The following is a 137,862-nucleotide window of genomic DNA, read 5'->3' as shown; positions in this document are numbered from 1 at the left end:
TTAAAAAATAAATTATATATTACAAAGAACTCCTAAATTTTATTCGTCAAAATTTTAGTTTAGTTTTCACAATTAAATGGATGTGGACAATTGCTTCCGCGTCCTCCTTTTTGTCAAGATACCAATTCCTTTAAATAAAATATAAACATTAAAAGCATCAATAAGATTCCCAAAAATCCCATGAAATTGACAACTATCATAAAAAATAGATATTTTATTTTATTAATTTTTAAGTAAAGAAGCACCGAGATTTAATAATAAATTTTTTAAAGGTATTAAATATAATATATTAATTTATTATTCATATTTTTCTTAAAGATTAAACACAATTTTTTTTATTTTTAAAAAGTTAAAATGTAATTTTACTATAAATTAAGGGATTAAACATAGTTTTCTTTATTTTTTAAGAGAACTTAAAGAGTAATATTTCATTTAGGGGGATAAGACTCCTACCTACCCCTTTAAGATTCTCCCTATATATTTATTAATTATTAATCTATATTATTATTTTATTAAATTAGTGTCACGAGTCAATTAAATATTAATTTGATTAAGAAAATTATGAAAATATTTTATCATAATTAAAATAAATTATATTATTTAACAGATTTTAATATTTTTATTTTTTAAAAAATTAATAAAATTTTGAATATAATGAAATTTAAACGCATATATTTATATCAATAAAAACACTAATTTTAGTACTGAACCAAAATCATATTTTAATATAATATTTATAATTTTATTGAATTATATATATTTTATTATTTTTATATTTTAAATAAGTAATTTTCACACATATACATTATAAAATTTTTAATAATATTTTATGCTTTACATTAGATTAAAAGATAAAAGTAGATTCACGAGATAATATGAAATAGACAAAAAAAAATATTTAAAAAGGAAAAAGAGAAGGAAAATCAGAAAGAGACGCAATTAAAGGGAAAAAAATGTGCGATTCATTAAAGAATCTCAGGAAAGACAAAAATTCTGAAATGTATTTAAAATAGGTCAAATTTTGTTTTTAGTCTTGATATTATGCATAGGTAGCATAAGTAACTTTGTATTTTAATTTGATTAATTTAGTCCTTATACTTTTTAAATTTTAAATTTTAGTCCTATCCTACACTATAGCAATCAAATTCACTAGGTCAAATTCTGCTACTAATCTCGTACCATGCGTATGGTTGGAAATTAATCCACATTCTTCAATTTAATCATTTTTAGTTCTTATAAGTTTTAAATTTTAAAATTTCAGACCCAATTCAAATAGTAGCTATTAAACTCATTAATTAAAATAATGTAGCTTTTTGTGAATATTATTTGGAAATAGAAAATTAACATAACATTCTTATGTGTTGATATGTTTTGTCGCATAATATTCTGGAAATAGCATAATTTAAAGGCTATCGCTTAGATCAGAACTAAAATGACTTAATCAGAGTACACGGACTAAACTTATAACTTACACACAATACATGGACTAATAACAGAGTATGATCTTTCAAATTTAGGCACCTTATCTTCTTTGCTAGATAAAGTTACGAGGTGAAATCATTTTCTTTCGACTTATTTTTTTAATATTTTAAATCGTCCATAATAATTTGATTCAGATTGAACATCACATTTCGTCTTAATTTTTTTCTTACAACCCTAATTATTGATGCATGATTTGGAAGATTGAGTGATCTCAAGCGACTAACATAATAGGTGCGGAGAGCCACAAAAGGAAAATCTTTTCAAAACACTGTGCTTGAGGGTCCTTTCATAAGAAGACTAATTTTTTATATCGTGTTTACATTTTTATTATTTTTGTACAATATTAAATAAATATGTATGTATGTATAATATTTAAAATATGAATATATTGTTAACTTGTAACCAGCATCTATTCCCTTAATGAGCGTATAGAATATAGAAAATTAATTACTGGGCTTATTTTAATAGATACATTGAGAAGTAATATATATATGAATATATTGTTGATTTATACTTTTCATCTTTACAAAATTGATTTAAATAAATAATAAAATAATTTAAAATAATAAGATATTATTACTTATCAATTAAATTGAATAATTTAAATTATAACGAAAGTATAATTAAAGATGGAACACTTAGTATGGATTTGAGTAAATGTAAAAGAACTCTATCTTAAACCAATGTTTTAAAATCAAATCAGCGTTGTAAATGGTCAAAAATTGATTCATCGGTCCAATCGGTCCAATTAAAAAATATTTTTTAAAATATTAAAAATTAATAAAAAAATTAAAAATTCAATTCAACTGGTTCAAGTGCCCGGTTCAACCGATATGTACCAATTTCTAGGTCCACTAGTTCAAAGGGCCTCTCTGGTTAGACATCTCCATTGGTTCCTAGTCCAACCGATCCGTTTCAAACAACATTGTCTTAAATATTTATGTAAATATCTTAAAGATTAAATTTCAAAAAATAAAATTTATTTTGAGAATTGATATTAAAATTTGATTTAATTTGTATGTGCACATTAATAATAAACTAAATTATGATTTTAATGTATTAAATTTATCGAATTAAGTATTAATTTTTTAAAATGTTATTTTTTTAAAATTTTAGTATTAAAAACTATTTTTTTCATTTTATATTTTTATTTTTCTAATTTAAAACCAAATATAAAATATTATTAATTAAAACTTAAATTCAAATAGTATCAAATATAATAAATTAACTTTACAAATCATAATATAATTTTTATTTTTTAATATTTTATTTTCATATGTGAAAAAATTATTAAAATCAAATAATCTAATTGGATTATAAAAAAACAATGGAATAAATTAAAAATCCAACTTTCTAAAAAAGTTAAAATAAAATCTAATTTTAAAAAATACAAATATTACATGTCAAAACCATTTTTAATTTGAAAAACGGGAGTCGACTTAAAAACAAAAAATAGAGTCGTCACCGATCTTTTTCGATGTGTGATCGGATCACCTTGAGATTGATCATTTTAATAAAATATTTTGATTTATTAAAATAATGATTTTGATCTACGAAATTCGAGAACAAAGATTCGGGATTCGGTTACGCACGAGGAAGGGTTAGCACCCTCGTAACACCCAAAATTGGTACCTAATTGATTAATTAATGTCTTAATGTCGAATGTTTGAGAAGATTTTAGAATACGATCCTTTTATTTTTTTTTTAAAAGAACAATTGAATAAATTAAATTGAATGCTAAGACCCTCCTATCTCGAAGAAATAAAATGTCACACCCAGTGAGTTAGGATACAATATTTCAAACCCTCGAAAATAAGCTTGTCTTTTAATTTTCAAAACTCATGCATTTAATTTTAAAAAGGATATTCGGTTATTTGGGTCAAATGAAAAATTAGAACCCAGTAAGTTAGGGCACAATCTCTCAAATTTTCAAATACAGAATATTGTCTTTATTTTTTTTTAGAAATCCTTACCTCGAGAAAACAAAGTGTCATATCCAATAAGTTAGAACACAACATCTCGAATTCCCAAGAATAAGCTTTTATTTGAAACTTATTTGTTTTGATCTAAGAAAGGGTACTCGATTACTTAGATTTGAGGAGGAAAATGGTAACCCAGTAATTTAGGGCACAATTTTCTTGAAGCTCCCAAATACGAGTATTGCCATATTTTGAAAAAACTTTCGAATAAAATGTAACAATTAAACGAAATGCATTTTTATTTAAAACAATGATTTGTGAATAAAATGTCGCGCTAATAAATTACAAAACACAAATACTAAAATAACAATTCACGGAAATTACAAGATGGACCAAATTTAAAGCTAACATAGACAACCAAAAGAAAGGATAATAAAATGTCAATGCTAAGGCTAACATGAAAATAATAATAATGAATATACAAATGAATGATATATAAGATGGCTAAAATAGTAATACTAACAACAAAAATAATAAAATTTGAGACTGTAAAAAGGGTATAAATAAATAAATAATATTAATATTAATAACAAAATAACAAATAATCTAAAGTTAGAAATTGTAAAAGAAAATAGTAAATAGATAATGCTAATATATAATAACATGAAATATATTTAAAACTTAGGTAAATTAATAGGAATAAGGATATGATAATAATAGTAACAATAACGTAATATTATAATGTAATAATATAAAATTAATTAGATTAATGATATGGTAATAATAATAGTGATAATACAATAATAATAAAGTAGAAAATAACAATAATAATACATTAATAATAATAATAATATAATAATAATAATAATAGAAAAATAATAATATATTAATAAGAATGATTATAGTATAAAAATAATAGTAAAAATAATTTTAATAAAAAGAATAATAAAAGTAAAAATAATGAATGTAATAGTAACATATAATAATAATAATGAATACAATAGTAATATTATTAAAATAATTAATAATAAAAATGTTCAATTAATCAATTAAATGATAAAGTAGCAAAATAACTAAAAAAAAGACCGAATTGAATTTAAAACGAAAGTTTGGGGCGAAATCAGAAATAAATAAAAGGGCCGGGAAAGGATCGGATTGTAATGCGCAAACGAAGTAGAGGGACTGGGAAAGTAAATATCCCCTCCCTCAAAAACGCATCACCCTGCGCGGGGCCAAATTAAAACAGAAGGAAAATTATAGGGCCAAATTAGAAATAAATAGAACTTAATTGTAAAATCATAAAAACGCTGAAGGGCCTGGAGTGCAATTAGCCCATCCAAGCAAAACAAGCGGATCCTCCCCTTGGAGCGAGTCAGGTCACAGGTCAGAGGCCCAAAACAATGTTGTTTTGGCCTCTAAACCCAATTTTCAAAACGGCGTCGTTTTAGCTATGTTATAAAACCCAAATTTTGCCCAAAAAAACCTCATTTTCAGCCCTCTTTCTTAAATAACCTTCAAAAACCTCCCAAACCCTCTCCAATGTCCCTATTCCAGTCAGAGGTCCGGCCATCCTTCGCCGCTGTCCGCTGCCGTTGGCGCCGCCATGCACGGCTGCCTGCGCCCAAAAGGTAAATTTTTTTTTATGAATTTGTATATATACATATATTTTTTAAGGAAAAATAAAGAATAAATAAATAAAAAGAAAAACTAAAAAAACATAACCTACGTTTTCTTTGTTCTCTTTTCGATTTTGCTTTACTATTTGATTCTTGATTTGCAATTGAATTGTTGTTTTCTTATTGATCTCTTCATATCCAAAAAACAAAGGTCCCTTTACACTGTTGACAATGGCTTTATATAGCCTAAATTACAACCGTTTTTGAACTATTGCAGGTTGTGGATGGCGTGGAGGACATGGGCACTGACGTGGTGCGGATGTGGCGCAGTGGAGCAGCACACGACGCGAAGGGGCGCACGACGTGTAGTGCCTAGAGCTGACTTACGACGCAAAGGGTGTTTGGGGTTAGGGTTTGCTTAAGGTTTGGGTAGTGATTTGGGCCTGGGCAATTGGGCTGAATTATTTTGTAATTTATTTTGGGCTTTTACTTATTAAGGCCTAGTCAAATTTGGGTATTTACATTACAAATATATTTAAATTTTTTAATCTTGACCTTCTACTTCAATCTATCGTTCTTGTCATCATCTTCTATCTTGATCTTCTTCTTTAATCTATTATCATCTTTGATCAATATTGAACTTCTGATGCAATTAATTGTTTTGGAGTTACAAATTACTTAAAATAATAATAAATTGAAGACCGGTATAAAATTATAGTCTTAATACTAATTAGAAAAATAATATAAATTAAAATTAAAATTAATGACAACATACAATTATTAAATGAAGCTTTCATATTAGACAATGATAGGAAAAGTGAGTAAGGGTGACTTTAAACCAAATTTATTATAACATGTATTATAAACTAAATTAATGTATGATGATGATGAATGAATATTATAATTTTACACCATCATTGATTAAAGTGATCTTTTATCACTTTTTGATGTTATTATCGTTTAACAATGACTTGAATTTGTCGATTGAGTCTTAACTCAATTGGCATGGTATTGTTGTTAATGTAGGAAGACGTGGGTTCGAGTGTGCTAAAATACATTATACTCCTATTTATGGCTTAGGGAGGGGATATGGGTAATTTCTAGGCATTGTGTAAAAAAGAACAGATATAATCAGAACTTATAATGATAATTCAAATCAATAAAAATTATATTATTTAAAAGAAACTTATTTTTTTTTATGAAAAAAAATACATCAAGTCAATTGAAAAGGAATTTCACTAGCTATATCTTGATGAAGAACCTCTAAGATCTCGCTAAAAGGTACATCAGAAATCTGTAGACTTGATTTCCAATCTGGACATAGTTTACCATTCGGTCTGCAACGAAATTTTTCCCCCTTGGCACATAATGTATCCACCATTGTCCTTCAATCACACAGTTCTTTGGACTCTTCTAAGCACTGTGACCGCTAAATCTCCCATCTTTTTATTAGTTAAAGCCTTACTCACTTTAAAGTTGTCAATCCATATAGTGACATGTTTATGTCCTTTCCTTAAAAGAATAAGGAGTTGGTCAAAAATATCCAGAATTCAGCTTTAAAGGGATTACAATTACCTAGAAAGTGATTATATCTTTAAAAATTCTCTGACTTAATTCGAGTTGTTGTACCCAGCTAAGAAAAGTTTTAATGACCTCAAAAGATGAATAGGTAACGTTTTGAAAGATATCGAAGTTTAATTAAATGGAATAGGTAACGTTTTGAAAGATATCGAAGTTTAATTAAATGGTAATTGATTTAAAGTTCAATGGTTAAATGAGTACATTTAATGTATCTTGATCAATGATTGGATGACCCATTTTTATGTGTGCCCATGTGCTAGTGAGAAGGGTTATGTACAACAATTATGAATTTATATTTTATGAAAAATTTTCATACTTTGTGCGCTACATAATATAATAGATTAAAATATTAAATATCAAACTCTATTTTTAAATATAATATTTGGACTTTGATTATCCTTAGCTATACAAGACAAGATGGCATCTGGTTGATTGAATAAAATTTGGTGATTGATTTAGTTGTTGTAGTAATGAAAATTTTGAATATAATTTGAATGTAATTAAGCACTTAATATCTTTTAAATATCAATTTTTATATATTTTTATAATTGAATTTATATTAAAAATATATTTAAAATTATTTAATTTAAATTTGGGTTAACCCAAAAATAAAAAATTATCGTCTAAATTCAACATGATGAATAGGTCTAGGGATGTGCTTCATTTGCCTCTCAATTCACAACTTTTCAAATTTGAAAATGTTAAATAATGAATTTATGTTTATTATCCTATTCAAGGATATACATCACTTTCTCTTATAATTCAATTTATATCCTTTAATTTTCGTTTTTTTTATTGTTTTCAACATTTTTTCCTTTTGCAACGATACAGATAAATTAAGGTAGAGACAATGACGGAACTAATTATTATCAATGATATAAGTCGAATCTTAGTTGTAAAAATAGAAGGGGGCATACCTCATTTTCCATCAAAAGAGATAATATTATTGCAGATACAGCGCATAACATAAGGAATTAACTAAATTTGCCCGATGTAGGGACAATCAAGAAAAGTGGGCTAATCCAACAAATCTTACCTACACAATAGAAAGAGTCGTGGTTTATCTCTCCATCGAATCAAATTAGCTAAAGTTATGCGTTCATGAGCCTATACTATTTAAAATCTTAAATTAATATAAAAGTAAAATTATTTTAGCCTCCCTTAAAATATAAAAATATAATTTAATACCTTAAAAATTATAAAAATATAATCTATTAAAATAATAAAATTATATTTTTTCTATCATAAAATTTCGTCCCTGGCAGAGAATAGATAGACTTTGACTCTTTTTTGTCCCTGGCGGAGAATAGATAGACTTTGGCTTTTTTGTCCCTGGCGAAGAATAGATAGACTTTGGCTTTATTTGATATGGAGGATGGAAAAGAGCGATAGTTAAGATTTATAACCACTTTCTACTTTATAGTTGAACTGTTGTGAATTTTTCCATCCTCACCCTTTTCTATCCTTTGTAGTTGTTTAGAAATTCTAAATCATTTATAAAGTGAAAATGCGTTTTGGATATTAATATTTGATTACTATAAATTTGTTGTTCACAGGGAAATGATGAAAGATGCGCTTTAAAGTTAACAACCATTTGATCATGTTACGAAGCTCAGTTTAAGCATCTTTGTACTTAATGGTAACCAACACCACTGAACGTATGATACCCAGGGTTGCTTTATGTATATACAGCTAACCCTAAATCTCTCTCTCACACTGTCACACACACACATATATATATATAAGTTGGATGCATGCAGTTGGGTCAACAATTCATTGGAGACAGCTCAAATGGAAAAGTAAACAGGCTGATCCACTGGGACTAATTCCATAACTCCCTTCATGAACTAGCCCTAAATCCCAACTAATAATGCTCTATAACAAGGATGTCAACGCCTTGCATGCGTAAATATTATAATAATGCCTAAATATGACTTCTCTGCCAACCAATGGCCACCCAAACCTCCTCTATGCGTACGCATTATCCTCTGAGCCCCCACGGTTTCATTTCAAAAAATAAAAAAAAATAAACAAGTTGCCAAAGAGTTCTATAAAGGGATTCTTCCTCTCATGTCTCAAACAGACTTGTCTAGATTACAATGGCAATCGTACTGTTTATGATCTTTCTTCTAGCTCTACCCCTCTTCCTCTTCATTCTCCTAAAACGTAGTACTACAACCAATGGCAATCTTAATGTTGTTCTTCCTTTTCCTCCAGGTCCTCCAGGTCTTCCCTTAATCGGTCACTTACATATGCTGATGTCTGATAACTCAGTCCCTCATATTTTTCTTTATAAACTCTCTCAAAAGTATGGTCCTCTCGTGTTCTTAAGATTTGGATTTAAGCCAACCCTTGTAGTTTCTTCAGCAAAAATGGCTGAAGCGGTTATGAAAACCCATGACCTTGACTTCTGCAGTAGACCTAGTCTTTGTGGTGCTCGTAGATTATCTTACAATGCCTCGGATTTGTCTTTTTCACCATACTCTGACTACTGGCGTGAGATGAGGAAACTTTGTGTTGTGCATCTGTTTAGCAGAGTGCAAAAGTATCGTCCCATCCGAGAAGATGAAGTTGCTCGCCTGGTTCAAAAAATATGCCGATTATCCATTGATTCTAAGCCTGTAAACTTGAGTGAGGCAATGATGTGCCTTTCCAATTCAATAATATGTAGAGTAGGTTTCGGTAAGAGGTATGACGACGAAGGAGCTGAAAGAAGCAGGTTCGATGGGTTGCTTAAAGAAAGTGAAGCCATGTTGTCATGCTTTAGTTTCTCTGACTATTTTCCTTTCATGGGTTGGGTTGATAGATTCACCGGGTTCTTCTCTCGTCTTGAAAAAACATCCAAAGAACTTGATATTTTCTATCAACAGCTCATTAATGAACATCTCGATCCAAATAGACAAAAACCAGAGCAAGAGGACATACTCGATGTGTTACTAAGAATACAGAAAGATCGTGATTTTCCATTTGATCTGACCATAGATCACATAAAAGCTATTCTTATGGTCTTATCTCATTTTCACTCGAAATTTCTATCACTAGCTTCACACTTTATGCATATATCATATAACCTCTTTTTTTTCTCTATGTAGGATGTGTTTATTGCTGGAACAGACACAACAGCAGCCACTGTAATTTGGGCCATGTGCTTCCTAATGATAAACCCAAAGTGTTTGAAGAAAACTCTAGCGGAAGTGAGGGATTTGATTGGGACAAAAGGATTTGTAAATGAAGAAGACATTCAAGGTTTAACTTACCTAAAAGCTGTGATAAAAGAAACATTCAGGTTGCAAACAACAGTTCCATTGTTAGTGCCGCGAGAAACACTTCGAAAGTGCAGCGTAGGTGGGTACCAAGGACCTGCCAAAACCTTAGTGTATGTGAATGCATGGGCAATAGGAAGAGACCCTGAAGCTTGGGAAAACCCTGAGGAATTTTGTCCCGAAAGGTTCATTGGCAGCTCTATTGACTACAAAGGGTTGAACTTTGAGCTGATACCCTTTGGTGCAGGTAGAAGGGTTTGTCCTGGAATGCATATGGGAGTTGCAGCAGTGGAGCTTGCCCTTGCTAATCTTCTTTACAAGTTTGATTGGGAAATGTCGACCGGAATGAACAAGAAAGACATAGACTTTGATGTTGTACCTGGTCTCACTACACACAAAAAAAATGCTCTTATCCTTGTCGCTAGGAAGATTAAATGATTAAACAATCTCTCAAGTTTGTACTTTTTACAGTTTGAACCACATTCTATAATAATGCTTGTAGAGGCCCAAATTTGTCCGGCCCAACAAATTAAAATCAAGCTTAAATCCTACCCAATTCACAAACTCAATTATAAAATCAGATTCAAAACTAAGCCCAAATAATAAAAACCTAGCACAATACAACCTAAACTTATTTTTTTTAAAAAAAGAAAAAGACAAAAAAGATAAAACCCTAGCCACCTTGCTTCCCACTTGCACCTACTCCATCACCTTGCCTCCCACTTGCACCTACTCCACCACCTTATCTCCCACTTGCACCTACACCATCAAATGGAGAAGAGACATAAAATGATAAGAAATGTATGTAAGATGGCTATAAAAGCAAAACCAAAAGTCCATTGTAAGGAAAAGGAGGAGGAAAGAATTGTATTTTTGAAAGCTTTTTTTGATACAAAAAAAAAGATAAGAATGTAAAAGCAAAAGGTTTGCAAGTAAATCTGAAATAAAAAAAGCGAGTATTGAAGAAGAAAAGATTCGAACGCGTTAAGGTTTTTATTCCTTTTTTCCTTTTTATTTTTACTTTTTTGTACATATAAATATTTTTTCTTTTTTTCTTTTTTTTTCTTTCAAAAATAGTATACATATATTTAGATATAAAAATAAAAAAGAAAACAAAAAATAATACATTTTTTAAATTCCGGCCACTGCGCACGGTGGCCGGCGACGGCGGCAAAGACGGCGGACGGCGCCGGTCCGGCGCCTGGGTACTGACCGGACCATGGCCGGAATGGGGAAAGAGGGAGAGAGTTGAGAGCTTTGTTTTATTTTTTATTTTATTATTTTTACTATTATTTATATTATTATTATTTCTCATGTATATATTATTATTTATATTATTATATTATATATACCATCTCCATATTTATTTATATTATTACTATCATTATTGCTACTTCTATTATTTTTTATTTCTGACTATTATTATTATATATATATGTATTATTGTTTGTATTATTATTATTATTATTATTATTATCACCCCTATTGTTATTACTTTACTTTTGTATTCTAATATATTATTAATATTACTCATATTTTCATTATTTTTGCTATTACTATTATTATATATTAGTGTATATTTTTATGTATATATATATTTATATATAGTATTGTTTTTTATTACTTTAATTTAATATTTTTATTATATTTGCTTTTTGTATTTCTATATTTATTATTATTATTATATAGTAGTGTGTATTTCTATTATATACATATATATATATATTTTTATATATAGTATTATTATTTACTTTACTTTAATATTATTATTATCAATATATCCAACCCAATAATAATTCTTTCATAAAAGTAATATTCCGTATTTGGTAATTCGAGACAATCGTGCCCTAACTTACTGGGTTTCGATTTTCTCCTTTAACCTAAATAACGAAATACTCTTTTAAATCGCGACATGAGTTTTGAAAAATGCTTATTCTCGGAGATACGAGGTGTTGTGCCCTAACTTACCGGGTATGATATTTTGTTATCTCAAAATAAGATTTTTGCAAGTAAAAACAATATTTGGTATTCGGAAATTCGAGGAAACATGCCCTAACTTACTGGGTTTCGATTTTCCTCGTTCACATTAACTATCACTATCACACGATAACTTTTATAAAAAAAAATAACTTATGTTGCTTCAATAGTTGACGAAAGTTTTTTCCTTCCCCATATCATTTATTCACGCCCTCCGTCAATTATTTTCGTTTGTTAATTTTTTAATAATACATTAATTAAAAGATTTGGTTTATTTAAAAAAGATTTAAGGGTATAAAAAATTCTGAAATTTTTATAAGAAAAATAATTAAGTTTTTTATTTTTTAATCAATTAGATACTTAAATTTTTAAAATGTATTAAAAAGGCTTTTAAACTTTTTTAAAAAAAGTAATTAAGTTTCTTTTTTTTCACTTAATTGAGTACTTGAACGGTTAAAATCCATCAAAAAGACCCTTTAATACTTAACTTGAATAGTTGACCATTAAGTTAATTGTCCCTAATTTTTTTTAATTAAAATCATCTCGTGTCACAACTACGACGTGACATGTGACAAAAAAATTATAAAAATTATTAAATTTTAATAAAAATATAAAATTTTATAAATATCATAAAATAATTTATAAAATGCATCAAAAGGGTCATTTAACTATTAACTTTAACCATTGACCATTAAAGTTAATGACCGCTAGTTTTTTCAGTTAAAATCATCACGTGTCGCAACACAGCGTGATATTGGGGGATGCAAAACTCGATTTAACTCGAAAAAATTGAATAAAAATTTGAATTTTGAGTTAAACGAATCGAGTTAATCGAGTTATTCGAGTCAACTTAGATTTTTTTTTGAATTTCGAGTTTGAATCTAGTTGAATTTTCGAATTCGAATAACTCGATTAATTCGAATAAACCGAATATCAAATTATAATATTTTACATTTTTACCCCAAACCCTCAAACATTTTTACTTTTCCCCCAAAACTTTTACTCCCCTCCCATCCCAACCCCCCCCCATCTACCCCAAATCCATTCCTCATCAATTTTTTTTAATATTTTCTTTCCAAAATTTTACTCCTCCATTTACTGTCCCTCCAAATTTTACTCCCAAAAACCCTCAAAACTTTTTATTTTCCCCCAAAATTTTTACTCTCTCCCACTTTTCCCCTAAAACTTTTACTCCCCTCCCATCCCCCCTTTTTTAAAAATATTTTCTCTCCAATATTTTACTCCCCAAAACTTTTTATTTCCCCTAAGGTAAAGGGTGGGAAGTAAAAGTTAAAATCATCCAAAAAAATCCCTAAACCTAAATAATAATTTTATTTATATATATGATTTATATTATTAAATTAAATTTCACATTTTGTACTATTTAAATTATTGAATTGTTTAATCATATTGAATATTATATTAAAATTGAATTATTAATAATGCCATAAAATATTTGTGTTAAAATTTTATGTTGGTATCAATTTCATATTTTTTCTTTAAAATAAATTTTATTAAAAAATCACATTTTTACATTTAATATATTTTTTAATTTCAAAATACATAATCAAAAGATTGTTGAAGCAACTAAGTAAGCAAAGAAGCTAACTCGTATATAAAAGATTAATAAATAAATTATGATGTGATGAAAGTTAATAGCAAATTTGATTATATGGACAAATTTGATTACGGTGGATAACAGTGGTTACAATGACCCAAAATTATTTTTTAAAGTTTAACTCGAACAAATATATTCGATTCGAATTTCATCTCACTCGACTCGATTCGAGAAAATTTCAAATCGAGTTATGATGATAACATATGATTCCTCAACTCGATTAACTCGAAATTTTTTTATTCGATTCGATTCAATTTGAACGAACGCTCACCTCTAGTGTGATATATGTGGCGAAAAATGATTAAAAAAAAAGAAAAATTATAAAATTATAAAATACTTCTTTTGGTATGATAATTTTTATAATTTTTACGAATTTTATATTTTTTTATATTTTTTATAATTTTCTTAGGATTTTATCAAATTTTACAATTTTTTACAATTTTTATTTTTTGAATTTTTAATAAAATTTAAATATTTTTTTATTTTTATTAAAATTTAATAATTTTTATTTTTTATCATTTTTTTGTCATATGTCATACTGTGGTTGTGACACATTATGGTCTTAACTGAAAAAATTAAAAACAGTTAAAATTAACAGTCAAAAGACATTTTTAATGCATTTTGACAGTTCAAATACCTAATAACTTTTTTTTGAAGAATTTTTACACCTTAAATAAAAAACAAATAATATAAGAAGTGGTTGAATATTTAATTTCATTCAATTGCATCACTTTCAATTTGTGAAGCTGCCATCTGATTTGAATACAAATAATTAACTAAAAATATATATAAATATTAAAAGCATGCCGTAAGATTCCTTTAGAAAAACCCATAACTGTCATGAAAATAATAGAAATGGTATTTTAGGGTTTTAGTTAGATGAGAGTACGAGATAACATGGAATAAAAGGAAACGTAAAAGGGAAGGAAAAACACGTAATTAATTGGAAAAAAGTTGCTGAAAAACAATCACAATCTTATGTGAAGGTAACATCACACATCTAATCCATCTTAATGAGTAACGTGAAAATTAAGTTTATTTCAAATAAAAATATTATTAATTAAAAATATATAAATCATATAATATATAAACAATTCAAAAAAATTTTAAAAATAATTTTAAAATATATAAATATGAATTTTAAAATTTCAAAATAATATATAAACAATTGAAAATTTTTATAAAAATTTAAAAAGATATTTAGGTTTTTTAAAAATTGCAAAAAGAAAAGTTAAAATTTCAAAAATATATATTCTAGAATAAATTTGAAAATTTATTCGAAAATTTTAAGTTTTTTTTTTAATTTTAGAATATATTTTTTTGAAAAGATAAGTTTTCTTTTTTCAATTTTTTAAAATTTAAATACTTTTTTTAATTTTTAAAAATATTATATATTATTTTAAGTTTTAAAAATTTATATTTATACATTTTAAAATTTAATAAAAGAAACTTTTAAAACTTTTTAATTTTTTATTTATTATATATGATTTTCTTTTACAATTTTAATTAATATAATACGTAATATTTAAAAAATAAATACGACACATTACGTGTTCTAATAGCACCATGTGGATGATCAACAATGGTCAATGCTAATCAACTATGGTCAACACCAGTCAACAACCAATCAATGATGGTCAATATCGATCAACGATCGATCAACAATGAGTCAAAGTCGAATGTGTTTTTTAATTTAAATCTATTTTTTTAAATAAACTTAATTGCCACATGACTCATTGTGATTGGTTAGATGCACCACGTGACATATTCTAATTGGTGCCACATGGAGATTGTTTTTTTTAACATTGTTACAGAGAAAAAGGTTGAACCGAGTAATAAAATGATAGTTTAAGTGCCCGTTTGGGACAAAAAAATATTAAATACCAAAGTGAAAAAACAAGCATAGTTTGAGAGCCAAATTGAGCATTAAGTTAAATTAAAATAGAAAACCAAAATTACTAGAAAATAAAATGTAAAGCCAAAACTTAGAGGAGGCGATTTCAATTTTTTTTTCTAGCTTTTTAAGATTAACTCAGTTTTCATTAAATTCCTTACTAACTATAAATGCATTTACAAAGAAAGCAAAAAATATTTCGCAAAATAAAATAAATTAAAATGGATCCAAATCATCAAAATCACCTGTTGAGAGAAGTCTTCATTCTACATCTGACAGTTGATTAATACTATAGCTGCACGCAGGCCCAGTTATGGGATGTTTCAGAGTGAGCTGTTCAGGGCCCAAGGTAAAAGACTCTAAAAAAAAGTTTCTTTTAAGATTTTACGTGGAAAAAAAATTTAAACTATAATAAATTAATTAAATGTTTAAAATTCTAAAAAAATTTCAATTTTTATTGTATTATATTTTATAAGAATCTAATTTATTATTTCACCTAAAAACTTAAAAGTATCAAAAACAGGCTGACTACACGATGTAATGGAGTTGCATCTCTCTCATGCTTTCACATCATAAAACAAAACATGAGAACAGTTGTTGTTACCAACTAAACTATATATATCATGTCAAAATCATTTTTTTTTAAAACGGGTAGACTGAAAATGAAAACGAAAAAATAGGAGTAGTCACCAATCCTTTTTGATGAGGTGTGATTGGATCACCTTATAAAATGATTATTTTTAATAAACGATTTTAATTTATTAAAATAATAATTTTTGGTCTACGAAATTCAGAGGGATGGGTTCGGGAGTCGGTTACGCACGAGAAAGGATATTCAGTCATATTCTAAACCTCGTATGTTCAATTTTAAAAGGATATTCAGTCATTTGGATTCAACGACAAAATACTGTACGTTAGGGCACGACTTCCTCGAATTGCCAAATACAGAGCATTGTCTTACTTTAAAATTTTCTCTTTTTAAAAAATCATCAAAACATAAATTTAAAACGATATGGGCTTATTCGAAATATGATACAAAGATAACCGATTATATTTAAACATAGTGCATGTGGGAATAATAAGGCAATAATATAAAACAACTATACGAGTCAAATATAATACTAATGTACTATAATAGTCATAGTAGTATTAACAAACAAATTACAACAATAATGATACATATAGATATGAATAAGTAAAGATGAAATAAACAAATAATGGAAGACGATAATGACAAAGTAATAAATAAATAAATATAAAGAAAAAGTTTAAAAATGTGGGAAGTAAAGAACCAAATTAAAATAAATAAAATTTCAGCCACAATTTGTAATAAAATATATGTAAAATAATAATAATAATAATAATAATAATAATAATCTGACAATGATAATAATAATAACCATAGAATAATAGGAATGACAATAATAATACTATAAGTGAAAACTTAAAGAATTTGATTTTTAAAAATGTATAAGGAATGTGTATAAATAAATAGATGATTAAATGATGATGATGATGAGAATAATATATGTAGTAGAACATAAATAACCTAAATTTTAAAATATATATAGCAAGGATAATAAATGGATAAATGAATAAATAATAACACAATGTGCAGGAATAAGATGAATAATTAATGAAAGAAAATCAAAGTTTGAATGAACAATGAATAAAAGGGATATAAAAATTAAAAAAATGCAAATGAATAATATATATAAAATAAATAAATAAGCAAGCAGATGGGTAACATAAAGTAATAATAAATGCATGAGCAAGCAAATAGGTAAATGAATTAAAATGAAAGGGGTTAATTGAAACTTAAAATAAAATTAAAAGATAAAATTTAAAAAAAAAACAGAAAGGGATGGAATCGAAAATGAAATAAAATTAAAGGGTTAAATTAAAAAGAAAAGAGAATGAGGGTCCAAATATAATGCGCGACAGAAGATAGGGATTAAATGGGCAATTATTTCCTGCTCTCAAAACGACATCACTCTAGGTTTTACCCATTAAAGTGTATTGAGGAAAAATCAAACAGAAATAAAAATAATAGGCCAAATCTAAAAATAAAAGAAATACGGTAGGACCCTATTGAAACCATCCTCAAAAATGGAAGGACTGAGGGCGCAAATATACCCTCAATCCCAAAACACGAGGATCCTAGGCAATCATGGGTCAGGTTGGATTCGGGTCGCCTAAAACAACGTCATTTTATGGCTTTCTGAACTAGCATAAAACGGTGCCGTTTAGCACCTCTATATAAGTTAAATTTAAAAAAAATCATTTTCAAAATCTATTTAAAAAAAACAAAAGAAGCCCCTTTTTTTCTCTCTGGCCCCGATCTAGGGTTTAGCCGAGCTCTAGCGAGTCCTCGCAGTGACTCCGCCATAGGCGAAGGATGGAGTTGCGTGAGAAGCCAGATTTTCTCAGCCCTTTCGACCCTCTCCCTTTTTTTATAAAAAAAACGCAACAACAATAAACCCTCTCCCTGTTGCCTTTTCGAAACCTTGTCAGAACCTCTACAGATTCTTAGGTATTCGAACGCCGGCCACACTCAACGAAGAGGGGAGACGAAAGAACCGGTTAGTTTTTTTCATTATTTATGTATTTATACTTTATGCTTTATAAAAAGAAATAAGAAATCACATTTTGAAAATAGTCTTGCTTTTTTAGATTAATATTCTCTCTTTTTTTGATTGATTGTTTGCAAAAAAAAATTACAACGATGGTGGTGCCTTTTATAGCCGTTTTACACATTGTTTGGTCACTGTTCTCGAACTGTTTGGATTTGTTTCTGCTGCGGTTTCTCTATTGTGTTTGTGCCTGTAATACCCCGAAAATTTTTACAATAAAATATTATCTGTGATATAGTAAAATAAGAAAATAAAGTGACAAAAAGGGAAATTTTGAGTTATGCCAATATTGGGAAGTATATTATGATATATTAATTCAAGAAAGGACTAAATTGTAAAAGTGAGAAAAGTTTTGTTGCACAAGAGTAAATACTCAAAATTTGAGAGGTTAAAGTGTAAATATGTAAATTTTGAAGGACCAATAGTGTAAATATTTTAAGGGTGGAATGATCTAGAAACTAAGGAAAATGGATGAATTAGGATCAAATTAAATAGATGAAGAACTATGAGAGACTAAATTGTAATTTTACCAAATTAAATGATGACTCAAGGATAGAATTTTAAAAGATAATAAAGGGTAAAATGGTCAATTGGAAGAGAGAGAAATCTAGAAAGTAATAATGATGCTAGAGATATTTTGATATTTTATAATTATTTAATTAGATAAATATTATTTTATTAATATTTTAATAAGATATTTTATTATTATTTTATTAGTATATAAAGAAAGAAAGATGAGAAATTCTCATCTATCTTTCCCATGTAAAACCAACGTGAGAAGAAGAAGAAGAAAATAAGTTTTCATTTCTTTACAATTTGGTCCTTCTACCAAAAATTTACCATTTTCACCCAAAAATCAAAAGAATTTTCATAGCTACCAAGAGAGAAAAATGTTAAGGAGACTATGGGAAGTTAGAATATCAAGTTGGATTCAAGAAATGGAAGCTGAAGGAGAGAGAAAATCAAGATGAAGATTGAAATCAATAGAATAAGGTAAGAACATCATGATTTTAATATATTTTTAAGTTTAATATTATTGAAAAAGCATGGGATTAATGTTAATGTAGAGTTTCCTTACATATGGTCCTATGCTCTTGATATGTTAATGAAGAGAAAACAAAAGAAAGTGATGAGAAATAGTGCAGAGAAAGAAAATAAGGGTGTTATAAACATGGTAAATAATATCTTGCACTAAAATAGTTTTGGATAGAAGCAGTAGTCTAACTTTGAAAAATCACCAAAAATTATATAAATCAAATTATAGGATGAATAAAATATCAAATTAAATATTATTGAGTCTACTTTATTATAGAAGAAATTATGTAAGTAATGTAATTGTAAATCATGAGATATAATAAATTTTGTGAGACAAGGTTAGAATAATTTTGGGTTCCCTTGTTCTGACTTTGGAAAATCATCAAAAATTGGAGAAAAATAATTATGGGCTTAAATTTATATGTTTAGAATCTTGAATGAGTCTATTTTCAAGATAAATAAATAGAAACATCATTCAAATTATTTACGAGGAAATAATTAATTTTTAGTGAAGAAGGGTCAGAACTGTCAAATAACAGAATAGGGGTAACTTTAAAGAATAAACTGTACTTATTGACTATACCAAAAATTATTAAAATTTTATGGTAAGAATACATATGAGTCTAGTTTCATAAAAAATTAGCAGATCTTATTTGGAGTTCTATAGCTCCAGATATAAATAATTTAGTGACTATGACACAAATGGACAGCTTGAATATTCATAAAAGTAAATAATAAAAAATATAGATAATGTTACTTACAAGTGTGTTATATACATTAAGAATGTGGAATGGAGAGGAGGAGGAGGAAAATACATATGAATATTCAGCTAGCATTGCTAATTTTCGTGTTTTAGGCTTAAGGACTAAATTGAATAAAAGTAAAATTTCAGGGGCAATTTTATAAAAATGTCAAAAATGACCAAATTGAAGGGAATGAATTGTTTTATTATCTAAATTAATAAATTGAATAAAATTTTCAATTTAAAATCGGGTGAAAATTGGGAAAATGGTAAATTATCAAAATTCTCCTGAATCTTGATATTTCTGCAATTTCACCAGGTAAGTTCGTGTAACTTGAGTTATATTCTTAAATGCTTGAAATGTATGTTATTGATGTGAATATGATTTTAATGTTCATTGTATGAAAATTGATGAAACATTGATATATTTGATAAAAAGGGGAAGAAATCCCGGTTGAACGAAAAGGAACTGACGGTAAAAAGGATCTAGCCCGGACGGGTGATCCTATCCTGATATAGCCCTCCCGAAGAATACGTGTAAAATGGATTTAGCCCGGACGGTTAATCCGAATTAGGGTTTGAATTTAGTCTGGGCTGGTAATTCAGATCCAAGCTCATTAGAGTTGTAACACCTCTCGCCCGCATCCGACGTCGGGATGGGGTTCGAGGTGCTACCTAACTTTTACTAACACTTCTATACTAAACAGGGCCATGAAATCTCAAATAATTAAAATGAATTTATAATCCCATAATCAAAATAGGCCAACACATATGGTCAAAGCCATATCACATACTCTAATATTTAAACTCCTATACATGCCATAGACTTAAAGTACTTGAAATCACTACACCAATAGCATTAGCTTGATAGTGTGATAATATCTCCGACGAACTCTAACCGGAACAAACCTGGAAACCCTAGAGAACATGGAAAAGAAGTGGGTAAGCCATTTATATTTCTTACATGAAAAGAAGTGAGAATATGTTGTAAACTCCAAATTAAGTTCCATAAATTTTCCCTAAAATTAGACTCATTTAAATTTCTTCCATAAAATTTTCAAAATTTTTGGTCAAGCCATTTAGTACAGTTTATTAGTTAAAGTATTCCATGTTTCAGGGTATGACTACTCTGACCCCTGTACACTACGAACAGAATTTCTCCCTGTACAGAATTCCAATGACCATGCCGTTTGTTTCCCATAAAAACAGACTCAATAAGGAATCCATCATGTAAGGTATGACTCTTAATAATTTTTTTACAATTTATGGTGAATTTATAAAATCAGAACAGGGGATCTCGAATTTATTCAGACCCTATTTTACAAGAATTCAAATATCACACAATATCAAATTCTTTTTCTTCCCCTGTTTCTTTCATGTGAAAATATACTCATTAAGATTTAATCCCATATTTTATTCTACCTCTAAATCATTTTCCACTATTTTTAGTATATTTTCAAAGTTACACTACTGCAGTAACTCAAATCTGTCAAGGCTAAGTTACTCATTCATGATCATTGTTCACAAAATTAATACAACATCATTTCATCTATCATGGTAAGAACACATATTATGCATCTCATAGGCTTAGTATACATACTTGCACAACTCGTAACATAGCTCAAGTGCATACTCACCAATGACTTACCTCATTGGGACCATCATCAACTCTTTCCTTGGATTACTCGTTGAACACTTGGAATACTAATTGGATTCTCGGAAAAGCCTTTGCACATAAGTGCCTCAATTGTAGCTAAAGCTACCTCATATCTCATGACATTTCAATGCTCACTCTCGAGCTAGTCATCTAGACTCATAATTCCTAGTGACATGTCACTCTTATCCTATTCTATTCCAAATGTTCAAACGGGATTTTTCCTCGTCTATTAAGGCTGTCTTATCATATTTCTATTAATCACATACACATTAATATTTGTACAATTCATGTAATGATAACATTTAAATATATGTATAACATGGTATTGTTTACATACGAACTTACCTCAATACCACAAAGGTAAAAAAAAAGACGTAATTATCCCTTAATCGATTTCTTTCCGTTCTAGGTCCAAATCTCGATTTTCATCATCTAAAACATCACATTCAACTTATTAAAACAATGTGCTGATCAAATGTCCATTGACACACTTGGGCTATTTTTACAATTTTGCCCCTATATTTTACCAAAATTACCAAATTACCCCTAGGCTCGTAAAATAATTTTTATCACATTTCTTTACTCCTTGAGTCTAGATGAACCATTTTCATAACTATAGCAACTCATAATTTCAACTATTTCACACATTTACAACTCATTTTACAACTTAGCAATCTAGTCCTTTTTAAGGTGTTTTCATGCAATTTCTTTCACAAGAGTTGTTTATTAGACAACTAGAACTCATAATCTTCCATAAAAACACAACAAACAACACATTTACTCTCATGGCAAAACCCTAGACTCTTCATCATTTTGCACAATAGTCCCCTCTTATGAAAGCTCATGCTTTAGGGGTTACAAAAATGTAAAAATCTTCAAGAAAGACATTAAAATCACTTACTTGCTAAGCCTCAAAGTTGCTGAAAATATGAAGCTTTCAAAACCCATTTTTTGGCTGAAAAAATCGGTGGAGAGAAGATGAAAAAGGGATGATATCATCCTATTTTTATTTTATTACCTATTTGGTCAAAAGTCATCTAATATCCCATAAATTTTGGCTTTTTTAAAAATTTTGTCTCCCCCTGGCGGGCCACACACTTAAAAAGGGTCCAATTTCCCTTTAAAGGCCTCCAATTTTAGTTCTCTAGTCTATTAACACCTTTAGGCACTAAAATACAACTTTTACCTTTTACGCGATTTAGTTTTTTTTTTTAAATTGGACTAGAAATTGCTACAATTAACTTACCAAAATTTACATGCACTTATAAAATTATATTATAACACATAAAATAATACTAAAATAATTTTCTCTGGCCTCGAAATAGTGGTCCCGAAACCACTGTTCCGACTAGGCCCAAAATCGGGCTGTTACAAGAGTAATTGTCGTTGCAAGGGATTTAGCCTGAACTGGTAATCCTACTGTAAGGATGAGGTTCGAGGGAGTGTGCTTTCTGAAATGAAATGTGTAAGACCATGGTTGAAAGATACCATGACAACATGATATGAAATGTGTAAGACCATGGTTGAAAGATGCCATGGCAACATGATATGAAATGTGTAAGACCATGGTTGACAGATACCATAGCAACATGATATGAAATGTGTAAGACCATGGTTGAAAGATACCATGGCAACATGATATGAAATGTGTAAGACCATGGTTGAAAGATACCATGGCAACATGACGGGAAATGAATAAGACCATGGTTGAAAGATACCATGGCAGCATTACATGAAATGAATAAGACCATGGTTGAAAGATACCATGGCAACGTGACATGAAATGAACAAGACCATGGTTGAAAGATACCATGGCAACATGACGGAAAATGAGTAAGACCATAGTTGAAAGACACTATGGCATCATGTCAAAGATAAATAAGACCGTGGATGGAAGACGCTGTGACATCTATTGAACAATTGATATTCAGGTAATATGTATCAGATGACGAATGGATATATGAAATGGTAGTGTGAAATGTTTACAAGAACTGGTCATATGGAAATATATGTACAAAATAGTTGTATGAAATAATTATGAAGATAGATAAACGAAATAAGAATAAGTACATGGAATATAATTTATGTTAAGTTTGATATAAACTATTACCAGAATAAATATACATAAAATATACGGAAATGATGGAGCATGAAATATTGATATAATGAAATGATTGATATATACTTATGAAAAAATGGTAACAGAATGATATGTTTCATGACATGTACATATATGATTATCTTTGATATGTTGATACAAGAAAATTATGTAAGTAAAGACAATTATTAAACTCAAGTGTGACATGTCGAGAAAATAAGTATATCAATGTTGAATTTATATGAAATATGTGCAAGTATACTAACAATGATGTTGTTTGACGCTTAGACAAGTGCTAGGCTATTGATTGAATGGTAACATGTTTAATTATAAGGAGCATTGAAATGGTAAGTACTTAGATGAAAATAAATTTTAAGATTTTGCGAAATTTTTTTTCTATGATCCCGATTTAATTCCGGTTGGTTTCTAATGTATGTTTAAGGCTTCGAGGGCCCAATAGAGAGTCGTTATGATTATTTTCAAAATATGAATAATAAATGACTCAGAATTATCTGAAAATATTTAGTAAACTCCAGTAATGCCTTGTACCCTATTCCGACAATGAATACGGGTAGGGGGTGTTACAGTGCCTCTCTTTTTTGTTTTGTTTGCAAGTATTAGGGAGGTCAACAAAAAGGGGTTTTGCCATTTCGGTATAATATGACCAAGGGTGCCAGGTCTTGGGGGGTGGGTGTGCTGGAGCAACCGTACTACGCACATGGGGCAGCAGCGTTAGAAACCCTAGGGTTTCTGGCTTTCCAAATTTTTTTTTAAATTTTGGGCCTGTCGGGCTTCATTATTTTGGGCTAGGGTTAATTGAGCTAGTGTAATTGGGCTGATGATCTTTATAAGGGACTTCAACAATTATTATTATTTGGTTTTAATGTGTTTGGGCCCAGGCTGGGCAAAATAGGCCTGTTACATATCATAAAAACAAACAAAATAAAAAAAATTGACTTACCACATTGAGGTATTGTTTTTAATATAAATTTATGAAATAGCTTCGGTTATCAATCAATTGGTTCTATGTTAGATAAAAAATTCTCTGGTTCTCGATTAAAAAAATTAAAAAATGGTCAATTAAGTATAATTTTCTTTTTTAAATATATTATTTAATTATTATTTTTCATCATTGTTTGAAAAAAAAAGAAAAAAAATACTTGGCCAGATTCAATAAGGGACAACATAACCCATGCAGTGTTGACAGTATGCAGCTTGTCTCCCTCATGATTAGTATAAACCTGTTCCACGTGCATGTATCATTAATTTTAATTAATTATAAAATAAGTTAAGTATGTCTTTGTCGATTCAGTATTAACTCAATTGGTATGTGTATTGTTGTCAATGTAAGAGGACATAAGTTCGAGTACGTTGAAGCGTATTACCTTATTATTTATGGGTTGGAGAGGGGTTATAGGTAGACTTATTCACTGGTCGAGCTATCCGCCCAAGCTTGTCCGCCCGAAATTTGAGAGGGTTTGAGTGAAAATATTAGGTTCAAAAAATGAGTTTGGACAAAAAAATTTAGACTTGTTTAAAAACAGATAAAGTGGAACAGGTTTGAACATATTCTTTAAAAGATAAGTTAAGTATAAACTTGTTCCACATGCGGCTTGAACATTCAAGGCTCGAGCCCGGCCCGTTTTTAAGTTTATAATACTTTATATTATATTATTTTTATATATTATGTAATTTAGAACACATTAAAAAAATAAACCTATACAAAATATATAATACTACTCTAATGTAAACATTAAAATAATGTTGAGATGACTATATAAAAATTTCAATAAAAATGTATAAAATTATTAAATATTAAAATAATGTAATATAAATATATTTTTTTTAAAAATTAAAAATAATATGGGCGGCTCTAAAATGGGCTTGATTAATCTTTTGTAAATATAGACGTGTTTGGGCAAAATTTAAAGCCCATATTCGAGTCAGGTCGAGCTTGGCAAACATAAAATATGTTAATATCATGCTTAGGCCCGATTCGAACTTGACCCGACCCGACCCGACCCATGAATACCTTTAGTTATAAGTAGCTTTAAATATTGTGTAAAAAAAACAAATATAATTAAAAACTTATAATGAGATTGCCTACCCACATCTAAAACTCTCTCATAAGATAAAGTGGTATAAAACACTTAAAAAATATTTTAAATAAACTTTATTACATCATCAACATGGATATTGTAGATCCAAATTTAGTAAATATATATTTTAAAAGTAAAATTGATTTAAATATTATTTATAGTAAATAAGTTTTTTCTTTTTTGAAAATTCGACTGGACTTTTATAAAATCTTAAACCTTAATAAATAAATAGTTTCAGCAACACTAGACTTGAGACCAGTTAAGAAAGCTAATTAAAACAAGAACAAAGCAAGAGGACCTAAATTCGCACAGAATTAGCCCATGAAATTTTAAATGAATGAAACAAAAAAAGGAAACCTAATGCTATCCTATACCAGTCGAAATCAACAACTGGACACCATAAGTCAATGTCTTTTCACATCACCGTCCCAACTTTTGATGATAGCAGGTTTCAAAAAATCTTTTAGTCTTCTGCTACCCATTTTTTATGAAGGCTACTTTCCTTTTTTCACTTTGGTAGCCTTGGCTGACTTTTCTCTAGTGAGCGGCGAACATAGCTTGGAACACCACCCAACAGGTAATGGCCTTCTTCCTTTTTTAGTGCCTCTTTCACAAGAATATGGGCGTATGTATTCTCTGTTTTAGGGATAAAATGAAACCCAATCTCTTGAAAATGGACCTTTTTGCTGTGAATATCTCTGATGAGTGCTCCAATAATCGATCTGTCGAAATCTATAGTTTGGCATTTTTTTATTACAGTTCTTGAATCTCTCACTATTTCCAGAATACTAAAACCCATAAAAATTTCTAATCACATGGCTCGTAATTCTGCATATGCCTTCGCCACAAGTGAAGATGCTACATCGGAGTGGAGAACCATCTTTGATGCCAAGATCTCACCCCCCACATCTCGTACTACTAGTCCCGAAGTAGATCTGAAAGAGTGCTGGTCGAATGTTGCGTCAAAGTAAATTGGCACACTTGTTCTCCTATCAACATATTTATGGCCTTTGTCTACTTTTAAGGTGAGTTTCTTCTCTTTTATGTCGTCCAACTCAAAAATATAACTGTAAATTTGTTTCAAAATGTCCCTATCCGTCGTACTTTTCCTTTTATAGATTAACCAATTTCTATATGTCCAAATTAACCAAAGTCAGCAACAAAAAAGGCGACATTATTCGCTAGTCCCCCGACTAAAAACCCAGGTAAGCCACTCCCACATGCTTTGAATGACATTATTAAGTACCCAAGAAAGGTTTAAGTACATCCATACCTCTACCTTGTAGGACACTGTAGAAATATATGGTTACTATCTTCCTCATAGTGAAGACACCGAAGACAATGAGCTTCTACAGCCACTTTTTTGTGCTTGAGATTAGCTAAAGTAGGAATATAATTCCAAGAGATTCTCCATATTATTATTGTAACTTTCGAAGGGATGTATAAATTCCATAGTTTTCTGTAAAAATCTTTAGTCTCGGCATGTATAATATTATTACTAGGACCCAAATTAGTCCCTGTAATAGTTTATAGACGCTTCTAACTGAGAAATTGCCGAACGGTTCTCCTCTCCACACTTGGAAGTCATCGTGTATTGTCTTCGCCAAAGGGATTCGCATAATTTTCTTTGCAATATCCGCAGTAAAGGTATTAACAATTATATCTGTTTTCCAAGTTCTATTAGTGACCTCAATCAAATTCGATACTAACTTGATGTTTTCGTTGTTGTCTTCATTTTGTAATCTGTCTGCTTCATCTCCCGAAATCCATAGATCATCCCAAATAGAAATTCGTTCCCCCATACCAACCCTCTAGTATAGGCCTTTCTCTAGAAGTTCTTTTGCTGCCCAGACGCTCTTCCAGGTAAACGAAGGTAAATTCCCTAACTGAGCATAGTTTGGATAATATTTTGCTTTCAAAACTCGGGCTAACAAAGAATTGGGAAAATTTATAAGATGCCAACCCTGCTTGGCTAATAATGCAATATTAAATTTGTCAAGATTTCGAAAACCTAGGCCACCATCTTCTTTTGATGAACATAGATCCTTCTAAGCACACCAATGAATACCTTTTCTACCTTGACTTGTTTGCCACCAGAATTTAGTAATTATACCCTCCAAATCAGCACATAAAGATTTAGGGAGTAAGAAACAAGCCATAGTGTAGGTTGAAATGGATTGGAGAATAGCTTTTATGAATACCTCTTTCCCTCCTTAAGAAAGTTGCCTTATACTCTAGTTATCAATTTGTTGCTTAAATCTATCCTTTAAGACTTGAAAAGACAATTTTCTTCTTCTTCCTACTATATTGGGGAAACCAAGGTATCGTTCTGGATTATTTGAGTTACACACCCCAAGTACGTTATAAATTTTTGTTTTTTCCCCTGCGTATTGGTACTAAAAAATACTGTAGACTTATCAAAATAGACACATTGACCAAAACAAATCTCATATTCATGCAAAATCTACTTTAAAGAATGAGTTCTTTTTGTAGCCTCTCTAAACAAAATACAATCGTCTGCAAATAATAGATGTGAAACTTGCGAATCACTTCTACTTGCCCTAACACCTCTAATTATTTTTCTTTTCATTGCAAGCAGCATAAGATTAGAAAGGCCTTCCCCACAAAATAGAAATAGGAACGGGCTCAAGGGATCACCCTGTCCTAGTCCTCTAGAAGGATGAAAAGTTTTTCCAATATGACCATTAAAGACTACCGAGTATGAAATTGTAGATACGCATTTCATTAAAGAGTTAACCCAACCTGGATCAAAACACATTCTCTTCATTATTTCTTTCACAAAATTCTATTTAACCCTATCGTATGCTTTACTCATGTCCAATTTCACAGCCATAAACCCATTTTCCCCACCTTTTTGTGCTTTAAGATGTTTAAAATTTCATAGGCCAGTAAAACATTATCAAAAATCAATCTCCCAAGCACAAAAGCACTGTGTGCTAAATCAATAAATTTATTTACCACAACCCAAAGACGATTAGCAATGACCTTAGCCATCAATTTATAAAGCAAGTTACATAAACTAATTGGTCTAAATTGAGTAATATTTGAAGGATTTGGACTTTTCGTTATTAGCGCAATATTAGTTTTATTGATCAAACCAATGTCCAGACCTTCATTCAGTAGTTGAAGACAAAAAGATGTAATATCTTCCCCGATAATTGGCCAACACTTCTGATAGAATAAAGTCAGAAAGCCGACCTCTCCTGGCGCTTTTGTGGGACCTAATTCTGATAATGCCTCTCGGATCTCCTCATTAGTATAACTCGCCTTTAACCTAGAATTGTCTTTATCAAATATACATCGATCAATTCATGACAATATATTCGTGATTTCCCCTCCTCCCAGCTGAAAAATTTTTTTGGAAATACGATCTAGCAATTACTTCCATTTCCCAAACCACTTCCATTTCCCTATCATCATCGAATTGTATTTTGCAGATAAAATTCCTTCTTTGTCACTGTGTCACTTGCTTATGAAAAAATACAGTATTTCTATCCCCAAATTTCAACCAATTAACTCGTGCCTCTGTTTCCAATAATGCTCATCCTTTTCTATCTCCAAATTAAGTTGGATATTTATGTCAATGAGTTCTACCAACTTTTCATCATTCTTTTCAAATTCCAACAATTTGGCCAATTTAGAAGTTAACACCTCCTTTTTCTCTTTTCTGCTACGCCGAATTTGATTAGCCTATCTCTCCAAGCCTTTCTTCACACTTTCTAACTTACTCAGTAGATCTTCTGTGGAATTATCTCAAATATGTCGAACCTCCTTAGCAAATTATTCATCCAAAGCCTACCAAGCTTCAAACTTGAAACTCCTGTTACGCCGCCCTTTGTCTTCTTTTTTAGTAGTAATAAACAATGGACAATGGTTTGAAAAAGAATGAGGAAGATGTTGAATTACAGACTCAGGAAATAAAGATATCCATTTATTGGTAGCCACTCCCCTATCTAAATGTTCTTGAATGTTTGTTTCCGACAAATTTCCTCTCTCCCAAGTAAACCAGTTCCCAGAATAACCCACATCCAACAAATTACAATATTTCAACACCTTACGAAATGCTTCCATTTGCCTTTCCTCTTGAGGTAAGCCTCCATTCTTTTCGAATCTGTACATAATTTCATTAAATTCACAACAAACCAACCATGGAAGCTCCCCAACATTACACAGATGTCTTAAAAGATTCTAAGATTCATCCCTATCCTACGTATAAAGAGATCCATAAAAATTGGTAAATCTCCACTTATTACATTCATCAGCATCTTCAATTACCACATCAAATGTCGTTTTGAAAAACTTTAAAGCATAATATTAATATCCCCATGCCATACCAAACATAACCCTCCTCTAGAACCAATTGATTCAACATCAATACCATTAGGAAAACCACGAATATTCTAACTTAAAATTTTTATTGAGCCCGGTCGACTTGCCTCTTGGCAGCCGTCGATGATAAATGGTTAATTTCCAGCATTCTCCTATTCATTACCGCCAAAGTGTTGATCTCTTCCCTGGCTGTCAATTATTTAATCTCCCCTAGCTCTCTTTTTCCCCTCCTCTTCGATTAATACATCATCTTCTAGATCATAATCCATTGCAGTTTAAGCCTAACCTACTAATGAATTCTCCCCCCCATTGACATGAAAAAAACAATCTCCCTTCCAAATTAAATCCCAATACTGGATCATGATCCATTGCAGTTTAAGCCTAACCTACTAATGAATTCTCCCCCCATTGACATGAAAAAAACGATCTCCCTTCCAAATTAAATCCCAATAATGGATCAATAGCCTTGCTATACCCCGCTTTTTTACTATGTCCCACAGGCTGTTTCTTGGTACTTGGCTACCCTCACGATTTCCACCCAGTTCTCCCATGTCTTCCTCACGTAACCAAATACTGTTCATTGCTAGAGCTCTTCGTGATTGTGCTCGCAATGATAAATGCCAACCCATTTCAGCAATTTCTACTCCTAACGCCATTTTTGCTTCAATAAAAAAATCGCTATAGCCCAATCGGCCATAATAGAAACAAAAAAAGTGACATCTTTCATACTTAAATCTGACATATGAGATTTTTTCAGAAAACATAACTTGCTTCTTCCCCTTCAAAGGACGCCGTATATCAATTTGGACTCTTATTCTCATAAATTTGTGATTTTCTTTCCTTAGATTTGAACCGTCATTTCGAACTATCATACTCCATAAAGTTCCTTATGAAATTACCCAATTGCATTGTCAAATTCTCATAGAAAAATCGATAGGAACATCATGAATCTGTACCTAAAAACGTGTCAAAATTAAAGGAACTTTTAATGGATCCTCCCCCTATTGCAACTTGTATAACTCCAACAAGTGATTGTTAAAAGTCCATGGTGACCCTTTCAAAACCCTTTCCAAATTCATGATATGAAAAAATTGAAACAAAAACCTTTTCTCCCCCAGATCCCGGATTTGAACACCCGGAATAGGATGCCCTAGATTTGCCATAATACTTTTCATTGCTGTGAAGTGAAATAATGTTAGCTATTAGGTAACACCCCACCAGTCGAAAAGCCCCCACCTTTCTTTTCGTATTTGGCTCCACTTGTATTTGTAAAACTACTTCTTCTTTATTAACCGTTAATCCAGCAAATTTAGTTTCCATAAATGTAGGTAGAATCCTAAACGTGGGTATCACTTTTCTAAAGGAATAAAAAAGACTTGAGAGACGGCTACCGTCAAGCAAAACATGAGACTAAAACAAAAAACCTAAAACACGCCAGAGAGAGCTGAAAGTTGCATAATAGGATAGCAGACTAAATTCCTATAAATAATTAATATTTAAATCCAAATAAAAGTTTGAAAAAAAATAAAATCATAGTTCTATACAATCCAACCTAGTCTATTTGTCATTGGTAAACATGAAAATGAAAAGGATAAATGAAGGAACAAATACAAACCTTGTTGTAACAAGACATGTAACTCTCTCCCCAACCACCAGCGAAAAGCTCTTTGGACAAGAAGAAGTCACAAGCCTTACGAACGTTACAAATGTTATGGTATGTTCTACCAACTGCTACTAACCCTTTTATCCCAAACCATCCACCATATGTGTGAAGCATACCCCCCATGATCCATACCTACACCACCAACATCTCCTATTCATCATTGATCTAATAAAAAACATCAGACATGTTTTCTGTCTTCACGTTTATTACAATTAATAATATAATTTATACTATTACAATATTATTTATATAAAAGTATTTGCTTTGAGGAATCTTGTCTATTTTAATGGTTTGGAAAAGTGTGGGATTTTTAGGAATGAAAATTTTATGACTTCTTGAAAATCTCTTTCCAGAATTGAACGATGGTGAAAAAAAATTGAAATCATAAAATAATAATCATATTTAGATATGATGTTGAAAAGACAAAATAACAAAGGATTAGAGATAGGAATTGGGCAGTGATGTCAGAAATTTCTGGTAGAATTAAGTTGTAAATTTTTGAAGGGTTAAAATGTAATTTTATCATTATATAAATTTAAATTTTTATAATTTCTAAAGGGTTTAAACTATAAAATTACTATGTTATAAGGACTAGAATTGAATTATAAATTTGTTAAAAAAAAGAATTGAATTATAATTTTTTGGAGAATAAAAGATAATTTTATCATTTTATTAACACAAAATTTTATAATTTAGGTAAGAGTTAAAACAAGAATTTATCATTTTTGAGAAAATGCCTTTTTTGCCACCCTAATAGCCCGTATTTTCTATTCATAAATAATAATATATCATCCAATATAGATATGATGAGTTTAAGTAATGTGATGGGAAGTATGATCATGTATGCATGTCTCAGATGTATGTTATGTAGTATGTTCTATTAAGTGTCTATGTTTGTCTCTGCAATACTTGTATAAAAGGGTCCGTCGGGACTTTAAACATGAAATCTGAAAGGAAATGTCCATAATCATGACACATTCTGAAAGGAATTAAAGGACAGTGATTACCCAATAGGGTTCTCTGCACGTCTTAGGACGATGATAGGCAAACCTCACATAACGTGAGTTTAGGAAAATCTATATCATAAACACGTCAGGAAAGAGTAGCCTTTGTGGCGAAATATGAAAGAGTAATCTTTGTGGCGGAATACGAAAGAATTGCCTTTGTGGCGAAATATGAAAAAATAGCCTTTGTAGCGAAATATGAAAGAATAACCTGTGTGGCAAACTCTGTAAGATATCCCTTGTGGCGTACTCCGAATGGACTTCCTTTATGGCGTGTTTTGATAGGACTCTCAATGAAAACCTTTGAAGGATGTCCTTGTGGCGAACATGATAAGGCTTTCATTGTGTATCCTAATAAATTTCCCTTGTGGCAAGTTCTGTTTGACTCTAAGGCAATCAGTGATTTTAGTAAGGATGAAATTTATCTATGGACTTTATGGTGAAATAGTATATAAAACTAAGACTAGATCGAAAATAATGAATTTAAGATATATAAAAAAGTATAGAGTTAGTATTAGAAACGTACTCTAAAGAAAGATATAAAATTGAATGTTCAAAGCAAGACTTTGTCATTTGTTCATGTGCTTCTTCTTGAATTTTGATGAGGTGATGACTTAGAGTTTGAAGGATGTAACATCCCTTACCCGTATTCATGCCAGAATAAGGTACGAGGCATTATCGGAGTTTACCGAATTAATTTTTCCGTTTTTACGAGTTAAATACTATTCGTTTACCGAAACATGTTATGATGGCCCTTAGATGGGCCTCCGAAGCCCAAAGCATACATCGAGACCAAATCGGGATTAAATCGAAACCATAGGGAATTTTTCACTAAACTCTAGTTTTTTTTATAAACTCAATATAACTCCTTTATAGATATATAACATTCCCTGTAATTTTAAACCAAGACCAATCCAATTTAACATATTTTCAAGACAGATTCATGCATATCCATAAGATAACCTCATCACATACCAAAACCAGGATTTGGTAGCCATACCAATGGCTAACTTTACATTCATTTCACATTAACATTTACTTTATTAACTTATACATGCCATTGATTTCTAAAATAAAGTTTCTTGATATACTAAAATGTTGAGGTTGATAGTGTGATGTGTCTCCGACCCAATCCGACCTCCGAGCTCTTAATACTACAAAACAAGGAAAAAAGAAACAGGGTAAGCATGTTGTGCTTAGTAAGCCCATGTAACAAGAATTATACTTACCTAATATTTTCAATACAATACAAAATATATTCATACATCTATTCAATTTACCATTTACCTATCACACACAAACTCAACCAAAACATTAATCAAATAGCATCATATGAGTTCAATACAAAGATTAATGATTGATGAGCTCATCAATTCCATATTTTCTACTACCCTTATTATTTCCCATATTTATCCTGTTGAATTTCTCGAAATTATTTTCAGAGGTACACTTTTAGTGTACAATTCCAGGTTCGTCAATTCATATTCAGGTGCGCACATTTCCATTTCAGAGAGCACACTCCCGCGAACCTCATTCTTACAGCGGGGTTACCAGTCCAGGCTAAATCTCCTATAATATAAACTCATAGAGTATTGTCGGGATTACCAGTCCAAGCTAAACCCCCTGCAACGACAATTACTCTAATGAGCTTGGATCTGAATACCAGTCCAGGCTAAATTCAAACCCTAATTCAGATCACCCATCCGGGCTAAATTCATTTTACACATATTCTTCACGAGGGCTATATCAGGATAGGATCACACATCCAGGCTAGATTTTTTTTATTGTCAATTCTTTTTCAGAGATCTATCGAATTTTCTTTTCATTCAACCGGGATTTCTTCCCCTTTTTATCAAATATATTAATGTTTTATCAATTTTCATACAATGAACATTCAAACCATATTCACATCAATAACATACATTTCAAACATTTAATAATATAATTCAAATTACACGAACTTACTTCGATACTTGTTTGTATACAAAAATCTACTAATCCTGAACTTTTTCCTTTCCTTGATCTAGCTTCGTATTTGAATTTTCTGGATCTAAATAAATAAATTTAATCATCAATTTAATACATTTCATGTTCATATGTAACATTCTCTATAATTCCATCATTATTTATAGTTTATTCAAAGCTATCTACTTGAGTCGTAGTCACTAAATTATTTATATCTCAAGCTATAGAATTTCAAATTAAAAACCGCTTGATGTTTATGAAACTAGACTCAAATACCTTTCTACCATAAAGTTTTTAGAATTTTTGGTTTAGCCAATAAGTACAGTAAAATCTTCAAACTTGCCCTTGTTCTACTGTCTGACAGTTTCGACCTTTCTTTGCTAAAAATTAATTATCTCTTAGTACAAAATCCGGATGATGTTTCTGTTTATTTCAATTGAAAATAGACTCAATAATAATTTAAACATGTAAATTTTAACCCCCTAATTATTTTTCTCGAATTTTTTTTATGATTTTCCAAAATCAAAACAGGGGAACTCGAATTCATTCTGACCTTGTCTCACAAAATTTATTATATCTCATGATTTACAATTTCATTTCTTACACCGTTTCTTCTATGAGAAACTAGACTACATAAGCTTTAATTCCATATTTTTTTCATTCTCTAATTCAATTTCCACAATTTATGGTGATTTTTAAAAGTTAGCCTATTGCTGCTGTCCACAACTGTTTCAGTGCAAGATGTTTATTACCATTTTTCTCCTAAGCTTTTAATAAATGATAATTTCATCCCTACTCAATTAACCTCTCAATTCAGCTGATTTTTCTCAATTAACACTTTATTCTATCACTTTAAACTACTTTATAACCTTTGGGAATCAAAATTTCAGCACTAAACATTAATTCCAACCTTTTTTACAATTAAGTCCTAAAAATCAATTTCTATTGAAATTACCTAATAAAATCATCTCATAAACAAATTAAAGCTTTAATTTCATGCTATTTCATCATAAACTTACAGCAATCAACCATGGTGACTTTCAATTTCATCCATGAAATCAAACATTAATGAATTTAATAGTAATACCTAGTTGTAAAAGTCTTAAAAACACAAAAATTATAAGAAAAACAAGGATTAACTCACTTGGTGAAAAAAATTATGAAATACCAGCTTAAAGAACCCCTTCTATGGCGTTTTTGCTGATGAGAATGAAAAGAAATCACAAGAAATCTAGATATTTCCATATTAGTCCTAATTTTATTTAGTTAATTATGTAATTTTCCAATTCTGCCCTTAAATCATCCATTTTCTTGCTGATTCCATGCCCTTGTCGTCCAGCTCAAATAAATTTTGGGTCTAATTGCCTTTTAAATCCTTTCTCATTAGACATTTAAGCTATTTAATCATCCCAACCACTTTTACACCTTTTTCTAATTTAGTCGTTTTTATTTAATTGACTACCCAAACATTAAAATTTCGTTACCACATTAATAAAATTTCATGAATATTTATAAAAAAAATATTTTTGACTTGATTTTACGAGATCGAGGTCTCGATACCTTGTTTTTACCCAATTTCTTCAATAATTTCTTTTTCTAACTAACCACTAAATCGGTAAAATTTTTCTATCGATATTTTCATATGATTTTCCTATCATATCAATATTCATGCAAAAATATTAAAATAAATTTCTCTTTAAATCAGATTTGTGGTTACGAAACCACTGTTCCGATAACCTTGAATTTAGGCCATTACAAAGGATGTACACAATGTACCACAGACAGTGAAGAGAAAGAAATAGTTCAAGGTAAGGTATAGCAACGGACGGATATAAAGGAATAGATTTTGAGGAAATATTTGTTAGAGACAAATATAAGGTTAAGAGCGATTGGATCACCAATCTAAATTATTGATTGTAAAGTGCAAATATGATTCAAGTAAATGATGTTTTCCTCACTAAGTTCTTATGAACTTATCTAGGTGTGTTACGTTTCAAGCGAGTTGATGTGGGTTTGCACCAGGAGGAATGATGTCAGGACCACGCCAAGAAGTGTCGTATCGGGTCTTTATGCATATAAAGCAAACTCAGGTGGTATGTTACTTGAAAATCTGTGCTTTAGGATAACTAAAGTACAATAGGGTTCCATTTTAAATATCGTTGTAATTTAATTACCATGGGTTGTAGTTGTGTTTACTTGTTGTATTAGTAATCTTGTATTTTGGCTTGAAATTTTGTAACTGAGTTGTAACTAATTGCATCTTGTATAAGTAGATTAAGATTTTGTCTGTATTAGGGTGGTAATACCCAAGATCCGGATTCGGCCAATTGGATCAGGTTAAGGGTGTTACAAAAAGAATGAAGTTATAATTTATAGATTATGTAGTCAAAAGTGAATTGGGTCAAAATTTTCTGACTAAAACCCCTAGAGAAGAAACTAGTAAATGAAACATCGAGGGGAATAAGACTACTGTCAAATGGTAATATCAACAATGATGGAAACTCAACCTATTTGATTGGAGATCCCATGGCTTAGGTTTGTATGGGTAAAAATGAAATCATTAGTTAATTTCTAAAGCACTATAAAAATTATGTACCTCTTATGGTGTAAATAGTGCTAAAATCTACAAAAAAAATAAAGATGAGTAAAAACTCTTAATCAAATCCATATATTTTGTAGGTGGTGTATCAATCTGCAAAATACATTTGATGGATTAACTTATATGAGTGTGGAGTAAGGCCACTTTAATGATATTTATAACAGTCTCTAGAGCACTCATAAAACCAGGCACGCACATAACCTATTAGCACACAATTACGTTGAACAACAATAATATAGGTATAATGTGATTGATGAGCATTTTCGTTTACTTAAAAAATTCTTGGTTCATTAAAACTTTATGTTTCACCAATTATTCTATAAATTATGTCTACTTCTTTCTGGTTCTAGTTCATAGTTTAAAGGACACCAGAGTCGATGCATTATATCTAGATAAAAAATACTTAGCAAAATTTTATTCTTGATTTTTTTGAAATATGTGGGGTTTGTTAGAAAAATTGAGATACTTCTAAAGACCGAAATCTCACATTCCTAAATAAAGGCCTTGAGACCCTTGTTTATAAAGCTATTATACTTTATTAATTTAGTAAGAACTAAATTGAGAGGATGGACTCAAGCGCATGAGAACTAGGCCTAAATGGTTAGCATATTATAAATTGGCGTGAATTTTCCTGAGCATGACATATTGCAACGTCTGAGCTCTTTTGTTTTTAGAAATATTTTTTACTAAATTTTTGAGACTTCAATAAAAGTAAACTACTTAACTAGTAACACCTATATTTAGCTAAGTTAAAAAATAGCTTAACCGATTGAAACTATATTTAGTCGAGTTCAAATTCATTTAAACTTTTTTAAACTATTTTTTGATTAAGTCAAATTCACTTTACATTTACTATTTTTAGCCAATAAAACTCACAAGCTAAAAATAGCTTAACCGATTGAAACTATATTTAGTCAAGTTTAAATTCATTGAATCTTTTTTTTTAACTATTTTTAACTAAGTAAAATCCACCTACTTTAATTATTTAGCTAGTAAAACTAAGGTTCACTTTCGCTATAAACACCCTTTAAAAATTTATAGCCCTACTCTCACTCCTCTCCTTTTGATTTTGTTGAGTATTTTCTATTGCAACTTATTGTTGATTTATATTTTTGTTTTATAACTGAAGAGTTTGTTAAATCCTAATGAATAGATTATAAAATGAAATAATTTTAAACATGTGACTCAAACTATTCAACTCATATTCTTGACTAGTTAAATTTGTGTGATAAACAGTTGGAACTTAGAAAAGCTTGTCACGAACACCATAGTTGCTACCCAAAACTCTCTGCAGATCAATCCAGTCCAAAAGCAACGTACGTACGTACATACATACATACATATATATATAAAATTTTAGAAAAAAAATTAACCTGGATGACAGGGAAGGAAGTCGGGGCAAAGCAATAATTCTGGTGGCATTGGATTATTCACACCATTCATTTGCTTCAAGTACCTGTTAACATCAAGTTCCGTTCAAAACATCCATTAACACAAATTTACACCATAACTACTATATATATATATATATATATTAACGAAAGCCACATTTTCCCCCAAGAGGAGATTGCAGTTGCAGTTCCATGGCGGAGGATCCACTCACGACCTCTTTCGACTGCTTCCTCTTCAGCCTCTTTGTCGAGTAATCTTAAAGTGATATAGATCATGGCTGTGCCAAACATTCTGCTTTGACCCTCGATATGACGTCCCCATCCGCCATCTCTATTCTGCCATAATACTCAAACATTCAAGTTTTTTTACATGTTAGGACAATTATAGAGTTGAAAGAAAGAAAAAATGCATAGATTTCTTGCCTGATGATTGTAAATATATCTGAAAATCTCATGTTGGTGCTGAATTGAGAGGACAGCATTCAAGAATCAAGGCTCCAGTAATGCATAAAGTAATGACCTGTTCCCCTCGTCATCCAAATACCATTAGTTGCTCAAATACATATGGAAATATTAATTAAACAGTAAGCCCCCATATAAACATGATATTCCTTTTAAGAATTTTCAATATATATATTAACATAAATAATAAATTAATTATGAAATAGTAGTTGGATTTAGGTGCATTACCAAACCTGGAAGTAGAAACAAAGGACCCCCATAGTCTCCGCTCCAATGTCAATCATCTGTTTGCATTGTGGAATAGAAGTCCATGGCTCGCCGCAAGCTTCTCACTATTATTGCCTCCTCCTCCTCCTCCTCTTCTCTCTCATCTTCACGTTCTTTCACTGTAACTTTCGATATACTTGCGCCGCCATTCTTCTCCTTCGCCAACGGCATTAATTAATTTCAGTGCCATAATTTTGGGATTCATAGGGACTTCGCTATGTTGTATTCTGATAAAAATATAAATTAAAATATGATTTTCTTTTTTTAAGTATATGAAGAATTAAACCTATATGCTTATATCTACCACACACTCGCCGTCCGAATAACATAAACTCCAACTAACCTGAATCCTCAAAAGGAGACCGGAGCTATGTTTCTTGTGAAAGCGATGATCGGAGAAGGCTTTGCGAGCCATTTCAACTTGAGAAAGCTTTTCAGGGGTTCCCAGTAGGGGACAAAACTCCCAGACTTGGCGTCCCACATGATTGTTCACACTCCTTAGCCACGAGCCGTCGTTGCCCACCGTCTCTTCCCCTATCTTCAGCCTCCACATCTTCCGTCAATTATTTCCTCAGCCTAATTAAAAAAAAATAGCTGCTCAGTTCTCTCAGGAGTACTTGGCATGCATGCAATGCCATTTATTTTCTTTAAAGTCTGGGGAGAGGAGAGAGAGAGAGAGGGGGGGGTTAAATCAGTACTTGACATGCATGCGGTGGCATTTATTTTCTCTTACTTTTTTCTGGTTTGCATTTTATTGAAAAATGGTTTCGACATGATGGGATGAATTATGTTTTTTTAAATATAAACTAAATTGTTAATTATTTAAAATAATTTTTTTTCTTTTTTCGCTCATTATGCAATAATAGTAAAATTGTAGTTCTGATTTTTTTAATTATTTACATTTAATCTTTAGCTTTTAATTTAACATAATTTGATGATCTATTTTTACAATATTATTAGTTATCGCATATAATTTACACTGTTATGATAATTATTTTATTTTTTTATTATCACAAATGTCCAAGAATAAATAGGTTTTTTATAGTAATTGAAAGGTTAAAAGTGTCAAATGGGCTTTTTTATCCAAATAACTTAAAAAAATAATTAATTACGAAAAAATATGAAAAATAAATTAATTATAAAAATAGGTATTTGTTACAGTATTCTGACGGTGCCGCCTGATATATTGGTGGCACCAAATTAAAATGTGATGACCTAAAATGTTCAAGGACCTGATATGTAAATTTCCTATTTTGGATGGTAGCTGAAAAAGAAGGCTTTAAGGGTGTTGCCTACATGGCACTAAACTTTAAACGGGTAAATTACTTCATAAATCCCTTTGTTTATTATTTTATTTTATTCTCTTTTAATATTTTTAATTGATTATGGGTGCAACAGAGCAGATTTTTAATTTGAGCAAATAAAAAAGGAAATGGCTAATATCGATATTGATGGGATCTTGAAGGAGCTTCCAAATGATGGTTGTATCGTCAAAACCAAAATTGTTTGCACTCTGGGTACGACATCACTATCGATACCTATGATCGAGAAGTTACTGAGGGTCGGCATGAATGTTGCTCGCTTCAATTTCTCTCATGGCAGCCATAAATATCACCAGGAGACCTTGAACAATCTCGAAAATTTTTATTATTTTATTTATTTTTGGTGTTAAAGGAAAATAAAAGAAAATAATAAATAAAGGGGGTTATAAAGCAATTTACCCATTTAAAGTTTGGTGTAAGCCGACACCTTAAAGCTCTTTTTTTAGTTGCCAACCAAAATGAGATTTACATATCAAATGCATGAATATTTAGGTCATCACATTTCAGTTTGGTGCTGTCAATTTGCCAGGCGGCACCGTTAGAACACTATAGCAAATGCATATTTTCGTAATTAATTTATTTTCTATACATTTTTCGTAATTAATTTTTTGTATATTATTTGGGTACAAAAACCGTGTCAAGTGTACAAAGCACCTTCCTCATGCTAACATGTGGCATACACTCTCCATTCTTTTTATTTTTATAAAATTAGTAAATTTTCAATTTTGGTCATTTTAATATCTTAAATTTGAGATTTAATCATTGTCTTTTAATTTCTTACGTGACTTGATTTTTATATTTTTATAATGTCATCAATTAGTTCAAATAGTTAATACTGTTAACTTTTCAATTAAAATATTAGATAGTTGTATATAATTTGAAAGTGGATTTTTAAATTTAAGAAATAGAGGGAAAAAATTCTTAAAAATAAAATTAAGACTAAATTACAAATATATGAAATGCAAATACTTACAGCCATGGCTATTTGAATTGGACTGGACGATCGAACCAGAGCCGATCAGAATATTGGTCCAAAGAGAGACATCAAATTGATTGAAGCAAACTTTCATTTTGAAACAAACTTCAAACTTTTAGTTATGACCCCGTTAAGTGCCAACGTGTCTTACTACTATGATAAGCTCAAATAAAAAAAAAAGTGTCTTACTACTATGAGTACAGTTTTGGATTATCTCCGAATCCATACCTCTTTGTTTTAAAGATTGTTATTTTTCTTTTTCATATAATAAATATCATATATAAATAATTTCAGACAGTAAATTATTTCTAATGAATTTTCTCAAATGAAGAAAATAATGAAAAAAATTAACATTCATATGTTACATTTAACTGTGAGCAAGTATGGATTTAAATAGCGACTGTAATGTGGCATCACGGTTGGTATTCATATTCAGCCGTGATGCATCCGTCATATCCATAATCATGATAAAAATAACACACTCAAGTATGAGTTTGTGAAACTCTAAAACCAAAAGCAAAAACAAATTGTTTTTGCTAGTGTGGGAGTCTAGTAGTTACCTCCAACCAGGGATAGGATCTTGTTAATTCATATATTGCAAAGCCACCTTCACCATTCTGCACCCATTGCAAATATAAAAGGATACATAAATTTACAAATCTAAAATATCTATATAATGTTAACTCAAACCTAGAATAAGTCTTCGACTAATTTTGAAAAATTTTGGTGGATCCATATTCAAATATACCTACAACAAACATTCAAAAAAAATAATATACATACATGTGTGTAGGATCTTGTTAATATAAATTATATTATTTTGTATACTTTTATAACTAGGTACATAAAATTTTAATTATGGTTTAAATATATATGTAATCTTTAATTTTAATTTAATTATACACATTAAAAAAATAAATACAGTAATTTATTTTTATATTAGATAAATATAATTATTTTTTATATAATATATAAATATAAAATAATATTATATTAATACTTTTTTGATAGTTTATAAGAATTAAATAAAATAAAAATTTTACGTAAACAATTTGATTTATTCTTAAACCGAAGAAAAAATACGAGGCTGGCAGAAATTGATTAGTGGCAAGACTTTATTTGTGTTTGAAATTTATAATACTTATTTTGATTTAAAAAATTATCTCATATGAGTAAAAATATCATAAAAACTCATGTGCTAGTAGTCAAATTGTATTTTTTGCTCTCTCTGCTAAAAAAATAAGTAAATTAATCCATGTACATTAAATTGAAAAGCAAATTGATTTTTTTGTTAAAAATTCCATCCATTTGTACAATTAAAAATTAGTGTGATTAACAAAATAACTAGACAATGACATATAATGTGTCATGTGTACCTTATACTAACATACAATAACCAATTTTTAACAACATAAATGGATAATTTTTTAAAAGAAAGATCAATTTACTCTTTAATCTAATGCATAAAAGACTAATTACAATAACCAATTTATAACAGCTAAAGGATAAATTTTTAATGGAATGACTAATTTATTTTTTTATGTGATCTAAAAAACTAATTTGCCCATTTTACGGATAGAGCTCCTCGTATGATACTTTTACCTCCCATATGCATATTTTAAGGCTATCAATAAGATGCCTTCACATTACATTACATGGTTCATATAAATAGTAACTGCTTTGCTTGGTCTGAATTGAAATCGCCTCTATATATATATATATATATTTTTTGCATCTGAAATTGTCTCTAGTTGATGCTTGTGTTATTTCACTGTCATGTCTAATTTAAACTAGAAAGGGCATAAAACAAGAATTCGAAATCGTTGCACTACATTGAAATAACAAATGATCCACAACATTGTTACACTAATTTGGTCACAACCAGGAGAAGGGGAAAAGAAAACATTACTTCTTAAGGTCAAAGTATCACGGAAGTCGTCGAGACAATTTAGTCCCTCTACCAAAAAAATAATAATAATAATCAGAGTAAAGAGGTAAAATCATTAACGAAATAAAAGCAAACCCGTTGCTATGTGCAAGTCAAATGCTGACACCACTTTTAAATGATGTGTGGCATTTGATTCACATTAGCACATTTCTATGGTTTTAACATTAATCTTGTGAATGATTTTACATTTCTGTTTATGCTTCAAAAGTTTGAGGATTAAATTGGCTAGGTTTGAACTAAATAGCCTCACGGTGGGGACTAAATTATCAGTGTTATTCCCACAATTCATCTACCAAAACATAACCAAACTAATTTTCGTATCTTCTAATTTAAAACTCTCATGTTATATTATTTCTTAAAGCTACAACATGGATTTGACTCAATAATGAAACCATGTACTTATTGTCAACAAAAGGAAAATCCAAACTCACTCTGCTTTTGTTTTGACAGGATCCAAACCCGCTTTGCTTTTTCTTGTCTCTTGCTAATCATGGGACTCCATGGGAAGAGGAGCCATACTTCGCTACTTCACTGCTTTCGAATCTACCTTCTTTTTAATAGCATCCCAAAATGCAGGAACAGCCACATCGTCAGGAATTTCTTTGAATGACGGCAGGTAGTTTACATCCACAACGACATGATCGCCAGAACCTTCTTGAATCTGAGTACAGGAAACCGGAATAACCCCCATTAAAACATACCCATCATGATGACTCAAACCTAATAATTTTGGAAATGACCTGAATGCAATGCAAAATATATATATAATAAAACATGAGATGAGGAAAACATGAGATGAGGTGACATGACAAAATCATACAAGTCAGTAAGGTTTGCCAAAGGTATATGCTTTAACAATGGGGCATTGTAATGGAGTGGGACTACAGGTGAAAATAACAGAGGTAAAATGGAGTGGAAAGTGTCAAATTTTATATAAAAATATCATGTTAAACATGAAAATAACTCAAAAAGAAAAAAAACACAAACAGGATGCAGTACATAGATTGCCACAGAAATATCATTACAATCACTATAGAGACATGTTTAATAAAGGTTACATTACACTATCTCTTGCTTCTTTTTCAACCCAGAGCTTCATTCCAAGATGTCACCAAATTCCCTTGAATACCTCTGTTCAATGTCAATAGTTTCAAAGATCTTTCTCCATTACCAAGGCCAAGGTTGTCATTCACCCCAACTCCATCCCATGATTCTCAAAAGTCAGTTGAGATTATTCGGCATAAGGAAGGAGAAGAAACAAACAGTTGAAGTATCTATGTCATTCGACTCGGATGCAAGTTTTGAATATGGATTTGTATCTAAACACAGGCATCTCTAAATTTTTCTAAGTTTTTTCATATATATAGAATATGTTTAGAGGATTACATCCTTAATGCCCATTTCCGAATATGCATCAAACATGGTACTTCCAGAAAAATGAAGAGTCAGAACAACATAAAGTAATTGTGCTACTAGCAGGTCACCAAGGATTTAGTCAGATCCGGACATAGTTTATATACTAGACTAAAGCATTCGTCTTTATTTTCAATTTCTAATCATACAAATATACCTTTCTGCAGTTAACACCATTGCCTTAAATTAGAATGCACTGAAACAGATTTAATAAGAATATGATAGTTTTCACATAAGAAATATGCAGGCAAAGTTTATTCAAGCTACTCACAACAACGTCAAAGCCAAAAATAGTAAGACCCAGCCTCTTCGAAAGCCTCTCAGCAGCCTTGTTTACTAGCGCAAGATCAAGGCATGGATCCCGACCTTCAGAATGCTGGTTTGCGGTGGCAGTAGGTAGAGACTTTAAGCTGCCAAGGGTGCAACCACAGAAAATTTCTATAGAAGAATTCAATTTAAAAGCAAAAGGTTGCATTACACGGGGAAAAAAAGTGAAAGGAAACAGTGTACCTATCAAAGAGAAGAGGTTTTGATCCATTTTTTTCGGATGATTTTATCAAAACATCAGCATTAGGCATAGACTTCTTTACTGTGTGGAAAACTCTGTCACCCAGAACATAAAACTTGAACAAAGTGGATGAATGATCAACATATTCCTGCATTCCAAGGCATTTCCCACTTTAGAGCCAAGATTTCAACTACGAATAGATTGTCAGATTTAAAGTTTACGTAAATAGGTTTCATTGTAGCGCCATAGCTTGATCATTGATAAAATTAACTGAACTCCCTTTTTTTTGTGTGTGTTGCGGGTTAAAAAGTTTAGCACCTTAAATTGAAAGGTCCCCATGGAATTGTATAAGACAAGCACAAAGAAATGGAAGAACATGATCTAATAAGCAGAAAAAGGAGCAGCATACAAATTGCAAGGAACTAGTATTAAAACTGAAATTATGAATAATTGTATATATATTTCAAGAGACGAGCCGCAGGATTTAACAATAAAACATGTAACCATCATTTACTTGATGTGAAAAACTTTGAAATATTAGCGGATGCTTACCTGAATGACAGCAGGTAGTGGAACATTCAAAACCTTGAAGTCTTCAACTTGAAAGACAATTGCCTGTTAATGACAATATTTAGCTTTTCTGAAGTACAAAATTTTGGTAAAGTTGATGGAAGAAATGACAATCATAGTTCGTTTAAATTGAATCATAGTGTCCGAAATAAGAGTTGCAATAATTTAAAAATGCCGCCAAGCTAAATTAGTAGGTGATAAGTTATTTTGTTTTCTCTGAATATGGATTGATATTAGACAAATTATCATCTTCTTGTGCTTGTAGTAATATAATGCGAGACTATAAAACAGAATACCAATCATTCATTCAAATAAAGATAATTTAACATGTTTCAGAAATGCCTAAGTTGCATTACAGGAATTACCGAAGGGAAAAAATATAGGGCTGTAGTGTTAGAAAATAATTTCCATTTCCCAATTCCATTTACATCTTAAATAAGATCAAACATATAATTTATAGGATAAAGCAAAGTACTCTAAATGTAATTAAAAAATGAGAAAACCATTCGTAATAAGCCCAATTTTACAGCAAAGGGGAAACAAAGATTTCAAATCTGCCTATCATCCTTATTTCATTGATTATCAATAATGTGAAATAGAGATGGAGAAATGGAAAAGAATTTTCTAAAACTACACTGGTGCTTAATTTCTTGACCAAATAAACCAAAAAAATAAAGCATTCTACCAAGCTTATAGAAGATATGGCTATGCTGCCACTGCAAGGAAAAATCTTCTTCTTGTTGTTTTAATGATATAATTATGTAATCCATATCTTGAAGACTAAGGCAATTTATCATCCTGTCTTCTTGCTATTATGCTGCTTTAAGAGAACTACCACCATCGCTATTAAGTGGTAACAGATTATACACAGATGATGAGATATAACAGTAATGCTTCTTTGCTTTAGATAAAGATAAACTTCTCATCATTAAGATCTTATATCTACATTTCCAACTTAAAGAACACAACACTATGACCAGAAAGTGGGAACGAAGAGAGGAATACTGTAAGGCTTCACCAAGCAGATAATGTTTTATGCTGACATGAAATGGAAATAACGAAGTAGATTAGTCAGAAAAGAACATTTTGACTAAAGCAACAAGAACTCAGGGAAAGAAAGTAGCATTTGTAACAAATGTAAGAAAAATAATTTACGGAAATCTAGGTTTCTCTTATGTGTTTCCTCCGCAATAAGATAATCCAAACTCATGGTACAAGAAGGGATTTGAATTTAAGGAAATATTTACCATACTGTGAGCATCAGCTACGCCACAAGCAACCTGCGGTTTCACTATACTTGGAAGAGATAATGTTGCATCATGCAGTCTTTGTACCAAATCAGGTTCATCAAAACTGTTAACCTGAATATTTGAGTGGAAAACATGCAAAAAGACTGTTAAACTCGGGGAGAAACATATGAAGAACATAAAACATAATTGTTTAATTGTTCTTGAACAACAGACAAAAGGTAGGGTGAGAGCAAATGCAGCCTTTTACTTTTTTCCCCTTATTTTGAGGGAAAAACAGGAGGGGTGGGGGAAGGTTGGACTTGATCGTTTAAAGTACAGATATTTCGAGGAAAACAAAGGTTATCCATGAACCTCAATTATTTTTCTAATGAAAAAGTATCATCATAATTCAGCCATTGTCATGCACCAAAATAAAATCAAACTGCCCAATAAATTAACAAAAAGAATTTCATGAGAAACTAGGACCACAACCTAAAATTGTCGTCACAGAGGCCACTCCATAATCTGGCCTAGACATTTATTCAAGTGTATGCAACAACAACAATATTATCTCAACAACCAAGTCTTCATTAGGGAAAACATAATATGTTCCACCTTATAATATATGCCTCATGATATATGAAACCAACCCATATACAAATGCACCCAACTCAAGGCAAGACTGGGAAAAAGATGAATTACATAGATCTCATTTCAGTCTGGAACTCTTGGGCATTACAATTACAAAAAGTAACCTAGTTGCAGTACACGAAAAACAAGAAGAAACCCCAAACTCCTATCATTTATATATCCAATTTCAATTTCCTTATCATAAAACATTTTGACAAGTTTATTGCATAAAGTAATACTAGTAGTTTTCACATGACCTGCAAAACAAGTTTATAATATATATGTTCAGGTAAAAGACCTTGAGAAAGTGAGGAGCCCTGACTTTGCAGCGTCCCCCTACGTTAAGATCCTCTAGCCCAAGTAAAAGTTGTTGGATCTTTAACCGATCAAGTACAGGGTAAATACTATTAAGTGGATCAACTTCGAAGCAGTCATTGTGATTTTCAATATGCCTGTAATGCATCAGCACTATTTAAAAAGCAGTTCTATGAGTATCACATCCTCAAACTAAAATTATTCAAGGACTACGAACTAAATTAACATTTTTCTTATATAAATACTCAAGATTAAGATGACAGTACTTTTCCAAACACAAATGTCCAAAGATAAGAAAGCCGAAAAGCTTTATACATTATTCAGTTACATGTGAGTGCATAGGTGCATGCATAAGATGGATAAATTGGAGTTAAAAGTTACCTTTGCAGTTCTTGCATTCCTTTCGTGTAACCAATCCAGTAGGAAGATTCTGAGGAGCTATTTAATTCAATGGACACAATTTCATCAGTTGCTTTATGGAGAATCACATCAACCTCTTCTAATTGTTTTGAAATAGGAAGTTCAAAAGTTAAGGGCAAAAACATCAACCCATTCGGAGTTGGACACATTGGCAAGGCACCCCTCTACAAAATACACCAAAAATGAGCTTTGGTTGGTCAATAATCACAAAATTAACTTCAAAAATACATAGCTTGAGTAGGTTTCTAGCAAATATGAAAGGATAGGAAAAATCATAACTTATAGGTTTGTACTTATTTTTAGTACATTTTTTCCCCCCAAAGAGAACAGAATAATTTCATTTTCCGTCAAAGGGCTAACCTTGGCGAAATCTTCCTCGCGAGAAGGCTTCATAATGTAACCAACCGTCACAACATCATTGCTTATTGCCTGAGAAAAATGTGAAAGAAGTCATGAAAGGTTGTTTTCTTTCGAGTTACCTAAAGCTTGTTTAAAAGTAAATTTATTTCTAGGCCAATACTTACTATTTGTGATTTTCTAGAGACAAACCTATATTTATTATAAATATATACCATTTATATTACTTTATTTTTTTTGGTTCTTCATAATTATCCCGATGACATCTGAAGTTTTTAGGTGGCTAGAGAATACAAAGATCCAAGGATTTGGCAGCTTGTTAAGATTCAAACGAGTAAAAGAGATGAATAGAAAAGGGTGATGAGAGGTGACCTTTTTATTTAGGCGGCAAATAGTCAAAGGAAGCTCTTCAAATTTCTCCATATAAATCCTGTTTGACTTGTGGAGTACACTGGTAACTTCATCATCTGGGGAAAAAAGGGAGCAATTTTGACCAAGCAAAAAGCATGAATTTGGGTCAAGCTGAAGAAGCCGCTCTCTTCGACACAATAGACATTGATAAACACTAGTAGGATCTCTAGAAACGTAGGTTTATGCATAATTGCAGAGAAAAAACCAACAGAACCTTAGGAATGAAAAGATTAAACAGCACTCACCAAGAGCAATTGAGAAGTATGTGCAGGTTATTTTGGGAGAGGCATCATGGTTAGGAAGGAGATACAAAATGGTGCCTGAGATATGAGACCAAGTTTGGGCAATCTCACGTGATGCAATGTCCAGGGAAGATGCCGTCAAAGGAAGGCATTCAAAAGAGTGTAGCTTAGCCATTGTCTGCAGGAGATTAACCTAAGAAAAAAAACATGTTCGATGATTCATTCTGTGTAAATATTATTATGTTCAATAGAGATGATCGATGTTACACAGGCTCAGGGTTATTCCTAGATAGAAGCATCTAATAGCGGCATGTTATAAAGACTCAAGGAAGTATGGATACGAGTATATGTTCGATATGGCTATGAAATTTTTTTTATCTAAATTTTTCCAAATCCATGGAATACCATACTACCATATCCATCCATGTCCAAATATGTTGTCCCCAACATGAATGCTGAACACAAGATCTATAATCTATCATATATATAAAAACATGAGTTTGAAAAAAATTTTGAATCAACGAGAATACCCTTTTTTCAATCATATTACAAAATTGACATCTAAATATAATTATATTTTAATTTAAAATAATTAATTAAGGCTTAAATAATTTTTATAATATATATTTATAATGATATTCGTCCCAATTTATTTTAATATGGAGGGATTCTTTTAAGTTTGTCAAATTTAGTCTCTTTCATTGATCAAACAAAACTATCGAGTTTTGATTTGAATAGAATTTTAAAGGTAATATAGATAAAATATTAGAGTTATATATCAATTAAAAATTAAGTTTAGCTCTATAAATAGCATCCAATAGTTAGTCATATTCAATCAAAGGATCCAAAAGAATGGACCATTAAATCAAATCATGAGGTTCTTCGAAGAGGCAATATCAAATCATATTCGAACAATAATGACACCAGAAAGATGAAACGTTATTTTAATTGATGATGAGAATTATGATATTGTTTTTTAATTGATTATGAGAATTATGGAATTGTTTTTTTTTAAGTTGTTTATACTACACGAAGCAATCACTCTTAAAATCGTTTTTTTATTTATTTAGGTTTATTTCGAAAAAGAGGTTTAAATTTCAACAATTATTTTTTAATCATTATTATTATATGTGTTTATTAATTTAATGTAAATATATTTTTGTATTTATCATGAACTAATATTATAATTTTTGAATGTATTCAATGTTTAGTTTATCTTTCTTAGTTAATATTGATTTTTTAATAAATATGAATTGTCATTTATTTCTTATACACTATTAAAGAATAACTTCTCTAATTCATAAAACAATTTTTTATAATTTTGTTACTTTTAATTATAAGGAAAAAATATATATGAATAAGCAAATAAATATAATTTTATTATTACTATTTTCTTGCATCTTTAATTTTTTGTTTTGGAGCTTAAAGTGGATGAAGGAAGAAATTGTGTTACGCGTTATAATACTACAATAATTTTGGGTTGCAAATTCCTTTCTTTTTTTTCTTTTTTTTTTCTTTTTTTATTGGTGAAAAACTGCCTAAACTAAATATTCATACCTATAACATTTTAAAAAACCATACTCTTTACAAACCCATAATAAGTGTTAAAGTAATCATCTTAAATTACATTTTCATTATAAATTAAATTATTAAATTTAATCAATAATAAATATCTTATTATTTTAATTATTTCTATTTAAATCGATATTAATTCTATCATCAAAGGACAAAAACATAAAAAAGGATACATACACAAAATATGCAGTGTCCAAAGAGGGTGGTACTACATGACAAACATATATGAAACATTTATTTTATAATGAAAATAACATTATTATTTAATATTGATAAAACCATTAATTTATTCATTGATTTTTTAGAGATTAAAAAAAAATTAAGATTGAAGAATAAAAAGTATAAATTTGCAGAATGTCCATATTTCAAACATGGTATACATATATTTTTTTTAATATTGTACAATTATTTTATTACGATTTGAAAGTCTTTTTTTTTAATATTATATATCAATTATTTTTTATAAACAACACAAACATGCAACTGGAATGCTGCCAGCAGAAAAGAAAAAGAACAAAGTAATCTCTTCAGGTTTCATTTCACTTACTTGCTCAGCTGAAACAGGCAACACATAGGAAATGGCCTGCAATTAAGAGAGAGGAGAGCAATGGGCAATGCAAATCGAATCAAAACAAACAAGGTCAAAAAATAGAAAAGCATGAATTTATAAAATTAATTTATACCGTTTGAATATTGGAAAATCGGAGCTTGCGGAGCAAGGAAAGAGTTCCGTTGCTCTTGAAATTCTCGGGCTGTATGGTCCCATATTGAAGCAACGCATGGTCTACTATCACTCCCCTCACAGCTTCACCCATTAGCATAAAATTAAATCAAAATAATTACGTTCTCACAAAAAGATTAACACATTGCAGCAGCCATTGGTGTTGTCGCACAGTTGGGCTCCTTCAACCAAATCTCTTTTATATCATCGCTATCGGAATCTGAATGTCAGTGAGCAATCCATCACCATTCGACCTAAATAAGGAAAAAAAGCCGAAAACTGGACTTAAGCTTTGGCTCGTTCGATCAGTTTAATTGTTCTCCCTTAGCTTAAGCTTTAAGCCTACAGCAAAGTAGATAGTGATAAAAAAAATTTAATTGTATGATATTCCTTTTTCAAGGGATTCGAATAGCTAAACGTTGAGATCGCGGTGTGAATAAATTTGGGTAACGGCCGCGAAATAACGCCGTAACGGGGAATAGCTGCAAAATGGGTCCGGTATACCCGTTTTCACCGATTTTTTTAAAAAAAGAAAAAGAAAATTGTCAAAGTTACTGATACTGAGCTCAGTAGGCAGGCTTTAGAAAAAAAAGAAAGATTCTCAGTTTCTCAAATATCTAATCCAGCCAAAAACCAAGCAACCCATCATTCTCTCATCTACAATACGCATCAAGAGTCAAGAAATTGCTTAAATTTTCAAGTACCTATTTTCACTTGAGTCTTTCTTGATCTTTGTTTTGTTTCTCCATTTTTTATGCTGGCGTGAGGAGGAGGAGAAAGGACTAAGCAAGGATTAAAATTTAGATCTTAGATTCATAAGATTTTTATGGGAGAACTTTTTGGGTTAAAAAATAAAGTTCTCTAGCATTCTGTTTGGGAAAGAAGGAAAGAAAGAAACAAAAAATTTGCTAGGGAAGGTTATAATTTGTGAATCTTGATGGTGAGGGGCCATGAGATTGTTTTTATGGGTTCGGCCTGAGTTTGGGGATTTGGGTATTTGAGTGGGCATGGGTGGGTGGCTGATGGTATTTGGACTTTAATTATTGAGTTGATTTTATGTTTAACACATAATTTTAATCCAATATTTTTATGGTTTATTTGATTATTAGTTATAATTGTTGGTTATTTTGATGGATTATTTGATAATTAGTTATATTTGTTAATTATTTTGATGGATTGTTGATGATTAATTATATTTGTTAATTATTTTGGTTGGTTATTGGAGGCTAATTTGTTGCAATATGTTAAAAATAATAATTTTAAAAATAGGTCGATTTTTGAAAAATTAAAAAAATAAGTTGATTTAGAGTGAGTGTGTGAAAACACATCTAATTAGACAAGTTTTCTACATAGTTAGCAGGAAAATACGCCCAACTGAACTTATTTTCCTTTGAATATGGAAAAGATTTCAGTTTCATCTTGTTCCTTTTATGATTATTGTTTTATATTTTCTTGTTGGATATTTTTGTTTTCATGCTTTTTAAGTATTTTTTACATAAAAATCTCAACTCCTATAATTTTTTTAAGCTTCATTTTCATGGTTGCGTTGTTTTTCTCTTTCATGTTTATTCATTTTACTTTTAGTCGGAGAAACTAAACCTAAAAGTAGTTGGTTGATGAATATGTAGGTAAATTAAAATTTTAGGACAAATGACTAAATCGTATAAAGTGAACTAAATCAAATAGACCAAAAATCATAAAAAGTGATGCCCCTAAGAGAATATTGAGGCAAGTGAAATTGAAATGTGATATTATTGTGCACTTGTTCATTAGTCTTAGGTTAACCAGTGAAATCAAAAGATAAATTGAAACTAATTCATTTAAGTTGGTAAATTTGAGATCGAAAGATAAAATTGAGCCACTAGTAATTTACATGATTTAAGTCTCTTATTTGGATGTCAGTGAATCACGTCGAAATCAACCAACCACCATTAGTTATTTATTGGACAGTCTCTTAATTTTACATTCTTTGCAATTCAGTCCTTATAGTAGCATATTTAATTTTATTGCAACATTTTATTGTTACGAATTAGTGTACTATAAAATTGTATTAGTGGACGCTTAGATTCTATTGTGTATGCTAGCTATCGCTCAATTGTCATCTCCTTTGGGTTCGATCATTAGAAAACTTCTATGTTCCATTGTAACATTATAAATATTACAACTGACCAATACGCTTGCAATAAAATTGTAATACCCCTACCCGTATTCATTGCCGGAATAGGGTACGAGGCATTACCAGAGTTTACGAATTAATTTTTTTTTATATTCAATATAGCCCCTTTATAAATATCTAACCTTCCCTGCAATATTAAATCGAGACCAATCCATATCAACCAAATCAATTCAACATATTTTCAAGATAAATTCATGCATATTTATAAGATAACGTCATCACATATCTAAAACCAGGTTTGTTAACCATACTAATGGCTAACTTTACATTAATTTCACGTTAACATTTACTTTATTAGCTTATACATGCCATTGATTTCCAAAATAAAGTTTCTTTATATACCGAAATCCTGAGGTTGACAGTGTGATGTGTCTCCGACCAAATCTGACCTCCGAGCTCTTAACACTACAAAACAGGGAAAAAGGAAACGGGCACTACAGGAAAACAGACTTTTAGCGACGTTTTGTTTTGCCTTTAGCGGCGTTTTTAAGCGCCAAGCGCCGCAAAAAAAACGTCGCTATATACACCGCCGCTAAAGACCAGGACTTTTCGCGGTGCTTTTTTAAAAAACGCCGCTAAAGACCAGGACCTTTAGCGGCGCTTTTTAAAAAACGCCGCTAAAGACGAGGACTTTTCGCGGCGCTTTTTAAAAAACGCCTCTAAGTTGCCCAGTTTTGCTATATATGTTTTTCCACCTATATCCAACCCTCCTGCAAGAAACTCAACCAAAAACAACAAATGTACAATGAAATCCAACCAAAACCCGCAAATTTAAATAATACAAAATTATACAAAAATATATTATATAAATTGTAAATGAATATTCAAAATATTCTTAAAATAATGTTAAAAGTTACAATAAAACAAATGTTTAAGATGGCGGATTTTAAAATTGCTGGAACATAGTCATCATAGACTGAATTTGTAGCTGGAGTTCATTGTATTTTCTGTTCTACTCCGCCTCCCTCGCTGCTGCCTCTGCCTCCCTCGCTGCTGCCTCCGCTCTAAGTTGAGAAATTTGCTCATCTGTGCTAGCTTGTATCTGAACTATACCTCATGGTTAAGTAAGCAAAATTTTACAATCACATACAAGCATATCTAAATAACCAAATTTCGCTTGCAACATAACCAATTCATACATTGCTCACTTGACTAACATTAATCATTTTTCATGTCATTTAGCCAAATCAAAACATGTCAATTTCATATGCTATAAATCATGCTGAAATTTCATATACACAAGTAAATCAATTTATATATATTCGGTCATTTAATAAGACTTCAATATAACAGTTAAATCATATTCATTCTTGCCATCGTAAACCAAACATAAATAGTCAAATATCATAGCCGAACATACAATAACATATATATATAACAATTTGACCTTTACATCCCAAATCACCAAAATTCATGACATAAGTACATATGTATTCATTTATCTATCATCAACCAAATATAACAGCTCATCACTGCCATTTCCCAAACTAATAAATAAACAAATTACAGTCAAAATGTAATTCAATAATAAACCATACCCAAAACACATCCAACAACCGTACTTAATTCACTTGAGCCGAATTATAACAACCACAAATGCATATCATACCAATTAACAATCTTACCAAGATGAGCTAATTATAAACCATACTCATCATTACTTCATACCAAATCATATATCTAAGTAAAATGATTTTTTTCAAAATCATCATGATGAAACTATTATTTATGTGAATTTTGAACTAAAACGTACCTTAATAATTTCAACAAGCAAACAGAGGCTGGAGTAAAAAAAATTGTATTTCTTAAATAAGTTAAAGCAAAAATGAATAGAAATAAGTTAAGTAATTTAGCAACAAAACATGTCCAGCATAAATCAAATACAGCATGGAATTAAAAATGAGTAAAAAGAAATACCTGCAGGAAAATATTCATCAAGCATTTATAAAGCTTTTTAAACCCAATACTGGAAAGCTATTAACCTGCAAATAAAGTAACATATATGAAAAATATATTGGCTATATTTAAAATTTTAATAAAAATCTAAAATATTAAATATTAAACTAAAAATATATTTCTTTATAAATCTGAATAAGTCTAAAACGAGATTAAGTTAATCATTTAAAAATATGAAATAGAATTGAATAAAATTTTAAACCTATAATTTGGATTGAGTCAAATTCAGACAAACATAAAGAAGTTCACCGGCAATCAAGAGTTCATCCAATATAAAGTAGGCCTTCAATGTCAAACAGGAACAAAAGTTAAAGCATTTATAAATTATCTATAAGAAAAAGGGTAAAAAGTAATTCACCAATACCCTAGAATCTATATCAAAATTACACATGTACCTCCTATTTTCATCAACTGTATTTTCCCGATGGATGCAATTATTCGGACACCAATACTTTTGTTGACATCATGATCAAAATGCACGAGTTGATATAGCACAGAACTTAAATTCACAAGTTGATACAACACGTAACTTATTTGGAAGACCCAAAAAACCCACACATAATTATCAGTCCACCGCAACATGAAGGATAGATTCCAAAACATAAAAGTAATATATTTTTACACAAGAAAATTTTATAAAAGAACACATACATGTATCCAACCAAAAATCAGAACAAATCAAAATCTAGAAGCACGATACAATAAAGATATTAATCACCATCAGATGTTAAATTAACACATACTAAAAGTTCAAAACAAATAAAATGAAGGTATAAAAACTTAACAGGATTAATCCTAACTAATAACCAAAATAACATTCAAATATCAAATTTTCTCAAAATCTCCTGTTAACCAAACTGAATTTTTTATGGTTAACCAACAAATCGAATTTGGTCAGTTAATTCAGCTAAAAATTAAAGAATATTAGCAACAAATTATAAATTGAATTTCATGACCATGTCAAATTTTCAGCTATCTTATAATTTGAATATTAGCAACATATCTTACAGCTATTTGCCCATTTAGTGAGGGAACTGTCATTAGCTACCATAATCTTAACTTGGTATCAACAAATCTAAATTTGAATTAATTTAATTTGATTTGTTCATTAAAAACCAACAGCTTGAATTTGAAAATAAAATGATGTGATTCAACTCATAAACTATATAATTGAAATTCAAAATTGATCGATTCATAGAAAAAGTTCAAAACTTTTAATTTAATTTGACTTTTTTCAAAACTAGCATGCCCTGACAAGACTAATATTAACACAAGATTTCAGCATGGCATGGTTAGAACTTAGAAGTAGTCTGTAACTTTTATCTATAAACATTCAATTTTGCATTTGGAGCACGAAAGTAGCTTTGGCATAGGTCAAATCAAGTAGCAAAGGCTGACCATGGAACTGAAATTAATCAACCATCCCCTGCTGGCTCTGATTTCTTATTGGCACTTAGAAATGAATAATGATGGCATCCGGATCAGCCATAAATGTTACCAACAAACTATCCGTAATTTGATTTTTATATATTAGATTAAAAAGTAAATTGATATTTTAATTAAGAATTTTGTACATTTTTACTATTAAAAACGGGTCCTTATATGCTACCGGTAACTGTCTGGTTATTTCATCATCCACGACAGTTTTAATGGTAGAAATAAATGAAATTTTTAATAGAAATTAATTTATCTATTTTTTAAATAAAAGACACAAAATATAATTCAACTCTTAATACAGAAATCTTTCTACTACATTTGGTCAGTTAAGATATGTTGCTAATATCTGAGTAATATTCAAAATTTCATATTCAAAGACAAAAATTTCAAGCATAAGCGAACAATCAAAAGCAAAATAGAAATAAAAGTTGGGAATACCTTCAGGGATTGTGAGAAGAGGCTGAGAAGAGCAATCGCAAAGGCGAGCAAAGACGTGAATAGCATCTACAAAAGACGAACTAAACTATTAGTCGCCTTACTGAGAACTTGTTTATTGTTTGATTATAATAAAATAAAATAATATTTATATTTGATTATTTCATATCTAAATAATAAGAAATATGTTTATTTATGGTTTGTCGGTTTACTATTCATGAACAGATTTTTAATTGTTTGTCGACATATTTACTTATATTAAGTTCACGAATAAGTTCATTTATTTAAACGAATGAACACAAACATACAAAAACAAGTGCAACTTTGGAATTCTTAACAAACACAATCAAACTTAAAAATAAACTAGCAAACATCAATAAAAGCTGTTCATTCAAGCTGAGTTTATTTACCACCTTCCATAAGCATCGTATAGCCAATACTACATATAAATAGGAAAAAAGGTTATTTTTCAAAGTTAATATTCTTGTTATTATAGTAAGCAAAAAGGAAATGCACAACCATGACATATATTCTATACGAATGATCTTGACATATAAAGGAAGCCCTAGGCAAATAACAGGACATAATCAATCTGATTCTCAGGACATAACCATTCAAAAGCTTCGGGGAATACGGTAAAAGTTGAAATGATTCCTGCAATAAATTGAATAATCAACATTCACTGCTCGAATTGAAATGAAAATTATAAGATGGATCTCATTCAATGCAAAATTCGTAGTTACAATTACAAATTCAACTTTAAAATACAAGATATCTAAGACTAGAAAGGTCCGTCAATAACTTAAATGGCATAATTATCGAAACTTATAACATAAAAGAGATCAAACCTTAACTAAATCAAACAAACTAATCGAAGGAACAAGCAATTAAAAACGCCATTGAATTTAATAAGAACTGCAAATCAATTACTGAAACTAAAGCACCAAAGATAAAAAAAATTAAAAATAAAGAGAAATCCATAATAATTTTATATACGTACACCAAAATTGAAGACGAAGATAAACAAGAAATTAAATAATTTATATTAGAATAAAAATAATTAAGATTTGAATATAGATTTAAAAATTTATTTTTCAAAAAGAAATAAAATAAAAAAAGGGAAGAGCGTACGGATTTGCGGTGTAGAGAACCAGCAGGGTGAAATCCCAAACAGCCACTCACCAAATCCTCATCATCTTTCTTCTTTTGGTCCTCAGCCGTACAGATCTTGGGAGGATCCAAAGCAGCTGCAGGACGGCTTCAGCATATGAGATCGAAAGACATGATTCCTTCCCCCCCCCCCGATAGAAGCAAAAGGAAGAGGCTAGGGTTTTAATTGAACGTTGAAAAGGAAATTGGAACAGTCAAATTGCACATCGCGTCTCTTCCATCAAGAGAGAAAATTTATGAGAAGGGGATTTTGATCGGTGAAAACAAAGGGAATAGAATCAGGGTTTTTAGCAGCGCAAAATTGGGGATTTAGGGGAGGGGTGAAAATAAAACGAGCGTTTATATGGAAACTGTATCTCAATTTTTTTTTGCGGCGTTTTTTTCCAAAAAACGCCACTATTGTTAAATTTTATTTTTTTTTCATTTTAACATATATTTTTTTCTATTCTTTTCTTTTAAAATTTTTGTGTTGAGATTATTATTTTTTGGAATTATTATTTTTTTAAATTTTGAATATTGATTTTTTTAACTGAAATATGGACTAACCTTAACAATGGTAAAGTGCATGAGTATACAATTGCACACTAAACCATTGTTAGAAAAAGAAACATTTATCGGGGATTTTGGATTTTGAATTGGGGAAAAAGGGGTGATTATTTTAAAGATTCGGATTAGGGAAAATGGGGAAATTACCTCTTACATAACCATAAATCATAAACCCTAAACTCATAATCCATAAACCTTAAAATAATAACTCATGCACTTTAAACTCTAAACCCTAAACTCTAAACTATAATGATAATTAATTCAATATTTTAAAATTAATACTATCTCTTTTATAATTATATAAGAAAATATTTATCATATAATTAAAAAATACTAACTAACCTAAACCCTAAACTCTTAATCCCTAAACATTAAACCCTTAACCCTTAACCCCTAACACCTAACCTTAAACCCAACCCTTAACCCACCTTTAAACCATAGTTAACTCATAAACCTTAAACCCATATAGCTTAAAACATAAACCTTAAACTATAATGATAATTAATTTAATATTTTAAATTCAATACTATCTCTTTTACGATTATATAAGAAAATATTTAATATATTGTATAACCATAAATTTTAATTATTGTTTTAAGGGTTATAGATTAGTGTTTATGATTATTGTATAATCATATGCCCTAAATCATAAACCTTAAACTATAATGATAATTAGTTCAATATTTTAAAATTAATACTATCTCTTTTACAATTATATAAGAAAATATTTAACATATGATGTACATCAACATCCATGTGATGTTTTTTGGGGTTTAGTATTTTAAGGGTTATAGTTTACGTTTTAAGATTTTTTAAGGTTTAGGAGTTTAGTGTTTTAAGGATTATAGATTAGTGTTTATGATTTTTTTGTAGGTTTAGGTTTTTAGGGGTTATATGACTTTTAGCGGCGTTTTACTAAAAGCGCCGCTAATACTCCGGTTTTTAGCGGCGTTTTACCAAAAGCGCCGCTAGTGCTCCGGTTTTTAGCGGCGTTTTACAAAAAGCGCCGCTAATGCTCCGATTTTTAGCGGCGTTTTAACAAAAAACGCCGCTATTGCTCTGTTTTTAGCGGCGTTTTTTGTAAAACACCGCTATTGCTCTATGTTTTATATTTTTTGTGGCGTTTTTTGATAAAACGCCGCTAAAGCCCTGTTTTCCTGTAGTGGGGATAAGCACTTTGTGCTTAATAAGCTCATGTAACAAGAATTATACTCCTAATATTTTCAATACAATACAATAAACATCCATATATCCATTCAATGCATTATTACCCTAATATGCACAAACTCAACATTCAAGTTAGTACAATAATTTCCATGTACCAATAATATATACTATGATTGATGAGCTCATCAATACCATGATTCCCGTTTCCTTGTTATTTTTCCATATTTATCCAGTTGAATTTCTTGGAATTTTCGATGGATTTTCAGAGATACACTTTTAGTGTACATTTCCGGGTCCGTCAATTCATATTCATGTGCGCACATATCCATTTTAAACAGCACACTCCCGCGAACCTCAACCTTGCAGTGGGATTACCAGTCCAGGCTAAATCCCCTGCAACGACAATTACTCTAATGAGCTTGGATCTGAATTACCAGTCCAGGCTAAATTCAGACCCTAATTCGGATTACCCATCCGGGCTAAATCCATTTTACACATATTCTTCGGGAGGGCTATATCAGGATAGGATCACCCGTCCAGGCTAGATCCTTTTTACCGCAAATTCCTTTTCAGAGATCCATCGAATTTTTCTTTCATTCAAACGGGATTTCTTCCCATTTTATCAAATATATCAATGTTTCATAAATTTTCATACAATGAACACTCAAATCATATTCACATTAATAACATACAATCTCAAGCATTTAATAATATAATTCAAGTTACACGAACTTACCTTGATACTTGTTTGTAAACAGTAAAAATCTACTAATCCCGAACTTTTTCCTTTCCTCGATCTAGCTTCGTATTTGAATCTTCTGGATCTAAATAAATAAAATTAATTATCAATTTAATACATTTCATGTTCATATGCAACATTCTTTATAATTCAACTATTATTTATAGTTCATTCAAAGCTGTCTACTTGAGTCATAGTCACTAAATTATTTATAACTTGAGCTACGGAACTCAAAATTAAGATCCGTTAATTTTCCCTGAAACTAGACTCATATATATTTTTACCATAAAATTTTCAGAATTTTTGGTTTAGCCAATCAGTACAGTTTATTCTTCAAAGTCACCCCTGTTCTGTTGTCTAACAGTTCTGACCATTCTTCACTAAAAATAAATTATCTCTTTATACAGAATTCAAATGATGTTATTGTTTGTTTCTATTAAAAACAGACTCATTCAGAACTCTAGACATATAAATTTAAGTCCCTAAATATTTTTATTCAATTTTTTATAATTTTTCAAAGTCAGAACATGGGAACCCGAATTCATTCTGACCTTGTCTCACAAAATTCATTATATCTCAAGATTTACAAATCCATTACTTACAATATTTCTTCTATGAGAAACTAGACTCAATAAGATTTAATTCCATATTTTGTTCATCTTCTAATTCAATTCCTACAATTTTTGGTGATTTTTCAAAGTTAGTCTACTGCTGCTGTCCAAACTGTTTTAGTGCAAGCTGTTTATTACCATTTTTCCCCTAAGCTTTTAATAAATGATAATTTCGTCCCTACTCAATTATCCTCTCAATTGAGCTGATTTTTCTAAATTAACATTTTATTCTATCACCTTAAACTAGTTTACAACCTTTAGGAATCAAAATTTCAGCAATAGACTTTAATTCCAAGCATTTTCACAATTAGGTCCAAAAAATCAATTTCTATTGAAATGACCTAATAAAATCATCTCATAAACAAATTAAAGCTTTAATTTCATTCTATTTTATCATAAACTTACAACACTCAGCCATGGTGACTTTAAATTTCATCCATGAAATCAAAAACTAATGAATTTAATAGTAGGACCTAGTTGTAAAAGTCTTAGAAACACAAAAATTACAAGAAAAAGGTAAGGATTAACTGACTTGGTGAAAAAATTATGAAATACCAGCTTAGAGAACCCTCCTATGGCGTTTTTAGCTGCTGGAATTGAAGAAAAATGAAGAGAAATCTAGATATTTCCTATTTAGTCCTAGTTTTATTTAGTTAATTTTGTAATATTCCAATTTTACCCTTAATTTATCAATTTTTCTGCTGATTTCATACCCTTGCCGTCCAGCCCAAATAACTTTTGGGTCTAATTTCCTTTTAAATCCTTTATCATTAGACTCTTAAGCTATTTAATCACTCTAGCAACTTTTACACCTATTACAATTTAGTCCTTTTCATTTAATTGACTACCCAAACATTAAAATTTCCTAACGAAATTTTAATAACACATTAATAACATCTCATAAATATTTATGAAATTATTTTCGACTCGGTTTTACGAGATAGAGGTCCCGATACCTTATTTTACCCAATTTCTTCAATAATTTATTTTTCTAACTAATCACTAAATCGATAAAATTTTCTTATCAATATTTTCATACGATTTTCCTATCATATCAATTTTTAAGAAAAAATATTGAAATAAATTTCTCTTTAAATCGGATCTATGGTTACGAAACTATTGTTCCGATAACCTTAAATTTAGGCCATTACAAAAATCGAATTTAATTAATTAATTATTTATAAATTCGTTGTTAATGACTTATTTAACCATCAAATTTTACAAAAAAAAACTATTTTAGCTATTCATCTAATTTTTCGTTTATTTTAATGGTTAACCTTACATTGTTTATCAAATCAAGCTAAAATAGATGAAAAAAATAATGTCTATTAACTTTGCATATGTATGCCATGTGGTAGCCCATGTGTATCTCACTTGACAATTAATTAATTTTTAAAAAATAAAAAAATAACTTTTTACTTGTATAACATCTACATGTATGTTAAGTTAGTAAAATTAACAAGCATTAATTTTTTATTCATTTAGAGTAGTTTAATAATTAATATAAATTTAAAGATTAAAATAAAAAAAATTAATTCATTAAAATATTTTTTAAGTTGAATGGTGAAATGAGGGGTTATGTATTATTTCATGAATTACCCATATGCAATGACATCAAAACTTCTAGAAGTGAGTTTTGGACAATTGGATGTGATATGGTGTATTTAATTTGCAGTATAGTTAATGTATTTAACCATAAATAATTAGTAGCCAAACGACGTCTTTCTCTTTATGTAAATAGTTAAATTAGTTCTAATTGGTTGCCCCTTTCAAGAATTGTGATAAGTGATAACATTCTAGATAGTTCTACTGAGAACCAGACGGGAAACGGGACAAATGAAATGATTACAGAATAAGGAGATCCAACGGTCCAGATCAAACAACCTTAGGTTTGGAGAATTTATAATCGGAAACGCAGATAGCATTTTTCAGTAGTGCACTGCATAAACCTCCACAAAAACCTAAAAGGTAAAGTACTCTGTTTCCTTTATCCTCTCTTTCCCATCAGCCGCCGCAAGCCTTCCATACTCACGGTGGTCTGCTCCTTCATCCGGCGACCTCCTGCCGCCTCCCCTTGCTCGTCATTGCAAAACCTCAGTCACTTACGTTGGCTTGTCCGTACCCCGGCCACTATCTACCTACACTTTAACATCGTTATCTGTTCTACACTTTATTTACTTCTGTCTTTTTCCTCTTCCTTCCGTCATCTTCGTTGCTCGTTCTTCTTTCTTTGCTGCTTTTTACTCCCTTCACCGGCCCCTCTCTTGTTTTATTTTATCTTCGGTACTAATTTATTTCTTCTTCTTCTTTTTTTTTCAGAAGTTTGCTTCGAATTTGAGCAAATTTAAGGTATTTATTCCTTTGTTTCCCTAACTAGTTTTCTTAAAAAACATCTCGAATTATTTAAATTATTTATAGATTTTTATGGTTTTATTTTAGCTTTATATTTTAATTATTATTTTTTAGTTTTAGAAAATGAAAATATCAGAAAAATCCTTTCGTTTATATTTGAACTTTGTTAAAACTTGAAATGCTTCAAAAATTATTGGTTTTACTTGTGAATTTTACCTTCATATGTTTTTTTATTGTGTTTTAGTTGTAGAAATTAAACTATTTGAAAAAAATTGCTTATTCATCAATTTACATTTGAGATAACCTTGAGTCTAAAACCATGGTTTTGAATCTTTTTCAGCTTATTAAGAGAGTAAGATGGCATCCACTTTCACAGCCATGTCATCAGTTGGCTCATTCGTTGCACCTAATGGTCTAGTCATGGATAAGAAGCTTCCATCTTCTTCCAACAGATTGTCATCTTTAGCTTCCATTTCTTCATCTTCATTTGTTAGTAGACGAAATGTTGTTCTTAGAAGATCTCGTCTGCCCAAGATTTCTGCAGCAAAAGAGCTACATTTCAATAAGGACGGGTCAGCCATAAAGAAATTACAAGTGAGTCTTTGTTTAAAATGCTAAAAAGTTGCCTAACTGGTTAAGTATTCAACTGAACTTCACAGCATTTATATGTTTGCTAGCTTACTTCATGTTATTTTGTTGTAGACTGGTGTGAACAAGCTTGCTGATTTGGTTGGAGTCACTCTTGGACCAAAAGGTAGGAATGTCGTTCTAGAGAGCAAATATGGCTCTCCCAAAATCGTTAATGATGGTGTGACAGTGGCTAAGGAGGTATAATGCGTTTGCTCTAACCATTTTTTGAAGTTGAAAGCTTGATCAAAAGTTTTAAGAATTTCATTGATTGAATGATGTGCCTGTATCAATTTCAAGGTTGAGTTGGAGGACCCAGTTGAGAACATTGGGGCTAAGTTAGTAAGACAGGCAGCTGCTAAAACTAATGACTTGGCTGGTGATGGAACGACGACTTCCGTTGTTCTTGCGCAAGGTTTGATTGCTGAAGGTGTCAAGGTTCGTTCATTTATCTTCATATAATTATGTTTGGGGTACATGAGAGAACTTTAAAGTTAGACATTTCCATGCTATTTGTGTTTAATTGCTAAGAGCTATTGTAATTCAGGTGGTGGCAGCCGGTGCAAATCCTGTTTTAATCACTAGGGGCATTGAGAAGACCACAAGGGCTTTAGTATCTGAGCTTAAGGCTATTTCAAAAGAGGTAATCTTAATGCTCACCTGCTTTCATGTTTTCTGTATTTTACTATTTGAAGGAAATATAACTAGTGTGCTGTGGGGTTTAGGTTGAAGACAGTGAACTTGCTGATGTTGCTGCTGTTAGTGCTGGGAACAACTATGAAGTAGGAAATATGATTGCTGAGGCCATGAGTAAAGTTGGCCGAAAGGGTGTAGTTACCCTTGAGGAGGGAAAAAGTGCTGAGAATAGTCTATATGTTGTTGAAGGGATGCAATTTGACCGTGGTTATATCTCACCTTACTTTGTCACTGATAGTGAGAAAATGGCAGTAGAATATGAGAACTGCAAGGTACATTTTATAATCATGAGATTGACATTTTTTTTCTTGTAAACGTTGAACTTTCCCATATTGCATGTTGACAATTGCATATGCATTCCGATTGCAGTTGCTGCTGGTTGATAAAAAAATTACTAATGCAAGGGATCTTATCAACATCCTGGAAGAAGCCATTAGGAGTGGATACCCAATTTTGATAATTGCCGAAGACATTGAACAGGAAGCTTTAGCAACTCTGGTTGTGAACAAACTTAGAGGTGCTTTGAAGATTGCTGCTCTCAAAGCTCCCGGCTTTGGAGAACGCAAGAGTCAGTATCTGGATGACATTGCTATCCTTACTGGAGGTTTGTCTAGTTCTGTACTTTTCATGTGTTTATATTGTTCCCAAAACTTAATTTGCTTGTGTTGTAATTATTGAGAGATATCTACCATTTGAGTACAGGTACTGTTATTAGAGATGAGGTTGGGCTTTCCTTGGACAAAGCTAGCAAAGAAGTCTTGGGTCATGCCTCTAAAGTGGTTCTTACAAAGGATACAACCACCATCGTGGGTGATGGAAGCACCCAGGAAGCAGTGAATAAACGAGTTGTACAGATTAAAAATCTCATTGAGGTTGTCTTTCAAGTTTGCGCTAATTGTGGTTACCAGGCTTTCTTGTGGGCTTACAATGTCTAACTTATTATTACTTCAATGCAGGCTGCAGAACAGGATTATGAGAAGGAAAAACTTAACGAAAGGATTGCTAAATTATCTGGTGGTGTGGCAGTGATACAGGTAACCACTAGTTAGTTGAAGGGACATTCCGTGTAGTTTATCCATATGGAATTTGTTTTAAGAAATTCTATATTATTTGTATCCAATTTTTGATGTGATGTTCTTTTGAAAATTTGAAGGTTGGAGCTCAAACTGAAACAGAGCTTAAAGAAAAGAAATTGAGAGTAGAAGATGCTCTTAATGCAACTAAGGTAATATATAAATCTTGAAGCTTGTCTTGATAATTGTTTTGTAATTATTGTCCTTCAATACCATATAAAACTGCATGTTTTGGGCTATTTATCAGGCAGCAGTTGAGGAAGGTATTGTTGTCGGTGGTGGATGTACTTTGCTAAGACTTGCTTCTAAGGTGGATGCTATCAAGGATTCACTCGATAATGATGAAGAAAAGGTAAATTGTCTTGATAACATAAAAAATCTTATACTTCAGAATGTTTTTTGTTGAAATATTTGACTGTAGATAAAGTACGTAAACCCTAAATATCTTGATTTACTATAGGTTGGAGCAGATATTGTTAAACGAGCTTTGAGTTACCCTCTAAAATTGATAGCTAAAAATGCTGGTGTAAATGGAAGTGTGGTGAGTGAGAAGGTACGAGATATGATGTTTCAAGTTACCATGACCAGTACTCTGCTTTTTACGCAGTGTGATAACAGTTGTGGTTTTCCTCCTGTTATTTAATTATTTGCAGGTGCTCTCCAACGATAACCCTAGGTATGGATTCAATGCTGCCACTGGAAATTATGAGGATCTTATGTCTGCAGGAATTATAGATCCAACCAAGGTTTGTTCCCTTGTTAAGTGCTTGACTCCATTTTAATTGAATGTTCGCGTGCCAAAGAGCTTTGTCCCTACTTTACAATTTTAGTCTCAAGTGTTTTTAAAGCTAGTGGTACTCAAATAAAATTAGTATATCCATGAATTGTAAGAATATTCGGTAGAAAGGAAGCCTAGGGGGAATTGAGGGAAAGGATTTGTGTTCAAATCCTAGTTTTTGATGATTACATTTTTCTTAATATAGGTGGTCAGATGTTGCTTGGAGCATGCTGCATCAGTGGCCAAGACATTCTTGATGTCCGATTGTGTGGTTGTGGAAATAAAGGAACCCGAGACCGTGCCTGCTGGGAACCCCATGGATAATTCAGGTTTGCACTGCTGAATCTAACATGATTAGTAGTGGAACACTTTCTTGTTCTTTATATATTGCATGCTAATATGTTGGGTTCGTTTGATTATGTCAGGATACGGCTACTAAAGCAGATGTTGAAGGGAAACCGAATAAGGTATCAAATCTCTATCGTAGCAACGATGAGCCTGTTTAGAGTAGAATGCTTAATTATTGAAAAATCCTTGAGATCCCGGTGATATATATGATTTGCATTTTGCAGTTCAGTGTAACAATTTTTTTGAACATCATTTTTCAGTGGAAGGAAGAAAGTTGGTATTTACTGTTTGCTGTTTTTGATTGGTAGAAAGTTTTATCAACTGATTTTTTTTTTCTGATAGATCAATTTTATTTAAACTGTTATAATAAATTGAATTTCAACACAATATTTATAATTATTAAAAAGAAAGATCTATGTTTAACAAAAAAAAATTACGTGAAACTAAAATTAATTTCATGGGGAGAGCTTCAGCTGATACTACTGTACGAACAAAAAAGAAGGTAAACGATGAAGAAAAATCACCGGAGCTACAAATTATGAGGAACATCAAATGTGAAACATGAAAAAACTATAAAAGCATAGAAGCAACTGGCCAAAAAAAAATAATAATAAAAGCAGGGAAGCAGATTAGTGGAAGTGAAATCACTAAAGCAGTATATTGTTGAGGAACTACATTGCCCCATCTTTCTTTTTCTCGATTGGGGTGGGGGACAAAGACGCACATTTTCATTGCCGATAAACATACTAGGAAACAGGTTTCGTGAATCATGCATCAAACAGTAATGATGGCAGACACAAGCAATTTTCTTCGGCAGGGATGGAAGAAAGAGAAAGATGAAGAATTTTAGGCTGTACATGAGTTGGGCTATTCGAACCTTGTGCTTTACATGTCCTGATTCATTTCATCAGATTTGGCAGTTTGGTTTTATTGTTTGTATGGTATACTGTATATAAAAATATTAAATTTTATATCAATATTTATTATTTGTTACATATTAAATCTAGATTTGATTTAGCTCAACTCGGCCAAACTATGAATAGATCCACCCTGTGAAAGTGAAACCTCGTTGGACACAAAAGGACCTACTCCTCACAATTTTGGAATATTTTATCATGTTTTTCACATCTTTTTAATGTACTCCTCAGAGCTTTTATAAATTCTTTCAAAATTTTAATTAGATCTTTGTAATTTTTGTTGAAAATTATGGTTAAACTCTTAAATAGATTGAAAAAATCTAATGACATGTTTGGCCACTGCACTCCACTCCTTACTTCAGCCTTATTATTTAAAATAGGTAATGTTTATTGGTTTTGTCATTAGTTTTTCCTCAAATTGCTAATTGAATTATTGAAATTTTAACAAAATTGACATTTCGTGATAGTTCTATTCAAATATATATTTTTTGAATTATATTTTTTATTTTTAATATTTTATGTATTTTTAAAATTTTTATATTGTACACATAAAATATCATGCATCAATATCATTAGCTATTTAATAGTTTAGTAAGTTTTTCCCTAAAAAATATAATCTAATTTTTATAAAAAATAGAGTTAAAGTGATAAAAATAATAGCGAAATGAGAAAAAAATATTAAAAGATGAATTTATCATTATACCTTTAAATAATTTCCCTTAAATTATATATTGAAAATAAATAAATAAATAAATGAGAAATGTGTGAAGTCACTAAGCTTGTATATATATATATTTACATATGAGAGTTATTTAAAAACTATTTTCGTACAAATTAATTATTAATGTAATAAGGTTATGGATATATTTTTATCTTAAAATATTATTAAACGCCTTCTTCCTCAATTAAATTTAATATTGCATTAATAAAAGTTGGTGTGAATTTTAATTAAATCATCAAATTGGTTAAAAAAATTATAGAAATATCTTTTCATAATTAAAATATTTTTTATTATTCGAGAGTATTTTAATTTTTTATTTAAAAAATTAATAAAAATATACAAATGATGAGATTTGAATTCAAAACCAATTATATTAGTAAAACTTTTAATTTATCATCTAATTAAAGTTTTATTTTAATATTGTTATACATTTTAATTGGTTAAATTATCATATATGCCATTTCTTCTTTAATTCATTAAATAGACCCCCTTCTTTTTTAAGATTTAGGAAAATAGATTGATTTTGAAGAGCAAGTATGAAAAACGTGTTCAATTGGACGTCCTTAGATCTATTTTTCTAAATCTTTTTAAAAACGGCCTATTTAGTCAATTAACAAAAACAAACCTGGCATATATGCACAAATTAGTCATTTTAATTTTGTTATGCATACATTATTACTTGCATCAATTGTATATCTATATCTATACTATTATTTAAGCTAATGATTAAGTTAGTATCATTTTCAATCGAAAAACTAACTCGATTAAGCTGTACATATTTTTATGTATTATTATTAATCAGTCTCAAGCGGTATGTTTTATTATTTATTATATGTTATTTTTAAACACACATTTATATTTTATATTTTTGTTTCAATGTGCATAATCGTGTAATAGAATTTTTATTTATTTTTTAAATAACTATTCATTTAAATTATTTGATGCTGCTGGAACATAATCTAATATTTCTCATTAGTATTTTGTAGTGTCCAAATTTGAAAGAGTTTCCTTTTATTTATTTAAGTAGCATTTTGTCGATTAAAATTTCTTACCGTTAGATGTAGGGTTGAGTAATCAAATCCAACGGTGAACATCTAAGGAAAACCTACACTAGTACCACACGGAACATCCCGCAAACCCAAAAATCCAAAAACCAAGCAAGAAACAAAAAGAAAAAGGAAAAATAAAAATGAAAAAGAACATAAAAAAAAAAACCGCATTGCTGATTCCTCCATCTCATCGTAGAAAAACCAAACCCTCCTTTTCCTCCTTCGATATTTTCAAAGTATAATATTTCTGTTTTTCTTCTTCATTTTCGCTAAATCGCCGCTTCCTAGATCTTTCTCTTACGATCCAAACAAGGTAAACTATGATCGTTATCTCCATGTTTTTTGTTTTTGTTTTTGAAATGATCGAATCGATTGATTTTACTTTTTCCCCCCTGATTTTCTGGTTATTTTTTTCAGGCAGTCGACTAATGGAGAACTTGGCGCAGTTAGAAGCATTATGCGAGAGGCTATACAATTCGCAGGACTCGGCGGAAAGAGCTCATGCGGAGAACACTTTGAAATGCTTTTCGGTGAACACTGATTACATTTCGCAATGCCAATACATTCTCGAGAATGCTTTGACTCCTTATGCCTTGATGCTTGCTAGTTCTAGTCTTTTGAAACAAGTTACCGATCATAGCCTGGCTTTGAATCTTCGCCTCGATATCTGTATGTTGAGTGTTTCTTCCTTATTATTATTATTATTATTTACATTTTGCTTTTTTTTTTCTTTTACGAGATTTAATTTATTTTTGCTTGTTTTAATATTGTAGGGAGTTATATTTTCAATTATTTGGCGACAAGAGGACCGAAATTGCAGCCGTTTGTCACTGCATCTTTGATTCAGTTGTTATGCAGAGTGACGAAATTTGGGTGGTTTGATGATGAGAGATTCCGTGACGTGGTTAAAGAGTCGGCTAATTTCTTGAGCCAGGTGATTTTGCTGTGCTTTAGGCTCTTCTTCTGGTTTTGCTTTTGAAAAGATTGCTATAAGTTGAAAAGCAAAAGCGAGAAATTGAGATCATGGCGAGCCAATATAACGTGACAATGTTATTGACAAAATTGTTCTATTTTCTTTTACATTAAGATATTCTGGAAGCAAAGAGTAATGTAGTAAAAATAACAATTAAATGATACATTATTGCATGTGCATGAGTACAACATAGCATATGCATGTAAACTTTTAGGTTGATTGTTTTGTTTAATTCTTGGGGATTGTACTGGCACATAGATATATGTGTGTATATATGGAATATGTGATTGAGAAGTCTAAGGCTTCATCGTTTTAGCCTTCTTACTTCCTTATTGCCCATGAAATATGAAGTCCGATATTGAACCCACTCTGTATTTTCTTTGTGCATGGCCAAATTGTTTTGGATAATTTGCTTAATGCAATATGCTCATTGATGTCAATGTACATTTTTTTATCTTGATTGTTATTCACAAACATTACTGCTTTTTTCAGATTAGCATCAAAAGTAATTCAAAATTTATTGATGTCTCTTATAATGCTTGTGCTGTGACTTCTATTTTTTTGCATGACATGCTTTCCTCCTTGTTTGTAAAGTTTGCTTATGTTTCTTGCTTTTTGGCATTTTGTTTTACTAGGGAACTTCAGAACATTATGCCATTGGTTTGAAGATACTGAATCAACTTGTCTCTGAGATGAACCAGGTTAGTTATCTTCATGGTTTTTGGTTTATCTTCTGGTTTCTGATAGTTGTTAACTGCTATCAGATGGTGAGAAACTTGTTATGTCAATATTTTACTGCAAGGAATCATATGTAGCTATATTCTGTTGACTATCTTAGTTTATGGGATGGAACATGCTGTATGTCATTGTCCTCCATTTTATTGATTGGATAGTGTAGAAATTTTTATCATTTTATGTTGTTGAAGCAGGGCTGCATTTGTTGGCTATTGGCCCTTTAATTTCCCTTGTCCATCCACATGAAGTTGTTCTTGAATTGGAAGTTTATGAATAGTGTTTCTCGAATATACTTTTTATTGGCGCATTCTGAGTGTGCAGTGGAAGTTTACTGATGATTATTAAACTTGAATGAACCATCAAACTGTGAAGTGTGAATGGGGATTTTTTAGATGAAACATGCACACGGGGAAAAGTTCATTGATATGTCTCAAGAATCTGATGTATATTTTTATTGAGTACTTAGGAAAAGGTAATTGATCTGTTCTGTATATCACACCACAGCCTCCAGTTCATTTAATAGAAAATAGCATTAGAAAAAACCTTAAGATAACCTTATTATCCAGTATTACACTCCTCCTCCCAAATAAAATTATAAATGCTTTTACTTTTGTTGGATCCTGTGATACCTAGGTTATTTATTTTCAGCTATGATAAAAAATTGGGTGCTTTTTCTTTTTCATACCATTGTTTTCCTTTTTATTTTCAATCACAATAATTTATTCATGTGCTTGCAATGGATTTTTTTTTTATGTGCTTGTGCATTTTTTGGCACCTTAATTCTCAGCCTAATCCGGGGTTGCCATCAACACATCATCGAAGGGTAGCCTGCTCATTCAGGGATCAGTCACTTTTTCAAATATTCCAAATGTCTTTAACATCATTGCGCCACCTGCAAAGTGATGGTAACATGCTATGTTTGCTCTTTTTTCTTTTATTTGAATTCCTTCCTTTTTCCTTTACTCCCTATTCTTGTCCTTTCATATTTTTCTTGCGACTCATTCTTGTTTGATGTGAAAATGCAGTTGCAAGTCGACTGCAAGAGCTGGCACTTTCTCTTGCACATAAATGTTTATCCTTTGATTTTGTTGGGACATCAATTGATGAAAGTTCGGAAGAGTTTGGTACTGTTCAGGTATCAATGAAACATTTTCTCAGTTGTCCATTTCTTTTTAGTTACTTGAATGTATCTCATTGGGTAGTATTTGTAAATTGTAAGTAACCAAGTATATGGTGGTAACCTTACAGATTCCGTCATCTTGGAGGCCGTTATTGGAGGATTCTTCAACACTTCAGATATTTTTTGATTATTATTCAATTACTAAAGCTCCTCTTTCAAAGGAGGTTAGTTTATACCATCATAATGATTTCCCTGCTTTTGAACTTTTTTTTCTCAAATTGTTGGAAGTGTCTCTGCCGTAGTGTTTTGAGACTTTCTCAGGCTCAAATTTAGTATTATAATCCTTTGTAAACTAGCATCTGGTTAATGGATAACATTAAAATTTGAAATTATATATTTTTTAGAGTGTTATGCATGAGCAGTCATATATAGTATGAGGTGTCATGTTTCTTGTAGAGCTTTTACTATCCATACTTGGACCTTGTTCTGTTTTTGATGTGATAACATATGTTTAAACTTTAAAATGAATTGCTGGGTTGGTATTATTGTCTATTTGTTGAGGAATAATAGTGACATTGTATCTGAGGCAGGTTTTGCCTAAGTTTCACGGGAAAATGTTGTCTCTCTCTGGAGATGGTAATGTTTTAGCCAGGATGGGCAAAGTATAAAAAATATTTTGGACCAGAGTCCTTGAAAATACAGCAAAACTCGAAGACTAAAAAATATTGTGGACCAGAGTTATGTTGCTTGGACTCTTCATTTTTATTTAAGTAATTGTGTCTGACACATGGATATGAGGATGTATTCTCCAAAGATCCTCCAATACATGGAAAGACGTAGAAAAATCTAACCATACCATTGTTAGATGCATACCCGTATCTGATACTCACACCCAAGTCCGAGTATCATAGGACCATAGTCCTTGAAAATGCTGCAAAACTTGAAGGCTTAAAAAATTATAAATACAGTATATCGAGGTGGGGATGAGCTGCTTTAGATCCTGATAATGTGGCAGAATACCAAGATTTAAGTAAAATAATATACAATAGGGTGGAAGGTGAACCTTCCAAAATGCAGCGAACATGAAGATAATCAATGACTTAGGGTCTATTTGGATGCGATTGGTTCCAGGGAGTTGAAACAACGATGGCATTGAGTTAGTTACGATTGTAATGAGGTGAAAATGAAAAATGATCACAAAGCACATTACTGTAACATTTAAAATTTTAACTTTTATTATTATATATTTAAATACTTTAACTAATTAACTAATTTTTGTATATTAGATATAAATTTGTTTATTTTATTTAATGAATATATAATTTGAGAACTAAATAAAAAAGTTGAAAAATAAACTAACAAAATGAAAAATGAGAGTTAAAATATAAATAATTTTAAAAAGATTAAATAAAAGAAATTAATAAAATGAAAAAAAGGACGAAAAATGGGCAAAAGTTGGATTTTTTTTCCCATTGCAGGGTCTAGTACTGGAACTTAGCCCCTCGAGTTAGGACGAGAGGGATTCTGGGAATGATTTGTACTGGTGGTGCATTCCAAATGCCCATGGCAAAATTGGGGGTCAAAAGCTTTGAATTTCATCCCATCTCTTGTGTGAAGGGATCCATATGAACCCTTGGTATAATAAAAAAATTTACAGTAATTTTATCTATATATTTTTGACATTTTTATTTCATTGTATCTCTTATGCATATGTGTATGTTCATATTCTGCATATTGTATTTTTAATTGCATGTATAAATAGGTTTGAATGTAGTTCGGGTCCTGAATTTGTGTTAAGTTGTCATACTTGAAGTGGAAATGTTGGTTATAGTAATAATTAGAGTGACTGTCACTGTCCTACAAATAGCAGTTGTCTTAGAAGTAGATAGAGTGGGGTTGGTAGACTGATTGGTTTGAAGTTAATTCAGGCAATTTTGCAGGCTGCGGAGTTAGTGGCTTTCTGGATAGTAGCATTAAACTAATGAGATTAATATAAGTGCTTGTGTGTATTATTGTTATTGTAGTCTAATTACTAGCTTACTGTTCTTTGCTAAATTCTAACTTTAGCTTAATTCGTTATCTAACCCAATTGGATGTGCATGGTATGCTCTTCTTGCATATGTAACAGCGTTTGTTAGGTCTTATAAGAAGAATGAGAAAAGTCTTGCCTACTATTCCTAAGATCTTGATTAGACCTTCTGTATGAGCCCACATTTTAGTTAGCAATTGCAATTTTTTTCATATTGCTTGTTGTAGTGCTGTTGAACACACAGTTTTAAACCACAACCTTTTCCCCCTATTCAAAGTTCTAAATTCAACTAATTATCTCTCTCAAATTGATTTTTCCCTGCTAATTATTCAAGAGTTTTCCATGTGCAAATTTATATTGGTGTTTTTTATTTCAGGCACTGGAATGCTTGGTAAGACTAGCATCTGTAAGACGTTCTTTATTTGTAAATGATGCAGCCCGGTCCAAGTTTTTGGCTCATTTAATGACAGGAACAAAAGAAATTCTCCAATCAGGACAAGGTATCCTTGGCTTGTATGCTATTAGTATTAGATTTTTTATCATTTGGTGGCCGTAATGGTATTTGCTTTTGTAGGCAATTATGTTAAAAATTTAATTACTTAATTGTATTGAGTGCAATTCCTTGAAGATTAAGCTTGGTTTTCTTTTGGTTTTTTATTTGAATCCTTTGTTTTATATTTTTTATGTGGTTGTTTACCTTCCTGGATAATTCTATAGTTTTCTTCTCTGTTTGTTTATTCCTGCACTTGTGGAATGTATATGTGCTTTCCTCAAGTTATGATGTTTTTGTAACGTGGGAAATCGTATGCATTCATCTCTTTTCCACGGTTTTATTGTGGCTGTTGAGGTCAATTTAAGGGAAAGTGCTTCCTTAAGCATAGCTTTCGAAGACATGCTCATTAATCTGTTTGAGCTGCCTTTTGCTGAAATGTCTCTTAAATGAAAATTTACAAATTTTGCTTTTATGCTTCAATCTTGATGGATACAAATTTTCTCCAAATGCCAAAGGCCTCAGCTATTGACCCCAACGTCAGTTGTAGGGTATGACTTACAAATTTGGGAAACATACTTGAATGAGGTTTGATTTATCTACTTTCAGATAAGGGTGACACCTCTAAACTAAAATAGCTTGCATAAGCCTTTTCTTGAAGGGAACTTTTCTTGCATAAACTAAAATAGTTGTTTATTGTTTGCTGAAATTTGTTAGTAATCATGTTATGTTGCTTGCTTGTAATATGCTTTATGGAAAATCAAATAATGATGATTATTTGATATATTCATTTTTGAGAAGTTTGCTTCAATGGATTGACTCCTGAGCAGTCCTCTTCTCCGAAAGAGAACTGGGTTCTCTTGCACCATTCATATTCTGTAAAGTTCAGAGTTCTTTTTCCTCTTTATCTTTGATTTTTCCCTCATTGTTTACAAATCATGTCTGGGCTGGATATCAGGTCTTGCTGATCATGATAATTACCATGAATACTGTCGACTTCTTGGACGTTTTAGGGTAAATTATCAGGTAATGTTACAGAATTATATCTTTTTCCCCCTTTCACATGTTTGTTATTGATATTAATCTTTAATATTTGAGTGCACATACATGCTTGAAGCTTGTTTATGTCTGACAACTGGTAGTAATGATGTTGATTTCTATGTTTAGTGAATTTTTATTGTTTCATGTGGTCATTATGTAGCTTCCTATGTTTGGTGAGCTGTGGCTTTGTTGTGGTCTCTAAAGTTCAAACTTTTGAATTCGCATATTAATTATGCACTGTCATACTGCTGTGTCACTGAGTATTATCATTCTGATAAATCTCACAAATTCAGAGCCTTTCTGGCCTGGCTGCAACTTCTCCAGAAAGTGCGGTAAGAGTTGCTCTAGAACTGCTGTAAAAAAGAGAAGCTAAGTTAGCACTGGGAAAACCTGATGGAGATGCATTGTAGGGTGTTGAAAACTTTTTTATTTTTTATTAAACTTTGTTAAACCAGGTCAAAGTTTTAAATTGAAAAGTTAAATCAATACATACTTTTGTTTTTTGTTAATTGGAAATATAGAAACAAGCACAATAAAAACAGAATTAAATAAAATCAGAAAGGCCAAGAACCTCTTGGCTTAGTTGGATGATTCTTGTATTGAACAACATGAGAGCTTGGATTCGATCCCTAGCATCCGTACCTCTTCCCCCAATTATTAAAGAAAAAAAGTGAAAGCAAGTGAAAATATTGAATACAAAAAGATGAACATGAAAGACTATAACTCTCCCTATAGTTTTATGAATCATTAAAAATATTTGCTACTACACAATAGTACCTTTTAAAAAAGATTTAATTTAGTGATAAAAAAGGGAAAAATATTTAATTTATAGATTTGTCTAAAAATCTAAATGGACTTCTGGTAGAAGTTAAATGTTGAAAATTAGAGAGCAAAATGCCTCACTGCTACTTTTGTATTGGAAAGCTCTTCCATAAGATGGCCAAAAAGTACTCTTTTTTGGGAAAGCCTTGATAGAATGGAGAATAGATATTATGTCTTTTCATTTGTATGGCTGTTGATGTAGGATTTTTTAGTGTCGAATGTTTTGAAACTCACTAGCTGAACTAAGTCTTTTGGTTTATAGATGAAAGTTCAATTCTTCTTAGTTTACTTCACAATTGGTTGTGACATTTGTTGTTAGCATTGACTTAAAAGTTAATTTGATATTTTTTTTTGAATTTTAGAAGCTAATAACTAGTACCAGTTATTGAAGTCAATGCTAAAAGTGGCTTTTGATTAATCATCTGAAACCAACTAGTTTGATTTTTGTTCGGGCCAGATTCTATGCAAGTCAATGTATATCTCTGTGTTGTACTCTTTATGCATGTTATTTGGCACTGAGGCACACGTCTATACGCCATACAGTTGCAAAAATTTTTGTGAAGTTCCGATGTTTTTATAGGTGATGGTTTTGATGTATGCAATAGTTTGCTGTTTTGCCTGATTTATTTATCGTTTTATTTTCCTTTTTTATCTGATTTTGAACAATTTGAATTGTTGATTTGATCACTTTTTGATGTATTCATGGATCATGTGTTTTTGTTACTTAATGGTGCTTGTAAATGAATTTGATTCCTTTCTTCCAGAACAAGAATTACCGCTAATGTTAACAAATTTGGAATTATCACAGTTGTCAGAGTTAGTGAATGTGGAGGGTTACAGTGATTGGATACGATTGGTAGCTGAATTCACTCTGAAGTCTTTGCAATCCTGGCAGGTTATTTGATATTTAAAATTTAATTATTTGGTGAAATAACTTGTGATTTTATATGGCTTAATTGGGGGCCCAACTGCCTGTAAACCATTTTTCTAGGACCTTGAACCATTACTTATGAAGTATTTTTTGGAGAACCTTGAGCATTTATTTAAGATTCTTAATGCTGTCTGCATTATAAGAGGTTAATAGAGTTTATGCTTTCATGCCAGTGGGCAAGTAGTAGCGTATACTACCTATTGGGGCTATGGTCCAGATTGGTTTCATCTGTACCTTATTTGAAGGGTGATGCGCCAAGTTTGCTGGATGAATTTGTTCCTAAGATCACTGAGAGCTTTCTCACATCAAGATTCAACTCCGTACAGGTATCATGTAACTTGATTACCCTTTGACGTGTATTATTTTAACTTGAGGGTATGATTTCTTGTTTTCTTTTTGTTCTGTAGGTGGGATTTCCAGATGACCTTTCTGAAAATCCATTAGATAATGTTGAACTGCTTCAGGATCAGCTGGATTGCTTTCCTTACCTCTGCAGATTCCAGGTTTAATTGCTATTTCTTCATGTTACTTTCATTTTTGTTGAAGTTGATCCATAGTTTTTGAGTGTTTAACTCTCTTATCTCAGGTTTGCAAGTCTCCATATGAATATCATATTTTAGAATTTATGCCTTCTCTTTTTTCCTTCGGTTTTCTTTTTAACTTAGTAAAAATCATTAAGCTTCTGATTTCGGGAAAAATATTCCAGAATTTCAGTGCAAGAAAGATAAAACAAGTCAAAGGGCATTATTACATCATACAGTAACTTATGCCAATCACCTGTGATATATTAAAGATCAGAGCCACGGTTACTTTTAGTGCCTAATCTAATGAAATGAGCTTTTTTACGCCTTAAATATAAAGTTTTAGTTGCTTCCTGATTCCTTTATTTCCTTGAGCTGCAGTATGAAAGCAGCGGCTCGTATATAATAAACATGATGGAGCCTGTCCTGCAGTCATACACGGTATGGTCATTTATGATTGAGGCCTTGTTTCTTGGAATCTTCATAGTCTATATATTTTCATTTGATGATTCTATTTAATACTTTTAATTCATTGTTTTCAGGAAAAAGCACGATTGCAGACCTGTGATAAAAATGAACTCTCTATTATTGAAGCTAAACTTACTTGGGTTGTTCATATTATTGCTGCCATTCTTAAGATAAAACAATGTACTGGCTGCAGGTAGTTCTGTTTTATATTTGTTTTGTTAACTTTAGCATTGCATTATTTCTTAAAATTGAACCGATAATTAAAACGTCCTAAATTAGTTTTAGCAGTCAATTGACTATACTTGCAAGAATTAATTATCACCTTCTATTAGAATGGGCATTATATTTATCACAATAGTTGCCGTATAGGTGCCACATAGCTAACATGAATGCCTGATTCTATCTTATGTGACATTCTAATCTGAAAACAGTATTTTTCTGTAGACGACAATTAAATAAAATTGATCAAAGATGAACATGTTCAGTAATAATAATTGAAATGTTATTTAGTTTGCATTTTAACAAAACCAAATAGCAGTTGTGTTTTAGCTCACTGAAAAACACTAACTAAAACAACTGCTCTCTCTGAACTTTCAGGAGGAAATGAAAATAGAAACATCTTATATAAAAATAAAGATAAATTTGTATTCACATAAGAGAGAATAAAACTTAGAAAGCAAAAAGGAAAGCAACATTGAAACCAGAAAGGAAATGCAAACAGAAGCAAATATGATTATGCTAGGTTGTTGATTGACATGGTATTTAACATTATAGGCAATATGACCTAACTGAATTTGTTAATTGATCTTCCTTGGAAACTTCGGTCACTTGATTGTTAAATATGAAATTAGGCATAGGGTTCAAACTTTGGCGAGGGTACTTTTAGTTGTTTGAAACTTCTTTGGTTTTACTTGACTTGCATTCTTTTTACAGTCATCAATATATTTTTTACATTTCTTCCATCAGCATGGAGTCACAAGAAGTACTTGATGCAGAACTCTCAGCTCGTGTTCTGCAGTTGATAAATGTCACTGATAGTGGATTGCACAGTCAGGTATACTGAGGATGGTAGCTCGGTTTTGATGATATTTATTTTTAATATCTACATGTAGTATGATTTTAATGTTGAAATCTTCGTTTTCCTTGTATTATAATTTTATAACTGTTGCTTGGACTTGTCAAAATTGATAACCTTTGTCAGCAGGAGGATTTAGGATGTATTTCTGGGATAGTGAAAACCCAAGACTTGTCTTCACGAAATGCCAACAACCTTGTTGATGATGGACAGGATCTCTAGATTGTTGGTGCCATACAGGATAAGGATAGAAAAAGTTTAACTATTTCAATGAGAGAAGAAAACAAAAGAGAAGTTCAAAGAGGGGGGATATATGCATGATATCATCTTTGCATCCTTCTGCTATCAGAAAGATGACTAACTATGAGTAGGAGATGCTGGGCTTGAGTGTTCTAATGTGGGAGGGGAGAAGGAATAAGGTTTAATGTGATACCTGGGTTATGGATTTGATATTGAAATAATTATTTAGGGATATAGAGTGTTTTTTTTTTTTTTTATCTTAGAGTTAGCATGTTTGTGAGTTTGTGTAGGATGACCAGATTGGTAAATTACTAAAGCAATGTCTTGAAGATCAGCAATTGTTAGGAGAATCTCAAAAGTTTGTTAGCAATAAAATTCAAGTATTTTTCTAGAAACCCATGATTGTCTAACATGCAATTGATTTGGTTATGGGGCTGAATTAGCCTATCTACTAGCTTGTTGGATGCCAATTTCACGAGATTAGATTAAAAACTTGATTGAAGCAAAATCTCTTGTGCTTGTCTAGTCTTGCTCCTATGAGCCATGATTCATGGAGGATGTGTGGTTACATCAAATGTTGCTTTCCATGTTTAAGAAATAAATTCAGTTAGTTACTGATTATATGTTGTTCTCTGAATCTGATAAATGAAGTTAATACAAACCATGCTAAGCAGTGGAAGATAGTCTTTATGAATGTTGGGGGCTAACGTTTGATCTCTATTCCACAAAGTATTTCTACGCAAAGTTTTTAGATCAAAGTTGCGGTTGCTTGGTCTAAGATGCATCTTTGTCATTTGTGAGAAGTTAATGTGTTACTGTTAAGTGGTGTTATTAAAGTTATTTTAGTATTTGTTGTGGCCTTAGATTCGACTTGTGCTTCTTTACCTCTTGTTGATTGGTTTTAGGTTGGATGCTTATCATTCTAGCCTCTTCTGACCTTTCTCACATTAAAAAGGATAGCATAATACCACTTGACCTATTTTTTCTATCTCTAATTTTCTATGCATGAAATGCACTCAAAATTCCTTCCATTCTATGCTATCAAGCATCTACTTATTTATTCTCTTGATAGTCCGTTAATCATGTTCACAATCACCCAACTCTGATGGTAAGGTCCGTAATACATGTTGATGACGCATTGGCCTTTTCTTTTACATTGAGACATTCTTGTTAACCTGCAGACTATATTTCATGAATTTTATGAACTTATGTTAATCGTTTCTATCAAATTTGCATTTGGCAGAGGTATGGTGAGGTTAGTAAACAAAGACTTGATCGAGCAATTCTGACTTTCTTTCAGCATTTTCGCAAGTCCTATGTTGGTGATCAAGCAATGCATTCCTCCAAGGTAAAACAATTTTCTTTAATGTTCTTCGTATAATTTAATTGTCTGTATATAAGTTGAGCCTTTCACTCTCCGTTACAGCAGTTATATGCCCGCTTATCTGAGCTGCTTGGACTCCATGATCACCTGTTACTATTAAATGTGATTGTTGGGAAGATAGCTACAAACCTGAAGTGCTACACAGAGGTGATTGTTTACGTCTTGCTTTATAACTATCTATCATGATGCCGGTACATACTTTATCTTAATTGGTGTTTATTTCAGAGTGAGCAAGTCATTGATCACACGCTAAGCTTGTTCTTGGAACTGGCATCTGGGTAAGCTTTACTTGTTGTTTGTCTAATAGAATTAAAGCTGTTTGTTTTCTGTACGATAAAAGTCGTACACTTCCCACAAAGTAATTTGCTTGTCTGACTGATGTGTAATTTTGGCAGATACATGACTGGAAAGTTACTTCTGAAGCTGGATACTGTTAAATTCATAATTGCAAATCATACAGTAATTCTTCTTGCAACTTTTTTTTTTTTTTTTGTCTAATCACTTTATTTTCTTTGTCTGAATTCATGCATCTGGATAATGAAATTATTTCTCAACTTCATTTCAGAGAGAGCATTTTCCTTTCTTAGAAGAATATAGATGCTCTCGTAGCAGGACAACGTTCTATTACACCATTGGGTGGTTGATTTTTATGGAGGACAGCCCTATCAAATTCAAGTCTTCAATGGAACCACTTCTGCAAGTACTCTCTCTCTCTCTTACATGTGCATACACAAAGTGATAGGATCATAAACCCTGTCATACATATATGAATCTCTTCCATCCAATGGTTTTTCCACTGACATTGTTCTGTTGTCTGTTCATTATTTATCATTTCATTTTGACCTTTTTCACTAATGTTTTGTGGTGCTTTAGGTCTTTGTCAGCCTGGAGTCAACACCCGATGCGGTATTTCGTACTGATGCGGTTAAGTATGCTTTAATTGGATTAATGAGGGATCTTAGAGGAATTGCAATGGCCACAAACAGGTTCATACATATGCAATCTTTTGAGTTCTTTAAATTTAGATCATTTCTCACTAGTTCATTCTTCATTTCTTGTGCTTTTCCAGTCGTAGAACATATGGTCTTCTATTCGATTGGCTATACCCTGTGCACATGCCACTTATCTTGAAAGGCATTACTCACTGGACTGACACACCAGAGGTACATTCGTAACTCTCTGAGCTTTTTGTAGCAGCTGCTGTCCTGGATTTGTTATTTGTTATTGTTTACTCTACTTCTTCTGTTGTAGGACTCATTATTTTGCTTTACTCTGTTCTTGGAGTATTCATTAAAGTTTAGTCTGTCCTGTGGCCATCAAAAATATTCTCGTGGTCCTTCTTTGAGCAGTACTTAAGATTGAAAGCATGGGTATATTTTAGGTGCAAATGGTCTTTCTGTAAATACTCAAGATTTTTTTTTTTTAATTTTGCTTCTTTTTGTTAATTTGGTTTTTACTGTTGTTCCCATTCTCTCACCTCATGGTTTACTGGAAGTTATTGTCACTGCTACTTCTAACTTTGGCATTTTCTTTTTCTAGTAATTTTTTTCTTGTAGTCTTCTAAGTATTAAGCAACCATTCGTGATGTGTTTATTGTATTAGTTTCAGCCAATAAACTCTAATCCTGCGTTCATAATTAATTGTTTGATTTAATATTGCAGGTTACCACTCCGTTGTTAAAATTCATGGCTGAGTTTGTCTTGAACAAAGCACAACGCTTGACATTTGACTCATCTTCTCCTAATGGGATTCTTCTTTTCCGTGAAGTCAGTAAACTAATTGTGGCATATGGGACAAGGATTTTATCTCTTCCTAATCCTGCTGATATATATGCCTTCAAGTACAAGGGAATATGGATTTCACTAACTATTCTGGCAAGAGGTCAGAATATGAACATGCAATTATATTTATTTATTTATTTAAATAAGTGAAGACACCAAGCTCTAAATTGAACCAAGTGTGGTGTACTGTGTAAAAAGCTAAATTCTTAGGTCTAGAAGATCAATAAAGTCTGAAGCACGGTATATATTTGGTTTTAATTAGACTAGCAAGCACTTCCTATATATTTACCAGGGACAGGCTTCATTAGCCCCCCCCCCTTTTTTTTTTCATTCTTCTCTTTTGATTGAGATTCTTCATTAGTGTTTATTCATTTATGATGAACTAGCTCTTTTAGAAGTTTTTTTGTGTAAGCATGTAGTGTTGACTTTTTAAAGAAGTCTTGTAGAGATCAAGGGTTCATAAGCATGAAAGGTTGAGCTGCCCAAATATTTGAGCAGGCTGTTGGTATGAAAATCAGGGTTGAAGGAATTGGGCACTTTTGGTTGGACATTAGAATTGGAATCTTAGCCCAGGTTGAGTTACTTTTGCTATTTGGCTTCAGTACTTTACATGTACCCCTGTAGCCTTTAACTATTTTCAAACCCAGCATCACCGCCCAACCTCTTGCTGCCTCAAAATCCTCCACTTCAATATAGGAACAGGGAAGCAGTTCTTTGGTTCCTTTTCCTCATTTTCTCGTTACTCTTCCATCGTTTGGTTAACTGTTATTCTTTAGTCTCTTTTATTCATTAACTTTTGGATTTCTTTATAGATTTTTTTTTTCTATTCAAAGCTGAAAGTTTTGAAATTGAATTTAGTTTCTACTTCCATGATGGGTGAATTTTGACGTTTTGCTTTCGTAGCTTTCTCGATTGGGGTTGCTAGTTGAACGAATAGTTTCAAGTGATAGCTAAAAAATATTTAAAGCTGAGATACCCTATATTGGTCAAAATGATTCGTTTGTTTGTATCATGTCATCATCTTATTTTCTTATATATATTTTTTTGTTTCCTTATATGTTTCTAAATTCCTTAAATTTGATCTAAAACTGGCTTATACAGACATTTATCAGCAAAATAGGCTATTGGAAATTATGTAACATAGGTGTAAAGTTTCCTTCTATATCATGGAGGTTTTCTTTTACATTTACTGCATCAATTTCTTTTACTTCAATGGTGTAATTTGCACTTCTTTCTGGTGCCATCAGTGTTGTATTTGTTGCATCTTGTGTTTTATTGAAAATTTTCTGAAATCACAAATTAACTTGTGATTTTCCTATAATTGGCAGGTCTTGCTGGAAACTATGTAAACTTTGGTGTTTTCGAACTCTATGGTGATAGGGCACTCTCCGATGCACTCGACATTGCTCTAAAGATGACATTGTCAATTCCTTTGGCCGATATATTGGCATTTCGGAAGGTATGCATGATTTTGATAGCAAATTCTTTATTTGAATTTTTACTTAAAAGAATGTTTTAATAATCTAGTTTTGGACGTCAAATTCATTAAGGATCTCAATGATAAAAATTGTGTGATATAAGTAATTTTGATAGTTGACTTTTATGCTCGGTGAATAGCTGAAATTTCATCTGTTTCAAAGCTATGTTTCAAAGCTCCCCAACTATTTAGATGTGGCAATTGTGATAGTCAGGTTTGGGTTGTATCACTTTGGGTAAAACCTATACTTGTTTGGCAGTTGGTTTTTCAGGTTCAGTTCTTCAAATTCAAGTAAATTTGGGTCTAAAGTGTTGAGTTTTAAAATCAGATTAATTTAATTTTGGGTTGGTCTGGTTTGGATTATTTGGATATGGGTTGTTGGGTTGGGGGTTGAGTTAATGAAACTGGGTTGCTTTCAGCCTTGCTTTTTGGGTTCCGACAAGGTTTGCCTTGTGCCATCTCTACCAACAGCTTATGTTCACTATGGTCACTATCAGAGTCAACCGCATGCTTTACACTTGAAGCTACCTGATGTTTTTGTCACAGCTCAATTGCTGTTTAATTTATCATAACATTTATTTAATCTTCTCATATTTTCTGCTTTTTCTATATGAATCCTCCCTACTATCCATCTGATAAACAATTTAGTTTTGATATTGGCAATATTTTAGGTTCAATCTTCTCTTTAATTTTTTTGAAAGCCACAAAACTGTCTGTTATTAGAATTGCCCTTTGTTCCTCTTATTCCATTGTCTAGTCTAAGTGCCTCTTTGTTTTCAGATTTAGCTGGTTCTATTTCCTTTTGGTTTTTGAAATTTTCTTCCCAATTGCAGAAAAAGATGAATCAATTCATGGTTGTTTCTTTTTGCATTCCAATTCCAGTTAATTTGATCTTTGAAATGAATTGTTGTTTTAACTACAAGCTTTAGCCTCTGATTTGGTGCAAGTTGTGAGAATGGTAGTTGGGAAGAACAGACTTTCCAAGGTATAATACAAGCATTGTGCAATGGGAAAAAATGGGGAAGTTATAAACAGCAAAAAAAGAAAAGAAAAGAAAAAAAATGTTACTGTTTTAAGCACAACCGCCCAAAATAAGAGATCTGAATTAAAAAAAATTGAAGACCTAAATATGGGTCAGCTCCCATTACCAAACCCAAAAAAAAGAAGACTAGCAAGGCACTTTTACCCTTGTAGGAAAGCAATATGTAAGTTTGATAACTTTGTGATCATGTTATGTAAATGTACTTTGTTACCATGTTGTATGAATATCTTGCATATTACTGGAATGAATGGCAATGTTATATTGTTTACTTGTTCTTTTGCAGCTAACGAGGGCGTACTTCTCGTTCTTGGAGGTTCTATTCAATAGCCACATTAACTTTATATTGAATTTAGATGCAGCAACCTTCATGCATATTGTTGGTTCCCTTGAATCTGGTCTTAAAGGCCTGGATATAAATATCTCATCGCAGGTTTGTATCTTGCTGTGAATTGTGTGGTCCACCTGTTCTTTTGTTGCTAGAACTGTTTATTTAATTTTTCAAGCTGTTTAATGATCACATAAGTGGAATTAAGTGATTTCTTCATCGAAAATTTTCATGCGGCTGACTTCCTTTCCCTTGCCCAAACTGCTATATTCTTTTCAAAACTCAATCTCACAGTATGAAAATTTCATTTCAGTGTGCGGCAGCTGTTGATAATTTGGCTGCTTTCTATTTCAACAACATAACTATGGGTGAGGCACCCACTTCACCTGCTTCTGTGAAACTTGCCCAGCATATTGCAGACTGTCCTAGTTTGTTCCCACAAGTGAGTGATTGACTTCCCGACTTATTATGCTTCTTTTTCTACTATTTGCATGTGTATAGAAGGCCTTCGTTCAACACTTTGTCCTCATACACTAATACTTCAGAGCATAACACCATCACTCTATATAAACTTAAAACATAACAACCTTCTACACTATCTGATGTGATTCCTAAGATTCTTCAGCGTGATCTTCCTTTTAGTGTTGTCTTATTCAGACATTTAAAAAGCCTGGAAATGTACTACATTAGCTTGATGTTTCATATTAAGTTTGGTTCCTGAAGTCCGTGTCATGAAATATTGCGTGTATCATGTGATGAATTGGAGTCTATTATCAAATGACTCTATGAATTTGTAAACAAACTGTTATGAATTTTTGAAATTTTTATGCATTTTTATAATAAATTAAAGATTTTGATTAGTATTTGAATTGCTCAAAATTTTTTCACAGTTCTTTCAGTATGTTGTGAAATATATTGTAAGGCTTTCTTCTTTAATTAAAATTTAAGCCATTTAATTTATTTCTTATATAGTATAGCATCCAATAAATATAAATATACACATGAACCTCCCTTTTAGTTAATAGGTTTCTAAAATACAACTCTCTCTTTGCATTTTTTGATTGGTTTTTGCAAGCATTATTCTATAATTTATTTTATTTATCTTCAGCCTCAAATGCATATGAGAGAAAAAAAAGAAAAACTCTCATTATTTTATATTTATATATATTTTACTTCAAATAGTTTGTGTTTATTGTACTCTTTATAATTGATATTAACTAAATAATTTTGATGAAATCAGATGTGATATACTTGTAAAAACACATTATACTTTGGGATGTACACTGTGTTCTTAACAGACTTGAAAGTGCATTGATGTTTAGAAGCACAAATTCTGAATGGAATTTGATGAGGCTTTTGTGCACCAAAATGTACATGTTCATTCTGGTTGTCTGCAGAGGAAAAACAAGAAGAAGCTTTTCTTTGTGTTTGTGCACTTAGATCATGCTCTGCAGGATTAATAATTAAGAAATAATGGCTACTAGCAATTGGTATTGTGGTAAAAAGATTCATGATGTATGAGATCCAGGGTTCAAACCTGGCAACCCCAAATTAGAGTAGATGTTGCATGTAAGTGTAAGTGTACTGCAAAAAGAATTTAAGATATAATGGCCATTCCTTTTCACATGGTATTTTGATTTATGTTAGTCGTTAACTTATGTGCTCAAAGCAACCTGAAACATTTGCAGTTAGTCATAATATAAAGAATAAGAATTATCATCTAAATTAAGAAATTAAGTTCTATTTACTAGCTCATATTAGCCTTAATAATATTTGAAGTTGAAATTTCAAGACATCCTTGAATGTTATAAGGTTTCAATCCTGCTTTATTGTTTAGAACCATTAATATCTGCGATTTTACATTTTGTACATTTTTTTTTTATTGTTTTAACCGAAATGTGATGGTTTTCTTCCAATCTTTCTTTTTTGGACAATACAATTATTTTCTGTTCCTTTATTGCAGATATTGAAGACCTTATTCGAGATAGTTTTATTTGAGGATTGTGGCAACCAATGGAGTCTTAGCAGGCCTATGTTGAGCTTAATTCTTATTAGTGAGCAGGTAATAATTTGCAAATTCTTAAGTTTCTCTACTAAATCCTTTTTCTGTTTGTTTCAAAGAAAGGAAAAGGTCTAACAAGTTCTGCTCCCCTTCCCCCTCCATATCCCAATCCCCTTTTCTTTTTCATGGTTCTTTTGTAAGTTGTTTCTGGATCTTTTTCATACTCCTTGTTCCCCCCTTCTTCAGGGTCTTCGACCAAAAATGTAAACTGAATGCTGCACTATTGTGCTTAGTTTTGAAATTGTTGCTCTCTCCCTCTCAGAAAATTGTTAAGAGTTTAACCCATTGTTGTTTCTCTGTACGTCTGTAGTTAAAGATTGGTTATAGCGTCGGGCATGAATCAATTTTATTTATCATCTATAGTATTCTGATTTCTGATTAACTTTGTTTATCTTTTCCTCACTATTGTGCTTGTTAAATAGTGTGTGATTCTTTTAATGCTATTCCAATGTCATGTTTTTGGCATGTGCTTGCCGATACTAGGAAACCAATGAAAGTATCAAGTGAATTTGTTGTTGAATCTTTAAAATCTTAAAAATCATGCAAGCCTTCTGCTGTTTAATTGACAGAACTGTTTTGGTGCTGCAGATATTTGCTGATCTCAAAGCTCAAATTTTGGCTTCTCAGGTAAGTTTTGGTATACGATATATTTTTTCTACCTTCATAGTTCCGGAGAACATCATCAGTAGTAAGAATTGCCAAGATAGGTTTATTTGCTTAGCATTGGATGAGCAATATGTTTTCTTAATGCTGATTCGGGATAGTTTCTGTTTATCCAAAGTTGCAACATTTAACCTGTAACATTTTCCTAACTCTGATTCAAAACCTACTACATTGAAGAACATGTTAGACTTATTTGTCTGCTGATTGTTTGCTTTTGCTTCCTCACAACTTGGCATTAAATATCTCATCATAATTGTTTGGTTACCTAGAAGATACTCTATTTGTAATGAAGATAAGTATTACTGTTAAAGTGAAGAATTTCTGTTTGTAATGAAGGTCAGCATTCACCATCGTTCATAGTGCTTCATTTAAATTGATGGAAAGGTTTTATTTAGGTAGTCTCAAAAGTTGGTAGACATTGTGATTCAATAGGACTGGTTTAGGATCAAATAGTTTCCGAACCATCAGACAAGAGAGACTAAGTCATATGCAATGGCTTATCCCTACAAGATTAATACTATTGTAGAAAGGCTCAATTAGGAAAGTTTTGACAAACCAATGAAATTTGATTGTGGTTCATATTAGACAAGATCAGTTACTGTTTGAGGAGACCGCATGCTACTGCTGTTGTTGGTCTTATTGTGTGTTACAATGCTTGGCTTATGTCAAGTTATGCTGGTTGATTCTTTTGTGGATAGGGAATTGATGCTGTCCTAACCATGATTTGGACACAGTACGATTATGTTACAGTATGCAATACTGCAGATTTCATGTTGTGAACTGCCATAAAATTACTTCTAATGATGCTTTTAGGATATAATTTCACCCTCACCTTTTTTTCTCCTTTCCTTTAGTGTCCGTAATGTGATAACATTCATCATTTTGCAGCCTGTGGATCATCATCAGAGGCTCTCCATTTGTTTTGACAAGCTTATGTCTGATGTTACACGAAGCCTAGATTCAAAGAACAGAGACAAATTTACCCAGAATCTAACTGTATTCAGACACGAATTCCGTATCAAATAGCTAAAGCAATGTGCTATTTAAGTAACCCTTCTTTTCTATTTTTCTGCAAAAGATGTTCAACGGATGGGTGTGAATGTGGGAAGGGAAGCATCTTTTTGCTGCATTGTGTTTGGTTTTCTTGCCTGAAGTAAAAAGATCAGACACTTTTCTGAAGTTGATGGGAAAGTTGTGTGAAAACAGTATTGGTGGTATTGTATAGTTTGCTATACCGGAAGGCGTTATGGAATGTTACAAAAGGGTTTTGCCAAAGTGCATACGCATGTAGGATATCTGACATTCATATGATAGGGAAATGGCGGTTCTGCATCTAGCACATCATTCTTTTGCAACATATAATGTAAAATCATTTGGGGCTTGTATGTTTTGAAGATGGATCATGTTTTTGCGACCCCAAGAAAAGAAAAATAGGTTAGGAAAAGTAAAGTAACTCTAGTATGAAGTTGTTGATGCTTTTGTACATTAACACCCACATATTCTTTCTACTTGTCGATAGCTTAAAGAAGAAAAAAGGAAATTCCTCGAGGTTGGATGTTTTTTGTTCTCCGATTCTACTTGAATCAAGACCACTTTGAAGCATATCTCTAGGTTCTTATCAGCTTATGTCAGAAATTGTATTTCCGATACATTATTTGTTTGCCTGCACATGATACATCTTATGTTTCGGTCCAGCTGACGACCATTGTTGTCACCCTATTATTGTGTACTGTCTGTTTTGTTTTCCATTGTAATACCGCGTGTACATTATACTTAATTGGCACATAGACAGCTTTTTCAAGTATTGTTCTTTTTTTGAAAGTGTGTAATGGCAATGAAATGAATGCCTTCTATATATACTAATGTCGTATAATTGCTAAACCTACTTCCTTTTTAATGCTTATATATATATTTTGTGATGTTAGCTGAAATGCTGTGTATATATATGTTGTTAGGGTTTACTGTCCAGTACCTTATATACATTATCTACAAACTTCGAGGCTGTTGACGATTGTATTATATGCAATATATTTATTCGAGTTGTGTTGACAATTGTGTCATGCCGTTGGTTCTGCTTTTATTTTGAATTGGCTGATTTTTATTTTAGTACTAGCCATGGTTGAAATGTGAAACTTTTTTCCTGCCAAATGAGATCTAAACTGCCTTTGTTTTTACTTGAATTAATCCAATTTTGATGAATTTGTTTGGCGACGTTTACCCATACTTAAGGAAGTTGTTTAATTTTGTTTGAATTTAATTGGATCCAATTTTTGAAAACAAAAAATACAATATGAATTCATCTATTTTGAATTTGTAACAAGATTTGAATTAAATTTAATTTTGAGCGTTTAAAGTCAAATCTGAAATGATCTGCCTAAAGTGTCTTACAACCTTAAAAATATTAAATTTGAATGATAATGGTTTTTGGCACTGGCTTAGAATGTAGTGCTGTTTTGCAGCGTTTGTGCATGCTAAAATGGTGTCTTTAGTTTTATTGCTGTTTGGGTGATTTGACGCTATGGAAAGGAAGACAGCAGTTATGATTGGAGGGTGGCTTCTTACTTATTTTTGCTCTTTCTTTGTTGGGTTGCCCCCAACAATGAAAAAAATAAACTTCAATATATATATCATATTTTAACAAACGAATATTTTTATTTTGAATATTTTTCAATAAAATAATAGTATGATGAGATCTAAATTTGGGACATTATTTAATTATTTTAACTAGACTTTACTTGATTTTAATATAAATATTTTTTAATATAGTTTTCAGATAAATTTGTTTTCTTTAATATTGTGAGTGTTTCATGATCTAGTATTATTAATCAACATGGTAAGTGTATTAATTTGTTAATTTGTTTGGTATAAATGAACTAAAAATCGAATTTAGAATTTCTTTTTTTTCATTTATATGAGACAATGACCTCGTCCTCATGAGGAGCAGGAAAAGGTAGTTTGCAGGTAGGAATGAGATACTGAAATTTTGAGCGCTCCAACGTTTTAAGTTGTTTTTTCTTTAGACTTGGATTAGATGAGGATGCGGCGTTCAGTTGTTCGAATTTTTGCATCGAAATCTGTCTGACATACCTTTAGTATTGGCCAAAATAAAGCTTGCCATGCAGAGTTGTTTGAAAAATGCATGGTCTCCCTTTGCCATGTAAATATGAGATCACTCTGTTTGGAAAAATTAGTTTAATGATTAGATAAATTATGATTTTATATTGATGATTTAATCCTCAAATTAATTCTTACCTACCCTGACCTATCACATCATGTTTCCCCGTGAGATGCTTCCAAAGCGTGTGCTGATGTGAAAGATAATAATACAAGTCCGATCCGCCACTTAGGGTTAATTTGGCAATTCTTTTGAAAAGTGCTTTTCAAAAGTGCTGTGAAAAAGTACTTTTGAGAAATAAAATGTCAATTTTAGACATGCTATTATAAAGTAACAAATATACATTTAAATAATATTTAAATTAGTTAATATTATTATATTTTAGTAAGAATATAAAAAATTATTATAACTTCTTGTTAATATTTTAATATATAAATATAAATTTTAAATATTTTTAAGCAATAAATATTAATTATTTATAAAATTTAATTAGAATATATAAACTATATTTTAAATATTTAAATATAACTATTAAATATTTATAATTAGTATTTTAAAAAATATTTTTTTATTTTTAATTAATGATTTTAACACATTTGTAATTAAGTACCAAGAAAAAAAGAGAAAATACTATGTTATTGGAGGGGTGAAAAAGTAATTAAGCACTAAAAGTGCTTTTGGAAGAGGAAAAGCTAAAAATTTTAGCTTCTCCTTTTCAGAAGTGCTTTGGAAAAGCACTTCTGAAAAGTTAAAAATTTCAGCCAAAAGCAGCTTGTTTTGCACAGCTTTTCTTCCAGAAGTGCTTTTGGAGCCAGAAGTGCTTTTGAAAAGTAATGCAGAACTGGCCCTTACTCACTTCAACTTGTCCGCTGATAAAGTTCACTAGAACCTAAACAGGGGTGAGATTTGGAGAGACAAATATTTTCTTCCAACATTTCTAAAATATTAAAAATAATATTTTAATTAGAGTGTGTTTAATAAATTGTTAAAAAATTTCATTTCATTTGAAATCAACATTTAATAAAATAAGTAGATAATTATTTATTATTTAATGTAAAAATAATAGTTGAGTATTGGTATCATTTATCTAATTTTATATTATAAATTTTATATAAAATTAAATCATTACAGATAATTTATTTCCCAAGAGGATAGCGGTTGAATAAATTTGTGTTCCTGAAGAAAACTGGAGCCAACATGCCATTGGCATTTGGTCACAGAAGGTCAAAAACGACGTTGTTTTCCTCATCACACCTATATATATATCTCTGTGTGTGGCCCTCTCTCGGTTCTTTCTTTTCATAGAAAGAGAAAGAGGATGACCATGTAACAACCTAATTTTCAGTGGTGTCGGAAAAGTGATTCGAGATCACTAAATCTGACAAATGAGTAGGAAATATTATTAATTTTGTGAGTATAAATTAAATGTGAAGCTAGGAGAAATTTTGAAATAGTGAATAGTGTACTAAAAATAAATATTAAAATAATTAGAATCGAAAACGAGGTATCGAGACCTCGATAATTTTAAATCGAGCCATAAATATTTTTATAAATATTTATGGAGTGTTAATATGTTAGTATTAAAGTTTCGTCAAGAAATTTTAAAGTTCTGATAGTTAATTGAACAAAAAGGACTAAATTGTATCAAATGCAAAGTTGTGGGAAATGATTAAATAGCTTAATTGATAAAAGAAAGAGGGTTTAAAAGGAAAATAGACCCAAAGTCTATTTGGGCTGGACTAGAGGTGTGCATGGGCCGGGCCGGGTTCGAGTCGGGCCCACAAAAAATTTCAGGCCCGTTTTCTGGGCCCGGGCCCGGCCCGAAATATGTGCCTAAAAATTTGCCCAAGCCCGGCCTGAAATAAAATTGTTAAGCCCGGCCCGGCCCATATTAAATTTTTTTAACTTATTTTATTAAATAAAGAATTTTAAAATATATTAAATAATCAAATACATTTAAAACAAATACTAAAACAAGAAACAAATAAAAAATATATTAAAACAATTCTTAAAACAATACACAATTTGAAAAATATAATAAAAATTGATTATATTAAAATTAAAATTAAAGTATAAATATAATTAAAAATAAAAAAAAATATTTATTATATAATTCGGGCTGGGCCGGGCCTGGCCCGGGCCAAAAAAATTTTACCCGAGCCCGGCCCATTTTCTAAACGGGCCTCGTTTTTGTGCCCAAACCCATATTTCGGGCCTATATTTTTACCCAAACCCTTTCATTTTTCGGGCGAGCCTTCGGGCCGGGCCGGGTCGCCCGGCCCATGCACATCTCTAGGCTGGACGGCAAGGGCATGAAATCAGCAAGAAAATAAGAAGAATTAAGGGCAAAATTGGAAAATTGCAAAATTTACTTAATAGAGCTAGGACTAAAGTGGAATTATCTAGATTTCTCTTTATTTTTCTGCATTCTCATCAGAAAAACGCCATGGAAGAGTTCTATTAAGCTGTTTTTTCATATTTTTACTTCAAGTAATTTCAATTCTTGATTATTTCTTGAAATTTGTGTTTTTGTGACTTTTACAACTAGGTCCTATTGTTGAATTCATTAGTTTTTGATTCTATGAAAGAAATTGAAAGTTTATATACATATGTGCTGGAATTATATGATGATTTGGCATGGAATTAGAGCTTTAAATTGTTTATATGTTGATTTTATTGTAAGAATTGAATAGAAAGTGAATGTTTGGGACCTAATTGTAAAAGAGTTTGAAGTTAGAGTTTTATGTGGAAATTCTGAAATTCAATAGTTATGAAATAACTTATAATGTTTAGGAAAAGTATTAATTGAGAAAATTATCTTAATTGAGGGGTTAATTTAGTAAGGACTGAATTGTATGAATTGTGAAATTTGGGGCAAAATGGAAATCAACATTTTACACTAAAACTGTTTTGGACAGCAGCAGTAGTCTAAATTTAAAAAATCCCCAAAAATTATATAAATGGAATTAGAGGATGAATAAAATATGAAATTAAAGATTATTGAGTCTAGTTTCTTATAGAAGAAATAATGTAAGCAATTGAATTGTAAATCATGAGATATGATAAATTTTGTGAGACAAGGTCAGAATGATTTCGGGTTCCCCTATTCTGACTTTGTAAAATCATCAAAAATTGGATAAAAATAATTAGGGGCTTAAATTTATATTTTTAGAATACCGAATGAGTCTATTTTCAAGAAAAACAAACGGGAACATCATTCGAATCCTGTACGAAGAGATAATTAATTTTTAATGAAGAAGGGTCGGAACTGTCAGACAGCAGAATAGGGGAGACTTCAATGAATAAACTGTATTAATTGGCCCAACCAAAAATTATGAAAATTTTATGGTAAGGAGATATGTGAATCTAGTTTCTGATAAAATTTTTGGATCTTAATTTGGAGTTTTTTAGCTCAAGATAAAAATAATTTAGTGACTATGACACAGATGGACAGCTTGAATATTCACATAAGTAGATAGTGAAAATTATAGAGAATGTTACCTACAAGTGTGTTGTTTATACTAAGGATGTGGATGGAGAGGAGGAGGAGGAGGAGGAAAATATACAAAAATATATGAATGACTCGTGTATAAATTGATCACATGCCCGATTATAATCGATAAGTGTTGAATTAGAAACGATATAATGTTTTATTTGGAATATTTATTATGAAATTATGATTATCGCTATAATACAAAAATTGAACTTGTGAGTTTAGTGACCATTTGTTAATATTATTAAATTTCAATACTATTTTTATGAATGGTGATTAATATTTATGTATATTAATTGTTGAAAATAAGTAAATTATATACAAAAGTTATGAAATTAAACTGAGAATTTTGGAGGAACGGAACGCAGGAAATGAGTACAATCTTTCAGTGAAAAAGATGAATTGACGGTAAATTACCCAAGTAAACCGAGATTCAGCATTTGTTGCGAATTCTCGTGTTTGCTTTCCGTTTAGCTCTTACGAGCTTCCGTTAACTCATATGAGTTTCAGTTAACCCTTTTGGGGTTTCAGTTCAGCTCTGATGAGCTTCAGTTAGCCTTCGGGCTTCCGTTTAGCACTTATGTGCTTCAGTTAGCCTCCGGGCTTCCGTTTAGCACTTATGTGCTTCAGCTAGATTTCGGGCTTTAGATCACGATGTACTCAAATCCGTAAGCTATTCCTTGGATGGACAAGTTGGTAAGTCGTAAATGTAACATGTGGAAAAAGAAATATAAGTAATGTTATCATTATTATTATTGAGCTCAATTATGTGATTTTATCATTCAGAGATTGTATTTGACAGGATATGTTAGTAAATTATGAGTATGTGAATCAAAGTGACAGAATTTAAACACCTAATGAGGTTGAGCTGATTCACACGAATTTGTCATTTGAAATTGTGATTGACAGGATGAAACAATGAATTACATGCATATCAATCATTACACATAATTATCTAAAAAACAAGAAAAATGACAGTTATTGATATATGGAAATGTAAGATATTGATATATGAATGTGGAATATGTTTGATAAATGTGTTCATTCTTAACTATGGAATTATGTACCTCATGTGTGCTATTTGCATAAAGATGATATTTCAAATACTTTGGTGAGTAAAGCTTAAATATGAAATAGCATGAAATCGAGACAAGTTGTTATGAAAATATATTTAAATTATCTGTAAGTGTTTTGTACTCCTCGGTAATGCCTCGTACTCTGTTCCGGCGACGGATACGGGTAGGGGGTGTTACAGACCAACTCGGTTTGCCCATTCGTGAAAGCAGCTCGACCGGACGACACCGGTTCAGACAAAAAACCTACCGCCGGTGATAGAAAAGCCGCAAGGACAGACTCTGGCGAAACTGCCACCGTGTCTCCGAAATGTCCCTTTGGTTGCGATTTCAACAACTTCTAGCTTGGTCCTCTCAGTTGTATGATCTGCCAAGCTTTTCTCTTTGACTCCACCAAATGTATCCCTTGTTCACACCTCTTTTCCCAGTAATAATAAAATTAACCCCTTCTTTCTTTATCTATAAATTTCTCGGCTTTTCTTATTCTTTTGGTGATGATAATTCTTTAGTAGGCCTTATTGGATTGCTTTCTTTAAATGATAATTTTTTGTCTTGTTTGATTATTTTTGCTGTTTATCATGTCACTTTTTTGATCCATTTTTGACGATCTCTCTGTGCTTTTTAAACGATAGTAATGTATTTTCCTTAATTGGTCCTTCTTTTAATGATAACTTTTTATTCTGTTTAGAGTGTGTATGTCTCGGTTTAAGGATTGTCCATTATGTGGAGCTGATATAGAGAAATTGGAAGCTGATACAAATCTTCAAAGCATGGTTGATCGGTTTATCGAAGGCCATGCAAGGACGAAGAGGCCACATGTTGACGCCAATGGAGGAGGAGGAGAGCAAGTTGTGAATGATGACAAAAAGGTTATTTACGAGGACATGTCGTTGGACAGAGGTGCTTTCTTGGTGCAACAGGCAATGAAGGTAACTCTTTGTTCATTGCTTTATTTCCTTATTCCTAGTAATGAGAGTCCTGTATTTTCTTATATGAAATTAGTATTGGTTTGCTTCGTATAGGCGTTTCGTGCTTAGAATATAAAGAGTGCTCAATCTAGACTCATTATGTGTACCCAAGACATCCGAGTCCAATTAGAGAAAACGGGCAACACTTCGGAGTTTTGCTCACAACTGGGGGCAGTTGTGGGTATGCTTGGTGATTGCTGGTATGTCACCACACCCCTTTCTTGTCCCTTTAGTTTTTATATCATCTGCAGATGTGTTAATAAGTGTTCAATGCTTAGGTATCGTATCCGTTGCTAAATGTTTGATTTATTTTGAGAGAGAAGAAGAACACGGTTAGGTTGTGCTTAATGCTTAGATAAAGAAGCTGCTACTAAACAAGCATATGAGGTCTGAAGATCTTTGAGCTATTGTAATCTGATTGATTTTCAATAGCAGAAAAGAAATGTCAATTCTGCCTGGTATAACACGGTTTGGGTTTCCATATTTTCTATTGCTGTTGTTAGCTTCATGGAGCAGGTCAGATTGATGCTAAATTTTAAACCCATTTTTTAGGCTTGAGCCGAATCGGCCTGAAGATGAAAATGTTAAACCAGAGCTTGACCCGCCCGGCAATAATAAAACAACAGTAGCCCACCAGGAGACAAATTGGAAAGACATTAAAAAAAAGTCTTTATACTTAAATTAACATCATAAAATATCACAAAATAGTAACAATAGAATAATAAAATGACGGCAAAACAACAACAAAAAGCAGCAGAAAAAAAGTTTAGGCGGATTTGGACTGGGCCAAGCCCAGGCCAAAAAAATTTCTGATGCCCAGCCTATTTAGAAAATGACCCTTATTTTTTACCTAAAACTCTCACTTTTCAGACAAATCTTCAGGCCTAGGCGGGCGGCCCGGCTCATGATCAAGTCTAACTTTGCTCCTTTTAGAAACATAATTAAAGAACTAAAGAAAGAAATAGTAAAAAATCAATAGCACGAAAGATGTCGGTCTAGACTCTGGAATATTGTTCTTGCCAAGGGTCTTGCATTCATCTCTAAAAGGTGATAATGCGATGGACAAGTTGGTTGACATGTCTGAGCTTTCATCAAGGTTTGGACTGTCATCTTTACTATAGTTAATATTCATACTGGATTAGTTATCTGGGAGGATTCTCGAATTGAGTAACATTAAAGTTGCTATCATATTCGTGAACGAAGTAATTGGAGTTATATTCCCTTGCTATTCTTGTAATAATCTGGTTTATGAGGGAAAAATGAATTCTGATGTGAAATTATTTAAACACATGATCAAGAAAAATTAGAGCCTCTCGTGAAAGCTTTATTTTTAGGGAAAGGCAAAACCGTCTCCTTGGGGGCAACTAGACAAGACATCTTTGTATTTTGTAATTGTCTGAAGAAATATGAATATTTGAGTTTATTGCAGTTGAGCAATGGGAGATTCTGCTGCTGCAATAAATTATTTTGAGGAGAGTGTTGAATTCCTGACAAAATTGCCAACAGATGATCTGGAGGTTGTTGCACCTGAAACTTTGTTTGTGTTACTCACTGCCCATAAAATTTTCAATAATGAGGTAACCCTGAACTTTGTTTAACTTTCTACAGATAACACATTCACTATCTGTTTCACTTAACAAAATTGGAGATCTCAAGTATTATGATGGAGATCTTCAAGCTGCAAGGTCTTACTATTTGCGGTCACTTGGTGTCCGACGTGATGTCATTAAGAATAACTCTGGTGTTGCTTCTCAGGTTAGCAACCTGCTCCTTTCCTTCCTGTAACTTCTTTCCCTTTCTGTTTAGCACCGGAGAAATGCTGTTGTTTTTAATTGGTTACAAGATTATGTTTGATACGGATATGTTCTTTCGACCTTCCTTGAAGGATCATGTTCTTATACTCGTTTCCGAATTTGTACCAGACACGGATACCTAAAGAAAGGTTGAGTATTGGAATGGCATTGGATGCTTTTGTTTCTATTGGAATATGGTGTAGCATTGTTTTTTTATCTTCTTGCTTCCTTATAACAGGTTATAGATATAGCTGTCTCCCCGGCAAAAGTTGCAGATGTCGATAGAATTCTCGGAAAAGATGGAGGCTATTGATGGATTTCAAGAAGCCATAAAGTTGTTAGTCACTGTCTCTGAAATCCAAAGAAGCTAGTCTTGAACCCCAGGTAAGGTCACACTAGATGTAACTTGGAAGCAAATTAATAATCGGTGTAATAGGCTAATTTTGACCTGCTCCCAAAAAATAATAACCGAATAAATAAAGTCAAAGGATGCAATCGGTTAAAAACGAGCTAAATTGAAAGTCAATCATTTAGGCTAAAAATAGGAAAATATGATTTTTTTTGTTTTATTTTATTTTATTATTAAATTATTTAGGCTATTTTTAATAAACTCAATGTATATAAATAGGAGTATTTTGTTCTTTGAATAGAGGAGGACTTTTGATGAATTACTTTGGGATTTCTACTTCAATCTAAAATTGGATTATTCTCTCTTTTCCTATTTTTATTGAAATTGAATTATTTTCTTTTCTCTTTCAATTACGTGAGAATTTTGTCCATTTCATTTCAATTTCTTTGTTTTTCTAAATTTATCCAATTGCGTTTAGCCTTTTCGTTTTTTTATTGTTTTTCAATTAAGTTTTCATTATTATTATTTTTTTTGGCCCTAAAATTTGTTTTGACTGCATTTTGAGTCCTGCTTGAAGCCGGACATTTTGGAGAGTGGAGATTATTTCCCTTTTGGTCCCTCCTTGTTATTCGCACGTTCAAATTGGTCGATTTCTTTTTATTTATTTTTGATTCGCCCCAAAATTTTGTTTTAAGGTTCGATTTAATCTTTTTTTTAATTTTTGTTATTTTATTATCAAATTAACTATTTAATATATTATTGCTATTACTATTATGTTTCTATTTATTTATTTTGTTATTCTAATACTATTATTTTTTATCTAATTTTTATTTATCTATTTATATTTCAACTATTATTATATTTCTATTTATTATATTTCTATTTATATTTATATACTAATATTATTTTCATTATTATTTTTCTTATATATATTTTTTACTCTTGTTATTAACATTCTATTTATTTTTTTTATTTTTTTATTTACATTTTTGGTTATTATCTATTTTAACTTTTTATATAACGTTCATTTCAAATTTTTATACATTATTTACTTTAATATTTTCATATATTATGTATTTTAAACTTTTTTTTACACATTATATATTTTGAATTGTTTATATATTATTTTTAAAGAGTTTTATATATTATTTTATCTTGAATGGATACTAATCTTTTTTAAATTATTTTATATACTTTAGATCGCTTTTATAACATCCATTTTAAATCCTTTTTATGTATTATTTACTTAGAATTGTTTTATATTTTATTTTAGATTTTCTTACTTTGTATTTATTTGTTATTTGTGATTCCTTATTATAACATTTTGTTTATAAATTATTACATTGCGTTGTAATTATTATTACTCCATTGCATTTTATTCGCTTAAAAGGTCGTGTTTTAATATCGTTTAAGTTTTAGAAATATTTTATTCAAAAGTTTTCAAAATAAGGCAATATTCGGTATTTGGGATTTTCGAGAAGATTTGTGCCCTAACTTACTGGGTACCGATTTTCCTCGATGAGTCTAAAGTAACCGAGTATCCTTTTCAATCAAAATGTGCAAGTTTCAAATAAAAGCTTATTCTCGGGAATTCGAGGTGTTATGTCCTAACTCACTGGATGTGACATTTTGTTATCTCGAGGTAAGGATTTTCCAACGAGGTAATATTTCGTGTTTGGAAATTCAAGAAATCGTGCTCTAACGTGCTGGGTTTCGATTTTATGTTTGAACAAATAACTAAATATCCTTTTAAAATTTCAATGCATGAGTTTTGGAAATCATGAGATAACCTTGGTATCGAGGGATTGAAATGTTGTAGCCTAACGTGCTGGATATGATATTTTATTCCTTCAGAACAAGAGAGTCTCAACATCCCACTCGAGTGGTCCAAACATTTTTAAAAGAATTGTATTTTAAAATCTTTTCAAATTTTTAACATTAGAACGTTAATTAATCAATACGGTACCAATTTTGGGCGTTGCGAGGGTGCTAACCCTCCCTCGTGCGTAACTGATTTCCAAACCCCTTTTCTCGAATTTCATAGACCAAAAATATTGTTTTAATAAACCAAAATACTTTATTAAAATGATTAATCTCAAGGTGACCCGATCCCACCTCGAAGAAGGATCGGTGGCGACTCTATTTTCGTTTTTAAAGTCGACCTCCGTTTTTCAAAAAAAAAATAGTTTCGACAATAGGTATGTGATTTCTCATTCTGTTTTCACTTGCAGCGCCTCTCCGTGCTTGCATTCCTCAGAACTCAACTTGAAGAGAAACAATCCGAAGCAACTGCGAGTTTGGTGTCTCCGTAAGGAAAACTTACTACAATCCATAACAAAGGAGCCTGCCTGTTTTGTACATACACAAACTCGAGTTTGTCCGAGTAACAGGATCGGATTCAGAAGAGATGATGTTTGTAGGATTAAAGGTGTGTGCGCACGCCCGGGGTAGTGAAGTACGAGGTCACGCATGTGTCTACTAAAGTCTACTAAATCTTACATCAGAATTCAATGTCCCTTTTTTTTCGCCAGTTGTTGTAAAATGTATCCTTTGATCTATGGAATCATTTATTTGACCACAATAGAAAAAAAATTGATTTAGATTTATTAAATACAAGATAAGATACATGTAAATTTTTATAAAAATATGACATGTAAACATAATCATGATATGAGATACAGTACATATTACTTGCTGCAGGCTTCTGATTTTGGATAAATGTATTGAAATTTGAATGCTACTGTGACAGTGTATGAATGGAATCGAGGTAACTATTCCGGCTAACTTCAAAACTTCAAAATGTTAACTTGATTATAATAAACTGTTCGAAAAGTCGGAAAAGTTTTATTTAAGTTAGAGAAGTATTAATTTTTTTTAAATTCTAATTAGCGAGTTTTGAGCAACGATAAGATACTCACTAAGGTAAATCAATATCTATCAATAAGTAAAGTATATTTTAAAATCAATTTAACGGTCAATGTCAGAGATTTAAAAGAAATTTTATTTAAATTTTTAATTCATGAATTCGTGACATTTAAAATAGTTTCATGACAAAAAAAACAAACGATAAAAGATAAAAGAAAAGAGAGTTTTAAATTAATGCATACAATGCAAATAGAGGTCATTCAACAACAATTTTAACAACCTAATGAATTAAATGAAAACAATGATCATAACTAAAACGTTACTAATAGTTTTGGTACATTTACTTAATTTTTTTAATGGTTTGCGCCCCTTTACATTTTTATATTATATATTTAGATTAGATAGGGATAAGAAATGTGATTTAAGGCAAAGAGACCAATTTTGTAGCAAAAGACCCATTTCATATGGAAATTCGATCACTACACTTGTCAGAAAGAGAGATGATATGGGCTTGCAAAGAATGGTCGTAATTTACTCACTTTCAGACCTCTATTGAGAAAAGAGTGGTTTATATGATATGGTTATGCCACACTAGTCTCTTCATGTTATACCTTGTAACCATGTTTTTTTTTTTTTCAAAAAAGGTCAAGTAGAATCATCAATGAATTGTTGACATATATTCAACATTATTGTAAAGATTAAATCTTAAATTTTCTTTTTAGGTACATAATCCACAACATATTCTCCTTTGATCTGCCTTGCCAATATCACAACCCGACTCACAACAGGACTCGGAAGGGGCAAAGGCATCTTAGATTTATCATTACATTTTTAATATCCAAATTCGTAACTAGCCTCTATCTCAGATTGTGACTTTTAATAATGTGGAAAAAAACGAAAACAAAATTTCTTCAGATTATAATGGTAATTGACATAAAACTAATATTGGCATCCAAAATCCTTAGAGAAGGATAATAAAACTAAACTTCTCTTTTTATGACAAATCTTCTAACATTGCTCTGTGTCTTTAGAAGACAAAACTGTTTTAGAAGCCTTTGAACTACCGGACTCGATCCGACCACGATCAAATCACAAAAAAGGGTAAAGTAGAGCAATACTATGATTTTTTTCATAAGACTAAATTTGCTGGAATTAAATCAATCTCTACTTACCAAGTCAGAAGGCCCGTCATTAGTTAAGAGAGTCCTTTTTGTTGTGTTAAAAACTGATTACAGCTCTTCGTGCATCTCTGGTTCTACCTTATCTTCTTCGTTCTTTGAGCTATCTGACTCCTCAGCTGGTTTTTCATCTCCAGAGGTATCCTTCTCTGTTTCCGCATTATTTATGGGCTTCTCAGTTTTAGGCTTTGGCTTGGGGATTTTCTTAATGCTATCAGCCTAATCAAACAGCAATATGCATTTCAGGAAACTACTTACAAATTCCAGAATTGATCAGCTAGAATTGGCAGCCATACCTTGTTTTGCACACCGGTTACCTTCTCGTAGACTTCTTTAGATGTGAAAACAGGCATGCTGAATCCAGACATCCTGGAGAGACAGCATGAAAGTAATTTTATAGAAAATGTAAGAACAAAGTCATAAACACAGAATATACTGATAGTTAGCATTAATGTAATTTAGTAAACAAGTAAGAACAAGCTCGTAAACACGGAGAATACTAATAATGATAGGAAATGCATGTTTTACTTGCATATGACTAAAAGTATGTTGATTAAATCTAAGAAAACAGAAGCAAATAATCAACAACAAAATGACCGCAGAAATTCTTCACCAACAATTATGTTTAAGGCTTAATAAAAATGAAACTGGATGCGAAAACTATCACTTTGAATACTTATAAGAACCCAAACAAAAAATATACCGGAAGTAGAAGATAAGGGGAGGTTTATAGGATGAGTAGGGTGGCAAATGGCACAGTAAGAACAAAGGAGTCAAAAATGGGCTGGGTTAATAAGTTATAAAAAAAGAAAACCACTAGTATCTTTGTCAAATATAGAGAAGAGACAAATTTTAAGGGCCTTGATAATTCGCAAATTCCAAATGGCTCTTGGACTTGCTTCTAATGATAAATATATATAAAATATTATGTGTTTTTTATTTACTTCTTTAGTATTCTTCTGTCATAAAATAGTTCTTTCTTATTTTACCCTTCACTATGCAAATGATGTGCAACTAGTTAGACAGCAGAAAAAATTCTTTTTAATAATTTTCTGAAAGGTAAAGCTCTTAGAGCTTACATTTTTAAAAGAGAAATTTAGAAAGTAATTAAAATTAAGTGACAAGTTAGGCATTGCCCATATTAGTTAGAATATAATTTAGAAGTTAGAGATTGTATCCTATCATGCATATGTTTAGAAAACAAATAAAGATAACCAATGTTGACTTGCTATCCAGATGCTTTTAACGTCGTACTAATAGCAATAACTTACTTCTGCTGCTCGGCCTCCTTTTCATCCAACCAAGTCTTGAACTTGTCAATATTGATCGACAACTGAAAAGCAAAATGTTTGTAAGTTTCTGCCACAAACATAGGCAGATAACTATTCCAGAAAATACTACAAAATGAATTTTAAACAGAACGAATACCTCCTCTACTTTAACTTTTGGCAGCCAAGGTTTGTCCTTCTCCCACCCACGAATAGTCTACATAGAAACCCACAAAAATAAATATCCATGTAGAAAAATCTATATTATAAAGCCAACTAACGAAAAATCCATGTGGCACTAAAAGTTCATAAAAAAGATAATGTACTTCATCTAGATTGATGCTAGAATGTTTCTAAGGATTTCTTTTGGGCACAAGGAGCACTATGGCGTGAATGCAGGATGCCTACATGTACCCACTATGCCCTTATCATTTAAGCTGAAGCCTAATTGGCTATAAATTCCTTGACATTTATAGAAATAATACAATTCTTTAACATTATGGAGTGTAAAGCATGTGCAAGGCATGGATAAATGCTGTTGTTCAGTGATGATATCTGATAATAATTTAAGGTTTGTTATTATATCTAGGTTGGAGCTCTCCAATATGATTAGATGTTAAGATAACTTCTTCAAGCAAACTGTTCCAACAATTGAAGGAAATATGATAGAAGATTCTGAAAGGTGAAGAGCAGGATGTAGAAGGTGCCTCAATTTCTTTCTTCTTATATGGAGACAGGCATTGAAGATTTTCAGACTAATAAGTCAAAATAGGTTTAAAAGAAGTCAGAGTGGTTGTGGATTTCTCCTCGTGCAATTTGAAGAAAATTAGAGTGTTGAAGGAGGAAAAGGGATAAAACAGGGCTGCAGGATGCCCTTTGGTTCATGGATCTCAGTCTGGTCTCTTCGATTTCAGGAGAACAGTCCCTCCAAAAGATATCCCAAAATGCCAAGAAACGTAACGATGTTGGACCACATTAAAGAATTATTAAGCATTTATGGCTATATTTAGTATTTTGCAATTAAGAGTTTGTGAGTTGCAAGCTAAAATACTTTTTGAGTTCGCATTTCTTTGAAGCTGCAGGGTAGAAATTCTCTACACCTATTCTTCGTCCCTAATTTCTCCTTCATTCTTTTCCTGTCCTCCTATTTTTCCTCCTCTGTTTCTCTGGCCCTTACATTTTTTGCCTACTTCTCCTCTATCTTCTCGTTTCTCGTGAGTTTTCCATCCAAAGACTTGTTCAAAATCAGATAATCATTGGTATCCATAGTTGGTCCATTCAAAGAAGTACAAGAGGATTAAGGAATTAGTTATACTGAATCTGAGATCACTGCCCCTGAAGAATAACAATGACTAACCAAACCTAAGTTGCCACATAACCTTTAGTAAAAGCAGCATGTAGCAAATAAACAATCTGAAGTACCTGCTGCAATTCAGTAAGGTATCGTCGCGCAAATTTTACTGCTTCTGGCCGTGCAGTCAACTCTTTAAATCTAAAAGTTGGTCAGAGAAATTGTTTTAGTCCACTATTTTTAATTCCTTGTAACGAATGATTGTTCAGAATATAGTTTCCACAAAAAAGAGAACTTAATCCAAAGAAATATAGATGATACCGGAAAAATATTGGATCAGTGGCAGCTTTTAACAAATTTAGGCGTTCTTGAAACTCTGTTGCAGTTGCATCTTCACCATCAGTATACAGCCATTCTTGAACCTGAACAAAGAAAATACCCTATGCTCAATTTTTAATTCAGATAAACTTACTAAAAAAATCTCCGAAAACACGAGACAAACCTCATCAAGCTTTTTGATACCAGATTGGCGTTCATCATTTGAAGATATTCTTTCAAAGTCTTCAGATGTTTCAAACTGGTATAAGCAATAAGGTAATAGAAAATAAAATTAATAAGATATAAGATCAACTAAAGAACTGAATGCCATGGACCAGTGACTGCTCTAACAATCAACCAAACATAGTGAAAAAACTACAACAATTTCTGGTTATGCAGAAAATCCAAACAGTTCTATTTTAAATTTGTTTAAAAAATGTGAAACACGTAACTCAGAAAAACCATCACGAGGGATTGAAAATATAAAGTTAAATACATTTTAACAAGGAAAATTATTTGTTACAATGCCAATGGAGTTTTTAGATTCCACTAGGGTTTGAAGGGTGACACAAGTCCCATTTAGGGTGTAGTAAAAAATTTTAGAAGTTTAGTTTTTAAAAAATGGACACGTGACATATTTGAAGCTTACTTGTGGAGTTAAAATATCCCAAATGGCAATATAACAAATACTAACCATATTAACAAAAAATGAATAAACAAACACAATCTTTGCACCTTCTCTTTCGTAGCATATATATATTCTTCAAGGTTATTTTTTAATTCTGCTGTCCTTCTCCGTTCTGCATCCTTCTTGTCCAATGCTTCCAATTTACTTTTAGCATTCAACAAAGATTCTTTTGAAAGAGGTATTCCAGGTCCCATTGTTTTCTCCACTATCTACATGGAAAAGAAAATGGGGGAAAGAGTAAGAAATATGAAATAATAATCAGCTTGTACTGGATTATTTAGGAAAAGCATGGCAAATAATGGCATGAAACTAACTGAAGAAATATTCTAATATAGGTTTCTTGTTTGCACCTTGAGTGGGATTCTGAAGGTCATCTTCTTCAGTTTTTTTTCTGTACCAAGATCCACTGTATTTGGTTCAGTGGTACTGTTAGATGCATTACTGATCCCTCCATCTGACTCCAAGCTATTGCTATTTTGTTCAGAAGTGTTTTCAGCATCAAGATCAACAGATACATTGGAAGAAGCAATGGTTGAATTCTCCACGGTCAAATTCCTTTTAGGAACTTCTATCCATTCTGTTACTTGAAAAGCAGCCTCTGCTAGATCCAGAGAAAGAATTCCACTTCTAGTAAGAGAGAAATGCAAATTTGCTTTGATGGGAGAAGACAAATTCCGAGATGAGTACCTAAGAAAGGCACGGATGAACAAAAGAACTTGATTATTTCCAGCAGAAAGAGTTAAAGCAAATTATAATAAAGCATAAAGTAGGTGGTTGCTATTAATAAAATAATAACATTAGTATTAAACATAGCTGATCTTTGACCAAATAAAAAATCATAGGAAAATTTAGATTAGTTGGGTTTGTTTTGAACTTCCTATGTGAGATAAGAGGAAACAAGAAGCTTAATCTGTAAATCAGCTATTAATCATTCATGTAACTATGCAATTTAATAACTTCATTTGAATCATTTGAACTACTTAAATAAATTAACACTACTTATTTCAACGAATTTGTGCCAAAGATTATAGGATGCCGAAAATTAGGTTGAAAAAGTCAAAAGTTTACATTTGAGCCTCCAACTCCAAGTGTATGAACTTCGAAACTCCAAAGCAAACTATGAACCAAAAAGTTCCATGCCAGTATTCATTTTCATTTGTTTCAAATATTGTGAGACCAGCAGTTTTACTGGTTTCAAAATCCCCTTGAAAAGAAACTAAACCAAACCATTAACACCCCAAACATTGAAAGAGGGCAGAGATCAGCAAGATCCTTACTTATTGGCTGCATCTGTTAAACCAGAAACAGCAAACTGAGCAAACACAGGGGAGGAAAGCCCAGGAGGTAAAAGACCTTCATTATCATAGGCAAGCAACAATTCAAAATCTTTGCTGCGATTAAAGGACTTGAAAATCTGTAATGGAAAGTTTGACAATACCATTAGTAAAACTAGAAAGAATATGAGTGGTGCTTTTAAATCTCCAACTCTACAATATGGGTTCAAACAACATATTATTTTTTACCTTGCTGGGAAGCTTTTTCATCCTTGGCACAAGTAAAAGCCTGGTATCCCCATCTTTTGAAAGTTCAGGCCCGTCTAATTCCATAAAAAAACTGTAGGAGGAACCATCAACCATCCCCAGCTTACGGTTCAACTTAATCCCATCACTTAAATTTGCAGCATGTAGTGCTGCACCAAGAACAGTAGCTTCATCAGCATCCAGATGTTTGTCCAGATCTTTCCTTCCAAAATATTCCAGGAGCTTAACCTGTTAAGGGAAGAGGGAGTTTACTTCAGTTTGTCTTTCATCAACTAAGCATAATTCAATCTATGGAAATTACATGGCAGAGATCATTTTGGCAAGTTCATCTTTCTTATAACTAATTGAATCACACTGCAAGGAAGTATAACTTATTATGATGCAGGGTCTCCAAATTTATACCAAATATGCATGTTGCTTTTGTTTCTTTCCTTTGTGTTTTTTTTTGCTTTCCTTTGGTACATGTTAAGGGCACATCACAATGGCGAGCTGTCTATTAAGGCAGATATTTCAAGATCTTAAATGCACAGAGTAAAGAAAAATAATATCTAAGAAAAGTAAGATATCTAGTTATACCCACAGAAATTTTTATAGCTGCGTAGCAGGTTGCAACATTCAAATATTTTTATTTCATGTTGGAAACACCACCAAACATGAATTATGTAATATGCCATCATACTATTAATATATTAATGGAAATAGAGGCTTCCCAAACATGACATGAAAACTTCATCCAGCTGCAAATAAATCCAGAAAATGGTCCAAGGAATTTATTTTAAAATTTTCACCAAGATTTACAAGATTATATTTGCTTTAGTATTTGCAAACTATCATTACAAAAACAACATGAGGAGAATGACACTTAAACTAACAAGGTCAACAGAAAGAAGAAATATATTGCAATTCCATAGTACAACTACGACAATCCCATCTAGCACAAGGAAACTATAAATTGATGTGATCCCACATCCATTAAGTATTAGATATACTGTGGTCTTATATTAGTTGAAACCTATTGCCTTAGGTTTTAGGATGGATGCTTGACATGGTATAAGAGTTCAATTTTTCTTGCCTACCCCATGAAAGGTTGGCCCCCTTGTCAGGTTGTCCATGTGTAGGGTCATTGTTGAGCTACACAAGGGGGGGGGGGGAAGTGTTAAATGGTGTTATCCTACATTTACTAAGTATCGGGTTTCCTGCGGTATTTTGTTCAAGTTGAGTCTGCCCCTATGGCTAACTGGTACAACAGAGCCTAACATTTCCTTCTTTCTTTGCTTTCATACTGATTTATTTCCATATATCTGCAAAATTAGGAGAAAGTGTAGTACAAACCTGCAACTTTGGAACTCTAGTAGCACCTCCAATCAACTCCACAGCATATATATCATCAGCTTGCAAACCTGAATGCTTCAGCACTTCTTTCACAGGCATAAGAGATTTATCCCAAAGGTCCCCGCAAAGCTCTTCAAACTTCTCCCGAGTTATGGTGCTCCTGAAGGAAGAAAAGAAGAACAAAATAATTTTCACACAAGAACATGCGTTATACTCGCATACTACCACAAATTCCAAACATTTGCCGAGCTTATTTTCTCTGTGGTTTTGTGATTTCAGCTTTATGAAATGACACCTAAGGTTCATCTTCTAGCTTAAATTTTATTTTTCTTCTTTCGATTTGCTCTTTTTTATTCAGCTTCAGATCTGAAAGCAGCCACAACAAATAGACACAGCTGACCTCCATAACTTATTTTATAAGAAAATTTTAAACGATCAAAACTCTTAGGATTGAATGAGATGAAAGGGAAAAATAATCAGGGAGAACAAGGAAAAATAACTACACCATCCTTAGTGTCCTAGACAGCTATTGGATTAAGATGATATACAAAAACACAAGTACTGTATTCCTTTTCTTCCCTTCTTATTGTAAAGAAGAACTAATAGGTCTTTTCCCTTTCATTTAAGCAAACACCACAGGAAACTATAATACTTTTGAAGGAATGGTGAATGCCCCAATAATCTATAGGGGAATATAAAAGAAAGCAATGTCTATCTTAAATTGTCTAGAGACTGTTACATGATATCTTGGCCTTGATAAGATAGAATACGTGAAAAAAATAGTTAGAAGAAAATATTTAAAGCAACAAGTGGAAAATGAGGTCCCAGGTAAGTTAGTATAGCTGCAGCTAAACCTGCATCCGACTAAGACAAGTCAACAGTTTCAGAAAAACGTTTACCTCTAGGCTTGGGTTCAACCATAAATTTAATTTTTAAAAAGAATATGTAACAATATGAATCTGGTAGATAGCCATTTAAAATGTTTCAGCTATATTCGGTAGCTCTTTGGTTCATAAAAGAAATTCCTAAGCTACCTCAAAGAACAAAGACTTGCAATCAGAAACTATGAGGCTTCACAGAATAAACTTTCTCGGATACATCACAGAATCATACTTCACCTCAAGAATTATTTTTCATGGAACAGAAATATACAAAGCTATACGCAATAACAGGAATAGATATGTTGGAAGCATGTACTAAAACTAGATTAGATTATTTAAAGGCTACATACCTGAAGTCCCGATCATCGTGAAGAGATTCAACAGATATTGGAGCTGCAGTATTTGCACTTAAAATTTCTTTTGTACGCTTAACCTGTTTCTTCAATTTAGCCATTGCCTTGGGATACTTCCTCACATCAACCCCGTTTCCAACTTGCTTATTGAATTCATCTGCAAAGTACTCAACTAGCCGTAATTCCATGTTCTGTCCTCCAAGTCCCGAGTCCCATCTAACATCCTTCACCTGATAAAATGCTAAACGTTAATAGCGAAGGAAACAATAGCCAAGTGCGGCAACAAATTGTGAGCCCAAGATCTGAACAATAGTGTTACACCCAAAGATGGAGCATGACGCGGCAATATTACCTAGAACAATGCTCTACAACTATAATTATTTTTTCAAGGTAACAAAACTAGAAAATGGCAATAGTAAACTACAAACAGTTTCCAAATTTGTAAAAAAAAAATGCAATGATTGTTTTTTTACCTGGAATTGATTGGCAGAAACAGTTTTCCCAAACTCCTTAGCATTATAAGCAGAAAAATAAACAAGAGCTGCATAAGTACTACTCGAACCCATATCATAAAAAATCACATGCCTCGAACCATTCGAGAAATCCTTATCGATCCCATACTGCAATGCCGCCCCCGAATGCTCATTTATCAACGAAATCACGTTTATTCCCGCCAATTCAGCCGCCGTCATCAGCCCTTTCCTCTCCGCTTGTCCAAAATACGGCGGCACCGATATCACCATATCTTTAACCATCGTTTTCGAATGAAACTCCGCCAAATTCGCAGCGTACTTCAGGATCATCCCTAACAACTCCTCAACCGAGTAACTAACGTCGTCCGAAACTCGAATCATCGCGGCACCTCTAAAATCCTCCACTACATCAAATGGAAGGTACATTGCATCCGCGAAACGCTTGACGTCTCGGTAGGGCTTTCCAACCATGTCTCGGAGATTGGAGAACACCTTGTCGGGATAACGAGCTACGATTCCAGCAGCTTCTTCGGCGAGTAAGCGAGTTTCGGATTGGAATGCTACTAAGGCGGGGGATTTTCTCTTGGACATCTCGTTGATGGCAATGGTGATCGGAATTTGGCCGGGTTTTAGATTGACTACGGCGACTTTCAGCCATTCAGAACCTAGATCTATGCTAGAAACGGCGGATTCGGACTTAAACAGGAGTAACGATAGTAGGGATAAGGATACCCCAAATCTGAATAACATATTCCTCATTAGAATTACGTATATTTTTGTTTAATTAAGAGAATATCTGAATTCTGTAAGGAACGGAGAGAAGAAGCGGAGAAGGTTGTTGGGAGAGTTTGAGGAAGTTATGATTTTTGTACGTAGAGCTGAAGGGAAACTAAAAGGGAATGGTTTATGTGAAGCGCCGCGTGGAAATTTAGACACGTGGCGTATTTTGAGATGCTTAGAATTGTTTTGCGTACTTGCCGAAAGCAGTTCTTTTTGAGGTTGGATTTTTGCATTTTCTAGCTTAAATTGGCATAAGGATAAATTTGGTGTTTAATGTTTATATTTTTTTATTAATTTGATTCTTATTTCCTTTTTAGTTAAAAAATGGACTTTAACTATTAATATTCAAAAAAGAGTCAAATTGTTATCTTTTAATAAAAATGTTAATTAAAATGTTAAAATTTTAAACATACCAACTTGTATGGTAATTCACGTGTATTTCATGTTAAATTTTTTAATTTTAAATTATTTTATTTTATTTTTTGATTAAATTATTATTGACATCACATACAAGACAAATAGTCTTATGTCAACATGAAGCACATATAGATAGGAGCGAAGCCAGAAAATTTTTTTAAGAGTCGAAATTAAATTGTAAATTTTATGATAGTAAAAATATAATTTTTAAAGGATTAAATTAAAATTTTATCATCTTTAGGGGTCAAAGTATAATTTTATTTTTACTAATTTAAAATTTTAAAAATTTTAAACAGTTAAAATGGATCCATTTTTCCATTTTAGAGGGGCAGAGCCCTGCCAACCCCTCTTAGATTTATCTCTGCATATGAACTGTCACGCTAACATCATTTAAAAATTAATATTTTAATCAATATTTTTATTTAAAAAATAGTTTAATTAATTTTTGAAAAATTAATAGTTAAATTTTACTTAAAAAAGTAATAAACATCGAATTATAAACATTAATATAAGAAATTGATTTCTAAAAATTATATCCCTAAAAAGAAAATCTTGGTCTTATATCTCTAATGCAATAGGCATTCGTACATTTTAAGTTGGTTAATTACGAATACGTGCCACCTTATTTATTTTATGTGATAAGGAGCTTTCTTTCTTAGTTTGTTAAACAAAAGGTAGAAGAGATGTTGATGGTATTTCGATTTACGGAAGTAATCCTGCTGTTTCTCATCTTTTATCTGTACATGACTTCTTTTTTCGAGCAAAAGCTACACAATATCACACTATTAATAGCTATTCGAGCACTACTAACTCTTCTATTAGAAATGATTTTTATGCAATTTTAATTCCGTCATTAATTTAAAATTTTAGTTATCAATTAATTTAATTCAAAATCAGATAATTAATTAAATTAATTAATTAATGAAAAAATTAAAATTAGAAAATCAAAACACATAGAGTGAAAATATTAATTATAATTCAACTTGCTAAATTAATATATAATTTAATTAGAAATTTGATCATATAAAATAAGAACATTAATTATAATCATTAACAATGATAATCTACCTTTTTTTAGCTTCATTGAAAGTTATTTTGACATAAATAACCACACCTTTCATACTTAAGTAAAATATAAATTATTGTATATTATACAAAATAAAAATAATAATTCATACCTATTTAGGAAGTATGAAATATGTGCATGTTTAATTATTTCATTCTTTAACTTTATAAATAATTATTTTAATATTTTATTTAAATTTTTAGTTTTTAACTTTATCTTATTTGTCAAATCATTTTAAAATGGATGGAAATGATAACGTTTTTTTAACTTTGTTGGTATGGCATACATGTTAATTGCTGTGTGTATGACAAGTCAATATTTAATTAATTTTTTAATTTTAAATTAAAAATCACTAAAATTATTAAAAAATAATATTTATTTTTTAATTAAAAATTTTAATTAAATGTTGGCATGTCGTTCATGTGTATAGTTAATAAAGATAACAAACATTAACTTATTCATCTATTTTGGAGTGATTCAAAAACTAAAAGAAGTGAAAAAATAAATAAATAACCGATGCGTCGTTGAGAGCACCAAAAATATCCTATTCCCTGTAAAATAACGAAAAAGAAATAGTATAGGGGAAGTAGGGTCGAATCCTCAGGGACGGATTATACGAATGCTTGTTTCTCGAAATCCTAGGCAGAATCGTGCCCAAGAAAACCTGTGTTCCTGGAAAAAATAAAAAATAAAAATAGAATTTAAGGATTGATTTTGGAAGCGAAAAATAAAATAAAAACAGAATTTAAAGTTTACTGAAATTATGATTACGAAAATAATAAAAATAATAAAAAGAGTTTTAAGAGAAAAGAAATTCTTATGGGAAAGTTCCAGCTAGATGTGTGCATGGGCCAGACTACCCGGGCCGGCCCGCCAGAAATGTGGGAGGGTTTGGGCAAAAATATAGGCCCGAAAAATGGGCTTGGACAAAAAAATAAGGCCCGTCTAAAAAATGGGTCGGGCCTCGGGTGAGGTATTTTTAGCCCGGGCCTGGCCCGAATTCACTAAAGGACAAAAAAATCTGCATATTTTTTTATTTTTGAATGTTATTTTCTTGTTGTTTTCTCCATATTTTGATACCATTTTACTATTATGTTGCTATTATTTTGTTGTTATTGTTTGGATATTGTATAAATTTATTTTATTGTTAATTTTCTTATTATTTTAAAGGCATTTGTTAATTTTTTTATTATTTTAGAAGCATTTGCTTCTTAAGTTGCATTTATCTTAGTGTTATTTAAGTCTAAATATTTTTCAAAATTTATTTTCAATTTGTTGGGAAATATTTATTTTGATATTTTTAGTATTTTTGATGTATTATATATATTTAAAAATAATAAAAATAATAATATAAAAAATTAATACAGGCGGGCCGGCCGGGCCCGGGTTTTAGTATTTTTTATCCGGGTCGGGCTTGGGCAAAATTTTAGGCCCATTTTTTGGGCCCGGCCCAGCCCGAGCCCAATAAATGGGCACGATTTTTTAGTTGAGCCCAACCCGAACCCGCCGGGCCCGGCCCATGAACACCTCTAGTTCCAGCCTCCGGTTGTCTTATTCCGCCTTGGGCTCAATTCTTGGCTTTTGGATGATCCTTCTCGACTCAAGTAAGCCAGTTATAGTGAAAGAGGACGCCTACGACCACCAGCTCCAAAGATTAGACTTACGATTTTTAGGGAACCTGACTTTAGCCAGTAATCTATGCTAGATCAACGCTTCTCAATGGCGAATCCCACGCCATTTTGTCTCTTTGGCTCGCCAACCTCTGACGCAGTAAGTTAACGAACCGACTATGCAATCCTTCCAAAACATACAAAGCGGCCGCCTTTGCATATGCTGAAAAGCTTACTTCTTAAGGGCCATGGACAGAAGTGTCAGCCCGTAGTGCGGAGAAACGATGAATACTTGGCGAGAAGGCTAAGTACGAATTCTAGGCCTCAAGAACCTTTTTTGGGGAAATATTGACAACTTTTAGCTAGAAGGGTTTCAGTGGCTCATGATAACGGTGGAAAAGAAAATAAAATTATGGAAAAAGAAATTTTATTAAAAGAAAAAAAATATGGAAAGAACAAAAGACTTTTAGGGAGAGAGTGTTTACAGAAAAGATCCACTAAATAGAGTCACTTCACCCCCTATTTATAGTGCTAGGGAGATAGTCTAATTTAACTTAAATTCTAAAAAGATAAATACATTTAGTTAAAGATAATTAAAGATAATTAAAATAAAATCCTAAAATTTAAATCATCCTAATATTTATCTTTAATATTAATTATCCTAATATAAATAAAATAAAATAAAATAGAGTCTTCCAAAATAAAATCTCTTCTATTTGCTTTTAAGTCCTTGTGCCATTCATGTTCGCACTTTTGGCACCATATTTGTCCCACGTTGCATATTGGCCCATTTAATCTGACGCTTTTTCCCTTGAATTTACTCTTCGCTTCCAATTTAGTCCCTAAAAGATAAAAAGACATAAATAGCTCAAATTAGTAGGCTCAAGCTCAAAATAAACACATGATTAATATATAAAAACACGTCATTTTAGAGTATTATCAAATTCCCCCTACTTAGCCCATGCTTGCCCTCAAGTATGGTTCCTATCGACTGTGGAAGCTAGATTCTGCCATAAAAGAAATACCACTCCAAAGTTTCATAAAAATTAGTTAAAAAATGCATATGAAAAATAAAGAGACCTCTAAGCTTGCTTTAAGTAAAACAGAAAAAGTATTCCAATTAATTCACACAAAAATTAAGATCGACTTGAGTTATGCTATTTAGGTAAATTACCAAACCTACTAAGACACCTTAATTATTTCCTCCTCTAGTCCTCGAAGTGCAACTTTATTAGTACTTATTTTTTTCTTCTTCTTTTTTTCTTTTTTTTTTCTTTTTTTCTTTCTTTTTTTAAATTTTATTATTATTTATTTACTTAGGAATATCTTAAACCTTTTGACGCGAAGAGAGATGACAACCCAAGCACTCCACCCCGGTTACTCAACCCAACATACTCCTAAAATTATTTATTTCCGGTTAGTGGAGTTTTACCCAACACGTCACACAACCTTTTGACGCGAAGTAGAATGGCAACCCAAGCACCATACCCCCGTTACTCAGTCAGTCACGATTTGAGCCATACTCATAACCTCGGCTAGCGGAGTTTTACTTGTCACGTCACACAACCTTTTGACGCGAAGTAGAATGACAACCCAAGCACCCTACCCCGGTTACTCAGTCAGTCACGATTTAAGCTGTACTCATAACCATGGAAAACTTTTATTAAAAATTAAACGATATTTAAAATTCTTGAGAACTCAAGAAAGAAAAAATTTAAGTGTCAAAAATAAGTTTCAATAATCACCTAATAGCCATGAACATTAATTAAGCATGCAATCATTTTAAGTGTTCACTTTATATTAAACTTGATCAATTTTACGAAAAGCAAGATAGAATTAACCCTATTAATCACAATTATTTTTAGCCTAATAAAAATAAAACAATGGAGATGGCATCAATTATGGGAAAAATCATAACTTCCTTAAAAGGTAAGAATCATGCTTGTAGGTCAAATAGTAGGCAATTCCTGGTAAAATCTTGGGCATGAAAAGCGGCAGGATATTCTTAAAATAAATGGGCAGAAACGAGCACAAAACAGCAGCAACAACAATATGACAGCAAAAATAGCAGATAATAACAATAACAACGAAGAATGCCTCCTCCCACTTAAAACACATAGTCCTCGATGTGAAAGTAAAAGGAAAACAAATAGGTGGAGAAAAAAAAGTTTAGAAAAACTCCCCATGTAGTTACCGTCGGTTGGTGCACACGGTGGAGAAGAAGATGGCGAAGCGGCAAGAGGTGGAGACAGGGTGGGTGACGTGTGCAACGGCGGTTCGGCTTCGAGTTCTCACCATGGTGGCTGAGAAATTGGCGGTGAGTGGTGGAGGAGAAAGGAGTCGGCAGTTATGGAGAAATTTGGGGAAAAATGTAAGGTTTAGGGGTTTTATTTGCTGAAAAGGGCTGTTTAGCTGCAGGTTTTGGGGATTCTAGGGCTGGAATAGGATTGTTCGGCTGCAGAGATATGGCATTCTGGGCTGGAATAAAACTGTTTGGCAGCAGGGATATGGCATTTTGGGTTGGAATTGAACTGTTTGGTACCATGGATAGGGTTGTTTTGGTGCACACTTTCTGTCTTTTTTTTTCTTCGTATTTTCGCTCCATTTCACCTAGATAGAAGAAGAGAAATTTATTAATATTTAACTAAAATAAAATAAAATAAAAATAAAATAATAAATAATAAAATAAAAGAAAGGAAAATAATAAATAAAAATAAAAAGAAAGATTAGGTTGCCTCCCAATAAGCGCTTGTTTAACGTCGTTAGCTCGATGCCTTGAACGGTTTTATGGTGGTTCTAACTGAATTTTCTCGACCGTGTGGGCCTGGAAATTCTCGTAAAATGGCTTCAGCCGTTGACCATTGACTGTGAACCGCTTTCTTGATTCTTCACTTTCTATTTCAACTGCGCCATGCGTAAATACTTCAGCCACAATAAAAGGTCCGTGCCATCGAGATCGAAGCTTACCTGGGAATAGCTTTAATACGGAGTTATAAAGCAAAACTCTTTGTCCTACTGAGAAATGCTTCTGAACTATATTTTTATCATGAAACAGCTTTGTTTTGTCTTTATAAATTCGAGCATTTTCGTAAGCATCATTGCGAATTTCCTCCAATTCTTGAATTTCCAATTTCCTTGCCTTCCCTGTGGGCTCTAACTCCATGTTACATTGTCGAATAGCCCAATAAGCTTTATGCTTCAACTCTACTGGTAGATGACACGGCTTGCCAAAAACAAGTAGATATGGGGTCATGCCAATTGGTCCCTTATATGTCATCCAATAGGCCCAAAGCGCGTCATTGAGCCGAAGACTCCAATCCTTACGGTTGGGTCGAACCGTTTTTTCCAAAATTGACTTGACCTCCCTGTTTGAAACCTCTGCTAGGCCGTTCGTTTGGGGATGGTAGGCTGTTGCTATACGATGATGAACTCCATATTTTGATAATAGTGCCTCCATGACCTTGTTGCAAAAGTGAGTACCACAATCACTGATCAAAGCTCAAGGTGTTCCAAACCTAGAAAAAATAGTTCGTTTTAGAAACTCCACAACAGTTTTAACATTATCATTACAAGTAGGCTTTGCTTCTATCCACTTAGAAATATAGTCTACTGCAAGAAGTATATATACGTTTCCAAACGAAGAAATAAAGGGGCCCATGAAATTAATACCCCATACATCAAAAATCTCACATACATGAATCGGGGATAGGGGCATTTGATTTCGTCTAGTGATATTACCTGTATGCTGACATTTATCGCAAGACTTACAAAAGTTAAACGCGTCGCGAAAGATTATATGCTAATATAGCCTACACTCCAATACCTTGTGAGCTGTCCGCTTAAGGCCAAAGTGACCTCCACAAGCTTCTGTGTGACAAAAAGTAAGGATAGAGGTTACCTCGGTTTCTGGAACACATCGTCATATTATCTGATCTGAGCAATGTTTCCACAAGTATGGATCGTCCCATATGTAATTCTGAGCTTTTCGTGTAAGCTTGTTTTTTACGGATTGAGCTAACTCAGTGGGCAACGATCCCGTGGTTAAGATATTAACTATGTCTGCATACCACGGATAGTAAGCCTCGGTTGAGAATAAGCTTTCGTCGGGGAACTCATCCTTTATGGGATAATCATCAAACGGAATTTTTATCCTACTCAAGTGGTCGGCCACCAGGTTTTCACACCCCTTTTTGTCACGAATCTCGATGTCAAATTCTTAGAGCAGTAAAATCCACCTAATGAGCCTTGGCTTTGCTTCCTTCTTTGCGATCAAATACCTAAGAGCTGCATGGTCAGAAAAAATAATCACCTTAGATCCCAATAAATATGATCGAAATTTATCTAAAGTAAACATAATAGCTAAAAGTTCTTTTTCTGTGGTTGTGTAGTTGCTTTGTGCAGCATCTAGGGTTTTTGAGGCGTAATAGATGACATGAGGCTCTTTCACTATCTTTTGTCCCAATACGGCTCCCACGCTATGTTCGCTTGCATCGCACATAATTTCAAAGGGATAGTTCCAGTCTGGTGCTTGTACTATAGGGGTGGTTACCAACTTTTGCTTAAGTGTATCAAAAGCCTCCTTGCATTTTGGGTCAAACTCAAATTTCTTGTCTTTCTGCAACAGCTCACACAATGGTTCAGCTATTTTTGAGAAGTTTTTTATAAAACGCCTGTAAAATCCTGCATGGCCAAGAAAAGAACGTATCTTTCTAACAGTAGAAGGATATGGCAGAGAATTTATAATGTCAATTTTGGCCTTATCAACCTCAATTCCCTTAGATGAGACTATATGACCTAGAATCAAACCTTTGTCTACCATAAAATGATACTTTTCATAGTTCAAGACAAGATTAAATTCTATGCACCTGTTCAAAATTATCGTAAGGTTTTCAAGGCATTCAGTAAAATAGTTTCCATATACGGTAAAATCATCCATAAACACTTCAATAATTTTTTCTACATATTCAGAAAATACACTCATCATGCATCTCTGGAAGGTATCTGGTGCGTTGCAAAGTCTAAATGGCATCCTCCTGTATGTAAACGTGCCAAACGGGCATGTAAAGGTGGTCTTTTCCTGGTCTTCTGGCGCAACAGGTATCTGGAAGAAACCTGAATATCCATCAAGACAACAAAACTGAGTTTTACCAGTTAAACATTCAAGCATTTGATCTATAACAGGAAGAGGGAAATGATCTTTTCTAGTATAAGCATTCAACTTCCTGTAATCGATGCAAACATGCCACCCGTTCTGCACTCGGACCGGTACTAAGTCACCCTCAGTATTTTTCTTTACCGTCACACCCATTTTCTTGGGCACGACTTGTACCAGACTTACCCATCTGCTGTCAGAAATGGGGAAGATGATGTCAGCATCCAACACTTAATTATTTCTTTTTTCACCACATCCATCATATTCAGGTTTAAGCGTCTTTGTGCCTCTCTCCTTGGTTTCGTGTTCTCCTCCAAGTAAATCTTGTGGGTGTATGTCAAATGGCTTATCCTCTTCAAGTCAACAACGGTCTAGCCAATCGCCTCATTATGACTCTTTAGTACCTGGATCAAACTTTCCTCCTCGGGTTTAGAGAGTTTATTTAAAATTATAATGGATAAGGTATTACATTTTCCTAAAAATGCATACTTAAAATGCGCGGGAAGCGATTTCAATTCCAAATCTGGAGCCTGCACAATAGAAGGTAGAAGTTTAGTTCTTGATGGGGACAATAATGTCTTAACAAATTCATAATCATCATACCTATATTCAGATTTGTCTTCATAAGTTGACTCAAAAGTCTCGTCTACTAATAAGTCAACCAGGTCGACACGGTTTACACTCAAGATTTCGCTTGGATGGCTAATGGCGTCGTAAACATTGAATTTTACGATCTCCCCATCAAATTCTATCGTAAGAGTGCCGCTTCAGACATCGATCTTGGTGCTAGCAGTACTAAGGAAGGGTCGGCCCAACAGGAGGTCCGAAGATCCAGCAGTGTTGTCCTCCTCCATCTTTATTACGTAGAAATCTGTAGGGAAAATAAGTTCATTAACTTTTACCAAGACATCCTCGAGGACTCCTTTGGGATGCACAATAGACCTGTCTTCTAATTGAATAATAACACCTGTCTTTGTCAAAAAACCTGCGTTAAGTGATTCATAAATAGAATAAGGCATCACATTTATGGAGGCCCCTAAATCGCACATAGCCTTTTTAATTCCTAAAATGGCCAATTTTGCATGGAATAGCGAACATACCCCTATCTTTGCATTTAACCGGTATTTTCCGTTGTAGCACTGCGAAAACATTCTCACCAACACTTACCTTTTCATTACCTGTTAGTTTTCGTTTGTTGGTGCAAAGCTCTTTAAGGAACTTGGCATACCGTGAAATCTGTCTGATGGCGTCTAACAGTGGCAAATTGATCTTGACATTCCTGAATGTTTCGAGGATCTCATTGTCCTCCTTACTTTTTCGACACTGATTTAATCGTCCTGGGAATGGATGTTAGATTTTCGGCAGTGGGGGTTTCGCTGGTACCTGTTCGTCATTTTCTGGAGTTTCTTGGGCGATTTCTTGACCAAGATTCTTGCCAGGAATTGGTTCCAGCACCTTTTCACTTTGCAACGTTACTGCATTTGCATTTTGCCTCGAGTTTGGTTCTGTTTGCGATGGCAGCTTCCCTTGAGAGTTCATCTTCTCAATTGACGTGGTCAATTCTCTTATAGACGTTTCGGTTTTCTGTTGAAAATCAAGCATGTTAGCTGCTAATTTATTGACCAAAGTTTCTAGAGAATTACCTGAATCTCGTGTCTGTTATGGAACTCGATTCTAGTATGGTTGGTTATATCGTGGGTTGGCCCCATAACTTAAGTTAGGGTGATCCCTTCATCCTGGGTTGTAGGTATTTGCGTAAGGGTCGTATCGCCTTTGTAGTGGCCCAGGAAAATTTTCTACAGCATCTAAATGTGCCATAGTATCATTACTTAAACTGGGACATGCATCAGTTGTATGTTCAGGGGTAGCACATATTCCACATACTCGGGCTGGTTTGGCTTTTTATGCAACAAGAGAGCTCAATTTTATCTTCTAAGGTTAAATTACTTAGCTGGTGAACCCTTCTAGGGGGTTCAGGATTAGCTCGAAACTGCTAGGTATTTGCAGCCATTGTGGAGATTAAGTCTCTTGCTTATTGTGGAGTCATGTTGACTAACACTCCTCCACTCGCGACATCTACCATATTCATCTCTATGGGTTTCAAGCCTTCATAAAAGTACTAGAGCAAAGACTGTTCCGTTATACCGTATTGTGGGCAACTTGCACACAACTTCTTAAATCGCTCCCAATAGTCATACAGAGTCTCTATGTCTTTTTACCTTATGCCCACGATTTCTCTTCTTAACTCAGCCGCTCGTGATGCAGGGAAAAACCTGTTAAGAAATAAGCGAGATAGATCAGCCCAAGTTGTAATGGATTCAGGAGGTAAATAAAATAACCATTCCCTAGCTGAATCTGCTAAGGAAAAAGGGAAAGCGTGCAATTTATTTGATCCTCAGTTACTTCCTGAGGTTTCATACTCAAACAAACCATATGGAATTCTTTTAAATGCTTGTGGGGGTTTTCATTTTGTAACCCACAGAAAGTTGGCAGTAGCTGAATCAAGCCTGACTTTAATTCAAAATCAGTATCCATAGTAGGATACGCGATGCATAGTGGCAATTGTTCTGTCGGCGCTTCGGCCAGTTGCCGAATTGTCTGAGCCATAGGTTGAGGTGCTAAATTAGGGTTTTCGTCAAACCTAGTGTTAAGTACTTCTTCAGGGGAATCGAATCTGCTTCGGCAACTGGGGTTTAGCACGTCAACCTATGGTTGATGAAAACCCTAGACTCTGCTTCGTCGTCAATTTTGATTTCCGGCTGTGGATTCTTTGAGTTCTAACCACCGTTGATTGCTTTTTTCTTAGTTTTGTTTCCTTGCGATTAGCTCTCGCAGTCTTTTAATCTCCGAATCAAACGCAAGAGTTCCTGGAGCAGATCTGGTCATAAAAAACAAAAAACAAGATTAGTACGTTACTGATCCCCGGCAACGGCACCAAAATTTGATGCGTCGTTGAGAGCACCAAAAATATCATATTCCCTGTAAAATAACGAAAAAGAAATAGTAAAGGGAAGTAGGGTCGAATCCTCAGGGACCGAATTATACGAATGCTTGTTTCTCGAAATCCTGGGCAGAATCGTGCCCAAGAAAACCTGCGTTCCTGAAAAAAAATAAAAAATAAAAAACAAAATTTAAGAATTGATTTTGAAAGCAAAAAATAAAATAAAAACAGAATTTAAAGTTTACTGAAATTATGATTACGAAAATAATAAAAATAATAAAGAGAGTTTTAAGAGAAGAAATTCTTATGGGAAAGTTCCAGCCTCCGGTTGTCTTATTCCGCTTTGGGCTCAATCCTTGGCTTTTGGATGATCCTTCTCGACTCAAGTAAGCCAGTTATAGTGGAAGATGACACCTACGACCACCAGCTCCAAAGATTAGACTTACGATTTTTAGGGAACCTGACTTTAGCCAGTAATCTATGCTAGATCAACGCTTCTCAATGGCGAATCCCACGCCATTTTGTCTTTTTGGCTCGCCAACCTCTGACGCAGTAATTTAACGAACCGACTATGCAATTCTTCTAAAACATACAAAGCGGCCGCCTTTGCATATGCTGAAAAGCTTACTTCTTAAGGACCATGGACGGAAGCGTCAGCCCGTAGTGCGGAGAAACGATGAATGCTTGGTGAAAAGGCTAAGTACGAATTCTAGGCCTCAAGAACCTTTTTTGGGGAAATATTGACAACTTTTGGCTAGAAGGGTTTTAGTGGCTCATGATAATGGTGGAAAAGAAAATAAAATTATGGAAAAAGAAATTTTATTAAAAGAAAAAAAAAATATGGAAAGAACAAAAGACTTTTAGAGAGAGTGTGTTTACAGAAAAGATCCACTAAATAGAGTCACTTCACCCCCTATTTATAGTGCTAGGGAGATAGTCTAATTTAACTTAAATTCTAAAAAGATAAATACATTTAATTAAAGATAAATAAAGATAATTAAAATAAAATCCTAAAATTTAAATAATCCTAATATTTATCTTTAATATTAATTATCCTAATATAAATAAAATAAAATAAAATAAAATAAAATAAAGTCTTCCAAAATAAAATATCTTTTATTTGCTTTTAAGTCCTTGTGCTTTCCATGTTCGCACTTTTGGCACCATATTTGTCCCACGTTGCATATGGGCCCATTTAATCTCCAAATTGATGCTTTTTCCCTTGAATTTACTTTTCGCCTCCAATTTAGTCCCTAAAAGATAAAAAGACATAAATAACTCAAATTAGTAGGCTCAAGCTCAAAATAAACACATGATTAATATATAAAAACACGTCATTTTAGAGTATTATCAATAACTAAAATATATTTTTTATAAAGTTGAAGGACCAAAAAATTATTATACTTTTTTTCTTTTTTCGTATATTTTGGTAATCATATGCCATACTCATATACGAATGTGTTAGAATAATACAGTTTGGTAGCCACTACTTTTAACCCCATTATTTACTTTTTTGGGGTTAAAGAAACTCAAGTGGCTGAGTTGCTTCTAAAACTTCCTCCGCTTGGTTAATTGAGGAACATGACTTCCTTGTGACTATTCCTGATTTGCCCACTACTTTAATAATCCCTTAATGCCGATATTGGCAAGCTTACAGTCTTTCTCGACTATCTACGTGGGCGAGACAGAAAAAATTTTGAGATTCAAAATTAAATTATATATTTTTAAGATTGTAAAAATATAATTTTATTATTTTAATAATTTATATCTTTATAATTTTTAAAAGATTAAATCAAATTATTATTTAGGTAAAGTATAATTTTACTATTATTAATTTAAAATTTTATAAATTATAAAAAGCTTAAATGGTAAATTTTCTATTTTAAGAGGAACTAGAGCCCCGGCCAACCCCCCTAGCTTTGCCACTATTCAATAAGATAAGTTTTGATGATTCGTTACTTGTTATATGCAATGGGATCAATACTCGAATAAAGAATACTTATTGAATATATCTATATGTATAGACCTAAATTTTTATTCTACTTTATATATAACTCTAACATTAATGCTGATTGAGTCTTAGCTTAACTGACATCACCATTGTTGCCACTGCAGGAGAAGGACGTAAGTTCGAGTGCACTGAAACATATTATACTCCTATTTAAAAGTTGAAGAAGGGCTATAGATAGTTAGGCATTGTATAAAAAAAATAGATATGATAAGATCATATAATGAGATTAATGTTAAAAAATAACATTAATTAAATAATATTAAAAGCTATGAATTAAAAGTTATAATCAATCTACTTATCAAAACTACTCTAATTATCCTTTTATATTTTATCTTTAGACTTTTATTCAAATTATAACTCTATTTTAGAGTCATAAAATTATCACATGCTGATGTTGTTTAAAAAATATTATATAATATTCATTTAGAAAAGAATTCTATATTAAATTATTATTTTTAGATGTCAATGATGAAAAATAAAGACGGTTGTCTATTCTAATCAGTTTAAAAAAATTTTCAAACTCGTTCTTTTAAATAAATTAACGATATAAGTTATAGATTATGGACAAGCATGAACAAATATAAATAAAAGGTTAAAATATGAAGTAAATTTATGTAGCTTTCCTAAATTTAGAATTTAATTTATATACTTTAATTACTAAAATATTTTTAAATAGATTATGGATTATGGACAAGCATGTACAAATATAAATGAAAGGTTAAAATATGTAGTAAGTTTATGTACTTTTCGTAAATTTAAAATTTAGTTAATGTACTTTTATTCCTAAGAATTTAGTCACTCTACTTTTATAATTTCAAAATTCAAGTTCAATTATTAATACTTTTAAAATTATTTTCTTAAATTCAAGTTCATTAGAATAACATTTTTTAGTTACATTGCTACCAAGTAAATTTATTTATTTATTTCAAAATGTCACACCAATAAATTTAACAAAAAGAATTAATAATGTTCACAATTTGACCTGAATTTTAAAATCTGAAAAGTACAAGGACTAAATTCTTAAAGAATAAAACTATATTGACTAAATTCCAAATTTGTGAAGAGCACAAGAACCAATGGCATATTTTAACCTAAATGAAAGCCACCTGACATGAAATCCCAAATACTTCATTAACAAACATAAAAGCTATGCTGCTCCAACACTTCTATTATATTATTTGTTTTGAGTATTCATATTTGGTATTTGTGTCTAATACATGCGTATGAAATATATAATCTCTAGTATCCTCCAAATGAATGAAAAATGCTATATAAACCTAATCATACCCATTAGGATACATACCTATATATGATATTCACGCTCAAATCCAAGTAACATAGCATAAAAGAATAAGTTATCATAGTAACCATGAAACAATGGCACAGAAAATTGAAAAAAAACTGACAAAATCTTAACTTATAAGTTCAACAAATGTTTCACCAATCCTCAAAAGCTAAAACATTTTCAGATTGCATTTGAGATAAACAAGGGAAGAAGCTATACTTGGCATCGGGTGTAATCAGGAAATATTGGCATTCTTCAGAGACTTGCAGACCACTACACCTGCAGATGTCTGCATCAAGTACTCCCCAAGCATTGCAGTACATGAAGCATCAGTTTTAAGATGAGGCTGCACCGATTCCCAAATCTTTTTCTTTTGAACCTGCACAAATTCAGAACAGTAGTAATTAGAAAACATTGTATGGAGGAATATGTGTCCAACATAAATATGATCAAATTTTCTCAGTTTTTTCACATATTTTGGAGGAACCTTGGAAGTTAAATCCCCATGCCTATGAGTTGGATATAAGTATCAAACAAGACTACTTCAAAAGAAAAATAAAAGTCGAAGCAACATAGGCAGACGCAGAATGAATGGTATGGTCAAATGAACTCAATACTCTCATTGGAAGCATCAAATCTTTTAGCTTTCTCCTATTTTCAGATTGGGGCTAGGTTATGTAGAAAAGGTCCTATAGAATTAGCAATATGCCTACAACAACTTCAACCATGACTTTCTCCGCAGCTACTACTACTAGGGATGTAATTGGACAGAGTTGAGCACAAGATGAACGAAGTTTGAGCTCAACTCAAAATTTGATGTTCAAAGCTAAGCTTGATCAAGCATTCAAAATCAAAATCAAACTGCTCTAGCACAATCGATTAAAGCTCGTTTACTTTTACCTAATAAAGACTAAGTTAAGAGTCTCATGCTCAACTTCAAATTTGATTATTTATGCTCCATCCCAATGTCAAATTCAAGTCCAACTTGAGTTTCTCAAAACTAATTAAATATGTTAAAACTCTCTATTCTTTTTAAAGCTCAATTATGCTTATGAACTACTCAAGTCAAGCATTAGCATACTTGAAATTGGCCTGCTCAAGAGAACAATCACTGTACCAAAATTGAATCTTTTCTAAGCCAAACCTGAGTAGCTTCTGAACATCGATGTGTGATTCATACCCTAATTACTACCAAACCAAACAAATTCAATATCAGGATACATGAACGGATGCTACTGCCTACTTGACTCACGTTTGACCCCTCAATTACTAAAAGGGTAATTCAGGAGATTATGATTCTTCAAGAGCTGAGAGCGAATGTATATTCTAAATATATATATAAATATATATAAGAAGAATGTATATTCTAAATATATATATAAATATATATATATAAGAAGAAGCATACTTACTGGATAACAAACTAAACAACTTAGTTCAACATCTATCTATCTATCAACCTATAATATATGGCACTGTATATCAAAGTTTCAAGAAGGATTGAAGTGAAGCAGGTGATACCTGGTTGGGTGTAGCAGGTTCAGGTTGGCTATCTTTATCGTCTTCAGTCCCAAACCATATTCTCTCGCCAGGAATTGTACCGTCGGGGGGCATAAGAAGCTCAACAGTCTCATGCGACGCATCGGAAGCAGCCATTAGCATTCCACAAGACTTCACACCTCGCATGTTCCTCGGCTTCAGATTAGCAAGAACAACCACTTTCGCATCCTGAAGAAGATCTAAAGGCATGTATTTAACAAGCCCGCTGCAGATGATTCTGGGTTCAGGCTCGCCTACATCCACTTCTTCCACGTATAGAGAATCGGCTTCTTCATGTCTCCACGCTTTGATTATTCGGCCAACCCTTATGTCGAGGAGGTTGGCTGCGTTCTTTATATCGTCCGCCGACTGAGAATTTTCCGCCTCCGTAGCCGGCGGAGCTGTGGCGGTGGCCTCCACGTTGACGTCCGGAGACGCACAAAACGAGGGAAAACCCCTGAGAATGGTAGGATTGAAAGGGGAAAACAGAGGTTTTAGGCTTCGACTCGTTGGAAATGAGTGAATGGGCAGCTTAATCTTCGCACTACGGAGGATGGGAAGCGATAAGGTACATAAAGATAAGCCTCTCAGGCCAACTGTCGCCGCCACCATTGCAACTGATAGCAGCGAATCAACCTGGAATGATAGGAAATAAGACTTAATTGATGCCAATCTCTGCGAATATTAGACAATCTAACACGCAAAGAAAAACCTAGAAAATAAAAAGGAGAATTTACCAAAGGGGAATAGAGAATCGATCTGTTAGAAGTCCACCGTAGAAGTGCAGCGTTGGAGGAATGTACCGGTAGGCTACTGAAAATGAGAGGTGTTAATTGAGTCGAGCTCAAGCTTTCAAAATTTTATGAGATAAAATAAGAGTAAATTGTAATTAAGTTATTAATTTTATAAAGTTACTTATATTCGAAAGTTTTTATTTAAGTTATTGGGTAATTAAAATAGTTATTTATAATCTATCATGTGTGGTCTCCTATTGTATGATAATCATTTATCCATAATCATTTTATCACCCGCTAAATGATCCATTTGTTCAAATTCAACTGAACTAAAATTGAATCTCAACTTTGTCCAATTTCGTTGCTATCTTTTCTTAATTTTCCAATAGAAATTGCTAACTTAAGGTATCTTTCAATTTAACCCCTAAATTATCCCTAATTTTCTAGGTTTAAAGGATTTCGGGTGTGACAAGTATGATATGTGTTATTGATTGCTAATTGTGATAGTATATGAAATGGCTCATATGACCTGAATAGGTGAAAGTAAAATGTTTGAAACCTAAGCATGCCTTAGATTGTATTCGTCACATTACTATTTTTTCTATATGACTTGAATCATGAAAGTATCATTGAGCTTTATTGCCCAACATATAATTTGTTTATTTTTATGCGTAAGTTTTGGTAGATCTTGAAGTCCCAAAAAGTAATCCAACATCCAATCGGCAACCCTCGACTTAGTGATGTTTGTATAGTTTCTTTACGTTTTAAAATATGGCATGTAACTGAAGTTCAGTTAATTTTATAGTGTATATAGTCATTTGAGTTCTTACATTGGTAAATGACATTTTGAAACATAAAGTTTATGAAATATTGTTAATATCATGTATGTGGTAATGGTTTAATTGGTTGAAATGTGGAAATTGTTACATGTATTTGATGTTTGGTTTGAATTGATGAATTGTGTAAAGAATATGTTCATATCACGCTAAATGGTGGAAATAAATATATGAGATATGTTCGAAATGAAATGTGTTGATTTGGCTGGAAATTAGGTTGATGTTTAATGGATTTTGTCAAAGTAGTGGGTGACGTTGTGAAGACATGCTCTTAACGTCATGATGTGAAATCGACAGTGAGTGACATCGCGACCATGAACCCTCTGATGTTGCTACGATACTCATTATTTGTTTGAGGTTGAGACATGGTACCCTGACGTCAAGACTCCAACTCAAAAGTTTTGTACACCTCATAAATTGGTCATCATTTGACCTCGAATTATCAAAAGAGCTTTGGTAAACTTGATTTAGCTTCAGCATTGACGGTATAACATGTTGTAATGATGTAATGAACTTGATATTATGTATAAATTGTTGGAATAAATTGCAATTGAATCGTAGTTGCTCAGGGAATGAATGTGATATCACGTAGCTCGGACCTATGGCCAGGGCGAGTATAGGATGTTACACTAGGTACTTCCCTTTTCATAATAGAGGGGTGGATGGGTAGCATTGACGCACGCAAGAAATTGTGCACCCTAAAGTTGTTTTGCAAAGTCTTCCCCTAAATCTGGAAAAAAGATTAAGGATGAAACAATTTATTTTCAATTCAAATTTTATTAAACTTCTTTTAATAAATCGTGTAAATTTGACGTAAAAAAGGCATAATATTAAGTTTAGTCCTTAACATTTATATCTCTTTTCAATTAAACCCTTGTTCTTTTTTAGCTAAATTTGACATCAAGTTTCTTGAAAGAGTTAAATTTGACCATCAACCTTTTAAAAATAGTCGAATTAATTTTTTTAATGGAAATACTGTCTAAAATGTTAAATTTTCAAACAATGCAGCCTACATGGCAATCCACGCATACTCTCTTGATAATATTTTTGAATTTTTATGAACCTTTTATAATTTTGATTTTTTTATTTTTATAAATTTTAAATTATTTATTGACGTAAAATATAAGATAAATAGTGTCATGTCAACATAAAGTACACGTAGCCTGCTATGAAGCTGCCATTCCAACATCATTAGAACTTAATGTTTAGTTCAATCAAAATTAATGCTTAAAAATATTTTTTTCTTATTTGCTCACTGATAAGATGACTTGATGTAGTTCATTAATGATGGATAGGATTTATGTATCGATAGTGCATCACATATTATTTCAAATTGTAATTTGGTATTAAAATTTTTATTATGACAACATGAGATGCAAAGCCATTATATTTATCATGACACTCGGTGAAAAAACATTTAAAAATATATTAATTAAAATTTTATATAAGAATGAAATGAAGTTTTAATTGAAATGATAGAGTTAAAGTGTAGGTTCAAGTCCCGATATTTTGTAATGTAATTTACTTTGTAAATAGGTTAATGTATATTTTAGCCCTGGATTTGGCGACATGTAACTAGTTGGTGTTTAAACATTATTTTGACCTAATTGATACTGAACTTAGGAATCTTTAACTAAGTTGGTACTTTTTTTAAGTAGCTTGCATTTCTTTTTATGCTGAAAACCAATAGAATGTTGAAACATGTCATAAAAAAATTAAAAAATTAGAATTTTTAATAATTTTACTTTTTGATCTTATGTGCATGATGAGCCAAGATAAATTTTTGTCCAAATTCATTTAAATCTAGAGAATAAAAATGTCTAGATTCATTATGAAAGTGTATTTTTAATAATTTAAAAAACTAATAATATAAAAATATTTTTTTTAAATCAAGATGTTTTAGAAAATTTTCATTTATATATATATACTTCATTTTTGTATAAATTTATATATTTTAAAAGATTTTTTAAAATTTAATTTCAAATAATTCTTGCCACATATACTATATTTTATAAAAAAAAATTTATGTTATTATTTATTGAAATTAAAAATAATATAAAATTATTAGAAACATACGTACAAAATGAACATGAACAAATGATTGTCTAGATTTATTAAAATTTATTGTGAACGTGAATTTCTAACCATTTTATAATTTTTTATAATTTCAAAAAATAATAATATATAAAAATAATTTTTAAATATTCGTTTCTTAGAATTTTATCATTTTTAATATTTTATTACATTATGAAAATTTTCTCTTGAATTTATATATATTTATAAATTTATATTTTTTATTTTCAAATAATGCTTGCTACATTTAAAAAAAATATGTTTATATTATTATTAGTGGATGTGAAATAAAAAAAAATCATTTAAATCTAGACATTAATTTTTTCAAAATTATTGTGCATGTGAAATAAAAAATTCTAATATTTTTAATTTTTTAAGGACATCTGTCAACATTCTATTTGCTGTCACTATAAAATTTATCAATGTCTCGTTTGGTTACTAGTATAATAACATGATAAAAAATTTATTTATTACTTACATATTACAATAGTTAGGGTAAAAGTATTAGAGAAGCCTCTATATTACGAGTCAAATTACAATTTACCCCCTTTATTCAAAAATAGGCAAACTAATCTCTTATATAAGATTAAAGAGCAAATTGATTTTCTATTAAAAAATTCATCAAGTTGTATTGTTAAAACAATTAGCAATTAACACATGGCATGCCATGTGTACCTTATGCTAGCGTATAAGAACTATGCCTTGTGTCTGATGGTATTTTAGAGTCCCTTGACTTCACAGACTTTGATGTCTGTGTCGATTGCATTAAGGGAAAATAGACCAAAACCAAGAGATTGCGTGCCAACAGATCTTCAGACGTCTTAGAATTAATTCATACAGATATTTGTGGGTCATTCCCTACGACATCCTGGAATGGTCAACAATATTTCATAACATTCATAGACAATTACTCACGTTATGGGTAACTATATCTCATTCATGAGAAATCTCAGTCTTTGGACATGTTCAGAGCTTATAAAGATGAAGTTGAGAATCAACTCAACAAAAAGATTAAAAACGTCAGATTTGATCGTGGTGGTGAGTAGTACGGTAGATATGATGGCTCAGGTGAATAATGTCCAGGACCATTTGTGAAATTCCTAAAGGAATGTGGTATTGTCCCACAGTACACCATGCCAGGATCACTTAGTATGAATGGTGCAGCTGAAAGATGAAATAGAACTATTAAAGATATGGTAAGGAGCATGATTGCTCATTCTACCTTAGCTGAGTCCCTTTGGGGAGAAGCATTAAAGACAACAACTTACATTTCGAATAGAGTACCCAATAAAACAATTGCAAAAACACCTTATGAGCTTTCGACAAGTCAAAAGCCTAGTCTAAAACACTTTCACATTTAGGGATGTCCAGCTGAGGCAAGGCCTTATAGGCCACATGAAAAGAAATTAGACTCCAAAACAGTAAGCAACTACTTTATTGGTTATTCTAAGCGATCTAGGGGCTATAAATTTTATGATCCCATAATAAGGAATATTTTTGAGACTGAAACTGCAAGATTTTTTGAGGATGTTGAGTTTGAGGGGAGAAATAAGGGTAGAGACATTGCTTTTGAGGAGGAATTGGATTCTAACTCAATTCCTACAATCAATTTTGATGATGTTCAGGTTCTTATACCTATCATTGATCAAGAAGTGAATCTAGAACCTCTACAAGACAATGTTGAACAACTCTCAATTCAAAATGAGGTAATTGTTCCAGAAGAACAAACTCAAGAACCTCAAGAACAAGTGCCATTAAGAAGGTCCACAAGAGAAAGGAGAAATGCTATTCCAAATAATTATATTGTATTTCTCCAAGAACATGAGGATGATAATAGAATGATGGAAGATGATGTAATCAACTTTGATCAAGCCATGAAAAGTTCTAATTCTCAAAAGTGGATTGATGCCATGAAAGATGAGTATAAATCTATGCAAGACAATATAGTTTGGGAACTTGTCCTATTACCTAAAGGTGCAAAACCAATTGGTTGTAAATGGATATTTAAAACCAAGAGGGATGCAAATGATAATGTGGAGAGATATAAGGCACGTCTTGTAGCTAAAGGATATACTAAAAAAGAAGGTGTTGATTTTATAGAGAATTTCTCTCCAGTTTCATCGAAAGACTCCTTCAGGATAATCATTTGAGTTACATCAGATGGATGTTAAGACTGTGTTTCTTAATGGCGATATTGAAGAAACAATTTATATGGTACAACCAGAAAATTTTGAGTCAGAAGACTCAAAGAATATGGTTTGCAAATTAACAAAATCCATCTATGGACTCAAATAAGCTTCTCGTCAATGTTACCATAAGTTTCATCAAATAATTTTTTCGTTCAGTTTTGAGATGAATATTTTTTATGATTATGTGTATCATAAATTTAATAGGAGTAAGTGCATATTTCTGGTTCTATATGTTGATGACATTTTACTTGCTGCTAATGATATACGTTTATTGCATGAAACCAAGAGATTTTTATCTAAGCATTTTGAGATAAAAGATCTTGGGGATGCCTCTTTTGTTTTAGGAATTCAGATACATCGAGATTGATCTCGAGGTGTTCTTGGATTATCACAAAAGAGCTACATCGATAAAGTACTCAAAAGGTTTGGCATGCAGAGTTGTAGACCAGGTGACACCCCTGTCGCTAAAGGAGACAAATTTAGTCTTACTCAATACCCTAGAAGTAACCTCGAAATTCAAGAAATGTAAAAGATTCCCTATGCGTCAGCTATTGGAATTTTAATGTATGCTCAAGTATGTACGCGTCCGGACATTGCGTACATTGTTGGGATGTTAGGCAGATATTCAAGCAACCCTGGTATAGACAATTGGATAGCAGCCAAAAGGGTTATAAGATATCTTTTGAGAATAAAAGATTACATGCTTACTTGAAAGAGATCAGATCTTTTGGAGGTTATAGGGTATTCTGATTCTGATTTTGCTGGATGCCAAGATAGTAGGAAATCTACATCAGGCTATATTTACCTGTTAGCTGGAGGAGCTATATCTTGGAAAAGTGTCAAACAGACACTTGTAATTCGTCCACTATGGGAGTAGAGTTTGTAGCATGCTATGAGGCATCAAACCATGGAATATGGTTGCGGAACTTTATTACAGGGCTGCGCATTTTGAAGAATGTAGAAAGACCACTCAAATTATTTTGTGACAACAAGTGAGCAGTGTTATATTCCAATAACAACAGGAGTTTATCTAAGTCAAAGCATATTGACATAAAGTTCCTAGTTGTAAAAGAAAGAGTGCAAAATGGTCAAATATTCATAGAGCACATTGGGACAAACTCCATGATAGTGGATCCGCTTACAAAAGGTTTACCACCCAAGGTCTTTCATAAGCACACTGTTCATATGGGTGTTACATTGTTTGAGGATATCATGATTTAGTGGGAGTTTATATTTTATTTATTTTTATTTTTGTTTTCAGACATTTATGTATTTGGTTATTTTCTGAGGACCAGTTGGATATAGACATGTTTAGATCATATTGTACGTAATTTTCATACTACACATCCATACTTGATCTATGTCATTTGGTTGTGTTAATATACGTGATCATGGATGGATTTAGTTATGATATATGTAACGAAAGTCGCCTTGGTTCTATGTTAACATAATTAATGGACGAGATTGTTCGGAATACCTTTTGGATATGATAGTAAAATTTTGATCTCATAAGGTTATATAATGACATGTAATTATAGAGTAATTAGTATATATATGTGGTTCAAGTGGGAGATTGTTGGAAAATATGAACATCACATATATAATAAGGGTAATTACATGTTATTATTTATTATCATAATAGGTTAGCCCAAATTAAAAGTAATTTAATTTGGTTAAAATCTTATTGGGCTTTAATTATTAAATAAAGTATGGGTCAAATATGTGTAGATACTCTAGTAATTGAATTCTAATCAAAATTTGATTAATGATGGGTTAATTAGAATTTGATTAGAACTAATATGCCAATGTTATAAATATTAGAGTTATGATCCCCAAATTATACACAAGATATATTTTCTAATATCCCATCATTAGGAATGAGAGAACATATATTTTTTGAATTTCTTGTGTGCTAATTTGGAAGATCAAATCTCCAAGATCCGGTAAAACTTCAAGAAATTCATGGATCCAGGTACGCTTCCGCATCTAGTTTTGTTCTTAATTTATTATTGATGATTTGACATGATAGATCCTGGTTTATTAAGTTTTATTTCAGATTTATTTTACAAATCTAACACACAATGGCCAGGAATCAAATTAATTTGCATCCAAAATTACATAGTCATGGACATCACCAGGATAATCCATATCAAAATTCAAATCACAACAATTTTTAAGCGATCAATTACAAAGGAATCAGCCACTTTATTACAGCATCGATCAAGCAATATTAAGGGTTTGAATGTTGGTAAATGAAGAAATAGAGTGGAATTCCTGGGTAGAGCTGGCTTATCGAGTAATATTAATATTACAGAAGAAGG

General features: G+C 31.8%; 6 protein-coding genes, 4 long non-coding RNA genes and 1 pseudogene across 23 annotated transcripts; 5 read left to right on the top strand and 6 right to left on the bottom strand.

The window, feature by feature from the left end:
- Window positions 1-8,556: 8,556 nt before the first annotated feature.
- On the top strand, window positions 8,557-10,400 carry LOC107896237 (cytochrome P450 83B1). The gene is made up of 2 exons (XM_016821346.2): window positions 8,557-9,603; window positions 9,691-10,400. Exons 1-2 carry the CDS (start codon window positions 8,698-8,700, stop codon window positions 10,297-10,299), a joined length of 1,515 nt encoding a protein of 504 aa, XP_016676835.2. The 5' UTR covers window positions 8,557-8,697; the 3' UTR covers window positions 10,300-10,400.
- A 9,921-nt stretch (window positions 10,401-20,321) lies between these two features.
- Window positions 20,322-22,420, bottom strand: LOC121207651 (uncharacterized). The gene is made up of 2 exons (XR_005902755.1): window positions 22,319-22,420; window positions 20,322-20,678 (listed from the first exon to the last, which is right to left on the bottom strand). It is a non-coding gene; the product is annotated as an uncharacterized lncRNA (long non-coding RNA).
- A 3,491-nt stretch (window positions 22,421-25,911) lies between these two features.
- LOC107896235 (uncharacterized) lies at window positions 25,912-36,909 on the top strand. 3 transcript variants are annotated; one of them, XR_005902754.1, is made up of 6 exons: window positions 25,912-26,191; window positions 26,470-26,639; window positions 26,733-26,819; window positions 26,901-27,261; window positions 27,387-27,487; window positions 36,578-36,909. It is a non-coding gene; the product is annotated as an uncharacterized lncRNA (long non-coding RNA). The 3 variants fall into 3 exon arrangements; XR_001683651.2 differs by lacking the exon at window positions 36,578-36,909 and having other exon boundaries at window positions 25,918-26,191; window positions 27,387-32,183; XR_001683652.2 differs by lacking the exons at window positions 27,387-27,487; window positions 36,578-36,909 and having other exon boundaries at window positions 25,926-26,191; window positions 26,901-27,292.
- Window positions 36,910-38,241: 1,332 nt separating this feature from the next.
- LOC121207652 (uncharacterized) lies at window positions 38,242-40,040 on the bottom strand. Its single transcript, XR_005902756.1, has 3 exons — window positions 39,659-40,040; window positions 39,277-39,542; window positions 38,242-39,106 (listed from the first exon to the last, which is right to left on the bottom strand). It is a non-coding gene; the product is annotated as an uncharacterized lncRNA (long non-coding RNA).
- A 3,386-nt stretch (window positions 40,041-43,426) lies between these two features.
- LOC107896234 (inositol 1,3,4-trisphosphate 5/6-kinase 4) lies at window positions 43,427-52,883 on the bottom strand. Of its 4 annotated transcripts, XR_005902753.1 has the most exons (14): window positions 52,657-52,883; window positions 51,915-52,206; window positions 51,779-51,814; window positions 49,660-49,849; window positions 49,376-49,470; window positions 49,007-49,075; window positions 48,608-48,810; window positions 48,210-48,363; window positions 47,300-47,413; window positions 46,035-46,097; window positions 45,485-45,630; window positions 45,246-45,384; window positions 43,993-44,222; window positions 43,427-43,570 (listed from the first exon to the last, which is right to left on the bottom strand). XR_005902753.1 is itself a non-coding variant. In XM_016821344.2 (13 exons), the coding sequence occupies exons 2-13, from the start codon at window positions 52,050-52,052 to the stop codon at window positions 44,085-44,087; spliced, it is 1,485 nt and encodes a 494-aa protein (XP_016676833.2). In that variant the 5' UTR covers window positions 52,053-52,294; window positions 52,657-52,883; the 3' UTR covers window positions 43,626-44,084. The 4 variants fall into 4 exon arrangements, 3 of the variants coding, with proteins under 3 accessions (XP_016676833.2, XP_016676832.2, XP_016676834.2); XM_016821344.2 differs by lacking the exon at window positions 43,427-43,570 and having other exon boundaries at window positions 43,626-44,222; window positions 51,915-52,294; XM_016821343.2 differs by lacking the exon at window positions 43,427-43,570 and having other exon boundaries at window positions 43,626-44,222.
- Window positions 52,884-54,914: 2,031 nt separating this feature from the next.
- On the bottom strand, window positions 54,915-59,488 carry LOC107896232 (uncharacterized). 2 transcript variants are annotated; one of them, XR_005902751.1, is made up of 4 exons: window positions 59,088-59,488; window positions 57,960-58,025; window positions 56,046-56,110; window positions 54,915-55,175 (listed from the first exon to the last, which is right to left on the bottom strand). It is a non-coding gene; the product is annotated as an uncharacterized lncRNA (long non-coding RNA). The 2 variants fall into 2 exon arrangements; XR_005902750.1 differs by having other exon boundaries at window positions 54,915-55,170.
- A 4,311-nt stretch (window positions 59,489-63,799) lies between these two features.
- On the top strand, window positions 63,800-68,347 carry LOC107896231 (chaperonin 60 subunit beta 2, chloroplastic). 4 transcript variants are annotated; one of them, XM_016821339.2, is made up of 16 exons: window positions 63,800-64,157; window positions 64,509-64,538; window positions 64,882-65,135; window positions 65,244-65,369; window positions 65,469-65,606; window positions 65,716-65,811; window positions 65,894-66,136; window positions 66,234-66,468; window positions 66,567-66,736; window positions 66,821-66,898; window positions 67,018-67,089; window positions 67,185-67,289; window positions 67,398-67,490; window positions 67,591-67,683; window positions 67,921-68,044; window positions 68,141-68,347. In XM_016821339.2, the coding sequence occupies exons 3-16, from the start codon at window positions 64,899-64,901 to the stop codon at window positions 68,152-68,154; spliced, it is 1,824 nt and encodes a 607-aa protein (XP_016676828.2). In that variant the 5' UTR covers window positions 63,800-64,157; window positions 64,509-64,538; window positions 64,882-64,898; the 3' UTR covers window positions 68,155-68,347. The 4 variants fall into 4 exon arrangements, with proteins under 4 accessions (XP_016676828.2, XP_016676831.2, XP_040933946.1 ...); XM_016821342.2 differs by having other exon boundaries at window positions 63,929-64,157; window positions 67,398-67,478; XM_041078012.1 differs by having other exon boundaries at window positions 64,103-64,303; window positions 67,398-67,478.
- A 2,413-nt stretch (window positions 68,348-70,760) lies between these two features.
- On the top strand, window positions 70,761-91,810 carry LOC107896230 (exportin-7). Of its 4 annotated transcripts, none has more exons than XM_041078010.1 (29): window positions 70,761-71,063; window positions 71,168-71,419; window positions 71,524-71,684; window positions 72,359-72,424; window positions 73,246-73,363; window positions 73,484-73,593; window positions 73,707-73,802; window positions 75,984-76,107; window positions 77,056-77,123; window positions 78,769-78,855; window positions 79,065-79,217; window positions 79,299-79,394; window positions 79,794-79,853; window positions 79,955-80,073; window positions 80,814-80,934; window positions 82,439-82,543; window positions 82,622-82,726; window positions 82,805-82,857; window positions 82,975-83,038; window positions 83,145-83,279; window positions 83,453-83,565; window positions 83,649-83,742; window positions 84,241-84,460; window positions 85,689-85,819; window positions 87,163-87,309; window positions 87,518-87,646; window positions 89,168-89,266; window positions 89,855-89,893; window positions 90,818-91,810. In XM_041078010.1, exons 2-29 carry the CDS (start codon window positions 71,179-71,181, stop codon window positions 90,953-90,955), a joined length of 3,192 nt encoding a protein of 1,063 aa, XP_040933944.1. In that variant the 5' UTR covers window positions 70,761-71,063; window positions 71,168-71,178; the 3' UTR covers window positions 90,956-91,810. The 4 variants fall into 4 exon arrangements, with proteins under 4 accessions (XP_040933944.1, XP_016676826.2, XP_016676825.2 ...); XM_016821337.2 differs by having other exon boundaries at window positions 70,851-71,063; window positions 80,847-80,934; window positions 82,625-82,726; XM_016821336.2 differs by having other exon boundaries at window positions 70,851-71,063; window positions 80,847-80,934.
- A 5,411-nt stretch (window positions 91,811-97,221) lies between these two features.
- LOC107895388 (protein NCA1-like) lies at window positions 97,222-103,650 on the top strand (annotated as a pseudogene).
- An 832-nt stretch (window positions 103,651-104,482) lies between these two features.
- LOC107896229 (heat shock 70 kDa protein 17) lies at window positions 104,483-113,779 on the bottom strand. The gene is made up of 14 exons (XM_016821335.2): window positions 112,909-113,779; window positions 112,433-112,665; window positions 111,202-111,361; window positions 109,852-110,097; window positions 109,606-109,742; window positions 108,679-109,015; window positions 108,376-108,537; window positions 107,825-107,899; window positions 107,644-107,744; window positions 107,454-107,523; window positions 106,192-106,248; window positions 106,035-106,096; window positions 105,060-105,132; window positions 104,483-104,982 (listed from the first exon to the last, which is right to left on the bottom strand). Exons 1-14 carry the CDS (start codon window positions 113,665-113,667, stop codon window positions 104,815-104,817), a joined length of 2,640 nt encoding a protein of 879 aa, XP_016676824.1. The 5' UTR covers window positions 113,668-113,779; the 3' UTR covers window positions 104,483-104,814.
- Window positions 113,780-125,676: 11,897 nt separating this feature from the next.
- LOC107896228 (aminoacyl tRNA synthase complex-interacting multifunctional protein 1) lies at window positions 125,677-130,636 on the bottom strand. Of its 2 annotated transcripts, XM_041078009.1 has the most exons (4): window positions 130,447-130,595; window positions 129,692-130,345; window positions 128,390-128,549; window positions 125,677-126,127 (listed from the first exon to the last, which is right to left on the bottom strand). In XM_041078009.1, exons 2-3 carry the CDS (start codon window positions 130,319-130,321, stop codon window positions 128,406-128,408), a joined length of 774 nt encoding a protein of 257 aa, XP_040933943.1. In that variant the 5' UTR covers window positions 130,322-130,345; window positions 130,447-130,595; the 3' UTR covers window positions 125,677-126,127; window positions 128,390-128,405. The 2 variants fall into 2 exon arrangements, with proteins under 2 accessions (XP_040933943.1, XP_016676823.1); XM_016821334.2 differs by lacking the exon at window positions 125,677-126,127 and having other exon boundaries at window positions 128,276-128,549; window positions 130,447-130,636.
- Between the last annotated feature and the right edge of the window lie 7,226 nt (window positions 130,637-137,862).

This window comes from Gossypium hirsutum, chromosome A10, assembly GCF_007990345.1.
Source record: "Gossypium hirsutum isolate 1008001.06 chromosome A10, Gossypium_hirsutum_v2.1, whole genome shotgun sequence".
Classification (NCBI taxonomy): domain Eukaryota; kingdom Viridiplantae; phylum Streptophyta; class Magnoliopsida; order Malvales; family Malvaceae; genus Gossypium; species Gossypium hirsutum.
This window is presented reverse-complemented; position numbering and strand designations above follow the sequence as displayed.

What these genes read in the sequence shown, in the direction of transcription:
- LOC107896230 (XM_041078010.1), top strand. Translation starts at nt 71,179, where the DNA reads ATGGAGAACTTGGCGCAGTTAGAAGCATTATGCGAGAGGCTATACAAT. An exon ending in AAGAGTTTGGTACTGTTCAG is followed by an intron (nt 73,594 to 73,706) that starts GTATCAATGAAA and finishes GTAACCTTACAG; the next exon opens with ATTCCGTCATCTTGGAGGCC. An exon ending in ATATATTGGCATTTCGGAAG is followed by an intron (nt 85,820 to 87,162) that starts GTATGCATGATT and finishes GTTCTTTTGCAG; the next exon opens with CTAACGAGGGCGTACTTCTC.
- LOC107896228 (XM_016821334.2), bottom strand. Translation starts at nt 130,321, where the DNA reads ATGGTGGCGGCGACAGTTGGCCTGAGAGGCTTATCTTTATGTACCTTA. An exon ending in AACCTGCTACACCCAACCAG is followed by an intron (nt 128,550 to 129,691) that starts GTATCACCTGCT and finishes GAATTTGTGCAG; the next exon opens with GTTCAAAAGAAAAAGATTTG.
- LOC107896237 (XM_016821346.2), top strand. Translation starts at nt 8,698, where the DNA reads ATGGCAATCGTACTGTTTATGATCTTTCTTCTAGCTCTACCCCTCTTC. An exon ending in ACATAAAAGCTATTCTTATG is followed by an intron (nt 9,604 to 9,690) that starts GTCTTATCTCAT and finishes TTCTCTATGTAG; the next exon opens with GATGTGTTTATTGCTGGAAC.
- LOC107896229 (XM_016821335.2), bottom strand. Translation starts at nt 113,667, where the DNA reads ATGAGGAATATGTTATTCAGATTTGGGGTATCCTTATCCCTACTATCG. An exon ending in CCTTCAGAATCCCACTCAAG is followed by an intron (nt 108,538 to 108,678) that starts GTGCAAACAAGA and finishes TTTTCCATGTAG; the next exon opens with ATAGTGGAGAAAACAATGGG. An exon ending in CAAAAGTTAAAGTAGAGGAG is followed by an intron (nt 106,097 to 106,191) that starts GTATTCGTTCTG and finishes TTTGCTTTTCAG; the next exon opens with TTGTCGATCAATATTGACAA.
- LOC107896231 (XM_016821339.2), top strand. Translation starts at nt 64,899, where the DNA reads ATGGCATCCACTTTCACAGCCATGTCATCAGTTGGCTCATTCGTTGCA. An exon ending in TTAAGGCTATTTCAAAAGAG is followed by an intron (nt 65,812 to 65,893) that starts GTAATCTTAATG and finishes TGTGGGGTTTAG; the next exon opens with GTTGAAGACAGTGAACTTGC. An exon ending in TAGAATATGAGAACTGCAAG is followed by an intron (nt 66,137 to 66,233) that starts GTACATTTTATA and finishes TTCCGATTGCAG; the next exon opens with TTGCTGCTGGTTGATAAAAA.
- LOC107896234 (XM_016821344.2), bottom strand. Translation starts at nt 52,052, where the DNA reads ATGCTAATGGGTGAAGCTGTGAGGGGAGTGATAGTAGACCATGCGTTG. An exon ending in TTTGCCGCCTAAATAAAAAG is followed by an intron (nt 49,076 to 49,375) that starts GTCACCTCTCAT and finishes CATTTTTCTCAG; the next exon opens with GCAATAAGCAATGATGTTGT. An exon ending in GGAATGCAAGAACTGCAAAG is followed by an intron (nt 48,364 to 48,607) that starts GTAACTTTTAAC and finishes GATGCATTACAG; the next exon opens with GCATATTGAAAATCACAATG.